Here is a 140,828-nt window from a genome sequence, read left to right as displayed (position 1 = left end):
AGGGGTACAACTGACCCAGAATCACTATTGACAGCTCCTGAAAAGCCGTGGTAGACCCAGAACAAACATGAGGATGACATTAATTCGGTTACAGGCAATAATCAGATTGCTGTTGTCCATCTAAATATAGTTTATGGTCGGGATACTCCACCTACCTTAATGTGATTATCATTTACTGAAAATACTAACTTGATTAGTTTAAAGTTGCTATTTACTCTTTCCTCCATCTGATTATGTTGGGAGTATTGTGGTCCATGTAAATGTAGTCAGTTGGAGCATCAGCTGAGGTAAGAACGGTTCCTTAGAGTCAGACCACAGCAGCTGTGTGTCGTTAGCCCATTAAGCTGTGGTTGGTCAGAACTGGTCCCTGGCAACAATTAAAAACTCTCAGCTGTGCCGACTCCTTTACTTCTGACTTTCATTATGAAGACTGCAGGCTTCTTCCTGAGGTTTGGTACAGTCTTGGTTGGAAGCAACTGTTTCCAGATGGTTCTAGAAGTTTCTGATGTTGTTGTTCTTGTTTTTCAGGGTTTCCCTCTTTGTGTTGTTGATTGTGGAGTCATGTGGGATGCATTTGAAGGGTAGGCTATGATTTGCTGAATACATGCCATGTGTAGTTGTATCACACTCAGCTTAAATCTTCTGTTTTCTGTCCTCAGGATCAAAATCTCACCAACAGAGTCGTGGTGACAGCTTTGCCTCCTACCAGGGAGCACCCACAGGTCATTCAGCACCAGTACTCTACAGTGCCCCTAGACTGGTATCTGCACCAGTACTTGTCCAAAACCCTAACCCCCCTCAGTTTGTTGGCTACACAACTCCAGTAGGGAGCAGCCTGGACTCAGCTGCACCTCCTGTGGGATACTATGTCGGTACTGGTTCTGCTGGGCCCCTTCAGGCAGGAGCTGTCGGTACTGGGTCTGCTGTGCCCCTTCAGGCAGGAGCTGTCGGTACTGGGTCTGCTGTGCCCCTTCAGGCAGGAGCTGTCGGTATTGGGTCACTTGTGCCCCTTCAGGCAGGAACTGTCGGTACTGGGTCACTTGTGCCCTTTCAGGCAGGAGCTGTCGGTACTGGGTCACTTGTGCCCTTTCAGGCAGGAGCTGTCGGTACTGGGTCACTTGTGCCCTTTCAGGCAGGAGCTGTCGGTACTGGGTCACTTGTGCCCTTTCAGGCAGGAGCTGTCGGTACTGGGTCACTTGTGCCCTTTCAAGCTGGAGCTGTTGGTTCAGGGCTGGCTGGAGCTGGTCAGTCTTGTCTACCAAATAAGTCTGCATGGTGCTAGTCTTGTGGTTGGGTACTGTATCATCACTTATTTCTCCACAGAAACCGAGTGGGCTGTTCCTCCCCAAAGCTTGACTGAAGCAGCAGATGATTCCCAGACCATGGATGCCAGTGACTTTCTCCCACCACCCCCTCTACCACCACCTCAACCTAGCTTCCAGGCAGGAGAAGCTGCCAGTGTTATGAGGGAAGCTGAACTTGGCAACTTCCAGCAGCAGACGGAAGAATTTGGCTATCCAGCTGACCAACTGGGCCAAGGACAGCAGGGATTCACAAGTGTGGTGGTTCCCCAGTTTGGTGTGGGTGGTTTCTATGCTTCCCCCTATCCAGACTTTGACTACAAACTCCTGTATGGCCTGTACCCTCCTGGCACCCAGACTACCTTCAGCCAGCACCATGAGAAGGGCAAAGACTACTCACAGGCCGTCCACTACTTAACAGAGCATGCTTCTGACGACCATGGTTCTGTGCAGCAGAAAAAGGTCTTCCAAGCTGCCGCCTAGACTTCTGCAGGAAATGCTTAGGTGTCTCAAGGCTTGCAGAAATGTGTCCTCTGCATAAAAGATTCTGATCAGCTTTGGCCAATAAAGATTTTAACTTGTACGTGGCTTTGGGGAATTCTTATTTATAATAAAGGTGACAAAATGCTGTTAACTGAGGTAAACCAAAATTAACAATGCAAAATGGAATTGTAGTTACACTTCCCCACATCAATGCGTGTCCTGAAATCTGGCATTACAAGCCATATCCTGAGGTTGGTAGCATTGCTGTGCAGTCTAAGCATGGATGCTGCTTAGACCTTCCTTTGCAGAAGGTTGGTGGTTGGCAGGGCCTCCACATGGCTGTGGTTCCTGGGAAAAGTGGTGTAGACCAATATGGGACTGTTTAGAATATGATGACATTTTAGAAGGTGATTTGTGGGACATGACTAAGAAGCAAGAATCCCCCCCCCCCCCCCCCCAGTTGCAAAGCTCACCTTTTGAAACTTGTGCAGCTTTAGTCAAATGGGGAGCGGCTGATGGCTGTAAGCCAAGAGTTTCACCAATACAGCAAACATTGCCACAGTACATGGTATACTACCACACTGGAGCATCACAAGTGTGAGCAGGCAAAGGCTCAAATGTTCAATTCAATTTTATTTATATAGCGTTTAATACAACAGAGTTGTCTCTAGACGCTTTCCAGAGACCCATACCCAGAACATGACCCCCGAGCAGTTATTACATAAACAATGGCAGGTAAAAACTCCCCTAGTGGGAGAAAAACCTTAAGCCAAACAGTGGCAAGGAAAAACTCCCCTTTAGGAGGGAAGAAACCTTGAGCAGGAACAGGCTCATAAGGGGGGACCCTCCTGCCGAGGGCCAGACTGGTGGGTCAGGGACGGCAACAGCACAGCAGGCAGGTGGAAGCAGCAACGGGATGACCAGGGGTGGGGACCGCAGGCCAGCACGCAGCTCCCGAAGCTCCGGCCCAATCAGCAAGTCCCAGGTTGGGGTGCAGGGTCAGGGAAAGACTTGTGCTCCGTAATGCAAGCTACAAGCCACCCACGACCACCTGCAGGTTCCGGTGTCCGGCAAAGGATGCTGCAACATGGACAAAAGAGAGAAAAGGGAGGAGAAGGGGGGGCCAGCACAAGAAACTACAGGAGCGACTCTGACACACTAAAGTTTACACTACCTAGAGATTTACCAACACCAGCTAGAGGTTTACTAAACACTAACTATAGGCTTTACTAAACAGAAATGTTTTAAGTTTAGTTTTAAAGGTGGAGGTGGTGTCAGCCTCCTTAACCCAGATTGGAAGTTGGTTCCATAGTAGTGGTGCCTGATAGCAGAACGCCCGCCCTCCAAATCTACATTTAGATACTCTAGGAACTACGAGTAAACCTGCACTCTGAGAACTGAGAGCTCTGACAGGAACATAAGGCACTATCAGGTCTTGCAAATAATGCGGAGCTAAGCCGTTTTGTGCTTTATACGCAAGTAATAAAATTTTTAATTGGATTCTGAATTTTACGGGTAACCAATGGAGCGACGCTAACACTGGAGAGACGTGGTTTCTCCTGCTAATTCCTGTCAGTACTCGTGCTGCTGCATTTTGGATCAGCTGGAGCCTATTCAGCAAATTACTTGGACATCCTGCTAACAACACATTACAGTAATCTAGTCTAGAAGATACAAACGCATGAACTAGTTTTTCTGCATCACTCTGCGAGAGGATTTTCCTAATCTTTGCAATATTACGGAGATGGAAAAAGGCTATTTTACAAACCTGATTGACATATGGTTTAAACGACAAATCCTGATCGAAAATGACACCAAGGTTTCTCACAGTTGCACTGGAAGCCATCGCAACACCATTTAATCCCTTCCTAAAATGCTCTGGACCAAGAATGATAACCTCTGTTTTATCTGAATTTAGAAGCAGGAAATTTCTGGACATCCAGTCCTTGATGTCCCTAAGACATGCCTGAAGTTTAACTAACGGTTCTATTTCATCTGGCTTCATAGACAAGTAGAGCTGCGTATCATCAGCATAACAATGAAAGTGTATGCCGTGATTCTGGATTATACTTCCCAACGGCTGCATGTATAAACTGAACAAGATTGGCCCTAGCACTGAACCCTGCGGAACACCATAACAGACCCTTGACTGTTCTGAAGAAACCTCATGTACATGAACAAACTGGAACCTGTCAGATAGGTATGATTTAAACCAACATAGAGCTGTCCCTTTAATCCCAACAACATGCTCTAACCTGTGCAGTAAAATGCCATGATCTATAGTGTCAAAAGCAGCACTGAGGTCCAGTAGAACCAGTATGGACACTAATCCCTTATCTGAGGCCATAAGGAGGTCATTCGTGACTCGAACCAGTGCTGTCTCTGTGCTATGATGCATTCTGAACCCTGACTGAAAGACTTCAAACAGATCATTTCTATACAAATAGTCACATAACTGGCTTGAAACTGCCTTTTCCAGAATTTTAGACACAAATGGAAGGTTGGAAATTGGTCTATAATTAGCTAAGGTGTCTGGGTCAAGAGAAGGTTTTTTAAGTAAAGGTTTAATTACTGCGACTTTGAAAACCTGTGGTACATATCCTAAACTTAGGGATAGGTTAATTTGGTCCAGTATTGTCGTACCAATAAGAGAAAAAATATGTTTGAATAGTCGAGTCGGGATGGGGTCTTACATACATGTGGTTGACTTAGCTCTATTGACGAGTGAGGTCAGCTCAGGGAGGTCTATAGGATCAAAACAGTCTAGAGATAAGTCAGAGCGTAGGGAAGTCGCTAAAGCTGAAGAAACACCTACAACCGGCTGGTTGATTTCTTCTCTAATTCTCGCGATTTTATTGTTGAAGAAGCTCATAAAGTCCTCACTACTGAGAGCTGCAGGAATGCACGGCTCAACAGAGTTGTGACTCTTTGTCAGCCTGGCTACAGTGCTGAACAGAAAACGTGGGTTACTTTTGTTATCCTCTATCAACGTTGAATAATAAGTTGTTCTGGCTTTGCAAATGGCTTTTTTATATACTATTAGAATATCTTTCCATTCACGATAAGAGTCTACAGACCTACAAGAGTACCTCTTCCTTTCCATTTTACGCACGTTTTGTTTCAACATGCGGATATCTGAATTATACCAGGGAGTTAAGCTCCTGTGGCTAGAAACCCTCCTTTTCAAAGGAGCAACTTCATCTAAAGCTGAATGCAACAAATCAGCAGTGTTACTAGCAAGGAAATCAACATCTGCAGAGGTAGAACCCAGGTCACTGGCCTCGACTACATCACTATTTCGCACTGTCGTAAGATAAGCAATGGCCTCCCTAAATTTAACAATAACTTCATCAGACAAACATCTGCTAAAATAATACCTCCTATTTTGCACTTCAACTTCAACAAAATTAAATTCAAACGTTATTAAGTAATGGTCGGATAAAAGGGAGTTTACAGGTGACACCAACAGACCATCAGTTTCAACACCGTAGGTGAGAACGAGATCGAGAGTATGATTAAAACAGTGCGTCGGTTTATCCACTTTTTGTGAGATACCCATTGATTCTAGAAGAGAATCAAAGGCTAATTTAAGATTATCGCTTTCAACATCCATATGAATGTTAAAATCACCCACTATGATGAATTTATCTGTGCTGATCAATAATCCAGAAAGGAAATCTGAAAATTCAGACAAAAACTCTAGATAAGCACCAGCAGGGGGCCGATACACTACCACTAACACAACTGGCTTCTCTGATTTCCAGCTCGGAAATTTCAGACCAAGCATGAGGCTTTCAAATGTATTATAGTTGCACTTAGGTTCAATTTTTGTTTGGAGACCGGAGTTATAAATTGCTGCGACTCCTCCGCCTCGGCCCGTGCTTCTAGGAATGTGATGATTAAAGTAGCCGGGCGGAGTTGATTCATTCAAACTAACATACTCTTCCTCCTGTAACCATGTTTCTGTTAAGCAGAAAATATCACTCCTGCTCTCTGTAATTATATCATTTACTAACAGAGACTTAGAGCTTAATGATCGTATATTTAGTAGTCCGCATCTAATTTTTCGGTCTGTAATTGGTACCAAATGTACATTGGTTTTAATTTTTACAAGGTTATCTTGGTTAACGCCTCTATAACGCTGCACCTGGTGAACTTTTGGAGGGTGGGGAACTGCAACCACTTCTATTTTGTTAGGCACCTGGCCAGAGTCGCCAATATCATGTAATCCTACAGTTTTAGAGTCGCTAATTACATAATGCAATCCTACAGTTTTGTTGGCAGGCGTTGGTCCTCGAGAAGCAGCAGAGAAGTGTGTTAAACTACAGCTCTGCATCCTGGCCTGGACCCTGCATTGTCAGGGGGAGTGTCTAATAACATTGGCCAGATTTCTAGACATAAGAGCTGCACCATCCCGGGTGGGATGAATGCCGTCCCTTCTAATCAGACCGGGCTTTCCCCAGAATGTCTCCCAGTTGTCAATAAAGTCCACGTCGTTTCCTGAACACCACTGAGACAACCAGCGGCGGAGCGAGAGCATGCGACTAAACATGTAATCGCTGGTCAGATTGGGGAGGGGACCAGAAAAACCTACGGAGTCAGACATGGTTTTGGCGTAGTTACCCACCGAGACAATATTCATTTTAGTTACTTCCGACTGGCGAAGACGGGAGTCGTTAGCTCCGACATTGATGATAACTTTACCATATTTACGATTACCCTTTGCCAGTAGCTTCAAATTTGCTTCTATGTCGCCCGCTCTACCCCCCGGGATGCACCTAACTAAGGTCTCTGGAGTCGGCCTCACATGTCTCACAATAGAGTCTCCAATCACCAGGGTCGGTTTCTCAACAGATGTGTCGCTGAGTGGGGAAAAACGGTTAGACACATGAAGCGGGTGGTGGTGTTCTGTGAGCCCTTTAAGACTACACTTCCTCCGAACCGTCACCCAGCGGTCCTGACTGGCCTGACTGGCTGGCTGCTCGGGAGCTGCAGGGGAGCGGCTACGCTCAGCTGCTACGGCCCGGTCCGCCGCTAGCTTAGCCTGGTTAGCTGAGGAGGCTCTCGGACTATGGTTTAGTTGGCCGAACCGGACCTCTAACTGACTGAGCCTTGCCTCCAGCCCTGCAAATAAGCTACACTTTAAGCACTTACCGTCTTCACTAAAGGAGGCAGAGGAATAACTAAACATTTCACACACTGAACAACGAAGAGGTTAAGCGGTGGGAGCCGGAGAGGCCATGCTAGGATGCTAACGGAGGCTAACGGACAGAAAATGTATCGGTGATTGGTGACAGTGAAAGTTACGGAAGAGAAAATGAGCGAGTGTTGAAATAAAGACAGAAATGTACCAGATATAGTGCTATTTTACCAGAAAACAGTCTAAGTTTTAGATAAAAAGTCGGGAGAGATCTGAGCCTGCACACCGTGCAGCAGCAACAGACCGCAATACCAGGAAGTGACGCGATGCGTGACGCAGTACGTTACCCAATCAGCAAGCCTTCCAGGTCAGGTCAAATTTTCAAATGTTCATGACAGGGGCTTCTCCACAAGGCTATGCTACATAATTTTAAACAATTTTGCTGTTTTTTGGAAAACAGATTTAAAACTCAATTTGCTCGACTGAAAGGCCTTATCGGGGCAGGAATGGAAAAAAGGCACGAAGAAACTTGAGATTTCTGGTCTCCTGGATTGTGGATTATCTCGCCAAGAGACCAGGGGCCTCATGTACAAAACGCGCAGGGCACAAAAAAACGTGCGTACGCCACTTTCTACCCTCACAGTCGGATATACAAAGTATGATTTGAACGTAGAAAGTTGTGGTCTTTCACGCACACACACCAAGGCTGGCGTACGCACTTTTCTGAGGTTTTGTCCGTTGGCGACACTCACTGGTGTTGGACCACCGTTAATGTGCTCATGTGAACTCTGAACTTATGAATGCTTATGAACATTTTGTGAATGTGAATTTGACTTTAAAGCCGGCTCAACCCGAAATCGGCTTTAATGTGCCTCCTAAAATGGCCGCCTTGAAAAACTACAAGGACCAGTGTGCCTTGGGGGGGCTGTGCCTGAGGCAGCGCACGTACAACGCAGGGGTACAACTGACCCAGAATCACTATTGACAGCTCCTGAAAAGCCGTGGTAGACCCAGAACAAACATGAGGATGACATTAATTCGGTTACAGGCAATAATCAGATTGCTGTTGTCCATCTAAATATAGTTTATGGTCGGGATACTCCACCTACCTTAATGTGATTATCATTTACTGAAAATACTAACTTGATTAGTTTAAAGTTGCTATTTACTCTTTCCTCCATCTGATTATGTTGGGAGTATTGTGGTCCATGTAAATGTAGTCAGTTGGAGCATCAGCTGAGGTAAGAACGGTTCCTTAGAGTCAGACCACAGCAGCTGTGTGTCGTTAGCCCATTAAGCTGTGGTTGGTCAGAACTGGTCCCTGGCAACAATTAAAAACTCTCAGCTGTGCTGACTCCTTTACTTCTGACTTTCATTATGAAGACTGCAGGCTTCTTCCTGAGGTTTGGTACAGTCTTGGTTGGAAGCAACTGTTTCCAGATGGTTCTAGAAGTTTCTGATGTTCTTGTTTTTCAGGGTTTCCCTCTTTGTGTTGTTGATTGTAGAGTCATGTGGGATGCATTTGAAGGGTAGGCTATGATTTGCTGAATACATGCCATGTGTAGTTGTATCACACTCAGCTTAAATCTTCTGTTTTCTGTCCTCAGGATCAAAATCTCACCAACAGAGTGGTGGTGGCAGCGGTGCTGGTGGCAGCTTTGCCTCCTACCAGGGAGCACCTACAGGTCATTCAGCACCAGTACTCTACAGTGCCCCTAGACTGGTATCTGCACCAGTACTTGTCCAAAACCCTAACCCCCCTCAGTTTGTTGGCTACACGACTCCAGTAGGGAGCAGCCTGGACTCAGCTGCACCTCCTGTGGGATACTATGTCGGTACTGGTTCTGCTGTGCCCCTTCAGGCAGGAGCTGTCGGTACTGGGTCTGCTGTGCCCCTTCAGGCAGGAGCTGTCGGTATTGGGTCACTTGTGCCCCTTCAGGCAGGAGCTGTCGGTACTGGGTCACTTGTGCCCTTTCAGGCAGGAGCTGTCGGTACTGGGTCACTTGTGCCCTTTCAGGCAGGAGCTGTCGGTACTGGGTCACTTGTGCCCTTTCAGGCAGGAGCTGTCGGTACTGGGTCACTTGTGCCCTTTCAGGCAGGAGCTGTCGGTACTGGGTCACTTGTGCCCTTTCAGGCAGGAGCTGTCGGTACTGGGTCACTTGTGCCCTTTCAGGCAGGAGCTGTCGGTACTGGGTCACTTGTGCCCTTTCAACCTGGTTATGTTGTCTCTGGTTCTTCTGTACCCTTTCAAGCTGGAGCTGTTGGTTCAGGGCTGGCTGGAGCTGGTCAGTCTTGTCTACCAAATAAGTCTGCATGGTGCTAGTCTTGTGGTTGGTACTGTATCATCACTTATTTCTCCACAGAAACCGAGTGGGCTGTTCCTCCCCAAAGCTTGACTGAAGCAGCAGATGATTCCCAGACCATGGATGCCAGTGACTTTCTCCCATCACCCCCTCTACCACCACCTCAACCTAGCTTCCAGGCAGGAGAAGCTGCCAGTGTTATGAGGGAAGCTGAACTTGGCAACTTCCAGCGGCAGACGGAAGAATTTGGCTATCCAGCTGACCAACTGGGCCAAGGACAGCAGGGCTTCACAAGTGTGGTGGTTCCCCAGTTTGGTGTGGGTGGTTTCTCTGCTTCCCCCTATCCAGACTTTGACTACAAACTCCTGTATGGCCTGTACCCTCCTGGCACCCAGACTACCTTCAGCCAGCACCATGAGAAGGGCAAAGACTACTCACAGGCCGTCCACTACTTGACAGAGCATGCTTCTGACGACCATGGTTCTGTGCAGCAGAAAAAGGTCTTCCAAGCTGCCGCCTAGACTTCTGCAGGAAATGCTTAGGTGTCTCAAGGCTGGCAGAAATATGTTATCTGCATAAAAGATTCTGATCAGCTTTGGCCAATAAAGATTTTAACTTGTACGTGGCTTTGGGGAATTCTTATTTATAATAAAGGTGACAAAAGGCTGTTAACTGAGGTAAACCAAAATTAACAATGCAAAATGGAATTGTAGTTACACTTCCCCACATCAATGCGTGTCCTGAAATCTGGCATTACAAGCCATATCCTGAGGTTGGTAGCATTGCTATGCAGTCTAAGCATGGATGCTGCTTAGACCAGGGGTTCTTAACCTTTCTGACCTTGGGGCCCAATTTTTTCAGTACAGAGTGGCCCGGGGCCCATTAAATATAAACACTGTATAGCAGGGGTATTCAACTTTAAGAGGTCCATTTAGAGAAAATTTACTCAAGCGAAGGTCCAGAACATCATAATATATATATGTGTGTGTGTGTGTATATATATTCAAGTAGCCTCATAGTTGTATCAACATCTGCATCTGACTGTTATATTAAAAAAAGTACATATTTGCCAATTAACATGTTTAACTTGAATTAAACATATTTTTTTCTCTTAAAAATAAAGTAGATTTTATTTTATTTTTCAAATGCTATCTTATTTTATTTCTCTACCAGCAGTTTGAATCTCCCCTTTTCTTGTCTCAACACATTTTTATACTAAATTAATATAAACACATCTTAACAATTTAAGGTTCAGGTTCTCATATGCATGTGGAGGTGCTCATTGATGAGCCTGAAACGATATTTAGTTTTAATTATGTTCACTGTGGAGAAAGCTGCTTCACAGCTGTATCTGGACCCAAACATGGGTGTTTTAAGATGCTCAGCTTATTTTTCTGTGACTTCAGTTCAGACTTGAGTGGATATGTTTGATGAAAAACTTTGTGTTTTGTTTCAGTGGCGTTTCACTTTCGCACTTTGAACGCCACGGTCTCTGAACGTATGAGACACACTGGTTTTGTCCCAGTGGGAAGACTGAACAGGATGAATCTGTCCATTCCGGGTTGCATATTTAAAAATACAGCGAGGACAAAACTTAGTTTGATTTTACTTTAAGTTATTTACATTAATAAGTTGTCAGGACTCAGTGTGTCGGGTTCATCCGAGCCTGATCAGCTGCGACGGGCACAGCCCGCACCGCAGCTCTCTGGTCGCGCTGCAGCAGTTACTTTCTGATGCTTTTTCGAAAGCCCGAACAGTCCAGTCCAGCAGACACGACAGCCCACGCATCTACATCTACCATCCTTCAGCAGTAACGACGGAGCCCACCGCCCGAGCGGCAGCCTCAGCCGACCTCCTCGGCCGCGGGGACGCGCCGGGATAAATGAGCACGCCGCGCTCGCTCGCTCTGGGCGCAGACCCAATTAATCGATCCCTAATCCTGGCGGATCTAAACCTACTCTGTGCAAAATGAAGGATTTTCTCTGTAAAGACACACCATTTCTCTTACTATTACACGTACAGCTAGCTGAGTGTCTTCTTCTCCTCATTTGGTTGGGAGTTGCTATGCAGTCCCGCGGCCCTCGCGGCCCACAAGTACAAAACTGAATTTCTTTTGGCGGCCCACTAGATGGCGCTCGCGGCCCAAGTGTGGGCCGCGGCCCTATGGTTAAGAATCACTGGCTTAGACCTTCCTTTGCAGAAGGTTGGTGGTTGGCAGGGCCTCCACATGGCTGTGGTTCCTGGGAAAAGTGGTGTAGACCAATATGGGACTGTTTAGAATATGACCACATTGAAGATAACATTTTAGAAGGTGATTTGTGGGACATGACTAAGAAGCAAGAATCCCCCCCCCCCCCCCCCCCCCCCCAGTTGCAAAGCTCACCTTTTGAAACTTGTGCAGCCTTAGTCAAATGGGGAGCGGCTGATGGCTGTAAGCCAAGAGTTTCACCAATACAGCAAACATTGCCACAGTACATGGTATACTACCACACTGGAGCATCACAAGTGTGAGCAGGCAATGGCTCAAATGTTCATGACAGGGGCTTCTCCATAAGGCTATGCTACATCATTTTAAACAATTTTGCGGTTTTTTGGAAAACCGATTTAAAACTCAATTTGCTCGACTGAAAGGCCTTATCGGGGCAGGAATGGGAAAAAAAGGCACGAAGGAACTTGAGATTTCTGGTCTCCTGGATTGTGGATTATCTCGCCAAGAGACCAGGGGCCTCATGTACAAAACGTGCGGCGCACAAAACGTGCGTACGCCACTTTCTACCCTCACGGTCGGATATACAAAGTATGATTTGAACGTAGAAAGTTGTGGTCTTTCACACACACACACACCAAGGCTGGCGTACGCACTTTTCTGAGGTTTTGTCCGTTGGCGACACTCACTGTTGTTGGACCACCGTTAATGTGCTCATGTGAACTCTGAACTTATGAATGCTTATGAACATTTTGTGAGTGTGAATTTGACTTTAAAGCTGGCTCAACCCGAAATCGGCTTTAATGTGCCTCCTAAAATGGCCGCCTTGAAAAACTACAAGGACCAGTGTGAAACGCAACACTCATTTATTCTGCAGAACAGCTCTGTTGGTGTGAAACCTCCAAGCAGGAGCTGTTGATTCTCCAACCAAATCTTAATTTATATGGATAATCTTCCAAGAAATATATCAAACATGGTCAACCTAATTATTTTACTAGGTAAATATCACATACATAAATGCAAATGGAATAACAGCAAACCCTCCATTGTACATCTGAAAAATGAATGTAAACTGTACTTAGTGTCTCTTAAACTGATGTGTGAAAAAAACGATATTGCCAAAAACTTATATGAAACGATGTCTTTGTTTCTTCATTTTTACCCCCCTAAATGTTGAATATCTGTAGATAATTGTTTCGTTTCATTTGCCTTTTGTTGTAAACCCTACAGAATTTGCTCGCAGGCGGTGGGTTGCCTCCCTCCTACTTCTCCCCTCTGTGGGGTTGCTGGTGGCCTGGGATCCGGGTTCTTCCGTGTCGGCCTCTGGTCTCGCGGGTGGCGGGGTTGCTCCCCCCCCTCCCCCACTATAGATACACTTCAGGTGGAGCTTTGTTTGGTTTATTACACACACACACACACACACACACACACACACACACACACACACATATAGCCACTCAGTCACATACATATACACAAACATACACAGCCACACAAACATATACACACACACACACACACACGCACACACACACACACACACACACACACACACACACACACACAGCCACAAAGACATGTACACACACACGTACGAACACACATATACACACACACACACACACACACACATACACACACACACACACACACATACACACACACACACACACACACACACACACACACACACACACACACACACACACATGATCATATACATACACGCATACACACACATAGACATACACACTGGCTTGTTCAACTGCATGCTTGCTCTGTAGTTTTTGGGGTTAGGTAGCGTAGCGGTAGCTTAGCTCAGACTGCGATCAGATCTCAAGATTTAGGTCGATTGCTGTTCATGTTTTGGTCGGCTCCGTGCCGGTTTCGTGTTTTGTTTGTGGTTTTTTTGTTGCAGATTTCCAGTGCTTGACGTGTGTCTCCGTGTGTTCCTGCTTCCTGGATTGGCAGTGGATGTCGTCACCCCCCCACCACACCCCCCCCCCCAAAAAAAAAAACACTGGGTTTGTATGTGTATATTTATGTATGTGTACGCATATGTATGCGTATATATATGTATATATATTAAATATAGTAATAATGCACATATATATACCTTTGGTTTCTACCGTCACGGTATCAATCATTAATATGTGTGCAGACAAGGTAAAAAGAAAAAAAAAAAAAAAGAAAAAAAGTTTGAAAAGAAAAAAAACCTCCTGTTGTTGCTGCCATATATGGTCAATTGGAGGCGGTTCTGAATGCAAATGACGCTAACCGTGCACGAGCACGGCAGTTAAGATCAGGTGGGATTTATCATTGTTGATGTGCGTACGTGTGATAAATTCGGATTTTACTTTGTACTTACACGCATTCTAAATTCTACGATAGGATTTAGAACTTTTTCTACAAACGGTTGATAAATGAGGCCCCAGGATTTTTGCATGTAACTTATGCTTCCAAATCTCCTGCATTGGGTCCTCTGCATCATTTTTATTAATTTGATCCCATTGCATTAAATATTATAATAGAAAAAAGTTGCTTTTTTTAAATCTTTTTTTCCCACATGACTGCATGTGACAACTTGCCTGTATGGTTTTACAGATCAGGGACATGACATGTGGGTCTTTTTTCCTCAAACCTCTCATGCTTGAATTGTTTTTCACATATTGTCTCGTTTCAAGAAAGCTTCCATGGATGCAAAAAAAAAAAAATATTATAGAAAACAAATACTTGGGTAGATTAACTAATTCAAATATTGTGGGTTAAAACATTTCAACTGAACGTATACCTAACAAATCAAACAAACAGATAGACTACAGCATTCAGCAAATTGAAGAACAATATCAAGGAGCTCAAAGATCTGGCCCATTTTGGACTCTCTTCCAGCTTGGAAGACTCTTGCAGTTGCAAGAGAATTTGCGCTTCTGCTTTATGCAAACAGGAAAAAGGACAATGGAAAGATGTGCACAAATATGAATGAATTCATCATTGCAACAACAACAGATGCTTCCTCTGCAAATCTGCCACCAACAGAGGATGCATTTGAACAACATGTTAAAAGATGCATGTACTGTATGTGGAGCCAGCTGCGGGAAAGACACCCAACATGTCACACCTCCAGCCCCAAATCTCCTTTGATTGTCTCCCACCTGGGGTGTCAACCCAGATCACAGATAAGACCCCCCAATGTTAAAACATCTGTTTCTCCCCATTGTCTTCTCTCAAAAAAGGGTATGTGTATTTGTATTTAACCCCTACATCTAAAGTAGTCTAGCCGTAACAGAGGCTGACTCCGTGACTAGATGAAAGCAGCTGTCCTGCTGAATACGAGGTTACTTTGCATATATATATAAAGAGAAATCCACCAGTGTTAGAAACTCTTCGAACTCTTAACAATTTCATGAAATCCTAACAATACACAATTCCTTTTATTACATCACTGAATATATACAATTAGATGGAACAGCACTTTTGATCATAACCATGCCTAATACACCGCTGCTTCCACCTGTCTGTGTAGATGTCTGCTATAGAGCTGCTGATAACCAGCTCAGTGTCTGCTGTCTACATCTGTTTATAGAATCATCCCTGTACTGCACCAGTTAGCCGTTGTATCTGTGTCTCTCCTCTCTCTGTTCTTCATTCTCTCTGTCTGTTTTCTCTTTTCCTGCTCTGTCCAGCTGGTCTTCAGCAGGAGGGTCCCCCCTTATGATCCAGGTCCTGGTCCAGGTTTTTTCCCTCCTAAAGCCTGAATTATGATTCCGCGTTAAACCAACACAGAGCCTACGCCGTTGCCGTGACGCCGTCGTGAATTCTTCGGACTTCTCCGTCACTCCATTTCGCCGCGGTGCAATACCCCCCCAGAGCGCTAGTTGATACTTTGTTTAGCTTCCGGCTTTCCGGTCACAGTGAATCAAAGAGATAAGGACAACCAATGTATTGTGCAAAAAAACAAAACAACAAAAAAAAAAAAAAATCACACACACGAAGAAAAGAGCACTGGAAGTTCACTACTGCTTCACGAATCGGAACCGGAAATGCGTTGCTACCAAGCAAACCAATCACAGCCCTCTCGGTCTGCCTGGGGTCAATTTTTGGGAGGTGAACGTCAGGCTACAGTGAAGCCTACGCCGTAGGGTGCGCGTCGCTGCGTACCCTTCGGCATAGGCTCTGCGTCGATTTAACGTGGAACCATAATTCAGGCTTAAAGGGGAGTTTTCCGAACCACTGTTTGGCTTAAGGTTTTTCTCCCACTAGGGGAGTTTTTATCTGCCATTGTTTATGTTATGTTTATGCCAGTAGCGGAACATATCAGAGCCGGGCCGGGGGCGGTGTATGACCGGGCCCTTTACAGCCTGGAGCCTCTCGTCTCTTGATTCATCCCCTGGCCCGGGGGTGAATCGCTGCTAACAACGTCAGGTTCATCTCCCACAGCAGGAGGATTAGGGCAAATAAAATATGCGTCTATCTTGGGCAATTTGGCTTTTTCTTGCTCCCTTCTTTCTTTTTCTTTGCGTTTTATCGCTCCACTTTTGTGTTTCTAACTCCCGCTCATGTTTAGGCTGTACGGTCACTTTGCTCTGTTGACAAGTGATCGATGATGACGTACGACGTTGATAGACGGCTGTTTTAATGTCGAACCATTTTACCCAAAATATGTTTGGAGATTCACTTGCAATTTTTGTTTTAATGTTAACTGAGTGTGAAAATCTCACATATTATACAATGTTTATACCTAATATGAACCAAGTGGTGCCACATATGGGGGCTGGGGCCCCATTGGGCCCCGGGCCGGGGGAGTACCACCCCCCCCAGACACCCGTGAAGCCCCGCCCCTGGTTTATGTAATAATTGCTTGAGGGTCATGTTCTGGGTCTCTGGAAAGCGCCCAGCGACAACTTATGTTGTAATAGACGCTATATAAATAAAATTGAATTGGATTGAATTGAATTGAATTGAATTGAATTGAATTGAATTGAATTGAATTGAATTGAATTGAATTGAATTGAATTGAATTGAATTGAATTGAATTGAATTGAATTGAATTGAATTGATACAATTTACCCAGAGCATACCAAGCACATTCGTGGAAACATCAAAACATAAAGATAACATTTTGAGATAACATTGGTTCCAACGCACGACATCCAGACACAAGTCAGTACCAGACACTACAGTTATATGGTGTCTGTGAATATTATGCGCAAATGCTGAACAAACACTTTGTGTCTGACTGCAGTCTTAGCTATTCAGTATGTACAGAAGTTGTTCGGCCATCAAAACCTAACGTGACTCTCATACAGGTAGCAGAGATAAAAAGTTAAGTTATACCATGGCCATTATATTCCCTCTCTGGGCATCCTGAAAGCTGATGCAGCACTTCTTTCCCAGGGCTCTGCTGATAGAAACGGGAGTCAGCTGTTTTAGTGCTGGCCTGTTGAAGGTTTCGCTTAATCAGATTCCAAACATCTTCGTTTCAACTCCAATATTGTTGTTGTTTCTGTGAAGAGATCAGATGCAACGATGGACTGGCAGACTGGATCAGAATGAATATAAGGTAATGTTGGAGTAACACCATGAGCCTGTTACATCTGACTTATGTGTCTAAATTATGTTTTCATTTATAATACATTCCACTGCTCGTCATGTATGCAATGTTATAACATTAGATATTTAAATTTGCTATGCATTTAATCTCTGTGCAGTTTCTCTCACTTCATCTGGCTTTCTGCAGCGCTGTAGCCGGATTACTCTTCCACAGCGAGGTGTGCATAATTGCAATAGAAGCTCTAATTTTATAAAGGAAAGGACTAAGATCTCTTCTGTTTACCTGATAATGCACTCGGCTGAATCACGTTAATGGAGCTCCAGTGATGATGTGTTTTTATGGTACCTGTTTACGGTTGACAGGACCAACTATGCCCATAATTTGAAACCAGAAACTGTCATCTCAGGGTTTGTCAATTCTGAGTTTGTATTTGAACTTGTTTATTGAGGGTTCTTTCTAAAACAGCCCTCAGGGCAATGAAACCTGCTGACCTCAGACCAGAGGGAGATATATTTTTTCCGCGTCTGCTGAAAATCTTTGACTAAGATTAAACGTTCCCTTTTTGATAAAGCTTATAGTTAAAAGGAACCCTGGTTATTAAGACTTGTAGTCCCTAATTAGCCACAATTGTTCTCTTATACTAAAATATGTTGTTAGAAACACATAAAATAATCTAAAAAAAAAAAATCTACAATGTTTATCACATATTTTGACCTGCGGGAGGCGCCATGTTTTACCTGCGCAATGCATTCTGGGGGCGATGACGTAGTCCGGTGGCTCTGGGAAGATAAGCCGCGTTAGTTTAACTGGGACAGGTATCCAAAACATAGATGAGCAGCACTCTCCCGGCCGTGGAGGCTGACGAGGGAGCCCATAAGACGTCTCGGTTCAGGCAAACTGGATCAAAGTTCTGTGATGCACGGGAGATCTGCAAAAATTATCAATGTCGTGCGCATCTTACCAGTACATTAGGCTACGGCGTCAATGGTGCATTGCAGTGTAAACAACAATGGCGACCTACGAGTTAAATTATATTTTCAAATTTTAGAAAAACGAAGACATCAATAAGGTCTTAATAGCCAGGGTTCCTTTTAAGAATGGCTCAAGTGACCCTGAAATATCCCTTCAGTCATTCCTCTATAGGCCTCTATAGGTTCTCTTTAATGAGAATGGTAGCCTTGTGGTTACAGAGGTGGGCTTGGGTCTGGAGGACCCAGGTTCTAAGCCCAGGAAAACCTAGATGAACCACCTTGGGCCCTTGAGCAAGGCACTTAACCTTAATTGCTCTCTGGGTGAAGTGGTGTGTTTATTCTCTCAGATGTACAGTAAGGCACTTTTGATAAAAGAGTCTGCTAAATGACAGAGGTCGTAACTTATTGTTGCTCTTAATAACCTTTTGGTTGGGGCGGCAGTAGCTCAGGTGGTTGAGCGGGTCGTCCAATGATCGGAAGGTTGGCGGTTCGAATCCCGCTCTGTCCCAGTTTGCTGTCGTAGTGTCCTTGGGCAAGACACCTTACTCACCTTGCCCCGTGTGAATGTGTTTGAATGTGTATGAATGTTGGTGGTGGTCGGAGGGGCCGTTTGCCGCGATATTGGCAGCCACGCTATGTCAGTCTGCCCCAGGGCAGCTGTGGCTACAAAACGTAGCTACCACCACCAGTGAGGATGTGTATGAATGAATAATGATCTCTGTAAAGCACTCTGGGTGCCTTGAAGGGCGCTATATAAATCCAAGTCATTATTATTATTTTGTCCCTTCTCCATGGCAGGTGATTGTGGACCAGCCTCCCGGAGAAACTCAGAGCTGCAGAGAATGTTGATGTTTTTAAAAAGAGGCTCAAGACCCATCTCTTTAATCAGGCTTTTAACTGACTCATTTAACTCTTTATTATTTTCTATGATCTTGGATCTCACTACTCTGTTTTATATTAATCCTTAGTTTCGTTTATCCTGTTTTATTATCTCATTATTTTATCTCGTTTTATCTCTCGTTTTATGTCATTATGGTCTATTTTATACATTCTATTGTTTTATTCTCACAGTTTCTTTTTTTTAACTTGTGTTGTGGCAAAAATTGTTGTTCGTTCTATAAAGTGTTCAAAAAAGAATGTCTTGACACGTCAGCTGTCTTTCTCGAGTTTTAATAAAAGGCATTCATGAATGGAGATCACACAGTGCAACTGATCACAAGAGCAGTCAGTGAGTGAGTGAGCCGAGGATGTTTAGAGACACGCTATTTTATAGTTCAGCGAGGCTGGGAACAAAAGACAAAATACAGTATATGTATCACCCTGACAACCATGACTGGTAAATTCCACAGGCACTGTGTGAAAGGAGATCCTTCGGGTCCTTGACCTCGGGCCTGCTCTGTGTGGATATTTCTTCCTGCCCCTGATAAGGCCACATAAATTGTCAGCACAGGAATGTTCACTTGAGAACAGGATTGTGCATTAAAGCTCTTAAAGCATACTATCTTAACCAAAATTCCCCATTAAAATTCCACCCTTTTTAGCATTTTTATGCTAAACCATAATAAAATAGGACATTTTGTACTGACCTACCCCATGACCCCGGTGCCCTGCCCCGCACCAGCCAAACGCTAGCACACCCAGTCTCCAAGTTACAGACCCCAGGCAGAGGATCGTCGGTCACGGGCACAGAAGAGCCAAAACCCCTCCCCTCACTTGACAAGAGGAGGGTAAAAGACTCATCCGTCTAGCTACACTTAACCTAAAATAAAAGGGAAAAACCCCAATGATCCTCAATGATGAGGAAAAAAGTCCCATAATGAAATATAAACCAATCTACTTTAAACAATATGCGGTAACAAACCAAATCACATTTAGCACAATAGTCCATGAAGGAAAGAGAAAAAAAAAATCAAAAGCACTGTGTGACTAAGCAGTAATGATAAAATGTGAGAAAAAAAGTTAAATCGTAAAAAAAAACATAATGATTACATCAGTAGAAGTAATAAAACTCTCCATAGGTCCTGGCACAACTGTCCATGAATTAACCCTTCGTAACACGGGGCTGATGATTGAACGTCAGTGTTCATTAAGCCTTTTTATAAAAAAATTAAACAAAAAGTCAGGTACAATCAACCTCAATAGAATAAAATAATCCAAGATCACTTGGTTGGTTTTGTTCAGATCCTCTTTTGTGATTACTACATTCCTGCCTCATTTTGGCAGATATTGTTTAGAATAAAGGTCCAAGTTTGACAGCTTTCTTCCAGGTGCATTACTGCATTTACAGTGCCTCCTCAGAAACACATGATTCTGACGAGGATTGCACATGATTGCAGACATTTCCTCTGGTTTTTAAAATGCAGCAGCATTGCTATTCTTTTTTCTTCTTCTTTCTTTTTTTTTTTTAAATCCAATGAAATTCTGAAGCTAATAATTCATCAATATCATTTTAAATGACAACTGGAAAAAGCAAATCAAGCAGCAACTTATTTTAGTGAAAATTTTCTGCTCAAAGGCTTGAAGACAAACACGTATTTCAGGTAGAGGAGGAGAAACGCCTTTAGTGTGAGAGATTCACTGTTCCCAAATTTCCCAGAATTCCCAAAGCTCTCCAAATTTCCTCTCCCGATGAGTGACATAAACATAATTGTCAGGGACTAAGCTTTGCAACTGGTTGTTAAAGGTAATGATACCTGCATTTAAAGTGTAGAAATAAAGGAGAAGGTTGATCTTTCTGCTCGTTACAAACAATAACTCAAACATATAGAGTTCTCAATGGACCGCTTAGGACTAGTTTTCAATTCAATTTAATTCAATTCAATTTCATTTATATAGTGTCTAATACAACAAAGTTGTCTCTAGGCGCTTTCCAGAGACCCAGAACATAAACAATGGCAGGTAAAAACTCCCTTAGTGGAAGAAAAGCCTTAAGCCAAACAGTGGCAAGGAAAAACTCCCCTTTAGGAGTTTTTTTTTTAAGAGTTTTTAATCGATGAACTCAAAATGTTCTTGTATCCTTCACTAATACATCATCTCTGATGTTTAAATGTCACAGATAAATCTTTTGTAAAGATGTAGATATGCAGAAGGACCAACAGGAGAGTCGAATCTCCAAAATACAGAGTGTACGCGTCTGGTTGTGTTCAGAGCTCATTTTATTTCATTGTTTAGTTGTTTCTGTCCAACAGATTAAACTGCAGCAACCTTGTATACTTCAGATTCTCATTTATATCTGATAAGATTTGAAATAAAGTAAATGTGGGAATGAGTCACAGACTTAACAATGCCAGTTATCATCTCTTGTGATTCATGTCAACCTTAACGCTGAATGATAGGGATGACCATGTCTCAGCATTTCTAGTTAACATTGGAATCTAGTCATTTGGCATCCCCATTTAACCGTATTTTGACACTTTAGGTGTTGCACTGTGAAAACCTGATTAAACAAAGCGTATCAGCTCCTTGAATCTAACAAGTTCTCCGGCTGTATGGAGAGCCGCACTCGTGACATGACGTGACTCTTATCTTTGTTAACAAACATAACCCACTGCTGGTGCATTTCTGTTTTTGTAGGACTTTTTAGGTTGTGTTCCAAAAAATTAAAAGGAAAAATCTCCCTGGTAATTAAATATCATCTGACTGGCACAATGACTTCACGTTGCTTTCAATAAAGATCTCTTGCAGTGATTATGAACCACAGTAAACCACCTAAAGGCCCATTTTCCTGTAGCAAGACAACAAACAACGTGTTTACAGAGACCTAATAGTCTTAAAAGATATTTCTCATTTCCCAAATTATTACTACTAAAAGCATGTTAATGTCAGAGCTTGGTTTCTACATTTAGTTCTAATATGTAGTTTACTATGCATCAGAAAGGTCATTATTATAAAATGTCATCATATTTAATGACATTACAAACCTTTAACCTGGGAGACTGGGAGAAATAAGGACACATCAATTACTTTCATTACTCCCAACAGTGACGACAGTCCCATGTCCCATATCCTATTGTGGACAGAGTCAATAATTGTTAGAGAGAAGCGTTATAAGAATCACAAGATCATCTGCTTACATAAAGGGATGATTAAAAAAATATGAAGAACATAATTTAGTATCTCCATAAACAGCGGGGTCTCATCTCTCTATTGCCTCATCTTCCACTGACTGACGTCATTTATGTACCCCATTAGTTTAGCTATTAATCTGTAAGTGATTAACAGATATGCTGTATAAAGTGGCCAGAGTCATCTAGGGATTTTCTTCTTCTTCTACCTTTGGCTTTTCCTTTTTAGGGCTCACCATGTCACCATTTTTCAGAGATTCAAAGCTGAATTTCTAGTTTTCTTGTGATCTCCAGTCAGCCCAGGAGCCAATAATAGACATGTTGTCAGCTGTGGGGTAGTTATTCATCTCAATTGTACCATTTTGAACTAAAGAGCTACGAATTACATGAACGGAAAAAGAAATGTCACTTTCTTACCAAAAAGCAAAATGACTAGCACGTAATTAAAAGAGACTTTGTATCGTATCACTGATTCTGAAGGGAACCTCATTCTGGCCGACAGAATATAGAAGTATTTTAAATTCATTCTAAGTTTGAATAAACTATGCATTTGTCTGGCTCACAATGTTAGGAAAGGTTTTAATACAAGAAAACACAACTAAAGTGCGTTTGTTCTTCATACAACACAAACAATTTCCGATTGGTACAATTTGCTTTACCGTTGACTCTGAAAGGAGTCGATGATAATAAAGTTTCGGTTGGTGCAGTTTTTGCTAAGAGCAACCATATCCTGAAAGTTAACAAAACAAAGGAAATCATTGTTGAGCTTGGAAAGAACCATTCCTGACACCAGACCAGCACAACAAATTACAAGAATCTTCATGGATGAGATGAATACGTCTCCCCTTTTGTCAGTATCTGACATTTCCCCCAGTTTGTGTTTTCTGTTCTGCCCCACCTGTCTTCCATCTGCCCCGATTGTTCACACCTGTGTCTCGTTACCCCCTTGTGTATATGTGGTCTTGTCTTTCCCTTGCTCCTTGTCGTTCCGTACTGTTTGCTCCCTCCGTGTTTCTATGGGCTTAGTTTTTGATCCTAGTTCTGAGTTTTTTGATCCTGCTAAGCAGCGCTTTGGTTTTTGGTTTCTTTGAAATAAACCCTGTTTTTTGGAACTCCTGCCTCTAGCTCTCCTGCATCTGGGTCCTAAACAACCCCAGCCGTGACACCTTTTGCATCCCTATGACTTTTAAAAGAAGCACAACAGAGAGCATGGTGACAGATTCCATCTCTGCGTGGCAGCTGGACGCCGCAGACTGCACGACCCTGCAGGGGTCGTGAATGCTGCCTGATTGTTAACACATTCAAGGTCTCACCCTCATCAGGGACTGTTTCTTCGAACTGCGGAAGAGGAAGCACGCCTCTGAAACAGCTCCATCCTCTGAGCTATTAGACTCTTAAACTCAATGAAAAACCACACTGCGCTGTGCTATTCTAACCACCGTCATTTTATGTAAAAATGTACCTTTTTGCTTATTTATTTTTGGCTTTTTTGGAGTGAGGGACGGCCTTCTGAGGACCTTCTATGACTCTGTGGTGGCGTCGGCCATCTTTTATGGGGTGGTCTGCTGGAGCAGCAGCATCACTGCAGCAGAGAGGAAGAGACTGGACAAGGTGTTGAGGAAAGCCGGCTCTGTCCTGGGCTTCAGTCTCCATCCTGTGGAGGTGGTGGGGGAGAGGAGGATGGTGGCTAAGCTGTCCTCCATCATGGACAATGTCTCCCACCCCCTTCATGAGACTGTCAGAGCCCTAGAGAGATCCCTCAGTGACCGGCTTCATCACCCGCGATGCGTCACTGAGAGGCATCGCAGGTCCTTCCTCCCCGCTGCCATCAGACTGTACAACCAGGACTGCTCTCAGTAACCAACGGACAATAAATAACATGTGCAATAACCATATGTGCAATATCTATGCAATATCTGTCTACCTCATACCTCATAAAAAAGCCCTCAGGGCAATGAAACTTGCTGACCTCAGACCTACCTCACACTCATTCTACCTGCTTTTTTTTTTGCAGTTTTTTCTTTTCCTTCGTACTACTTTCTATTTCCATCGCAATGTACATATACTGTCTATATCTTGTAAATATATATATTTTATATTTTTTATTATATATTAAAATTCTTCACATTTGTTATTTTTATTTCAAACAAAAAGATTGTACACCTTTTTAGCTTTAGTTTGTGTATACATTTATGCAAGTACATTATTTTCATGTCTACAAGCTTAATCTGCTGCAGATGGTGACTTTGTGTTCGTCTTTGTTGAATATTTATTTGTTCTTTCTCATTTTGTGTTTTAAATACAAGCAAACAGCCAAAGTATTTTTGTGCCCCACTCATGATCAGGGGCCTCAACTATAAAGCTTGCTTGCGCACAAAAAGGGCTTGAAAGATGCGGAAGCCGCCTTCTACGCAAAGGCTGGGATCTAAAAAGAAAAAACGAACCGAAAAATCTGCTTATCTTTACGGCAACCCTCACCCTCCCGAAATTACTTAAGACACTGGGAACTGGCGACGCAGGCTGTGAGATGGTGAAATGAAGCCAGATTCACGTCATACTCTTAATAATGTCATCACATATCACAACATATATCAGACTTATAATAAAATAGCATAAGAGCAAAAAATGTCTTCCCTAAAGGGACACAGATTTTTTTATATATATAATGAGTTTTACGCGCGCGTGAAACCTTTAGGTGCGGGTGTAGGCCTAAATTATGGTTCCACGTTAAAACGAAGTAGAGCCTACGGCGTAGGGTACGCGGCGACGCGCACCTACGGCGTAGGCTCTGCGTTGGTGACGCGGAACCATAAACCTTCCCTGAGCAGCTCTGAGGGGAGACGGGAGAGGAGGAGGGGGAGCGGGGGGGGGGGAGCGGGGCTGCCGTTCTGTTCTCGCATCGTCTTCGCACAGGGTGTCGATAATTTGCAATAAATGGCTGATCCTGCCATTAGTTTTTAAACTTGATTTTGAAAAGACAGGGGGCATGTCCCCACTGTTGCGCCGGGGCACTCACGGCGTTCCGCGCAGCAACGGCGTGCTGCCACTCACTCGCTGTATTTTATACTATTTATTTTTCTACTTTTACTGTGACCACAAAATAATGTAGTTTTCCTGTCCTCCACCTCATCCACAACATCTAGATCTCAGATCTCAGTGAAATTCAGTGGCACGGTGGTTGGATACTTCTCATTCATCCTGAAGCCAAACAGGCTGCAGGAAGCCACTGCGCATGCTCAGCAGGCTCATTCATATGCAAAAACATACCATTTTTGGTATGAAGTGGGCGTGTAGAGAGCGGGATATGAGGCGGATTCACCTGCGCAACCTTCCAGCTGGACTGAGATTTATAAAGTGAACATTGCAGCAGGTGTGCGTGCACATGGTTTTATTGATCCAGATTTTTTTTGCGCCCGGCATTTTCGGCTTTTGGGTTTACGTGCACTTTTAGTATGACTCCTACGCAGTTCATTTTAAATGAGGCCTGTCTGTTATGATTTAGCTCAAACTGACTCAGACATGTTTGCCAACTTAACTTTTTTTTTTGTTTTTTTTACATGGATCATAATGAGTAAGCCAAAACTAGGATAATCAGTGATAAACCGTATATAGAGTCTTTTTTTACCAAAAGGACTTGATTTGGTTAAATTCAGTTATTTGTAGTTCTTTCAAACGGAAGTGCTTGACAGAATAAAACAAAACATAAACAACAACGGATGACGAATAAAATTAAAAAAGTAAACGCAAGTAGTGTTTACTGTTTACTGTTATACATAAATGTTTTAATCAAAAAACATTGATTTGTATCCCAGCATAACTTTGACTGAAGCTCATGGTCACATCTGACCCAAACAACATCCCAATTCATCCCAATTCATCTCGCTTGTATCCCTCATGGACCTCATTTATTTGGCCCACAAATCAAAGCATATTGATGATCAAAGTCACAGTAAAGATCAAAGAACTAAATTAAATATATGTATCAAAAAAGGTGTTTTCAAAGTTCAATTTGTCGACACCATCATCGACAGGGTCAGAGGTGGCTCTACAAAGTTTAGTTGAGAAAGGTTTGTCAGATTTTTCTTGACTTCTACCACTTCTTTAAACACATAATTCTTATAATTGCAACCAGGATTGATTTGTTTGCAGCCTCCCATCTCAATAGGGAATCTTTCACATCAGTATGATGGTTATATTCATACAAGGCAGCCTCAGCATCTCCAGAAGATACTGTGCACTGCAAAAACTCAAAATCTTAACAAGAATATTTGTCTTATTTCTAGTTAAAATGTCTCATTTTTAGTCAAAAAATCTCATTACACTTAAAACAAGACTCATCACTGGAAAAAACAACAATTTTCACCTGTTTAAAGTAGATTTTCACTTAAAATAAGTAAAAAATCTGCCAGTGGAACAAGATTTTTTTGCTTGTAATAAGAAGATAAATCTTGTCCCCCTGGCAGATTTTTCTACTTATTTCAAGTGAAAATTTACTAGAAACAGGTGAAAATTGTCAAATAACAAGTTATTTTTCTGGTGATGACTCTTATTTTAAGTGTAATGAGATTTTTTGACTAAAAATGAGACATTTTAACTAGAAATAAGACAAATATTCCTGGTAAGATTTTGAGCTTTTGCAGTGTGTCCTCAGCATCTCCAGAAGATACTGAGGACACAAGTCGGCTGAGGGGGAACTCTGGTCTAGAATTCCACAAGATGACCCCAAACTAACAAGTACGCAAGAGTCATTTTTCTTTCTTTCTCTTTTTTCTTTTCTTGTAGGGCTTCCAGTGTACTGGAAGTACCCGTAAGTTTGCCTTTTGAATCTTGTGATAACATGTTTCCATTTGGACCTTTTTGCTTTTGCGTTTGTGTTTTTCTTTGACTTCAAAGGCTTTAAATGTGTCATGAAATACCGTTATATCTCAAGGCTTCTGGGTGAGACTGAAATGTAATAGAGTAAAAGCCACAGTTGCACTTCTGTGTCAACTTGCAAAGAACATAGTGTGAACGTTACATCAGTCATTTCTCATTTTTTGGCTGAGGTGAACAGCCCTGCCTCCCCAGAATTTATATTATAGCGTTTTTCTTTAACCTTTCAAACATTTAAATATTAGATCAGCACAATCTTACTCATCTTCTTTAATTGACAAATCAAATGACAACTTAACAGCCCTCCATGGACATGGTTAATTTATTTATTCTTTATTTATTCTTTCCTTAAATATATTGCAACTATGTGCCAAAAATAACCAACTGCTCACCTGAACTGGCGCTGCAGTAATTAGGGCCCGAGCACCTTCAGTGCGAAGGCCCTATTGTATCTGTAGGAATTTTTTTTCTTTCTTTCTTCTGACGAAAGGAGGGCCTTTTTGCCCCCCTAAACGTGCCCAAAAAGTCACCAAATTTTGCATGCAAGTCAGGCCTGGTGAAAAATTTGATATTTAATGGTTTACATTAATGGGCGTGGCAAAATGGCTCAACAGCGCCCCCCGGAAAACTTTGTGCCTCAAGCCCCACAATACGGTTTGACGTACATGCATGAAAATCGGTACACACCTGCATCATGTTGCAACTTAAAGAAAAGTCTCTTGGCACCATGGCCGAAACCGAACAGGAAGTCATGCCATTTTTAATTTATTGTGAAATTTTGGCGCAATTTATGCCATTCCTTCGGCAATTAATACGGCCCGAACCGTAACGTGCACCCGGGTGTGTTATACCTCAAAATGTGCGTCTTCATCTTGCGACTACGCCCATTACTTTTCTCTTTCAAAAGTGTTACCGTGGCGACGCTAGACGCGAAAAAGCGCGCGTCCCCTTCATCTGATTGGTCCATATTTGATAGTTCTCCAAAAGTCACCAAATTTTACATGTAAGCCAGGCCTGGCGATAAATTTGATATTTCATGGTTTGCATTAATGGGCGTGTCCTAACGGCTCAACAGCGCCCCCTAGAATACTTTTCTCTGCCATAACTTTTGAATGGTTTGACATAAAGAGTCGTGGGTGGTGTCATGGGACTGGGTATAGAGTCCGTGACCATAACTGGTGAAAATTAGCCCCGCCCCTTCTTCTGATTGGTTGTCCCTATTTCCTGCTATAACTTTTGAATGGTTTGACATAGGAAGTCGTGGGTGGTATCGTTTCTGATATGCTTATGGGGGGCGGTGGCCATGAGTGCGAGGGCCCGTTCATCGCTGCTTGCAGCTTTAATTATAATTTTTAGCTTTATAACCAGACAAAGTCCGTCCTCATGTTACAAAACTGTTTTCCCTCAAGGATGAAAACTCAGATTGGTTTTGGTTTTCATTTAGCAGGTCTCTCACTTTTTCTCTTCTCCATCCCATCTCTCCCGGGATCCTGCTTTCATTTCTCATGAATCAAACCAGCAAACCACCTTTTATCCCTTAAGCAGCATAAATAACCGTAAGATTTGTTTGTACTCTCAGAGTCTGGCGGACACTGATCGACTGTGATATCGGACTAAACAACGGGATGTAAACTGGAAAAAGAAAAAAAAACAGGTGATGCTGCTTTTAATGATAAATTTCCCCTTTGTGCCACAGACTGCAAATGCCTCTATGATTTGGTATCCTCATTAAATTTGAAGAAGTTTGGACATCATTGGTGCCTATCAGTGGAGGTTCTATGAATCCTTTCTTTCCAATCATTTGAATTGTTTAAAATGGTCTATAAACGTCCCGACTGTGTCGGACTTCCATGTTTGAAACTCCCACAGCTTGACATCAGGCTCTTCAGATGCAAATACATCTTCTTTTTTTTTTTTTTTCAAGGACAATCGTAGATTAAAAGAAGAATGCAGTCTGAGTGCAAATGGTACAAAACATAAAGAAACAATTTTATGTCACATGTAGTGTGATATCCCTTATTATTTATCTTTTTTGTACAAATTGTGCACATGAAAAAGATCAGAAACTGTGTAAGTGCAAAAGTGCGTCACAGCGCTGTAATTTAACATGGTTAACTTTCACAGTTTTCCTGGAACATGTAAATACAGTATGAATGCAGAGACGCACACTTTCACAGTTTTGTCCATCATGCTTACTTAAAGGAGCATGAGGCTCCTTTTAAGAAATGAGACTCTCTAGCGCCACCCTTCACCACGACGGCCGTTGGGGGTACTGCAGCCAACAGTGAAGCCGGCACGGGAGAACGGGGAGAACGTGCATGCAGCGTCATGTGACGTCACATCCACAGGACAGCGCGGGAAATTCGGGCCCAGAATTGCAGCAAATTTTGCAGCACACAGCCTGTTCAAGGCAACGGAGAGATACATTAGAGGAAACATTCTTTTTGGTTTGGAACGCTTCATCTGACATTATTACTAGAAAACTTAAAACATATACACATTTTTTTTCATAAATCCTGCCTCATGCTCCTTTAAAGGTTTGTAAGTCCTGTTTTTATAATTCACGAGTGACTCAAGAGATATTTACCTCAGCAAACAAAACATGAGAAAACACGTTTCGTGTCTCAACAGGATCATGCAGTCTTGTCAATTTATTATGGATGTAAATCATTAAAAAAGCTTCATATTTTCCAAATAACATAGTTTTTCTTCACATCACGACTTTTCACACTAAACTGATTGTTTCCTAACTCATTTCCCTTTCATTTTTCTTAGTTTTTATGACTAATTTTCTCTCAACTTGTTTACAATTTCCACAGCGACATGGCCACCACACCCCACAATGCAATGGGCATTCCCAAGCTCTATATTAAATCATGTTTTATGTGATTAAAATGGCTTTAAATCATCTTTATTTTCCCCCAGATTCAAATAATTTATTGTGGGATTTAGTTGTGTGATTTTTTTTTTTATGATGTACTACAAGTGTTTCGCTTCATCCAGCCTCATAGCTTGTACTAGATATTTCTGTAACCGGTCACATTTATGTAAACACAATATTGATAAAGTATTGGTGTAAATGGTTAGTACAGCTCCTCTGAGACTCGTGCTCATCGCTGCTGCCTGACTAACTCCATTGTGTCCTGATTTGTTGATGACTTCAACATTTGGTGAAGCCACTCTGCACCTTTATAGGATCCTCTGCTTCAGCTGCAATACTTTATTATTTTCTCCTGCTTGTATATAACCTTTTTCTAATCAACCATTTTTTTTTTCAAAAAAACGAATCTATACAAACCCCAGACAGACAGACTTAAATTACTTCTGCAGAGAGAGACCTTTTATATTTATCAAATGAAAGCCACTATCCATCCAGGTTTAAATGAGGATATTGATTTCAGTCCTTTTTTGTAACTTTTCTTCTCCTAATCTCCAGTGTTTGGGTGTTTGACAATTGGTGGAGCCATCTCATTATCTGTTATTTCTCTTGTTTCCATTTGTCCTCCCACCTGCCCAGGTGATTTCAATCATCCCATTTAAGGAGAATCAATGTATTGAGTGTTACACCCTGAGGAAGGCTGTGGCCGAAATGCGTGGGCTGTAACCCACTTTTTAAATCTTTTCTATATGAAATAGCCAATTTAAATAAAGGCTTTTTATATTTGCAGAAGAGTGCCTTGGATTTTTCTTCTTTTTTGATATCCTTTTTCCCACCAAAGAGCACCTTCGTCACACGACTTAGATGAACCTTCTGAGCACTCTGGACTTTCTTTTTTGTTTCTATACAAACCCCGTTCCCAAAAGAGTAGCTAATGTCAAAGAACATAGCAATTATTTAGGTAACTGGTATTGAATTGCTTTGAAATACAACATTTCAAAGGGGAAAAGGGTCAGTTATGTAACAATAGTTACTATAATTAAAACTTTAAATGACATTTTCATTAAAGCTTTAAAATAGAAAATAGGTTGTGAACCTACAGAGACTCTAATGGCGCTTTTCCACTAGTATCTGCTCAGCGCGACTCGGCTCGTCTCGCCTCTACCCGTTTTGTCCCCGTTTGTTTTTCCACACCCAGGTGAGAAGTGGGCAGGTTGGGGTGAAGCGGCTGTGACGTACTCGATTGCACAACCTCTTTGTTCATGTCGGCGCAGATGAGAAATGAGCTGGAGCCGCGAGCGGCTGAGAAGAAAAACAGCCCGTCTACATCCTTTTTTTAATTCTCTCGTCAGCCACCAGGTTTATGAACATCTGCACCTCAGAGTTGGATCAACAAACAGACGTTTGCGCTTTATAATAAAATCGCCGCGAGCTGCCAGTCGTTCTCGCGCTGACTCCCGCTTCCTGATTCAAACGTCTGACGGCCCCGCCCCCCGACCAATCAGTGGTGTGGAGGGTGATGACGGCCCCGCCCCCCGACCAATCGGTGGAGGGTGGTGACGTCAGAAATAGTCCCGGCTCAGCCCGGTTAGAACCTCGGCAGAATGGTTACAGAAAAAGTATCTGCTTGGCGCGCCTTTACCCGCCTTGGCCCGCAGTGGAAAAGCGCAAGACGGGGCCGTGGTGGGTAGAAGCGAGCTGAGGTGGTACTAGTGGAAAAGGGCCATAAATATGTTAAGTGTCAGAATCAAGTCAGGTTTAGCTCAAGGTGGATATAAACCTTCACTTGATATCATCTGTGCTCAACCGTATCAGGTTTTTTCAGCATTTACGGTAGAAATCCCTTTGTGGTCTGGACTCACTGAGTGCTAAAATGTAAACTGCAAAGCCCTGGCCAGTGTCCATGTGTTATGTTTCTTGGCTGTGACTTCAGTTTTTGCTTGAACACATTGTTACTCTCTGGAATGAAACCAGACGTATGATTCTGTGGTGCCAGCCGTTCTGTCTCTGTGTTATGTTTTTAGCATTTTGCTCGAGGCCCTCAATTAATATCTCCTTTTAAACAGTGAACAGACAAAGCCCAGCATTTCAGTACATGTCAAGCCCTTTTATTGGAGTCAGGTGAGACATTTGACAACACTGTCCTAACTGTTGGGAGACATTAGCGTCTGACTCTTGCTATTCTTCTTCTTTTTCTTCTTCTCCTTTCGGCTTTTGCCTTCAGGGCTCGCCACAGTCAATCAGTTGCCTCCATTACCCCAACTACTTTCATGTCCTCTTTCACTACATCTATAAACCTCCTCTTTGGTTCCTGTGGGCCTCCTGCCTGGCAGTTCAAAACTCAGCATCCTTCTACCAATATATTCACTATTGGTGATTTTCCACTAGTACCTACTCAGCCCGACTCGACTCGCCTCGGTTTTGCGCTTCTCCACTAGGGGTCAAGGCGGGTAGAGGCGTGCCGAGTACATACTTTTTCTGTATCTACTCTGCCGAGGTTCTAAGCGGCTGAGTCGGCTGTATCTGACATCATCACACTACAGGCCACCGATTGGTCGGGGGGTTGGAGTCAGACGTCTGAGTCAGGAGGAGGAAATCAGAGAAAGAGACTCTGACGGATTCTTGTTCATTTTATTCGACAGGCAACGGCAGCAAAATTCTGTTTGGTGATCCAACTCTGAGGTGCAGATGTTCATAAACCTGGTGCTGAGGAGAGAATTAAAAAGGGATCTAGACGGCGATAAAGAACGACCAGATCTACCAGGAGCTCTGTCTCTTCATAGCTGCTCACGGCTCCAGCTGACTTTTCAGCAGCGCCGAGACAAACTAACAAAAAAAAACTCTCTCTTATTTTTTAACTTAATATCAAACACAAGCCACAGACCCAGCAGCACATCTATCATCTCCTCCAGGTTCTACATCTTCAGTGTTGTTGTCTTCTTCCTTTAGATACACAATCAAATACAGTACGTCACAGCAGCTTCACTCCAACCTCCTACTTCTGCTCTGGGATGAAAATAAACGAAGGCGAGGCGAGTTGAGTCGGGCTGAGTAGGTACTTGTGTAAAAGTGCCATATCTCTCCTCTGGACATGTCCCAACCATCTCAGTCTGGCCTCTCTGACTTTCTCTCCAAAGCCTCTAACATGTGCTGTCCCTCTGATATCCTCGTTCCTGATCCTATCCAGTCTGGTCCCTCCCTTAGAGAACCTCAGCATCTTCATCTCTGCTGCCTCCAGCTCTGCTTCCTGTATTTTCCTCAGTGACACTGTCTCTAGACCAAACGACATCGCTGCTCTCACCACAGTTCTGTACACCTTTCCTTTCATTTTAGCTGAAACTTTTTAATCACACATCACATCTGACACTTTTCTCCACCCGTTCCATCCTGCCTGCACATGTTTCTTCACCTCTTTTCCACACTCTCCATTGCTCTGAACTGTTGACCCTAAGCACCTAAAATCCTCCACCTTCTCTATCTCTTCTTCCTGCAACATCACTCTTCCACTTGGGTTCTTCTCAACACACATAAACTCTGTCTTGCTGCGGCTAACCTTCATTCCTCTCCTTTCCAGGGCAAACCTCTACCGCTCTAGCTTCTCCTCCACCTGTTCCCCGCTCTCACTACAGATCACAATGTCATCTGCAAACATCATAGTCCATAGTGATTCCTGTCTAACCTCGTCTGTCAGCCTGTCCATCACCATAGCAAACAAGAAGGGGCTCAGGGCTGATCCCTGATGTAGTCCCACCTCCACCTTGAACTCCTCTGTCACACCTACAACACACTTCACCACCGTCTTACAGTCCTCATCAGTGGCGACTTGTCAATAGGGGGCGCTAGGGCGCCGCCCCCATTAAAATTACAGGAAAAAATATAGACACAGTACACATAAATTACGTAATAAAAAGTAATTATCACATCTGTGCACTCATAAAATGTGTCTGACTTAATTTTTCAAGCCTTCCCATTCAGAGTTGTTTTTTGTGCAGACTGAAATACATAGGTTTCAATGGCGAGGGGCGCCGGCCAAATGAGTGTGTATTGTATGTTCGTAAACTTTTCTTCCATGTGACTTCATGCTGGTCTCTAATTGGTTACTCAAAGACTCTCCTCCGTGGCCAATCAAGCGTGTTTTCTGTCATTCTTCATCCAATCTGATTGATTCATGAGCTGTCAATCAAAGTCACACCCCTGACAGTGTAGACGCGCGACTGTATCTGTCACTCAAACGGACTCACAACAACAAGACAGGGGACAATGGCAGCAGAAAAACTAAATTGGGTTGTGTGAGGTTAATCAACTCTTTTGAATTAAGAATGTCATTATGAAAATAAAAAACTATCAGAATAGGAACAGAAGTTACAGACAGGCCATTCCCTGATGGTATTTAGGTATTTATGGCTTTGTTAACAGCTGAGCAGTGTCTTTAGACACATCTGTGCAAAGCCTTACAGAGTTTCTTGTTTGTCCAGAAGGTGCTCATTTATTGACCCTTCATGTGATTTCAAGACGTTAAGCTGACTTAAAGGTTAGCTAGGTTTAGTTGGACCATCTGATAACACGAGACCCCCATGAAGTTTGGCCTGGTGACGTCTGGTTTGTAAATAACCCAGTATCTTTAAAAACCATCTGTTCAAACCTCCAACAAGAGGTCCTGTTTTAGTTGACCTCTTGACTCTTTGTGTTTTAAGGATGTCTGTTTGTTTCTTCATACTAAGAAAAGTCATGTGTGTGACCATCTGTTTTTGTCAATCGTCCATCTATACAGTCACTGTTCCAAATATGGTCATTCCTGTCATCCTTTGCTTAATAAAAGCGCCAGCTCTGCAGACAGCCAGTTGAGAGAAGTTCTGACGAGCTAAGAGAAGGGCCGTGTTGCCTAAAGCTTCTCAGGATTCCTCTCCAACCTTCTGCAGAAGGCCATTGAAAATCATTCCATAAGTCTCCGGTGTCTTTTTCTAAGTTAATTAATGTATGTTAATGACTTTTTAACCTAACATTTTGGTGCCGAAGGACCCGGAGTCTCTCGAGCTGCGACGATTGGGGTGGCGTAAGATTCAACAGGCGATCTAAATCTGTCGACAGCGTTCCGACTTCAGGGACGGGGCCAGGTTGATCTTGCGCTGTTCCAGAGTCCAGACGACGAGATTTCCCAGCCAGGGAAGGGCACTAGGAGACTAGGTGAGAGACCTCTTTTGAGTGAAATTTCTGTGTATACTAACAAGAGGTTAGCGAAAACGGTGTTTGGCGGCGGGTCGGGGACCTGATTTTTACAGAAGGCATAGGGGCCTCTAAAAATACTGCCTAAAGAGCAGTGCGTAAGACCAACATCTAACTCGGTCGGGGACCGGCTTTTGAAGTCAGGGGACTTTAAAAGTACAGAATTACGAGGAGAGGTTTCTTGGAAATGATTTTTAATGGTTGTGTTTTATGTTTGTCTAATGTTTGTCTAATGTTTGTCTAATGTTTGTCTGATGTTTAAAAAGGAAACTGTGTGTTCAATGTGGAGTTTCCAAAATTGAGGGGAAAAATTTAAATTGTTCACTAAAGATCAGGCTAAAACCAAACTGTTGAAAAAGGAAATTTGTGTCCTGAGAGAAACTTAGGAAAGAAAAATAACTGGCGAAAAATAGCAGAGGCGTGGTTAAGCTGAAACTTATGCTTAAAGAATCTCAAAAGATGCTTAATTGATGGGGAGACGTCCTCAAACTTAAAAAAATGGAGACAGAATCTTGCGAAAAATAAATACACGAAACTTAAAAAGAAGTAAATGAACTAATTTAAGACTAAAAGAAAAAACAAGAAGTAAAAATGGGTGAGAGAAGTGGTATTGATGAGAGACTGGGAGGGCAGAGGGCTGCTGCGGGCTGCAGCAGGGTGTGACTCTGTGTCTGTGTGTCTGTGTCTGTGTCAGCTGCAGAGTTTGCAGGGCCAGATACATGAAGTTGGAGAAGTGGGGGCTGCTGCAGGCTGCAGCATGATCCAAGTCTGTGTGTCTGTGTGTGACTATCTGTGTGTGTGTAAGGCTACAGCGCCATGTGTGTGTGTGAAAGCATGCTCCAGTTAACGAGCGGCTGCAAGATCTGTGTCTGAAGGAGAGAACTTTTTGCTGGAAAAAGGGGGGGTTTAGCTCTCCTTTTCGAAAAAACATAGAAAAGGAGAAATATAGTTTGTTCTATCATTCTAAGCCCTGAATGAGGGCATAGAATCATAGAAGGTTTAAATTGGGTTAATTCATCATTTAATTTGCAGATTACTTTTGTAATACTGTATTTGACTTGGATTGTATGGAAATGGGATTCCTGCAATTTGCGAGCATGAGATAAAATGGTTGGGTTGTTTGTGACATGAATGTAAAACAAATCAATCATTTGTCCTTACTCTGTCTGTTGTGAAATCACTACTGATGATTGACAGCTTCAGAGGATGGGTTTTGTACAATGAAATTAGCGCCGCTGTATTTTTAGAATACAGTGGAAGGGGGTGTGTTCATTAGCCTACTGTCATTTGTATGTCAGTGATATTTTACACAAAAAGGGTTGTATGCAGGAGAAACAAACCCGTTGTACAATCTTTTTAGAAAAGAAGAACTCTGAGTGCATACTAGCCTATTCACACTGAAAATGTGTACATTTGTGATCAGTGTTGCTATCATTTAGGTTGTGAGTTAATTTGAAATGCGCCAATTGATTTTGGTTAGTTTGAGGAGAAGTAATTTACACATTTGCAGTGATAAACAAACCCACATGCAGATGATGTGAAGTGTGTGTTTAATGTTAGTGGGTTTTTGTCTATGTGTAGTTTACGCATGGGAATTTATCCCACAATTTTCTTAAGACTTCTATGAGTTTTCATAGAAGGGCATGCATTTGCGTTGCAGCATGCAAACAGAAGATTAGGAATCTCCTGAAGACTATATGATTTATCTGGAGATAATTTTCTGATAATTTTCTGACAATTTTCTGACAATTTTCTGACAATTTTCTGGCATTTCTTTTTGATTTGGGGAAAATAGAGCTCAACAACAGTTGAGAAGGCATTATTTGATAGAATGATTCCTTTCAGTCCGACGTTTTGTGACTGTGAATTATTGTTTATACATACAATATATATATATATATAAGTTCACTGAAGACTACTGTTTACGTTGCAGGAGAGTTGCTGCACTGACAGTTTTTGTGTGGTGTTACTTTAATAAGATCATAACCCACTTGGGTTGAAATAAGAACGTTTTTCAATGAGAAATTCTGTAGTCTAATCTACGGTGGGAGACAGAGTTTAAAAGGTTTTGCCCCATCTAATCTGGTGATGGGAGGGGGGATCTCTGAGGGACATAGATATCCGACCCTAGAGAATCATTAAGTCAGACTTGCCGACCTGCCAGGATGCAGAGGTCAAGAAGTGGGAGGGCCACTTATCTGGGGAGCCTGACTCTGGCAGCCTGACTCTTCCAGGGAAAAGTCAACAAGGAGGGGGTCTAATGACAACAAAACCCCCACCCCTGTCGGCATGCAAAAAAAAAATGCTGTGAAGCAGACCAGTGCTTCCAAGGAAGTTGTTCCCCCTGGTGGCTAAGTTGAGCCATAGGGAGTTTCTATGGCTCAACAGGAGGGAGTGGGAGTATGTAAGGGTACATATGATACATCATGAGGATTAAATACTAAATACCCTTTAAAAATTTTTTAGTAGGAGTTTTCCGACATGTTGCAGATACAACATGAGAGGACCTATCCATTTGAAGTTGTTCATATGGATTTCGTTCTTGGAGTGAACTAATAGCCTGTTAAGTTAAGGCTCAAGAAAGCCATGGCCTGAATGACGGCCATTAGTTGAACTGTACATGAGAATCGTCTTCTTGTACGCTGCTGTTTCTTCCTCTCTCCCTCTCCTAAAGCAGGAACTGCTGAAACTGGGTAACCGGATCCTGAGTCGAGTGGTGAAACGTCATCACTCCGTCAGGACGGGCCCTTTTTGCTGTCCAGATCAGGACACCGGCAGCAGTAAAGGCTGCTGAACGATCTACTGCGTTCACCAGTTGCAGTGAAAGCTAGCAGAGAAATTCCAGGCTCGAGTAGTGCGGGAAGTCGAGCGGTACCACAACCTTTGCTCGCCGAAGTAATCATCTGATGCCTACTCGCCAGCCCAGCCTGAAGAATATGACTAGCCAAACTGTCTTGCGACAACAAACTAGGAGAGGAGTCCGAGGAATGGAAGAAACTTTTTCACTACTGAGTCATGCTGACATAATGACTGAGATTACGATTCCGATTCCGACTATTACTGTCTTTGTACTGTTCTGTGTTTTCATTACCTGTATGTTTACAATGACACTGGAGTGTTTTATTTTGGGTGCTGTGAAGTTTCAAAATGACAAGAGTAGGGAAATGTGAGGTTAATCAACTCTTTTGAATTAAGAATGTCATTATGAAAATAAAAAACTATCAGAATAGGAACAGAAGTTACAGACAGGCCATTCCCTGATGGTATTTAGGTATTTATGGCTTTGTTAACAGCTGAGCAGTGTCTTTAGACACATCTGTGCAAAGCCTTACAGAGTTTCTTGTTTGTCCAGAAGGTGCTCATTTATTGACCCTTCATGTGATTTCAAGACGTTAAGCTGACTTAAAGGTTAGCTAGGTTTAGTTGGACCATCTGATAACACGAGACCCCCATGAAGTTTGGCCTGGTGACGTCTGGTTTGTAAATAACCCAGTATCTTTAAAAACCATCTGTTCAAACCTCCAACAAGAGGTCCTGTTTTAGTTGACCTCTTGACTCTTTGTGTTTTAAGGATGTCTGTTTGTTTCTTCATACTAAGAAAAGTCATGTGTGTGACCATCTGTTTTTGTCAATCGTCCATCTATACAGTCACTGTTCCAAATATGGTCATTCCTGTCATCCTTTGCTTAATAAAAGCGCCAGCTCTGCAGACAGCCAGTTGAGAGAAGTTCTGACGAGCTAAGAGAAGGGCCGTGTTGCCTAAAGCTTCTCAGGATTCCTCTCCAACCTTCTGCAGAAGGCCATTGAAAATCATTCCATAAGTCTCCGGTGTCTTTTTCTAAGTTAATTAATGTATGTTAATGACTTTTTAACCTAACAGTTGTTTCATTACAAAATAATAATTTCACGAGAGGATGTTGTGGTGCTGTGGAGTTGACTTATTCCAGCTGTTCCAGCTGTTGTGGAGAACAATCTTGCAGAGGTCTTTTCAGAAACTGTCACTCTTTTAAAGATCCTCATCAACACACCCATGACCACAGCTGAAGCTGAGAGGCTTCTCAACCTTGAAAAGAGAGAAAACCTTTCTCAGAAACACCAGGACCAGGAGAGGCTGAATGCACTGGCCATGCTCTCCCTGGAAAAGAGACTTGTTTGTGAAATGACAGATTTCAATCAGAAAGTCATTGAAAAATGTTCTGGCATGAAGGAGAGGAGAGCAGAATTTATGTAGAGTTTATAGTTGTGTTGTAATCCCCACTCGCCAGTGCGCCCCCCCAAAATATTTTATCACCAGCCGCCACTGGTCCTCATACATGTACTGCACCGCTCTCACATACTTCTCTGCCACTCCAGACTTCCTCATACAATACCACAGCACACTGTCATAAGCTTTCTCCAGATCTACAAAGATACAATGCAGCTCCCTCCCTCCCTTCTCTATACTTCTCTATCAAAATCCTCAGACCAAATACTGCATCTGTAGTACTCCTTTTGGGCATGAAACCATACTGCTGCTCACACATGCTCACTTCTGCCCTTCGTCTAGCTTCAACTACTCTTTCCCATAACTTCATTGTACGACTCATCAGCTTTATTCCTCTGTAGTTGCCACAACTCTGCACATCTCCCTTGTTCTTGAAAATGGGCACTAGCACACTTCTCCATTCTAGGGATGCACCGATCAGGATTTTGAGGGCCGATCACCGATCTCCAAAAGCAGTATCTGCTGATCCCGATATTGCCGATCACCGATCACAGCGTGAAATCCATAAATTCGTTAATAGTGTTGTCTCATGTACTGACATTGTATTATTAGGTATAGAAATAAGGGGATGAGAAAGTATCATGAATTGACTGTTTTATTTCAGGCTGAGGCAATATGCAATATTTCACACTCTAGAGACTCTTAGAGATGATTTGCACTTGCTTACAAAGAGTAGGTGTAGTTTATTAACTTAAGCTTTCCTGTGGTGATAATTACCTGTATGTGTACAACACAACATGTGCACCAACACAGACAACAACAGATATTTCGCTCTCTTCGAGTTGATAAAAGTTGTTAACTATAAACCTTAGTTTTCCTGTGGAGAAAGGAATAAAATCTTAAAATAAAAAAGTGAATTATGGATTATTAAGCTTTGTGAAAGCTTTAGCGATAGCATCTTGCTGCGGGTGATGAAACTCTTGTGAGTGAAGCAAAACTCTTCACACTAGAACTGCTAATGTGTCATGAAGCGACTGACACAACTGTCGTCCTGCGTAAGGTTGTGGACTGTATATTTTCTGGTATAAGGCATTCATCAGTGAAATATTTACGACTCGGCAGCGTGTACCGCAGATCCAAGCTGCTAACAACACGACTAAACCTGATGTTTTCTACAACAAAAAGCGGCTGATGATCATTTTTCATTCATTTCATTTCATTTATTTCATTTATTCCAATCATGGAAATATGCAAACAGAAAAAACAAACAAGTAAAATAACAACAACACAATCATCAACTAAAGCATATTCCATAACCAGAAAGGAGCAGGAAGAAGAAAATCTTATTCTACCTGCCCCTCCCTCAAAAATAAATTGAACAATAATAACAGATTGTCTGCACAATTACAATTACTCAGTTAACATTACAAAGAAAGGAAAACAAAAAATCAAAGATAGATTGTCTGTCTCCATACGCATATATTATAAATCTTAACTATTTCATCGATACATTGCTATTTTTTTCTCTTTAAATTTATTTTTAAAACTGAAATATGTTTATACAGCCCTTTAAATCATCATGTAATGAATTCCTTAACTTAATTCCAACAACAGAAACACTCATCTGCTTTAAAGTTTTTCGGGCAAATAGATGTTTAAAATTACATTTTCTTCGACTATCTGCATTATTTGAACTGAAAGTAAACATGTATTGTAAATTTTCTGTCAATGCTTTGCATTTAGCTGTGTACATGATCAAGGCTTATGAATCCATTACCTTACGATGTAGTTCTTTATGTTTCGTGCTGTTGCTGCTGTCGTTTAAAGGTCTCTGTTACGTTCAGCTGAGTTAACGGCGTTGCTCCTTTTCTTTCTCTGCTAGTGGCAGCCAACTTTGAAAACTCAATATACTCCTTCGTGTGAGAAACTTTCAAATGTCTCATCAGCTTTGTTGTGTTGAAATTCTTTTATAACATTCCTCCTTGGGGTATTTCCTTTGCACACACTTTGCCGGTGTGAAAGTCGTAGATTTGATTTGCATATTTGATTTGGCAAAAGTTTGACGTCTGACGCCCTTCCTGACACAACCCTCTGTATTAATCCGGGCTTGGGACCGGCACAACGATGCACTAGCTTGTACCCGCTTGTCTGACTGTTACTATACAATCATGTTTATTTATAAAGCACATTTAAAAACCTCCTCAAAATCCCAAAGTAATATTAAATAAACAATTATATATAAATTAACCAAAATAATATAGTAAATCTACAGGACTGTCTCAGAAAATTTGAATATTGTGATAAAGTTCTTTATTTTCTGTAATGCAATTAAAAAAAAAAAATGTCATACATTCTGGATTAATTACAAATCAACTGAAATATTGCAAGCCTTTTCTTATTTTAATATGGCTGATTATGGTTTACAGTTTAAGATTAAGATTCCCAGAATATTCTAATTTTTTGAGATAGGATATTTGAGTTTTCTTAAGCTATAAGCCATGATCAGCAATATTAAAATAATAAAAGGCTTGCAATATTTCAGTTGATTTGTAATGAGTCCAGAATGTATGACATTCTTGTTTTTGTAATTGCATTACAGAAAATCACAATATTCTAATTTTCTGAGACAGTCCTGTATGTGTGTATTTGATGTCAAACGGTGAAATGTTCCTTGTTGTAAACTTCTCAAGTATAAAAGTATAAATGGAACCTAATATTACTGTAAATTGTAGATGTGAAACCTCTGAGTGAGTTAATTAAATTATTACTGGTGAATTGTCATTTCCTGACTGTTCATTTGAGCGCTCAGACTGGACTAGCAGGGGAAGCTGTCGGCACGGCAACCGCAGCAGGAGCTGTTTTCACCGGCCGCCACTGAGCTCATGCAGCTGGAACAATGACTGAAGATCAGATAAACTAAGGACAAGTTTGCACTTTGGTGCCACAGGGACTCGTTGAATGTGCAGACTGAGGTTTCTTGTTTCTAATTTAGCTTTTATCTTCAGTTAATGTTTGCTGAAGTTTAGCCATTGTTGAGTTTCTAAGCCGTGCAACAGACATTTTTTTTTCTTTTTTACCTTAGCGGCAGACAGTCAATGGCTTTTATGACGTTGTTAAAGGTTTACTCTTGTTCAGTCTCTTGCTCTGCACACACACACACACACATACAACAAAAAGGTTTGTTTATAAATCAATGTAGAAAAATGCTCCTAATTGGTTGTTGGCACGAACTACCTCATGAAGGAAAAAAAAAAAAAAAAAACTTTGCATGTGACAAAACTGTGTAGACTTTCAATAATGTTAGACAAATTTGATCTTGGTGAAACGCCAAGACAGGAGTAAAAGACTGCCAGGTTTGCTCTGGTTTTACACCTACGAACTGGGATCACGCAGGAGGATGCCCTGAAGCAAGACTTGTCATTTTTTTGTCTTTATTTTTTACTTCTGAGGAAATGAGCCTGCAAACTTGAAATTGGTTATAAAATCAACAAGTGCAAGGATGGCAAAGCTGCCTCTGCCATTGGCACATGGCCCACGTGGCCATCTGGCTCTGTGCACCAGCTTTGTCTTAAAACCTTCTTCAGACATGGTGCCAAAAAGCAAAACATGGTCTGTGCAAGAGACAACAGGGATGGGGATCTAAAGATACTTTGGCAGTTTTGGCTGATAGCATAAATCAGAGAGCTAACACTTCCCACAAGTAAATACATTCTTTCAAATTAAATTGAAACTGATGTTTTAACATGAAAGAAAATCTTGATGTCAAAGGTTGGTTTAAGAAATCACTTTATTAGGGGTAATAAAAACATCTTTGTTTAAACTTTCACGCTGATTTATGATATTTATTTACAATATATAACTCTTCCTCTTCTAGTTTAGCAGCTGACATTTTCCACCTCCTCTTGCAGAAGATAGAAAAGCATGTGAAATTATGTGAAAGTGTTGTGTTAGTGATTGAAAGGTATAATTTGTGACTATCATGAGTGCGAAGATATTGGTTTGACAACATTTCACTTTAACAAGTCAGCTTTGTACATTTAACATGAAATATTACCAAGAAATGATTTACCAGACAGCTTTTACCTTCGAAACTCCCTGCCTGCAGCCAGATTATAGTTGTGTTAATTAACACATGAAATTGTGACTGACACTTGGCTCAAGCTAATTTCACACAAACTCTGAAAAGACATGTCTGCATGTTTGAACAGTTTTGATGCAGAATCTGAATGAGGTTGTTAGGATTTCATGAAAATCGTCAAGAGGTCGAAGAGTCTAACACTGGGGGTTTTCTCTATATATGTAAAGTAATCTCCTATTTAGCAGTTCAGCTATAGGGCAGCTGCCTTCATGTAGTCACGGATTCAGCCTCGGTAGACGGCTCGACTGCTTGCTTTAGATGCAGATGTCAGGTAGTTCAAATACATACCATTTGTTAAGAAAAGACAATGGAGAGAAACAGATGTTTAGCATTGGGTGGTCTTATCTGCGTCCTGGGGTGGCACCCCAGGTGAGAGAAATAACAAAGGAGATAGAAGTGACACGTTTGGGGGTCTTTTTCCGTTCCCTCCACCAATGAAATTCACTTGCAGAGAACACCCCCCTTTTAGAGTATAAAGTCAACTGAACTCATGAAAACGTGGTGCATTTCTCTCCGACTCACGCGGTCGGACAGAGGTGTACCCCGGCCGGAGACAAATGTACCTCCGGCCGGAAAAAACCTTGTGCTTGACATGATTAAAAGTGTATTAACCTGTGACTCTTTCCACTAGTCTTTCTTGGTTCTCCAGACAAAAGAACACATATCTTTCAAGGTGCAGAAAGAAGTATGAAGCAGCAACTCTCTTGCCATGCACATCTGATTTGCTGTAGATTCTTCCCAGAGTTACGTATTGTATTCAGACATTTTCTCATTCCCCAAACTTAAAAATATACATCTAACAGGGTAACTCTGGGTATACGTAGTCCAAACTGATTCACACACCTGCCTTCCTCTACGCAGACCTCTGACATGGTATGGTATCTCTGAATGCACAACACCGGATCCTGCAGCGTGGGAGTGAGAGGGGCAGGGTAACGGCCCAGTCAGGCGGGGTAGAGATTTGTCCCTCAAGACTCCTCTCCCTGGCCCTGCCCCTTCTCAACCTTTCCCCGACCCTGCACCTAACCTGGGGCTTGCTGATTCGGCCGGAGCTTTGGGAGCTGCGTGCTGGCCTGCGGTCCCCACCCCTGGTCATCCCGTTGCTGCTTCCACCTGCCTGCTGTGCTGCTGACGTCCCCGACCCCCAGTCTGGCCTTTGGCAGGAGGGTCCCCCCTTATGAGCCTGGTCCTGCTCAAGGTTTCTTCCCTCCTAAAGGGGAGTTTTTCTTGCCACTGTTTGGCTTAAGGTTTTTCTCCCACTAGGGGAGTTTTTACCTGCCATTGTTTATGTAATAATTGCTCGCTGGTCATGTTCTGGGTCTCTGGAAAGCGTCTAGAGACAACTTTGTTGTATTAGACGCTATATAAATAAAATTGAATTGAATTGAATTGAATATGTTATCCTGCTGGAAGTAGCATCAGAAGATGGTCCACTGAGGTCATAAAGGGATGGACATGGTCAGCAGCAACATTCAGGTAGCTGTGGCGTTGAAATGATGCTCAGTTGGTACTAATGGGTCCAAAGTGTACCAGGAAAATATCCCCCTCACCATAACATCAGCACCACCAGCCTGAACCGTTGATACGAGGTAGGATGGATCCATGCTTTCATGTTGTTGACGCCAGATTCTGACCCTACCATCTGAATGTGGCAGCAGAAATGGAGACTCATCAGACCAGGCAACGTTTTCCTTCTTCTGTTGTCCAGTTCTGGTGAGTCTGTGTGAATTGTAGCCTCAGTTTCCTTTTGTAAGCTGACAGGAGTGACCCGGTGTGGTCTTCTGCTGCTGAGGCCCATCCGCCTCAAGGTTCCAGTGTTGTGGTTCAGAGATGCTCTTCTGCACCTCGGTTGTAACCAGTGGTTACTTGAGTTACTGCTGCCTTTCTATCAGCTCCAACCAGTCTAGCCGTTCTCCTCTGACCTCCAGCATCAACAACGCTTTTGCGTCCAGAAACCTGCTGCTCACTGGATATTTTCTCTTTTTCAGACCGTTCTCTGTAAACCCTAGAGATGGTTGTGGGTGAAAATCCCAGTAGATCAGCAGTTTCTGAAATACTCAGAGCAGCCCGTCTGGCACCAACAACCATGCCACGTTCAAAATCAATTCAATCACCTTTCCTCCCCATTTTAATGCTGGTTTGAACTGAAGCAGATCGTCTTCACCATGTCTACATGCCTACATGCATTGAGTTGCTGCCATGTGATTGGCTGATTAGAAATTTGCGTTAACGAGCAGTTGGAAGGGTGCAATGTGGCCGGTGAGTGTAGTTCTGTCAGTGGAAATTCACTGTTGAATGAGGGGCGAAATGTTTAAATAAATTAAATTGCATGTGGGCAGAAACTATTCAGTAAAACTGACACAACAAGGGTTAATTAAAATTGTAAATGTAAACTATATGTTTATTATCAGAGGTGTATAATCCAGGTCCATAAAGTAAAAATCCAGTCCAGCAGTTGTTCCAACCATCCTTAAACCAGCTCCTCTGCAGGTAGATGGTATGTTGTTAGTGAAAACACCAGTTCTAAATGTACAGGCTGATCCAGAAACATGGCAGCGTTTTTACTTTATGGCACCTGGATTAAACACCTCCAATGTGCTTTAATGTTTGTTTTTTTTACTAAATCAAAAATATTTTTGAATCAATCTTAAATTAAGACCAATTTTGAAAAGGGTTCCTTCTCAAAGCACCATTAGTCAAATAATTTTCTTTACATTAAGCTGATATTTGCTCATTAAAACATATCCCTGTGGATCAGCCTGTACATTTAGAACAGGGGTTTTCACTAACAACCATCTACCTGCAGAGGAGCTGGTTTAGTGATGGTTGGAACAACTGCTGGACAGGATTTTTACTTTATGGACCTGTAAAATATATAAAGTGAGCTGGATTATACACCTCTGTTTATATATTTTATTTATAAATGTTCCCTTCCACATCTGGGAGGTCGGCGCCCGATCGCCCCCTATGGGCCAGCCGCTATAACTGCATGAAATACTATAGTTTCCCTCCATGCTGTGATTTATGTGCTGGTATGTACAGAAAGATTTGAGAACTTAAGGGTAAGTTCTAAACTATCGAATTAAAAAGGGAGAAGCTTTAAATTACATAAATAAAGTGGGAACAGTGAAAGACAGGGAGCCAAGAAGCAAGGCAGTGAGGAGGGATGGAGGGATGGAGGGATGGAGGGATGGAGGGATGGAGGGATGGAGGGATGGAGGTTGGCTTACAGGAGACTGGTGTGTTTGAGAGAGGGAGTGAATGAGCGACTGTCAGAGACAGGGAGAGAGAGAGAGGGAGATAGAGGGAACAATACAAAGACATTAGATCTAAGTTCTTTCCTAAAATTAAACAACAAGTCCAGGATTTTGATTCCCTCTCAGATCAGGACAAAATCCAACATTTAATTGGAGAAAAAAAGGAAAGTGTCATAGATGGAGAGAAACACAACCAGACAACACAGTCTCCTTATCCTTATACAGTCTCCCTGCCTATTAATGTACAATAGTTCTGTATATATAGTTTAGTTTAGTTTTAGTTTAGTTTAGTTTATTTCGGTCATGACATCACAAAAAAAGAATACAAATGAAAACAAGGAAACAAATAAACTGTTCAAAGAAAACATTATAAAAAGTTTCCAATATACAAATAACATCTAGACCGAAAAAGGTGTAGGCTGAAGCAAAGCTTATTCATTGCCTACCCTCAAAAAGATTATTTAAAGTAATTAAATAAAAGCAAGAAGTAAGAGATAAGACTGCCAGTAAAACAAATTGCCTCCTGGGGATAACAAAGATTTCCTCAAGAAATATAAAAAAAGAAAAAAGAAAAGGTGCAGTCTACATGTTTCCTTCATCCTTAAATAATCAAATCAAATCAATTAAATGAATACCCAAATCAACATAGTAAGCCTCACCACTCATTCATTTGATATATAGAAATCATCCTTCTTTTCAATGTTTTTTTAAATAAGGTTAAGGTTCTACATGATCTCAAATCCCTCTCCAACTTATTCCATCCATCCACCGCTGCCATAGCATCTCAGTTTGGTGTTGGTTCGGATTTTTGATTTCCTGTACATGCTCTCCCCTCTGAGGTTGTAATGGCTTTGTCTTAAATTAAAAAAACATATTTTGAATACAGTCTGGCAGCATATATATATATATATATATATATATATATATATATATATATATATATATATATATATATATATATATATATATATATATATATTGTATAAAGGTGTTAGTTATTCAATGTTAAATATTTATTGTAATTGTCTTCATATTTCATGTATTAATTGTATTTTGGTTTGTTGTATGTATATGTATGATTTCGGCAACAATGGTTACCATTCATGCCAATAAAGCCAATTTGAATTGAGAGAGAGAGAGAGAGAGAGAGAGAGAGAGAGAGAGAGAGAGAGAGAGAGAGAGAGAGAGAGAGAGAGAGAGAGAGAGAGAGAGAGAGAGAGAGAGAGAGAGAGAGAGAGAGAGAGAGAGAGAGAGAGAGGTCTGGTCTCCACTGATCTCCTCTCAGGAATCCAGTTGGTTTTCAGGATGTCGCTGTTTTTACGCACAGACCTCGACTGCCTTTGCGCGCAGTGGTTCTGGTGAACGCACCTATTTAGTTTCTATTATTGTTATTATTATTATTATTGTTCATATTATTAATTATTAGGCTTTGCTCGTTTGTCGGTGACTCATGTGGAGTTTCCTGTGATATTACTGGGACAGAGCTGGATGTGCTGACTGGACCGGCAGGTGGTTTCCTCTCCGCGGGACCTGGGGGTCTGGCTGGGGGTCTGGGCTGGGGGTCTGACTCTGGGCTGGGGGTCTGGGCTGGGGGTCTGACTCTGGGCTGGGGGTCTGGGCTGGGGGGCCGGGACCGGACCTGCCGGGGGGGGCATGAGGGCAGAAAAACTTCTCAGAGTCGGCATGGACGTCCCTGTCATCCTCCTGCTCATCCAACTCACCCGCACTCCAACTACAGGTAAAGAGAAACGTCTCCTCGTCGGACTGAGTGTATTTTCCGCGGATCTCCCGCCGCGACAGTTGTGCCATTTGGATATGTGAATGCAAATTAATACACAGACAAAACGAGCCACTACAAAATATGAGATTATTTTATGAAACAAAATAAATGAGTAAACTACTTTCAGGTGAAGAACTTCTTCCGATTCCGTCCAAATATCCTCGATGATCTGAGCTGCAGGGACATTTGTCATGCGTGACAGTAATCAGATTACAGTAAAGGCTGATTTATGGTTCCGCGTTAAATCGACGCAGAGCCTACGGCGTAGGTACGTTTTGTGTGACTCATCCTCAGATGTTTTTTTTTTAATATACACTAGATAAGACTAAATCAGTCGCTATTATACTTTAGCTGCTGTTGTTCACGTATATGCAGTCAATTCTCACTCTCCTTTATTGAGTAGTCTTTTAGAAATCACTGTGAATCTCTGAAATGAATGACATGCTTGGGAGTTGGTTCAGTTGGAACTGATTTGGCATCACAATTACTGTGAACTCAGCTTTAATTTCTGAAGCACAGCTGGCAGGGCCGTAAATCCTGGGGGGAGGCAGGGGGGACATGAACAAGAACATATATACAGGTAGGGTAAGGACTCATACAAGTATAAGCAGTACCGGAGTTGAGGGGGGATGAGGGGGGATGGCATCCCCCCCTGAAATAAAAACGGTCCAAATCATCCCCCCTGTAAAACTGCCATCCCTCCTTTCCATCCCTTATGTCATTTCATTAATGAATGTGGTTTTACTGGTATTTCAACATTTAGAGTCATCACCAGAAAAATAACACCAGAAAAATAACTTATTTGACAATTTTCACCTTTTTCAAGTAAATTTTCACTTGAAATAAGTAGAAAAATCTGCCAGTGGGACAAGATTTATCTTCTCATTACAAGCAAAACATTCTTGTTCCACTGGCAGATTTTTCTAATTATTTTAAGTGAAAATCTACTTGAAACAGTTGGAAATTGTTGGTTTTTCAGTGATGTGTCTTGTTTTAAGTGTTAATGAGATTTTTTTTTACTAAAATGAGACATTTTAACTAGAAATAACACAAATATTTCTTGTTAAGATTTAGAGTTTTTGCAGTGATCCATGTTACTTATCCTGTGAAGGACAGAGTCATATTGATAAGTTCAGAAAAGTGTTTTTTATTGTTGTGTTTTGATGTATTTGATGTAAGCCCAGTGGATATTTAACAGCTTACAGAAGGCTGCATTAACTGCTGCTATGTCATTCCTGCAGTATTTCTGCAGGTGTTTTGGTCACTGCTATTATTTGTAATATATTATATTATTTGTAATCAGCACAAATTATCTGTCCCTATGTGATAAAATCCACCATCCCCCCTGATTTTGAGAGAGAGAGATAGATCACCTGATAATTCATTTACTGCCTGTTGGCGAGATAGACAGATGAAAATGTCAAATTGCGGGTAAAAGATGCTGTATAAAAGGCAGGCTACAACTTTTATTCCTTGTCCCCCCCTGGAATTATTCTCTAAAATTTGACTGTTTATTGTCCCTCCCAACTATGAAATGGGATTTTCGCCCCTGACACCTGGACACGTAGAACGGTGGCAATATTGAAACCAAAGAATTACAGGAAAACAGGATTTTAACAAACTAACCAAAGAGATGAGAGCACCGTTAAGGCTGACCATATTGGGGCCCTTAGCCAAATGTTATTTGGAGGCCCCCACGCCAGAACGCCCCCCCACCCTTACACACCTCGCCATCCCAATGTATCATAGGTACAAAATGACCATATAAGAACATGTCATTTAACTTGACAACCTTTATTAATAATAACAAATGTACTGTACGTATAGATACAGTAGTTTGACTGTATGAGTCCAATAAAATAAAATAAAAAATCATCCTGAAATAAATAAATGAATAATAAATAAAAACCTTAAACCTCAAATAAGTAGAAGAAATCAAAAATTCAACTGTGAAATAAAATACATAAATATTGAACACACTCTCGCTGTTAAATGGAATAATTTTAACGACAAAGACGAAGGGGACACAATAAGTCATTATTATTATTATTATTATTATTATTATTATTATTTATTATTATTATTATTATTATTATTATTATTATTAATAATAACAACGTAAGCTAATGATCCTGATAAAGACACACAAGCAGCTGTCAGATCACAGTGAACAGTGAGACTTACAGGTAGGAAATAAACACATAAACACAGCCTCATTTAAACCCTCTCCCTTTGCCTTCTAACGCCCCTAGGGGGCAGGCAGGCGACCAACCCTCTCAATAATAAATAAAGAAATCCAACCTGAAATAAATATTAAATTAAAAAAGTAAACCTGAAATAAAATCAATATAAAAAAATAAACTGTAATCTGAAATAGAAGACAGAGACCATGCAGGGACAGAGATTCCTGTGTGATGAGCAGCAGCCCAGGTGTTTTGTGCCTCAAAGCTTTATTTCAACAACATACCCCACCTTCAGATGAAGCACGAGTTTTCCTCTTGTTTTGCCTTTTTTTCTCTCTTGTTCGCTTTCGATTCGTCTTTTGGACATCAGAATCAGAATCAGAAATAAGTTTATTGCCAAGTGGTTTAACACACACAAGGAATTTGTTGTGGTGATTGGTGCGATACAAAGGAACAAATAATATTATTAAAAGAGAAAATGTACAACATGTTGGTTTTAAAGTGCCGGATTAATGAGTCTGGTGCAAAGGTGACCTAGGATGTGCGTTAATGTGATGCATAAGGTCAGGATTGGAATATTTACATTAATGTAAGCGTAGAGTGGGATGGGTAGGCAGTCCGTGGTGGACGGGAAGAGAGGGGTGAGGGGGGTCTGGGGGAGAGGGGGGGACCGGGGCCCTTGTTGATGAGGACATGTTGAAATCTCACCTCCCTGTAGCTCTGCAAGAGAGCTCCCTCTGATGTTGAGTGCAAACTCCCTCCAAGCACGGCAAACACAAGTGGTTTCTTGAACTGATTTAATGAAGGCAATCTTCATTACTCCTCCATTTCACCTCCATTACACCTCCATTACCCATTTGTTACACAAGAGGGAATTAAGAGTCCTTTGAACGTGGTGAGGTTGTGGGGGAGCTTATCCTTGGAACTTAGGTGATAAGCTAACTTTGTTATCAGCAGTAATCAAATATCATGACCCGCGAGGGTAACATGACAGTCATCCATCATCCTTGGTCGGTTTGGAGAAGAAACCGGAAGTTAACAGCCGGAAGAGGTAAGTCCCAAAACAACGCGAGATTTGAAACCACAGCACAATCACGAAAATAGACCCAGATAAACTAATCACGTTTTCTTCAAATTACAAATGAATACAGAGAACAATGAAATGATAATGTTAATGAATATATGCACCTTTACATGAATCTTATGAAGGCATTTACATTGAGTGTTGTCCATCATTGCCTGGTCAGATCAGAGGGTCTGTTTTCTCTCCTCCTCCTCACGGTAGCGCATCATGCGCATCCATTGCGCATACTATATGCGCTACCGTGCAAATTTAGTTTAGTTTAGTTTAGTTTATTTTGTTTTGGTCATTTACATTTTAAGATGTTTGCATATACACACTGTATATGTACAGTATACACACACAGGTATAAATATACATATGTACACATTTCCTTTTTTTTTTTTTTTTTTGACCAAAAAGGTATAAGCTGAAGCCTCATGGCTTATTTTGCCTATCCTTTTCAACAAAGGCAGACTTCAGAAACAAAAGATACTAACAAGAAGAAAACGAAACGAACGAATAAAACAAAGAAAATAACAAAGAAGAGAAGAAAATAAATGTAGTCACTCACGATTTGAGGATAGCTGCAGGAGGAAAGTTGCATAATTTAGACAGTTTAATATGAAGAGAATTTATATTTGTGTTCTATATTTATCCATTATTTTAGATTTATAATTTTTTTTAAATTTATAAATTGAGCTACTTTTTTTTAGTTCCTCATCCAGGCGGTTCCATTGTTTCACACCTTCGACACTGATACACCTTGACATTTTTTTTGTTCTTGGCCATTTCTGCTCAAAAATGCCATAGCCCCTTAGGTTGTGCCTGCTTTCCCTCACCTGGAACAACTCCAGGATACAGTGTGGGAGCATCTGGTTGTGTGCCTTGTACATTGTTATTGCTGTCTTGAATTTGATTAAATCGTATAATTTTATGGTGTTTGACCGGATGAAAAGTGGATTTGTTGGTGCGTAGTATTTAGCATGGTTGACAATTCTGATTGCTTTTTTTTGGAGTAGAAATATTGGGTTTATGTTTGTTTGATAGTTGTTCCCCCATATTTCCACACAGTAACTGATGTGTGGAAGTACGAGGGAACAATACAGTAGATACAGTGAGCTCTGGTCCAAATTTGCTTTCATTTTGTACAGTATAGCTATTGTTTTGGATAATTTTGATCTTAAGTTATTAATGTGAGGTTTCCAGTTTAGTTTGCTGTCAATTATGATGCCCAGAAATGTGTTTTCATGCACTTGGTCGATTTCAACACCGTCAAACTTGATTTTGATCTGTTTGTCTTGTGGTTTCCAAAGATGATGTATTTTATTTTGTTTAGATTTAATGACAGTTTATTGATGTCAAACCATTTTTTCAGAGTTTTAAGCTCTTTTTCAAGTTTTTTTTTTTTTTTCAAATGCGTCCCCTCGCGCAAACTGTGGCCCCCGTTGGAAGATGAGGGGAGGGGCGGCCCTGCAAGTGGCTGCATCTCATAACTTTGACATATCTTCAGAACTGATTTTTTTTTCTTTTTTGATTCACTGTCAAGGATATTCCCGAGTTTCCCCAATGAATGGGATTCAGCTGCAGAGCACGCAGTACGTGTGTCACAAATACATGTTGTTCAACTAAAGAGGCAGAAGAGAACGCTGTTTCGTCTGCATCATTCTCCACCAACGCCCGACTGTAGTCAGATCCGCGTCATCACCGCCTCTCAACAGCAGAGCATATGTGACATGATTCCTACCGTGCTCACATGTTGTTGTTTTTGCTCTTTCACATCCATAGAGTTAAGAGGAATGTGGCTTATAAAGACAACTTCCAGTGAGGAGAGGCAGAGGAGAAAGAGTTAGGATAGCATAACGATGACTGGAAATGGTTTGATAGTTTTGGAAGACAAGTGAATGGCTTTAGGTGATTTCTTTTAATCCATCACTATTTATTTTATGCAGAAATCATACATGTAACATATTTAATCCTTGTAATTAAAATTGCTGAAGAAAAATCAGGACATATCCTAGGAGGATAGGTCAGTCTGTTTTAATTTTCATCTATTATTCAATTTCAATTCAATTTTATTTGTATAGCGTCTAATACAACAGAAGTTGTCTCTAGGATCTTTCCAGAGACCCAGAACATAAACCCCCGAGCAATTATTACATAAACAATGGATGGTAAAAACTCCCCTAGTGGGAGAAAAACCTTAAGCCAAACAGTGGCAAGAAAAACTCCCCTTTAGGAGGGAAGAAACCTTGAGCAGGACCTGGATCATAAGGGGGGACCCTCCTGCCGAGGGCCAGACTGGGGGGTTGGGGACGTCAACAGCACAGCAGGCAGGTGAAAGCAGCAACGGGATGACCGGGGGTGGGGGGGTGGGGACCGCAGGCCAGCATGCAGCTCCACAAAGCTCCGGCCCAATCAGCAAGTCCCAGGTTGGGGTGCAGGGTTGGGGAAAGGTTGAGAAGGGGCAGTGCCAGGGAGAGGAGTCTTGACGGAAAAACCTCTCCCCCGCCTGCCCGGGCCGTTACCCTGCCCCTCTCACTCCCACACTGCAGGTTCCGGTGTTGTGCATTCAGAGATGCTCTTTGCCACCGGCAGAGGATGCTGCACCATGTACAAAAGAGAAAAAAGAGAAGAAAAGGGGGGGGCAGCACAAGAAACTACAGGAGCTACTCTAACACACTAGAGTTTACACTACCTAGAGATTTACCAACACCAGCTAGAGGTTTACTAAACACTAACTATAGGCTTTACTAAACAGCAAGGTTTTAAGTTTGGTTTTAAAGGTGGAGGTGGTGTCAGCCTCCTTAACCGAGATTGGAAGTTGGTTCCATAGTAGTGGTGCCTGATAGCAGAACGCCCGCCCTCCAAATCTACATTTGGATACTCTAGGAACTACGAGTAAACCTGCACTCTGAGAGCGGAGAGCTCTGCCAGGAACATAAGGCACTATCAGGTCATGCAAATAATGCAGACCTAAGCCGTTTTGGGCTTTATACGCAAGTAATACAATTTTAAATTGGATTCTTAATTTTACGGGTAACCAATGGAGCGACGCTAACACTGGAGAGACGTGGTCTCTCCTGCTGATTCCTGTCAGTACTCATGCTGCTGCATTTTGGATCAGCTGGAGCCTATTCAGCAAATTACTTGGACATCCTGCTAATAACACATTACAGTAATCTAGCCTAGAAGATAAACGCATGAATTAGTTTTTCTGCATCACTCTGCGGGAGGATTTTCCTAATCTTTGCAATATTACGGAGATGGAAAAATGCTATTTTACAAACCTGATTAAGGTTTAAACGACAAATCCTGATCGAAAACAACACCAAGGTTTCTCACAGTTGCACTGGAAGCCATCGCAACACCATCTAATCCCTTCCTAAGATGCTCTGGACCAAGAATGATAACCTCTGTTTTATCTGAATTTAGAAGCAAGAAATTTCTGGACATCCAGTCCTTGATGTCCCTAAGACATGCCTGAAGTTTAACTAACGGTTCTGTTTCATCCGGCTTCATAGACAAGTAGAGCTGCGTATTTGTTTGGAAGACAAACAAAAACAAAGCTGCGAATATTCACCTCATTGGCAGCTGATTTGATATTTGTGCTGAGCACCTATAAGGCAGAGAGGCTGGGAAGCTGCAGGAGGTCAGTTTGCTTCATTCCTTGGTCCTCTCCTTCGGAAAGAGGTACTTCATTTCTTGAAGAAGGGGGAAGCTGTGCGCGACCATCTCTGTAACTGAAGTATTTTCCAACCTTCAAATGACAGTCTGGAAGAGGAGGGCAACAGAATGTGATTCACCTAAGGAAAGTGGGAATTAACTCTCTCTCTCGAGTGCACTGATGAGCAGTGTGCCCGGGGAGAGGGGTTGGATTGCTTTGCACAAAGAAGACAAAGTTGGAGCTCTCAGTCTTTCTTTTTTCACTTTTTCCTTGTTTTATTCTGATGTTTAAATTCAAATCAGCAAAATTAAGACAATAAATTAAGCTGGATTCTATTGAGCTTTAAACTGGTTGGGGGGATGCCGTGTGCATCTATTTGTGCAAACTTTACACCATTGTAGGTTTTTTTAAATAAAAAAAACAAAAAAACAAAACAAAAAACCCACCTTAATATTTGTTAATAATTTTTATTCTTTATTTCATTCATTAAAAGAAAAGAAAAACAAACCAGTTTAATATAATTACAACAAATCTCTTACCTTGAATGAAAGGGAACAGAAAGAAGACTAAGCTTATTTTATCTGTCCGTTTTTCCTAAGAAATCAAATTTCAATTAATGTAATAATCGAAGTAGAAAACTTTTATCACACCGGATATGCAGAAAGGTGCGTCGGAGAAGGAAAGCTGCAGCCAATTTAAAAAGAAAACTCCCATACACCTTCTTCTCACCAGACTAATGTTTTATTGGGCCAGCATTAAATTCATGTAATAATAAAAGAAAACAAAAACAAATTACAAATTGCGCAATTAAAAAAACAAACATCTTTTGTTTGGACATCTCAATTGATTTATCATCTTTGCAGGCAGTGGTTTTCTTTTATCTAGCCAGTTCTGGTTGCGGTCACGTACCGTTTTGCTTGTATTTCCCTCCTCTGATTGTTGTTAAGATAAGCTTCTGCTGGCAGAGCTCCCCTTCATTAATACAGATTTCTAGAGGTGCTTCCCTGTTCTGCATTAGATAACCTTTGGAGCACATCACTGAGCGTGCACGTGAGGTGAGGACCTTCTGCTTTAAGGACATTCAGGGTGGAACATCACTGCAGCAGTTAGGAGGAATGCCAGCAGTTCTCTTGTTTCCAGTCCTCAGTGGTGTATCAGGTGCTGGAGTGTCCTCTCTTAAACGCACTGTATATTCCAGATGTATGAAAGAGAACTGTTTTGGGTTTGAATGAAGATGAACTCTGGTCCGACTCCCTACTTCTCTCAAAATAAACTGAATAAAAGTGTCAGTCTGCTATTCTTTGTTTTGAAAATCCTTTTGTGGAGGAGTTTTTCATGTTTCTACCGCAGCAAACATCTGAGATTTCCCAAAGTCATACTTGAGTTTTTTTGGTTGGTTTTATCCATTTTAATGTGGCAAGATAAAAGAAACCATATACGTGATTGACAAGGAGCTGTGGAAGAAAAGACATAAAAGACAAGTGAGAGATGAAATGAGGACATTGTTTGTCTTAGATGTGGCAGCTCGTCACAGATCTGCTCCGGCCTCTGAACAGTCGCCTTTAGAAATGTCACGGGGGCCTGTGTTCACTGCAATCACCATATAGTACATTCTGAAATAAACATCACTGTCGTGTCAGCGTCAGAGTATTTTTACAGCGGCCAAGTAGGTTATGTATCTGGTTTCTGTACTGTGTCTTAGCTGGATTACATTAAAAGCCATGGACAGATTTACACGATGAAGTGGGACACGGTTCAGCTTTGATGTCGATCCAGGAATTTTTATTCAGCCTTGTTGAAGGCTTATTTTGGTCTTAATTATACACTGATCGCTATCCTTTTGCTATGGTCTGATCTTTGATGCAGATATTGTTTTTCAGACTTATTAAAGTCAGTCGGGAGTCATCGCTAAAATCAGGCACATCTTTTTTTTTCTATACTCATAAATGTTTAAATCAAGCTTTTGTGCTCTGCTCTTAAACCTTTTACTCCTCCAATCCCACATTAACCCGGTTGTTGTTATGTCCCCTCCTCTGGCTACCTGTTAAAAAGAGAAAAAAAAGAAAACGGCACGAGGGACATGAACTTCACAGCGCTTAAACAGACTCAGATTGACAGTGTTTTTCCATTCTGTCCTCTCGTGGACCAGCAGGCAGTTGGTATCGCCAAAATAGCTCCCAATAAAACCTGGTGGGAAGGTAATGCCCCGGATCAGTTATGAGGAGAATAAACGTTCAAGGTCTAAACTTAACTAAAAAAGCCCCATCAGCTTTGGCAGGTGGAGATGTTGTGTTTCTGGGTGTAGTGGTACGGTGGACGAGCTGCTGCAGAGTTTGAGAGGAAGACTCTTTGTTCTCTCACATGGTGTCTAGTCAGTTAAATGATTGTTTTGTATGTCCATGTAATGATTGTTCGTGTTCATAGCTCCATTCTCAGCAGCATCAGTATTTAGTTTTTGATGTATATGTGCTGTTACTCCTACAAAGGTCAGCACAAAGAACCCATCCTCATCCAAAGCCTTAAATACATTTACATCCTACAAAACAAGGAGCAGGATTCAGGTTCCTCCTCATATATATATATATATATATATATATTAGGGGTGTCACGGTACACACAAGTCACGGTTCGGTACGTACCTCGGTACAGGGGTCACGGTTCGGTACGGGTTCGGTACGGGTTCGGTACAACGGGAAAAAAAATACAAAAAGTCCCAAATGTATAAGACGAGTTTTTTCTTCCTTTATTTTGATCATAGCATTTGAAAGTTAAAGTTTGTTCAATTGGCTACAAAACTAAAAAGCATCTCTTATTAAAATGTAAAATAAATAGAATAAAACATTTAACTTGTGCATTAGTGTTTTTAATTTTTTATGTTTTTTATGAGAGCGCGGGATGGGACATTGTAACGAGGCTCGAGCACTTTTAATAAATACTTGAACCCGGGCTCCTCTACTGCTGCATATGGGCAGAGCCGTCTGGGGGCGGAGCATTCTCCATGGGCCTTATGATAGTCATTTTAACGTTCGACAACATCATCCTACCCATCAAACTACATTCATTCTCACTTTTATTGAGCCAAGCCTATAGGCCTATGCTGCAGAAAGCAGAGTAAAGTCACACACACACACACACACACACCGGCCTGACAGCTGTCAATCACACGGCGCTGAAAACTCAGGTAGTCACAGACCGACTCAGTTCATCTTTGATTCAGCTTAAATACAAAAAAAACATAACTGGTCTAAAATTACACCATCTATTTAGATAGATAGACACAGCGGTCTGTAACATCATTTCTGAGCTCTATAACAGAGAATAGACTCGGCGGTCTCGTTCACAACAACACAAGCACATTACAGGCAGCTGGTCAAGACACATTCTGATAAATAAAGTATTTATGAAGGTTACACTGACTCACCAACGGTAGTTGACTCTTCCATAACCCAAAACAATCCAGGTAACGTGGAAAACAGGGTAACATTCAAAACTTTGTACAAATGTAGTCCTCTTTTAAACTTTAGCGCTAATCTCCTTCACCGCAAATTTGCTGTGACTGTTAAGGCTGATTTATGGTACCGCGTTACACCAACGCAGCGCCTACGGCGAAGGTTGCGCGTCGCCGCATAACCTCGCTGTAGACTGCGCCGTACCCTACGGGGTATGCGTCGATTTAACGCAGAACCATAAATCAGGCTTTACACCCAATCCGCGTCGGCTCACCTGATGCGTTCAGGACAGTTGTAAATTAAGAATTAAAACATTTTATCGTTATTATAGCCTACAATTTATGATGATATATGAATTGCACATATATTTATTGATATGCACAGACTAGCACACATTTAGGTCTGTAATGGAACGTGACTTTTGATATTTATAAGGGAAAAAAAACGATGATTGATTTTTTTTTAATTTTTTTTTTTTTTTAACTCAGTCAGACGTATTCGCCGTATGACTGCGTGTACTGAACCGTGACCCCCGTACCGTGACGGGACGGGACGAATACAAATACCGTTACACCCCTAATATATATATATATATATATATATATATTTGCAGTGTAAAGCTAACCAGTATACCTCACTGCAAAAACTCAAAATCTTAACAAGAATATTTGTCTTGTTAGGGCCCGAGCACCTTCAGTGCCAAGGCCCTATTGTATCTGTAGGAATTTTTCTTTCTTTCTTTCTTTCTTTTTTCTTTCTTTTTTCTTCTGACGAAAGGAGGGCCTTTTTGCCCCCCTAAACGTGCCCAAAAAGTCACCAAATTTTGCATGCAAGTCAGGCCTGGCGAAAAATTTGATATTTAATGGTTTACATTAATGGGCGTGGCAAAATGGCTCAACAGCGCCCCCTGGAAAACTTTGTGCCTCAAGCCCCACAATACGGTTTGACGTACATGCACAAAAATCGCTACACACCTGTATCAGTACACATCTTAAAGAAAAGTCTCTTGGCGACATGGCCGAAACCGAACAGGAAGTCAGCCATTTTGAATTAATCGTGTCACTTTGGCGCAATTTATGCCATTCCTTCGGCAGTTAATACGGCCCGAACCGTAACGTGCCCCCAAGTGTGTTATACATCAAAACGTGCGTCTCCATCCTGCGACTATGCGCATTACTTTTCTCTTTCAAAAGCGTTACCCTGGCGACGCTAGACGCCAAAAAGCGCGCCCACCCGTCATCTGGTTGGTTCAGACAGAAAAAACTTTGCGCCTCAAGCCCCATAATACGGTTTGACGTACATGAACGAAAATCGGTACACACCTGTATCATGTCTTTACTTAAAGAAAAGTCTCTTGGCGCCATGGCCGAAACCGAACAGGAAGTCGGTCATTTTGAACATTCTGAATTAATCGCGTAATTTTGGAGCAATATGAGCCATTCCTTCGAGAATTAATACGGCCCGAACCGTAACATGCACCCAGGTGTGTTATACATCAAAATGTGCGTCTCCATCCTGCGACTACGCGCATTACTTTTCTCTTTCAAAAGTGTTACCGTGGCGACGCTAGACGCCAACAAGCGCACCCCCCCTTCATCTGATTGGTCCATATTTGATAGTTCCCCAAAAGTCACCAAATTTTGCATGCAAGGCAGGCCTGGCGATAAATTTGATATTTCATGGTTTGTATTAATGGGCGTGGAAAAATGGCTCAACAGCGCCCCCCGGAAAACTTTGTGCCTCAAGCCCCACAATACGGTTTGACGTACATGCACGAAAATCGGTACACACCTGTATCATGTCGCAACTTAAAGAAAAGTCTCTTGGCGCCATGGCCAAAACCGAACAGGAAGTCGGCCATTTTGAATTAATTGTGTAATTTTGGTGCAATTTATGCCATTCTTTCGGCAATTAATACGGCCCGAACCGTAACGTGCACCCAGGTGTGTTATACATCAAAATGTGCGTCTTCATCTTGCGACTACGCGCATTACTTTTCTCTTTCAAAAGTGTTACCGTGGCGACGCTAGACGCCAAAAAGCGTGCCCCCCTTCATCTGATTGGTCCATATTTGATAGTTCTCCAAAAGTCACCAAATTTTGCACGCAAGCCAGGCCTGGCGATAAATTTGATATTTCATGGTTTGCATTAATGGGCGTGGCCTAACGGCTCAACAGCGCCCCCTAGAATAATTTTCTCTGCCATAACTTTTGAAAGGTTTGACATAAAGAGTCGTGGGTGGTGTCATGGGACTCGGTATTGAGTCCTTGACCATAATTGGTGAAAATTAGCCCCGCCCCTTCTTCGGATTGGTTGTCCCGATTTTCTGCTATAACTTTTGAATGGTTTGACATAGAGAGTCGTGGGTGGTATCATCAGATTCTGTATGGAGTCCTTGACCTTCATTGGCCTGAATTAGCCCCGCCCCTTCTTCTGATTGGTTGTCCCGATTTTCTGCTATAACTTTTGAATGGTTTGACATAGAGAGTCGTGGGTGGTGTCATCAGATTCTGTATGGAGTCCTTGACCTTCATTGGCCTGAATTAGCCCCGCCCCTTCTTCTGATTGGTTGTCCCTTTTTTCTGCTATATCTTTTGAATGGTTTGACATAGGAAGTCGTGGGTGGTGTCATTTCTGATATGCTTATGGGGGTGGTGGCCGTGAGTGCGAGGGCCCGTTCATCGCTGCTTGCAGCTTTAATTTCTAGTTAAAATGTCTCATTTTTAGTAAAAAAAAAAATCTCATTACACTTAAAACAAAACTCATCACTGGAAAAAACAACAATTTTCACCTGTTTCAAGTAGATTTTCACTTGAAATAAATAGAAAAATCTGCCAGTGGAACAAGATTTTTTTTTGCTTGTAATGAGAAGATAAATCTTGTTCACTGGCAGATTTTTCTACTTATTTCAACTGAAAATTTACTTGAAACAGGTGAAAAGTTATTTTTTTGGTAATGACTCTTGTTTTAAGTGTAATGCGAATTTTTTGACTAAATATTAGACATTTTAACTAGAAATAAGACAAATATTCCTGGTAAGATTTTGAGTTTTTGCAGTGCTCCCATAATGCAACGTTCCATGACAGCAGAGCAGAGCGTGACCAGCGTCTGATTGCAATGTAGCACAGTTACGGTGGCATACTACATACTCACGACGACCACTGGATCAGTTTACAGTACATACTGTATTGTAGTACCTTCTATGTGAAGAATGTAGTACTGTGGTATCAGTCTTTAAACATCGACAGCATGGTGCAATTTTTGTTTCTGGTTTTTGCAGACTCGGAAAAAAAATATTAAGAATTTTCTTTACATCATGTAGCTTACTTGTTTCTTCTGGCTTCTGAAAACAGTTCTTATTCTTTTCTTTGTTTGTGGAAGAGTATGTGTTAGCTGCCAGCGAGGTCATTTCTTCCAGCAACTGTTGTTGGTTAGATGTTGCACTGAGATGAAATGTTTGCGTTACTTTGTCCCACTCTTCATGCAAATGTTGTATTTCTTTATTTCAAAATTCTCTGCACGTTCTTAGGGGACAGGTGCGGACTGAAGACAGCCCAGCACCATCACCCTCTTCCTTCTCAGTCATGTCTTTGAAAGCAGAATGTGGTTTCTCTCCTCTATTTCTATATATTTTTTATATTCATGAATGTGATATTGCCCTGCTTTGTTGTGACACAAGTCAGAAGAGCAACGTTTAGAGGGCCAGGCATAACCAGGTCCATACGTCCACTGATCGGAATGTTTAGCTCTTTTCATGTTTCATTTGTTGCTTTTGAAGTGGCCAGAAGATGCTCGGTAATGCTGCTAATCATTCTGTGTAATTATTTATTCATCCTATTGTTGGAGAGATTCTTATCTTTCATTTCATGCAGGAACTTGTTCCAGCAGTGAAGCTGTTTTCTATGTTTGGCGATTGTGAAATATTTTGCTGTTCAGTAAGCGAGGCATAATTGTTACAGGAGTTTGCATGATGTATTGAGTTACAGTAGGGCTGGCCCACGTACTGTTTTATGAGCTTCAGCTCCAGGAACTTGAAGTAGTTGTTTCCTGTCTGATTTGATCAACTGCTCAAATGGTCCTGGAGGAGTTTCAGCTTATTCTCCTGAGCAACAGAGCTGCAGTTAATAAGGGGTTCAGTCCTAACGCGAATCTAGTGGAATCCACGGCTTTAGTCTGCTCTGAAACTGGAGGTGGAAGAGGATGCCTTTCTAAACATGGCAGATGTGAGTTTGGAGGGTTTTCGTGAACTCTGTAGAGAGTTGGTGAGCGATATCTTCGACCTTGCAGAGTAAGCAGGACCTGCTGGCCCCGAGCATGTAGCGTGTAAAGCAGAGGAACTGATAGAAGTTGTTGGAGTTATTTCTGCACTTTCCCACCAAGATGTCGACCATGCCTTGACTTGATGTGCAGGGGAACCAATGAGGTGTTTGGAATCCGCCCACTGAGTTTGACGAGTGAAACTGACAGTTTGACATTTCATGATTCACACGCAACACGAAATCATTAATTAAATGTGTTATTAATGAATTAAATACTGAAATAATTAATTAAATACTGAAATAATTTAATATATTGTTTTACTTAAAATGAATTGTATTTTAATTAATTAATTATATATTTCATTACAATTTAAATTAATTAATGACATATTTCATAACAATTTTAATTAATTAATGAAACATTTAATTAATTAATTAATTAATTAATTAATTATGTATTTATTTATTTAATTTTGGCACTAAAAATCCTCCATAAACAGGTGGATGGAAAATAAAAATAAAAGTTTCAAATAAAATGCCAATTGTCCTCTTTTTCTTGTCTTTTTTCCTGTCTCTCAGCATTGGTGGCCAGCAGAGTGGAAGAAGAGGCGGGATGTCCCCTGGGCCAGTTCCCGTGTGGAAACATGAGTGAATGTCTCCCTCAGGTGCTGCACTGCAACGGACACAAAGACTGTCCCAACGGAGCAGACGAGTGGCGTTGTGGTAAGCAGCTGCACATTAACAACAGCAAATGTTCATTGGATCATAAAGTGAGAGGCAGAAAAATTAGGAAAAACAGAGGAAGCCAAAGCATCTATTTTTGTATAGATCATGTAAATCAGTAAAAGAGAGAAGAAACACAAGCACACATCGACAATATTATGGCCTCTGTCAATCTCTTCTGCAAAAACTGTTCTGCAGATGAGTCTGCTTAGCTGGCTCGAACCAATGGCCGAGATACCAGGCAAGGAGAGATCCACATTTTTGTTATTTTATTCTATTTGGGTCAGACAATGCATGCTGTGCTTAATACTGAGAAATCCATCAACTTTCTGTCAATAAGCACTCCACAGCATGGGAACAACTCGGTCTCACACAACAATTTGTGCAAACCTTCCTTGTCGCCCTCACTGAGAAGGTCTACAGTACGTAAGTGTGCTGCACAGAAAAGCCTGGAAGAGAGTTGGACCTTGAATTCAAGAGGCGTGACACATGTATTTTATTTTGTTTTTGTTTTATTTTGGTCCTTGTTGTTGTATCTTAAGTATGCTGGAGGCTTTTTGGCAATTTATGCAATCTGTCTTTGCTTTGTGGGGCTGTTGGTTGCGTGTCCTGCAGCAGTTCGTCTCAGAGAACTCTGCCAGACTCGTTGCAAGTTTGGACTCCACAAGAAGCGCGTTTCTCCATTATTCTGATCATAACTCTCATCGACAGATTATAAGATGCAGCCAGAGGACATATGCTTTCCAGTTTAATCTTACATTTTGTTACAAAACAGTTATGGCTTGTTTAAGACAGCGTTTACATTCTGCTGTAACTCCCTACCTGTTGGTCTACCGGTCAAAGGGGAAAAGGGGATTGTGAGGAGAGGTGTGTCAGAACAGAACTGTTTTGAATAAAAAAGCAATTAACTTCTGCTCTCAGCGGTAGGTTGGGGCGATGTCTGAAGTGACGCACATGATGTACTGTTCTGTGATGGAATAAAAAGAGGTGAATCTGTAAAAGTAAAGTTCTAGCGCTCACCTATTTTCATGAACTTTTGGCGCTTTTCAACTACTACCTACTCAGTCCGACTCTCCTCACCTCGGTTTGGTTCTTTTCCACCAGAGGTCTAACGTGCAGAGTAGATACTTTTCTGTAACTATTCTGCCGAGGTTCTAAGCGGCTGAGTCGGCTGTATCTGACATCATCACACTACAGGCCACCGATTGGTCAGGGGGTTGGAGTCAGACGTCTGAGTCAGGAGGAGGAAATCAGAGAAAGAGCGACTTGCAGCTTCTTGTTCATTTTATTCAACAGGCAACGGCAGCAAAAGTCTGTTTGGTGATCCAACTCTGAGGTGCAGATGTTCATAAACCTGGTGCTGAGGAGAGAATTAAAAAGGGATCTAGACGGAGATAAGGAACGACCAGATCCACCAGGAGCTCTGTCTCTTCATAGCTGCTCACGGCTCCAGCTGACTTTTCAGCAGCGCCGAGACTAACAAAAAAAAAAAAGCGTCGCCGCTTGAAGCTTCTATCACTCTCATTTTTTAACTTGATATCGAACACAAGTCACAGACCCAGCAGCACATCTATCATCTCCTCCAGGTTCTACATCTTTAGTGTTGTTGTCTTCTTCGTTTAGATACACAATCAAATACGTCACAGCAGCTTCACTCCAACCTCCTACTTCTGATCTGGGTATTGAAAAGAAACGAGGGCAAGGCGAGTGGAGTCGAGACGAGGCTGAGTAGGTACTAGTAGGGCTGAACGATTTATCGTTTTCTGACCGAAATTGCGATTTCAGACAACGCGATCATGTGATCGCCAAAGCTGCGGTTTTTCGTAGTGCTCCTGACTGACCCAGGATCTGTTGTGTCAATAAGCGCAGCCTACGCCGTAGGCTCTGCGTTGGTGTTAGCGGAACCATAAATCAGTTTTCAGAAGCGGCATGCTGCACGTGGACAGGTCACACTAACCAATCAGTATAAATCCAATCCTGCTCCACCTGCTCCTTGATTTCTGAAATGGCTTCAGCTGGACCAGAAGCGGAGTTATATTATATATATAAAGTGTATCACGATATTGGGTTATTAATATGAATCTATTGTGTTGACTAGAAACGCGCATCCGACCGCGACCGCACCTCGACCAGCGGACCAAAATCTTACTCCGCTCAGAAGAAACTAGTCCCGTTTTGTGATCCCGTTTTGAGCTCTGAACTTTTACTTATGTAAGGCTGGTGTAGAGTTAAGCCTTACCTTATTAAATTAAACCTTTTTGGGGTGGTGAGTAGGATAAACACGCGGGCAACTTCTGCTGAGCTCCAGTGTACTTTAATGTCCCTCAACAGTGTAGGATTTTAGAACATCAACACAGCACCTAGTGCCGTACTGTGGCGTATCACTCCGCCCAATCTAAAACAGACTAATCACTACAGATAAACTGACTAGTGTCATTATAGTCCCTGATTTACATCAGATTAAAAAGAATATATTTATAAAATAATGAACCCTGAATTACCAAAATAACCTTCTTAACAAAAATAAATCTCCTCTTACACTTATAAGGTGAGCATGAATCAATCTGTTTTATGATGTAAGATTGTATGTATTTATTTACTTTTATTTATTTATTTAATTTTAGTTGTTAAATTAGAAAGAAAAAAGTCAAATCATACATGAGAGAAACTATTCAGTTTGTGGGTAAATATTTTTACTTTATGAAACTGAAGATGCATAATGCAAACCTGACATTTACTTTTAGTTCAGTTTGTGGAAAATGGTTGGCCTGGCTTTCTCTTTAAAACTTAAACAGTTATAAAGCATTACAAACTGTAACAATAGGGCAAACACACAGCATTGTTTTGTATTTTGTGTCTTTCAAATAAGAGACAATTTTTTCCAGTCATATGTTCCTCATTCAAGGTTGTTAAAAAAATACTGCTATAATATCGTATCGTATTGTTATCGTGACCTCAATATCGTGTATCGTACTGTATCGTGAGATTAGTGTATCGTTACACCCCTACTGTACATGGTAAATATTGCACTGAAGTTTGATTTGAAGAAAATCGTTAATGAAATCGAAATCGCAATATCTGCCAGAAAGATCGCAATTAGATTTTTTACTAAAATCGTTCAGCCCTAGGTACTAGTGTAAAAGCGCCATGTGAATGAGATCAGTGAGGTGGTCCCAAACAGGCCGTTAAAATTAGGTTTCTCTGATCTGTGTTTGAGTAGCTCAGTCTGCCTGGAGGAGCTCAGACACCCCTTTTCCATTGCTGGGTACCCCGTGTATAGACAGGGTCACATGTCCAGCGGCCCCCTCAATGACCCCCCGTCCAGTCTGATATACTGTACACAGAACGGCGTGGGATGATGGGACCCGCGTGTGGTTTATTGATAACGAGGACGTCTGCGACATCCTCCTCCTCAGAGCCGAGGACGTCATAAAATCGGTGTATTTGGGGAACCACCGGATAACTCCCCCGGACTCCTCTCCCCTCCCTGCAGTTCAGTGGCCCAGTTTGCCTTCCACCCGAGTTCTTAGGACCCGTTAACACGGAGCAAAAACTGTGCTGTTTTCATGCGTTTTGGCCGTTCGTTTACACGAAAACGAACATCAAAGTCACCAAAAACCATCATTTCTGAAAACTCCGGCCAAAGTGGAGATTTGCAAAAACTCCGTCTTCACGTTTGCTTGTAAACGGAGAGAAACGGACATTTAGGCTTCAGAACGTCACATTATGCCACAGAAACGTCACCAGCGTCATGTGTCCGACCTGTGTTTACAATGTGTTTGGCCACCGTCAATATTTTCTCGTATTTTACCTGTTTTATATTCTAAAGTCACACTTAAAAGTAACTCCACTTCTCTGTCACTCCAAACCAAAGACTCTCGTTCATCTTGGAAGTAACTGGATGTTACTCGTGTCATTTGTTGATGTTTTTTTCCAGGATTCTGATTGGCTAGCATGACTTTATCTTCTCGTTACACTGCCCCCTGTAGGTTTGGCTGCTCATAGCACCTTAACAGCGTATTTATGCGGGTTTGTGTAAGTGATGGTATTTTTCAAAACGTAGAGGGAGAAATATCAATTTTTGTAAATACCAGCTATGTGTAAACGTGGCCTTAGTCCAGGGAAAGTAACGGGGTTGAATCTGAAAGCCCCTCCGTTTGAGCCAGTGCTCCTCTGCATCAGAAGGAGCTTTAGGGGTTTGAGGATACTCGGCAGTGTGCTCGGAGAGATTACCTTCCTCATGGCTTGTTAATACTTGGACTCGGCCACACGGTGCTCCATAGGTTTACAGGCGTCTTCACACCCTCGTGGATTTCTGCATTTGGACTGCGTCTCATAAAAGACCTTGGATGCAGCTATGGATTTGTAACTACCTCTATAAGCTCTTTTAAATTAATTAACAACAAAAATTTTATTAGTTATTTGAAAAGGGTTCTAATTTTTATAAAGCTAATACTAATACTGGCTTGATGTGTCAAACGCAAACAAAAGCACACCTTTTCAAAAGCTGTTCAAAGATGAAAAGAGCGCTCTTTTGTGGATTATAGTGAACTTGTCACTTCAACATCAAAGCAAGTCCTTAGTGAACTCCCTGTTGGGAGACTTCATTAGCGAACACCTGGCCCTCTGAGACCCCGTCCACACGTAGCCGGGTATTTTTAAAAACGAATATTTCCCTCCTCCGTTTATAAAAAAATTTGCATCCACACGTAACCGAAGATCTGCGTTTTCGACCACTTCATAAGCATTCTAACCTGTAGATCATCTGCACCTCCGCGGCTCTGCGGGCTCCGCGGGCTCCGCGGGCTCTGCGGAGCCGCGGGCCCTACACCTATGGGTGCGCGTCGCCGCGTACCCTAGGTGTAGGGTACTGCGGAGCCTCTGTGTCGGTGTAACGCAGTAAGTGGTGGTCAAGAGCAGAGACCATTTATTTAATAAATAGCTTGGAGAACAGATGCTGGATCATCTGTAGTAAACAAAAGGCGCACGTCAGAGCAGATTTGTTGTTGTTTTGGAGCATAATGTGACGTTCGAAAACGCAAATCTCCGGTTATGTGTGTCCACACGCATCTACATAAACGGAGTTTTCAAAAATCTTCACTTTGCCCGGAGTTTTTTTAAACCTTCGTTTATTTGCGTTTTCGTGTGGATGACAGGTCAAAACGGAGGAAAATATCTCCGGTTTAGCAGATATCCGCAGATATCCGGCTATGTGTGGACGGGGTCTGACACGTATACGACCATGACAAAGAATAAGAATAAGAAGCTTTATTATCATTGTACAGTACACAACAAAATTTCGCTCGGCAGCATCTTCCAGGGACAGCAGCTACATCCACAGTCAGAATCCCAGACAGAACAAATAAAGTGCAATGAAATGATTTCCATAAGGACTGGTGTTATGCGTCCTGATAGCAGTCTCTTCACAGCCGTGGGGAAGAAGCTGTTCTTCAGTCGGTCGGTGCGGCTCTCAGAACTCTAGAACTCTAGAACTGTCCTGGATGAGCGGGTCGTCTCGGAGACGGTTGGGAAGGATCTCCTCCAGGCGTGGGAGTGGCAGTACTGATGACCCGCTGCAGTTGTTTCTTCTCAGATGCAGTGCAGCTGGCATACTGTACCACACCGTGCATCCGTAGGTCAGGACACTCTCTTAGTGCAGCGGTAGAAGTTCTTGAGTAGGCCTGTGTTGGAAAAATAAATTTTCCGATTCTAGATCGATTCTCATATTAATTCCTAAAAATCGTTTCGTATGTCTAAAGATCGTTTACATTACCGTATTTTCGCGACCATTAGGCGCATATAGACGCATATAACGTCTTTTTTTTTTTTTTTCAAAATGTGCCACGCGCCCAATGACGCAGTGCGCTGAATGTGTGTTGTGGGGGGCTCTCACCGCGCCTCCGCGGGCGGGGAGGTCCTCCTGCCCGGCGGCGGGCGGGGAGCTCGGCCTGCCCGGTGGGCGGGGAGCTCGGCCTGCCCGGTGGGCGGGGAGCTCAGCCTGCCCGGTGGGCGGGGAGCTCGGCCTGCCCGGCGGCGGGGAGGTCGCCCTGCCCGCAGGCGGGCTCCGTCGTTTACTGTTGATAGATTGTAGATGCGTGGGCTAACGTGTCTGCTGGGCTGGACTGTTGGGCTGGACTGTTGTTCGAGCTTTCGCAAAAGCCGGCATCATTTCCAAGGGGCCGCACGGCACGGAAAGTGACTCTGACAGCGAAGAAAGTGGAACAGTTGTCAGGACTCAGCCCGTCGGGCTTCATCCGCAGCCCGATCGCGCTGATCGGGCCAGAGTGGCCAGAGAGCTGTGCGCCCGGCTCGTGCCCGTCGCAGCGCTGAGCAGTTCTCCTGGTCTCAGACCGTCGGGCTGAGTCCTGACAACTGTTGCATATTTGATTTAGCGCAGCTGTTTAATTCAGAAACGGAGGAGGAGGACTTCGAAGGGTTTGATTAATGACGCTTGTTTTAATTTTTGATTATTCATTGGTGATTTAAAAAATGTTAGTACTTTGTAATAAAGACTTAAATTAAGCACCAACTCAGTTTTGCTCCCGCTCTTTAAATACGCACACTTGTATGCTTGTGTGTGTGTTGTTGTAAGGCGGCGCGCCATATGTGTGTGTAGATGGCGCCTTTTCATTCGGTGCGCCGTTTGTGTGTGTTAAATACAGAAATGGCACACATAACTGAGGCTGCGTCTTTCCACACGGCGCGCCGTATTGTCGTGAAAATACGGTACAACTTACGGTTTTGTTTATGCCCAAAAAAGGAATGTCTTATTGGACACAAGAATAACTGGTGACATGTTTTTTTTAAATATGTTTAAAGGTATGAAAACATTAAAGTTTTCATTTATAATTGCATAAATTGTCTATATTTCATTACTTTATATACTGTTTTGGGGTTACATTTGCATAAAATGCTGAAAACCGAATTCTCAAAAATTTTTTGAATTAAATTTAAACGGAATGTGGGAAAAAATAAAACCGATTTCATCCGTCTCTGTTTGCTTCCCTGGATCTGTTTGGTAATTCTGACCCACGATGTTTCTGAAAGCAGTTCCATCAGCATTCTGGGAGCTGATTGGTCCTTACAGCATCATTAGCTGCAATACTTGCTGTTGAATCTCAATATAATACTAGTATTAATATGTTGCAGAACCACAGTCATATAATTCATGCAACAGCTCAAAAAACAGTTTTAATAACACTAACCCAAATCAATATCGGAATCGAATCAAATCTTGATAATCGATTCTGAATCTTAAGAATTTGTTCCTCCTCTGCGTTCTCAGGAGGAAGAGACGGTGCTGGGCCTTTTTTTTTTTTTTTTTGAACATTCTTTTTATTATACATTTTTTTAAATTATACATTTCCAATGCAGTATATATACAAATAATTTTTAAATATGTAGCAGATCCAGAATACATACAAAGTAATGATTCCCAAGGTCCTCAGTGAATCCAATATTTCAGGCAGTTCCCAGCTACTCCAACACTTTCCCAAATTTTGCTCCAAAAAGGCTCCTCTGACCACTAATTCCAAACCTCAGTCTTTCCAGAGAAATATAGTCGGCTATCAACGACTTCCTTCCACAAATGTGTTGAGGGAGGTCCCACTTAATAACCTTTCGGCCCAATATAATAAAAAACTGTGGAGTGTTTTTATGTCGTCTTAGTCATTCAGGGAAACATCCCAGTAGACATAGTAGTGGGTTTGGCTGTAATTGTTGTTGGATTATTACACTAACCTCATCACATACAGTTCGCCAGAAACTTTGAATCTTCTCACATTCCCAATCTTGTTCCTAATCTAGTTTTACATTTTTGACAGTTTGGAGAGGCCCTGCTGTATATTTACTATATATATATGGAGATATATAGATATTCTGTAGAATATTATACTGCATTTCTCTGAGTCTGTTGCATATTGATATTTTTGAGGGTAAGAGTACAATTTCCCCCCATGTATCACTGTCTATTGTTGTTTTCAACTGAGTCTCCCATGATTTCTGTAAGAATGACAGTCTGCCTGTAGTGAAGTGTTCTGCTGGTCCTTTTTAATAATGTGGGTGGTGTTAACAGCCCAGATACTCAGGCCTGAGTGCGATGTGGTCCTTGTTCTCCTGAAGTCGACAATGATTTCCTTCGTCTTCTTGGTGTTGGGAAAAAAGGGAGTCACAAGGTTTTGAATGGCCTGTATTTGCTGCATGTACACTGTGTTTAACTTGATGGCAGCTTTCTTTCTGATTCTAGACCATCTACCACACTGGTCACACACATATATCAATGAGCACTCAACCTAGGATTCTTAATTACAAACTTCTAGATCCTCTCTTGCATTTTGATTAATTCAAAATGAGAACCACCTTGTGGATGCACGACAGAGTTTTATACCGTTGTCATAAAAGTAACAGCTCTTTTTTGCCAAACCGGACATAAAGAGATGTTCTTTTTCAGAGCAAGCAAATAAACTAGTTCATCCTCCTGTAGGTCTTCAGATCCATGTGTTTCTCTCCTCGTAGCCTCTCTGGATCCTTGAGCTAATGGAAAAACTCGCCCACACTGCACTCTTTACAACTAATTGAGTTATAGAGTTGGAAACTGGTCACAAGGACACTGGGTCTGGGAAACCACGCGGATCATGAGCAAAAAATGAAAAGGCACATTATTCAAAAAGACTACCTGTCCTTGCCAATGGCCAGTTTTCGGGTCCTGCCCTTTTTTTTCTGCATCTGTACGTAATATAGCCCTGCAACTGTAAAAGCCAAAATAAATAACCCGCAGCTCTGTGGATGAGAAACATTTCAACAGTATACTATCCTTGTTCCCATCAACAAACCACTTTATTTTGAACTGTAAATAACGTGATAACTGTGAGTATGTCAACAACGATGCAAATGTCCTCTTGCAACTCCGGGCAACTGTGCGATATTACCAATCCAGAACACCACTGTGCTTTCTGTCATCAGGACATGAAATGATTCATGTTATGAATCAACAACTATGTTTTCAGTTAGAGATTTGTAACTTTAAATCTGAATGCATTGCTTTAAGACCATCGTTGTGCCCTACAGGGTGCATTTCTCAAATCTGCACCTTTTCTCTGTGTAGTCCAGAGAGTTCTGCATTTACCTTGAGCTTTGATGATGTTGTGCTGAGACAGACTGGCACACTCGATGCATATCAGAAACCCATCTGCCCACAGGAAGCAGCAAGGATCTGATACCACAAGCGAGAGTCGTCCTTCCCCCCCAGGACAACTGTCTGACTGTGTCGAAACGTGAATTGGCACATTTAGGGCAGGATTAAGGTGAAGCAAGTTTATTTCTAGAGCACAATTTAACAACAAGGTGATTCAAAGTGCTTTACAAAGACATTAAAACATAAAAAATAAAAAGCATGATTTCAAATTTAAAGAAGAAAGAAAAAAAGGAAAGAAAGAAAAAAAGAATGAAAGAGAGAAGAATAATACATACAATAAATAAGAAATCAGTAGTTAAAATATGTTTTTTTCTTGATAAATGCAGGACAGATGCTGGTGACACGAAACGCTGCACACAAACCAGGAACTGCCAACAAAGAAATGAAAACCTTTAAAAACTTTTCCTATTTGCCTCGTGTTGTGCTCTGTACTCTGGAACTCCACTGACAGTGTGCTGATCCACGGATGAGTCTGGCTCCTGTCGCATTCGGCATGAAAGGCCCGTCAGTCTGGGCCTGACAATGGTTGCGCCTTCTTGCTACTAATCAAAAGTCTTTAGCATGCATTATTCCTCTTTAGGTGGTGTGCCCTCAGCACAGCTCTTTGAAATAGATATCAGCCTGCTATATGCACAAGATTGGTAACCAAATGATAGTTTTTGTCAAGTGACCCTGACTTTTGTGAGGATTTAAACTGCAGCTTCCCCCACTTGAAAAAGCAACTTGCTTCAGGAGATTCGAACTGGAATTCACTCAGTGACCAGGAATCAATTCTTTCTTTTCTTTCTTCTTTTCTTTCTTTTCCTTCCAAAGCAGGTGAAAAACCTTAAACACAAACTCAAACAGAAGTTAAAGGAAATGTAACCCAAGGACCCATAATTAATCAACTATACTAGAAATTAATCTTGAAAATAAGTAGAAAAAAATCCCCCCCGTATTTAAACCCCCAAACAAGCTAACCACATTTTAAAGCTCTACTCAATGAACTTTACCCTCAGCTTTTAATTCCTGTAAATACACAAATCAAAATTACTTAACTTATTAACTTCAAATTCTTTAAAAAATGCCCCACATTTTTAACTATGACATTTTAACTTGCACTTCAATCACATGATTCTCGAAATTCGATTTCACAAATGCACGCTCACCGAAACAAGCTTTAATCCTGCAGTCCCCACATCCAGTCTCAGCCATTCATTTCAGACACACTATTCCAATCCCAATCCCAATCTCTGCCCTAAACCCTCAAGCCCTGAACCCTCACAGACTTAAGTGACGTCAGCTGTAACGTGATCAAGTGTGAGAGAGTGTGAGGGCTCCAAATGGTAGAAATAAGAATGGGACAGCACTTAGCAGAAACCGGAAACACGTCAGATCAAAATGTTACATACCGGTATTATAAATTGTAAATGCTTGTCTGCTTTTTAGAAGTAAGATGCTCGGCACTTGTTTGAGTTGCAGATGTTTGGAGTTTTTGTGTAGCACTGTAGATGGTGTGTACAGCACTATCTATTACAATTTTATTTATATAGCATCTACTACAACAGAAGTTCTCTTTAGGATCTTTCCAGAGACCAGAACATGACCCCCGAGCAATTATTACATAAACAATGGCAGGTAAGGGGCTGGTAGTGCAGCCGTCTCACAGCAAGAAGGTCCTGGGTTCAATTCCCGCCGGGGACGCTGTGGGCACTGAGTGCGTGTTAAGTTTGCATGTTAAGTTCCCCCATGACTTCAGTGCCCACACCCTGGGTGGGGTTGGTGAAAGGGCCTTTCTGTGTGGAGTTTGCATTTTCTCCCCGTGTTCCCTTGGTAGCTAATGTGAGCTACCCTCACAAAAACATGCACAAAGTCCTGGGCTATACTGCCCCCTCTGGCCAACCGGGCGCCAGATGGGGTGGGGAGGATCCGGCCGGAATAACGTGATCCTTCCACGCGCTACGTCCGGCCGGAGAATCCCCACCCTGTCTGGTGAAAAGAAGCTACCTGCTCACTCCTCAGGTTAAGGAGGAAACCTGAGCTCAGTGTAGGGTCCTGGGGTTGGTAGAGGATGGTGATGTCCAGGACTGACTTAGGTAGGAGCACTGGGTGATAAAAAAGGGGGAAAAAAACTGGGATAAAAAATATATATGAAAAAAAAACAATGGCAGGTAAAAACTCCCCTAGTGGGAGAAAAACCTTAAGCCAAACAGTGGCAAAAAACTCCCCTTTAGGAGGGAAGAAACCTGGACCAGGACCTGGATTATAAGGGGGAAGAAACCTGGACCAGGACCTGGATTATAAGGGGGTAGAAACCTAGACCAGGACCTGGATCATAAGGGGGGGCAGCTGGGCAGTTACATTCAAATGTCATCAAATAGTGGTCGGATAGGAGGGAGTTTACAGGCAACACCAACAGATTATCGGGTTGTACACCATAGGTGAGGACGAGATTGAGGGTATGATTAAAACAGTGCATTGGTTTGTTTACTTTTTGTGAGGTGCACATCAATTCTTGATGAGAATTAAAAGCTAATTTAAGATTATCGCTGTCATCCATACAAATGTTAAAGTCATCCACTATAATGAATTTATCTGTACTGATCAATAAACCAGAGAGGAAATCTGAAAACTGAGACAGAAACTCTAGATAAGCACCAGCAGGGGGCCGGTACACTACCACTAATAAAACTGGCTTCTCTGATTTCCAGCTCGGGAGTTTTACACGAAGCGTGAGGCTTTGGAACATATTATCTGCAGAAGTTGGTCCCATCACAGTGGAAGAGCGCAAACACTCACCGAGTATCATTCCTGCTGGGCACCAGTTGCTAGGAAACCAAAAAAAAGCTTTCCATGAAGTGGTCAGCAGACATTGTCAGTCAGTGAAAAGCACTGGCTTCAAGTTGCACTTAATAGGAGGTGGTACTTCTTAAATAATTATTTATGTCATCTTTAAAGTAATATGAGAAAGTTCTGGAAAGTGGGATATCACCAGGATGAGCTTCTCCATTTTCTGTGTGGTCTGTCAAGTCCTGTAGAGCTGCACATCAAAGTTCTGATCATTTACTTGCAGCTCAGGGCAACGTAGATACAAATGAAAGGGCCAGATAGCCGTGTGCAGCATTAACTGAAATCCACTCGGTGCACAATATCGTCTGTTCCTTTTGAGTTCTTCTGTTTTCCTTAAGATAACGATGAAAGGTGACAAAGCAGAAAGAGTGGAGGTTACCTAGATGGAGAAGATGGCAGGATAGTCATAATAATTTGCTTCTGCTACCAAACAATTACCCCAACGTCCATAGGCGGCCTTACCTATGTTTCAACCGTTTCAGTTGAAACGGGCCCCGGCCACCAGGGGGCCCCCAACTGACTGACAAAAAAATAAATGCGCAAGGAAGACACTATAATAAATCACTACCCGCCATTAAACTAACCAGCTAACATCCAAGAAAAGTGAAACGAACATACCAGAGTGGTGCTGAAAAGCGAAAATGATCAGATATAAAAAAGAAAGCTGTGAGTAGTGTTACCGGCCAGCCTGGTCCCCTTTAAGGCGGTGTCTGTGTTCGGGTGTGTGTGTGTGAGACGTAGTGGGTGCAGCGGAGGAGAGAGAGGGAGATGCAGGTGTGCGCGTGTGGAAGACCGGAACACGTTTTTAGTTACTTTTTCAGTGTGTCCTCCGTTAGTTTCAGTCGTCGGCCCTCGCGTGTTTTGTTTGCTCTTTACAAGTTTGTAATAAATGTGCGAGGTTGCACGGACAGTATTTTTCCTCCGTCCTTTTTTCCTTCACTTTCCCCGGACTCCAGACAACCGCCGGTTACCAGCAACGAGCCAGAACCCGTATTTAAATACCAGCTCTCCCAACTACGGTTCGGAGATAGGACTGGACTGTCGCAGCACCCTGGGGTGTCGTCTGACTGCTTCAGGGGTGTCGTCAAAAAATTACCTATTCTGACATTTCATATATAGCCTAAATACGCGACCATACGGACGCCGTTTGGAAAGGCACCCTCGGTTTTGTGTCATTTCTGTATTTAAAACACGGCGCACCGACCGTAAAGGCGCCGTCTACACACACACACACACACACACACACACACACACACGCGCGCGCGCAGCCTCTACGTCGATTTAACGCAGAACCATAAATCAGGCTTCACTTTGAACGGCCGGCGTGAAGCCGGCTGGAAAAGTCTCTTAAAGTTTAGGCAGTCTTTCTTTTAAAAGTCACCATAGTTTCTGTCCATCAGCGTGGCAACTAAGCACAACAGTGAACGATGACTTCTCCTCTGGTGCAGTTATCGTGTTGAAGTTATTGATACAAAATAAACGGGACTTATGCATTTACAGTCAGAGCGATGCAGTGCGGTTTTTAATTATATTTTACTCTGGGGTGTCGTGAGATTTTATTCACTTTTGAAAGGTGTCATGACTGAAAAAAAGGTTGAGAAATGCTGTTTTAGACAGATTATTAATAGGAAAGCAGTGAGAATGCACTTTTTTCCTTAAAATGCTCTCCTACACGGCTGATTTTGTGCCCGCCCTTAAGCCTTGTGCCCCCTCTGAATATTTGCTCTGGCGCCGACCCTGGGACTGGAAATTAAGAAAGGTAACAGTAGTCTTTCGAAAGTGACCTCTTTCTTTGGTCCAGCATCTGCACCGACTACAGCAGCGGCTGCCGCCCACTCTAATAACACCAACGCAGTAAACGCATCCATGCGCCACGTATGGATGCGTTTACTGCGTTCTTTCAGCTTATAATGCGTCACGGACGCAGGACACATAGCTGGCAAATATAGTAATAAATAGGGCCCCATATTAAATATTGAAACGGGCCCCCTGATGCCAAAGGCCGCCACTGCCAACGTCTCCTCAATACCTTCACTACTTGATCCAGAGCTACTTTCCCTCTCCACAGCTCCGCTCAGCCAGTGAAAGACGACTGGTTCTTACACCACAACGTGGTGTGAAATAAGTAACTAAACTCTTCTCCTCCATTGTTCCCCGATGGTGGGATGTCCTACCAAACTCTGTTCGATTGGCAGGTTCTGTACCCACTTTTAAGAGCAAGCTAAAGACTCAGCTCTTTAAGGAGCACTTTGGCATCTATTAGATGCATGCACTTATGACAAGATGGTGTCTTATATATATATATATATATATATATATATATATATATATATATATATATATATATATATATATATATATATATATATATATATATATATATATATATATATATATATATATATATTCTAGCACTGGCATGGCAGCACTTGTGTCCAACTGGACTCTCAGCAGTCTGACCAGCTCTGATCCAGCTGGACCTCCTATGTGATTTTGTGGTTGTGTTGTTCTCCCAGATGTAAGTTGCTTTGGATAAAAGCGTCTACTAAATCACAGTAGTAGTAGTAGTAGTAGTAGTAGTAGTAGTAGTATTAGGATGACAACACTGGCCTTGATTTTCAGACCTTCAGATACAAAAACAGACACACACAAAACACAGAGAGAAATAGAGCAGACAGTTAACAATTAACAGAAGGGACAAGAAAACGGCAGACACATCAGAGAAGAGCAGCAGCATAACCGGATGAGGTCTTACATCACGTTTTTGATATTACAACAGGTAAGATTGCCTAGTTTTGGGAAGTCTGAACATTTTAGAGTGAATTCCTTTGGAACAAAACATTTCATAAAATTTGTGAGTGTCATAAGAACCGGAAGTGGCTGTCATTTTATCTCATTAACAACCGTGATTCACCTACTGCCTCAGTGTAACTCAACGTAAGCTGCAGCATTCGTGACAGATACCACCGGCTCTGCTCTGTCTCCCTGATGACAAATCTGGCTCTCATTAAATCAGCAATGGCATAAGAGAATGTTCTTCCAATAGTCAACAGGAAACTTTCTCCAAGTCAAAATCATGTGTGTGTGCAGCCTAAATTGTAGCTAATAATAGGTTCCTATTCTACTGGCCTTAAAAGGAAATGATGGATCGGTACTAAAACCGACGATATAGAAGTACTTAACTTGATTCATAAGGATGAGTCAGCTACTAAGTGCACTCATTTTAAAACCAAAGGAAGCCAGACTCAAACTACAGGACAGGGGATTTTAAGTATCGGGGACTTGACAACAACGGTCATCCACTATGTCAAAACATAATGACATGAGTTATAATTTTGCTATTCTTCTGCTAAATTGAATCCGTCTGTGCTGGTGATGACACTTTACATCTCCCGCAGGAGGATTGTCACCTTCAAAGTGTTTTTCATTGAATTAAATATATGAAAAGTACAATACATCAACCTTTGCTGCTTGTTTGACTTTGCAGGTGACAACGTCGGCCTGGCAGACTTAATTGGTGAAACGCTTCAGAACAGGCCTGTGATCCAAACATTGGAGAATGAGTGCCGTAAGTGTGTGTTTATGGTTTATGTTTACCACGCTTCTTTTTCCTTTTTAGCATTAAGTCTGGTTTTTTCTGGCTATTTTCCCTAACGCTAAAGTGAGTGTATGTGTGCAGTCTTGCAGAAGTATGCAGAGAGCTGTGCCTGCTCAGTAACAGATGTTGACTGTGTGGAGGTGAATCTTCAGGATGTTCCTGAGCTCTCCCCAAACGTTACCTGGCTGTAAGTTTCCTCCGACCGTCACCGCCGTGTCGTCACGTGCACTTGTGGTACTCATGCTGTTTAACGTCTTTCAATAAAACTCTTTTCAAATGGTTCTAAATCAAATCTCCATCCAGGGGAGGGGGTGGGGTACATTTTAATAATAATACATTTTATTAAAAGGCGCCTTTCTTGGCACTCAAGGTCGCCGTACACAACACATTAAAGAAATAAAAACAGCAGAACACATTTAAAAACATCAGAAAACATTTAAAAACCGCAGCAGCAAAAAAAAAAAGAAACAACAGAAAGAGGCGACTGATGTTACATAGATGGAAGTAGGCAGACCGGGTAATTTTATTGATGTGGGATTGAAAAGATAGTGTGCTGTCCAGGATGACACCCAGGCTCTTAGCTTGGGGGGAGGGTGAAACAGTGGAGTTGTCAATAGTGAGAGAAAAGCTGTCGGTTTTGGATTAAGTGGATTTGGTGCCAATGAGGAGAACCTCAGTTTTATTACTGTTTAATTTAAGGAAGTTTTGGGTGAACCAGGTTTTTATTTCACAAATGCAGTCAGTAAGGGAGGTGGGCGGGAGAGAGGTAGAGGGTTTGGTGGTGAGGTAGAGCTGGGTGTCATCAGCATAGCAGTGGAAATTGATGTTGAATTTACGGAAGATATTGCCGAGGGGAAGGAGGTAGATGATGAAGAGTAGGGGCCCCAGGACAGAGCCCTGGGGCACACCAGAAGTAACGGAGGAGGGGATGGATTTCAGGGACTTGAGTTGAATGAACTGAGTGCGGCCAGAGAGGTACGATGTGAACCAGTCCAGTGGAGTGTGGGTGATGCCGATGGAAGATAACCTGTTGAGGAGAGTGGTGTGACAGATGGTATTGAATGCCGCACTCAGGTCAAGGAGGATGAAGATGGTGAGGAGTCATACAATGTTGCTTATTTTACTGTGCAGAATATTAAACATTTTGGAGGATCAGACGTTGAGGAAGTACTGTTGATGGCAGTAGGTTTATCATTTCCCCTTGAGATGTCATTTGAAGTCCGAGTTTTTCTCTCTGTCTCTGAAGTGATCGAATTAAACCAGAATCCCAGTATTGTAGATACAGGTCGGGTCAAACCTACAGGATTTCTGGCCTGCCCTGTTTTCAAATCAATGTCATGGTAATTAAACCGAGTCTCCTGACTGACTGGCGTGTGACAAGTCGCTTTGTATTTCCCTTTTTTTGCAAAAGAAAAGTGAAACTCAATTCAAATCAAAAGTCTTTATTTCAAACATGATAGGAGTATACAAGAGATGCATTTTTTTGTTTTTTTTGTAGTAAAAGTAGTCTTGAAATGTTCGAAAAGGAGTAAGAAGAAGTAATAAACGTATTTGCAATAAAGGTGTGGCTGTATGGAGAACTGTGTTTTTCTTGAGTTAAATTATTGGATCTAATGGAGTTAACTGGTCTGGACTGTGTCTGGGTCATCGCAACACCTCAGCACTTGTGTCTTTTCCATTGTTCATTTACAACTGTGCATTATTATCATTCCCTTAATTTCAGTGACCTTCAGCTGTCAGATAACCTCATATCTATATTCTGAAAGAATACTTTCACAGTGCTTTTTATTTTTGTTTTTTTATCAAAACACTTTCTAAAGGGTCCACTTCCTTTTTCCCCTCTGTGGGGAAAGCAGAGAGGCTTGATTATCAAAGCGCTGCGTGTAATCCTTAAGAGCCCCTTAGGCACATTAACACGGATTACCATGATTACACCATTTTACCATAGCATCATTTATTTCTTCCCTTTTTAAGGAAAATAGAAGAAATAAGGACTTAGAGTTATTTTTGGATGTATATCATCAGAAGTATGTATTTCGCTGATGAAAACTTTACTTTCATAACACTTTATCATCTCTTTTGGATCCATCAGATTATTTTAGCCCAAATGAGTCAGAAAAAAATATAAAAATCTTTTTTTCCTATTTATTTTCAAGATGTTTATCATACTATCACAGGTGATAAAAGATTTGTATTTGTTTTTAAATACATTATATCAATTCAGTTTGTATGTATTATCTAGAACATGTTTATAAAATAATTTGATTAGTATAGCTGTAAATCACATTTGTTCTTGCTTTATAATCTGTTTCTGCAAATATCGCAGACTTCTTCCATGGATCTATTGTTCGAAGAGCTGCAGTGCAACAGAAATCTGGTCAAGCCAACCTGAATTAAACCCAAATGATCAGTTAAATGAAAATCATGAGCCACAGTCCATGTCGCTGTCCACCTTTAATTGTGAAAATCCTGAGACGTCCCACATCTGTCTCTTCTCTCTCAGTGACGGCACTGATGCAGTTCTGGTCTTCTGTGTTCCTTTGACATTGGCGGTATTGGCCTTTGATTATAATGTTGAGGCACGGTTAGATGTCCTATGAGAAACAATAACTGCTTATCCAAATTCCTGGTAAAAAAAAAAAAACGGTGCTTTGCTTTATTTGAGATGGCACTATACCTGTATTGGATCTAGGTTTTGCTTTTCCTTTTGGATTTATTTTTACTCCTACTATTACTTTTTTACACTTGCTTGTGCTGTTTGATTTTGCATTTCTTTTTGCATGGGTCAAGTGAGCTAGGGTTTGAGGAACAATGTCAGGCATTAACTTGATGACGAAGAAGAAGATGATGTTGAAGAGGAAGACTAAGCAGAAGAAGAACTTATCATGGAATTCATGCTGTTTTACACAGTCTGCTTTATTACTGTACTTTGTGGAAATTATAGGACTCCTCTCAGTGTATGGCTCGATGTGATTTGATGTGGAAAGCACTAAGTATTCGTGGCCTACCTGGCATTTAAATGCATATCCACCTGCATCTGGACTGTCTGCTTGTAACTGATTATTAGTGAAATGCTCTGCATACAAATAAACATTCAGCTTACTTAGCACTCAGCTACCGCAGATGATCAACAAAATAGAGCACTCTTTTTATGTCTGGGAAATCATGAAAACACTCAGTGACTTGAATTATAATATTTCTCTGACATTAAAAACAGACCTTTGTCATCATTTCGAGCAACAGGCTAGGCTATTGTTAAATGTTTTACACAGGTTTCAGGTGTGGAACAGTTTCAAACAGGAGAAATAAACGGCTATAAAACAAGAGATATCTGCTGCTGCTGCAGAGGTTAAAGCTTGTAAAGTGTGACATTCTGACATTAGTCAGAAACTTAAGTGGCTCTAATAGACCAGTAAGATACATGTACAGGACTGTCTCAGAAAATTAGAATATTGTGATAAAGTTCTTTATTTTCTGTAATGCAATTAAAAAAACAAAAATGTCATACAATCTGGATTAATTACATATCAACTGAAATATTGCAAGCCTTTTATTATTTTAATATTACTGATTATGGTTTACAGTTTCAGATTAAGATTCCCAGAATATTCAAATTTTTTTAGATAGGATATTTGAGTTTTCTTAAGCTGTAAGCCATGATCAGCAATATTAAAATAATAAAAGGCTTGCAATATTTCAGTTGATTTGTAATGAATCCAGAATGTATGACATTTTTGCATTACAGAAAATAAAGGGCTTTATCACAATATTCTAATTTTCTGAGACAGTCATGTAGCTTGTAATGTGCAACAACATATTCCCTCCTTGCTTCTGCTGTTCTATTTACCACATTAAAACCACCAGTTTTGAGATGCAGAAATATTCACAGCTCACTGAAATATCTGGGAGGGCCTGTCAAAAGGCAGTTAGCACTGAAAGGTCAGATAAAGTTTTACACTGCCATCACAGTTGGTTGTCAGTTGTGACAATCCAAGATTTATTCTGCAACAGTTAAGTATTAGGTCGAAGGCAGTCACTTTCACCTCACAGGTAAAAGGTTGTGCTTATGTGTCTGGGCATGGTTTCTGATTTGACCAAGAAGTGTGCGTGCGTGCGTGCGTGCGTGCGTGCGTGCGTGCGTGCGTGCGTGCGTGCGTGCGTGCGTGCGTGCGTGCGTGCGTGCGTGCGTGCGTGCGTGCGTGCGTGCGTGCGTGCGTGCGTGCGTGCGTGCGTGCGTGCGTGCGTGCGTGATAGTTTGACTTGTGTGGCTTGACTTTGGAGGGACCAGAAACCTGTCTATAAGGTTTCCTGCCTGCTGACAGCTCAGATAGTGAACATAAACAGCAGAGAGTACAGAAAACGACTGGAGTGCCCGTCTAAAGTACATTTACGGTAGTATTTTTCTAACCGTGCCATTTTTTGGGTTGTTTTACAGATCGCTGAAGAGCAATAAGATTCGGATATTGTCTGATTTTGTTTTTTCAGACTATTCTGCACTGGAGAAGCTGTGAGTATGTTCATGCTTCTGTTCACATGAGCAAGATTTATGTTTGGTTTCATCTGTTGCTTAATTCTGAGTGTGTAAACAGTTACTTTTACTCATGACAAATGAAGCACACTAGTATCCAGAGCCTCTAAAATTCATCAGTACACACAGACAACATGGCCAAAGCCAAAGAAAGAAGCAAAACTTCAAGAAAACACAAAAAAGGAACCCAAAAATCCAACAGAACCCAAGCCCGTTCAGTTTATCACTTTTTACCTCTACTGTTTCATATCTTCTGAAGCAGGTAGCACAAAGCTGTACACCAGTTTCAAAAGAGGCATACCCCACAGAAATACAGGTGATGGTGGAGAAAGGGTGCTCACTCCACCCCTTTAAACCAGCTTATTCAACTTTTGAAAAATGGCATGTCTCCTTGAAAAATATTTTTGCTGAATTACCAGAAATTAGTTTTAAAAGATTACGTTTTGCAGAGGCAGGCAATGAAACATCTGTCACAACCGCGAGGCAAAGATCACACTCACACAAAATATCACTAAAATATTCACATTCAAAATGCTTAGTTAATCCCCAATGGGGGATACATTGTATACTCTTCTTACTCCTGTTAGATCTCCATGTTGTCTGATGTGTTTTTCAAAAACCTGTTTAAACAAAATGAGTTTAATCTGCAAGTTTAATGCTCTGCCACATCTGTATTTTGCAGATTAGGGTTTTCTGATGTTTGTTTTTAAATTACCATAATGCTATCACGAAAAATACTATAGTGCCATTCTGTCTAACCACTCACAGGGATGAGACTGCATTAGTCAATGATAGCAACAATGGGCCAAATCCACAAAAGGATTGCGCGGCTTTTGCGGCCGCTAAACCGGTGCAAATGAGACAAAAAGAGAGCGTCTAATTCACAAAGCACCCGCAAAGGGCGAATTGCTCCACAAACTGCGCTGCCAAGCAAATAGTGGCAGTCTGCGCCGGTGCCATTTGCATGCATGCAAATTATACATTCGGCGCAAAATTGCCCCCTTTCTATGCAAATAAGCCTCATTGCAAAAAGCGCCTAATTCACAAAGGCCAGGGCTATTTGCCACACGCAAAAATAGTGGAGCAAATACCGTGTTTCAGAAGCGTGTATTAAACTGCGCGCAAACTCCTCACTCCCCGTCTGTCTCTGTTTCTCTCTCTCTCTCAATGTCATTCAAGCCTGTGTGATACTGAATGATATTAAGGGTGAAATCTACAGTCAGACATGACTGTACACAGTCAGATCAAGTGGGGTTGTGGACTTATCTCGGATTTAAAAATAAAAATAACAGGACGGAGCTCAGGATTCATCCATACATAAGGGGCTGCTTTATTACAAACAATTCCACCATATAAACATATAAATCTAGAATGTGTGTGTTTAACAGCTGACCTGTAGGTGTGTGTAGCAAAACACAGAACATGAATTACCGTCAGATCCTTATCTGGGACCTCATCTATAAAGCTTGCTTGCGCACAAAAAGGGCCTGAAAGATGCGGCGACGCGCACTGTACGGTACGCGTCGCCGCGTAACCTTAGCCGTATGCTCTGCGTCGATTTAACGCGGAACCATAAATCAGCCTTGAACAGCACTGAGGGAGGAGGGGGAGCGGGGCTCCCGTCCCCTCTTCGCACAGTGTCTTGATGATTTACAGGCTGAGCCTACCGTTAGTTCTTAAACTGTAAAAAAAAAAACGGCGGGGGAGACAAAAGCATGAGTTTGAAAAGTGGGGGGGCATGTCCCCCCTGTTCCCAGTGGAAATTGCGCCCTTGCGCCTCACGGCGTTTTATTTTCACTCGCTTTATTTTTTATTTCTGCAGTTTTCATTATGGACCAATCTGTGTGCTGAAATATGGAGAACACTGGAAACAGCTCCGCTCACTTACTCAGACAAGTGCAAATTGCACTCAGCCGCAAAACTTTATGGGCGTGTTTGCGCTGGTATATCATTAGAGCAAAATCTTTTGTGAATAGGACCTTAAAGCGGGGCAAATTGCGGGCGCAGATGCGGCGCAATTCACAGCGCTATTTGCGGGCGCAATCTATTCTTTGTGGATTTGGCCCAATGTGTTTTGCAACATCACACAAGCAAAGAGTTAACGATGATGATAAGAACTGACTCTTTGAGAAGAAAAGCTGAAAAATAATTACTGGATCAGAAAAGTGTCATACAGATGGTGCTAAATTAACATGGCTGTTTCACTCACGGGATACAAGATTCACGCAATTATAATAATAATTCTGGCTCCCTGCTGCTGTGGGCTGAGCGGTGTCTTCCTGCTCACAGATGCCCCTGGTGGGTGTTTGGCTACACTGCAGCCTCTGGTGACCCCCCCCTCCTCCCCCCTCAAACAAGAGACGTGATTCTCACATGAGATCTCGTGAGAATCATGCGTGAGTGGCATCGCATGGAACTGGAACCATCTTATATGAAATATGGAAGTTTTTGATACCTTGGACATAACAGGAGAGGTTAGTCAGTTTGGAGGAGACACAGGTGCAAACAATCAGGATCATGGAATCAAGGGACTCCAAATTGGAACTAAACACACAAAGACACAAACTTTAAAAATACATGAGGAAACAAATCAAACAAAAGCCAAAACCTAAGGAACCAAGGAAAAAGCCCCAAAAAAGAAACCTAAAACTTCACAGAAATGCTGGACCACGTCGACTTTAACCAAAAATCAGTCTTTATACTAAACTGCCTTGCACATTAGTAGAATGACGTTTTGCAGATCCAGTAGATCCAGCTGTATGTCGCCATAGCAACCACAGTAACCTACATCTGTTCCAGTGGTGATGCTTGGTCTCAGTTTGCTGGCAAAGCAGTTTCTTACTGAGCAGGTATGGCAGTGAAGAGAGAATACATCAGAAAGTTATTTCTGCAACAGGTATATTACGTTATTATTTAGTCATAGCATTAAGTTCAGTTTGAAAAAAAATCATGAAATTGATTTTCACTGTGTTAGAACCTAATGTTCATTTTTAATGGCATGTTTAAATTGATCTTTTTTCTAACAAATTGCAGGGCTTGAACTGTCATATTAAAAACATACAAACAAAAAAATATTATCCTTAAGTCTTTATTAAACCTTCATAAAATGATGTCTGTCAGCAACCCCCTCATGCCTCAGTTGTTACTTTTGGCTGTGACAGCTTTTTATATTAAAATGACACTTAGATGTGAGTGTGCACTTAAATATGAAAAATACATAAGTGAAATGCTTTTTGTCTATATACATTTTTCCACACATGACGTTTTCTAGACTTCATCAGGAACCTATTAACTGCACCATATAAAGGCTAGTGATTAATCAGGATTCGTTTGGTTGTAGCAAATACTTGATCTTTTCTACAAATACTTTTAGTTCTATGTTGTTGTTTTTTTAAACTTAAACTTAAACTTTATTTATTTATATAGCACTTAGGTAGAGTGCAACACAAAGTGCTTTACATTAATAAGTAGAAACAAACAATCTCCCTTGACCCCCCCACTCCCCGTACCCTCATTCATACGACATACACACACATACACACACACACAGCATACTATACAGATGCAGACATACACCCCACCCCCACCCTGGTGATAAAAATGGAGTATGGCTGAGCACTGATAGACCAGGTGAGGAAACACCGTCCTATGGGAGCCATCCACACCGAGAGCTGTCCAAGCCCACGACTACAGGGGACGCCGCCGCAGAGACCCCCCCGCCACCCAGACAGAGAGGGGCCCACACCACGGCTATAAAGCCCTGGAGCAGGACCCCCAAATATCCAGGCCAGGACAGCAGGACCCCCAACTATCCAGGCCAGGACAGCCCCCCGCAGGCAGGGGCTCCCGGTGTGAAGGCCCCCATGAGGAGCTGAAACACTGGAGCTGAAAACTAAGAGACAATGAATAAGATATGAACACAACTAAAAGGAGTGTAAAACATACTAAAAACAGTATGAATGAATGTTAATATAAAAGAAGAACTTATGGGCACTAAGGCAGTAGAAGCAACATTAAAAATTAAATAAGTAAATAAGTAAGAAAATAAATAAATAATTAATGAAAGCTTTAAGAGGAAATTAAGAGCAATAAAATGACATAAAGGAAAAAATAAGTAAATAGTGCTAAACAAGTAAAAGGAGACTCAGTTAAAAGCTCATTTAAAACTGACTTTTAAATTAAAAACCAACTTAAACAACAGATGCAACAGAAGCAAATAATATTTCTATTCTCTGTTCATAGGTTTCTGCAGAACAACAGTCTCCAGTACATATCTAAACATGCCTTCAGTGGCTTGTACAGTCTGAAGAAGTTGTAAGTACCCTGCTCAGTTCAGTCATGACACTCATCTTTGGGCAGTTGTCAATAGTTTGGTGTTCTAGTGAAGTGTCAAACGCATTGATAAAAGTGTGTAATATTTCTAAAGTGTCTAATTTTGTATGACCAAATGTCAGACTAATAATTTAACTGTTTCTGTGATTTAGAATGATTCTGACATCTCCTCCGTTCTGTTAGGTTTCTCAGTGAGAATTTGATATCTTCATTTATTCCTGGTGTTTTTAAGGATCTAAATCAATTAGAATGGCTGTGAGTAACACACACACACACACACACACACACACACACACACACACACACACACACACACACACACACACACACACACACACACACACACACACACACACACACGCACTAGAAGGGTTATACTCTGTATAAATGTAGAAGGGAGGACACATTGAAACGTTTATATTCAAAAGCACAGTTAATGCAGTTGTTACAGTATAAGTCCTTGGGAGAACAGTCATAATAAGTTTTTGAAATCTAAATTTCAGAATACAAATGTTTCTGTATCTGAACATAATCATCGTCATCGTCACAACGTCATCTTGCACATCTGGGATTTCCCGTCTTGGTTTGCAGTGTAGAGACACTCATATAAACTGTTTCCTGGATAGTTTTTAAACAGGAGGAAAACTAGAAATGCCCTATTATTAGTGCTCAGTCTTGGTGCAAAAATAAAACTAGCAAGCAGAAATCTTCAAAATGCAAACGTGTCTTTGTCCATTTTGTTATTTGGTACCCGAGAATAACGGTTAAGATTTGATATTCTGAAGAAATGCAAATACAAAAGCTGTCATATTATTATATATACATACATTATCTATAAACACAGTTAAATAATTGTATTTTTTGTGCCAGGATGCTGGATCATAATCCACTTCGCAGCTTGTCGCAGGACACCTTCATTGGGCTTCAATCCCTCGTCTACCTGTGAGTTACCTTTTCTTCTGGTCTCATATCCTGTCACCTCCTTTGCTTCTCTGTTCATATTAAAATATAAAATCACTGAAAAATCTTGGTGTCGACTGAGAAACTTGTCAATCAACCACTGTTTGATAGTTGATCAGCTTATGAAACTGTAATGTTTGAAATCTACCCCTTACTGGTGTGTATTATTGTGTGTGTGCTATGGTTTCAAGGTGTGAAACATGCTGGATCAGGATCAATTATTGTACCTTGATTAAGTTTGCCTTCAAATATTTTTTAAATGTGCAAAATGTGCTCTTGACAAAAACAGCCGTGTTGCCAGACTTGTGAGTTCATGCTCAGCCAGTTCTCAGTGTCTCAGTGATTATCGATACGACCATGAACGTATGTCCTGGCAGTTTAGTTAGCTTCACTTTTTTAGTAATTAAGTGCGGCGAAGATCCCCAAGTTAGTGGGTTCAACTTAAGCTACATGTATTGTCATACATGAAAAAGCGTCATTCCAGTTATTTCTAACTAATGCGTTCATGTCTGTACCTGTGAAACGTTCTCAGTTCTAGTTCAATTTCTGCAATTAATCACATATGGTTCAAATCAAATCTCTGGATGTGTTCTTGCACCGCGCGTCACGATTGACTTTAATCTAAATAAGAGTACACTTATTAAGCTGAGTGAATGAGTTGCTGTAAAAGTGTCAAACTTCCTTATGCCATCTTAAGAAACATTGTTTAATTAATGGGATGTGTCTGAGGTCTCTATGCCTGGTGTCCCTCCTCGTGGCCGTGTGCAGCTAAAATGAAAGCCAATGAGCTTTCAGATGTTTTCTAAACTACAGTTTCTCTGCTAGCTCATGTTTTAGCAGTGCACGTTCCTCGCCAGCAGTCGTCAGTAAGCCGGACTCAGCATAACTCCAGTTCCAGTTTCCTCCAAAGTTTTAGTACCAAACACGACTTCTTTAAACAGGATTCCAGTGTGGGTGTTTTCCTTCTAATTTAGCAAAAACATTAAGTACAGCATCTTATATTTTGTTCCATTTATTTTTATTTTACAGTATGCACAATTACAGTATGCTGTGCAAACTGTTGTAAAATTCTAGCACCCACAGCGTCCCCAGTAGGAATTGAACCCAGGACCTTCTAGCTGTGAGATGGCTGCACTACCAGCTGCGACCCTTCTGTCGTTCATGCTTTCTGATGTATCCTGACCTCCAAGCACACGGATGTGCACACAGATGCAACTAACATTCATTAATATGACCAAGGCAGAATATGAGAGTTATAAACAAACTTGTAGTTTACAAAGCCAGCTTGTTTCCTGTTATAACACAGCTCAAAAGCTGTGTATCATATTACTGATACAGTTAAAAGATTTAAAAAGCGCTTATTTAGCTCAGTGCATCTCCAAAAGGTTGGGTAAAGTTTACTTCTATGTAGCATCCATTTTCCTTTAACCAACAGTTGTGTTTTAGGACACAAACATTATGGGGCTAGAACAGTCTCTTGATTCACAAATGCACACGCCGATCCACAAATGCACAGGACAAAATTCACAAATGCACAGACCGACAGGCCGATTAATTTTGTCCTGTGCATTTGTGGATCAGCGTGTGCATTTGTGAATTATGAGACTGTTCTAGCTCCATAAAACATTGTCCAGTGCTGGTCTGATATAGGATTCAAGTTGCCAGTCCTGGATCTTCATATTTACCATGTTATAATCTATAAAATATAACATGATGTCAAAAGATCGTGATTGAGAAATGTGGTTTTGTTAGTCTGGAGGACAGAGCGTCTATGGTTTCCAGAAAGAACTGCACATTTTGATTCATCCCATTCAGATGGTAACGCATCATTATTCATTGTACGTCATCTGACCTTCTCCAACAACTCTCCGGCCTCGCCACTGGTATATATATTCATTACTTTCATCAACAAGGCCATTTAAGTGACCTTTTAAAAAGAATAAAAAATCTCTTATATCTCATCAACAAGCTTTATATGGACTAAAATCACAGGACATTACGACTGTCCCTCAAGCTCAGACTGAGCTCGGTAAAAAGGCTTTTACATCCTCTCTATCTTCCATCTGGAATAACTTACAGCATCATTTTTATCCTTTCAAGGCGCTAACACTCGGGCCCAAATCATCCAAGCCAGGGCGAAGGCCCTCAGCTCCTCAGAGGGTTTGCCTAACCCTTAGCCTAGCAGGGTTACACTACAGGTTGCAATCCCATTTTTTAACAGCTAAAAGCAGTCAGATCAGTACTTAAATCTATACAAATGTGCATGTTTCCATTCATAACAGGGTTCTACTTATCCGTGCACTTTCGATTTTGAATTGTTATGTTGTGCCTTTATCTTAATGTGAAACTGAAGCTTATGCTGCTAAATGTGGCCAATTGTCTCTTGAAAAAGAGATTGTGATCTTTGGTGCAGCCTACGTTGGAAGTGTTCCTGGCCCAGTGCAGAGAATCCCATAATAAACCATGAATCATATCGGTTTTTATTGCATTCCCACCTGAGGGCCCAGAGATCACTGCTTTTGATCTACAGCCTTGTACTCGCTCATAGAGATTTCCCAAGATTCTGAGCTTCTTTTTATGGTGTTGATGATGAGGCCTCAGCTTGTGTTGTTACATTGAGTAACTTCATGCTGAAGTTGTTTCACAGTTTATTGGGACAGATTTTTGAAGACTAGTGAACTGCTACCCATCTTTTCTTTTGAGAGACTGTCTCTCTAAGAGGTTTTTTTGAATGAGTTACAAGACTTTTCCATTTTGATGCAAGCACTAAATGCAGAATCAGCGAGTTGCAGATGGGGCTGCAGATGGTTTTACAGCGGAACACAGGCCAAAGTGTAGTCCCATCTAACTTCAATCCCAGACGTCCACAAACCCTGTTGCAGGGAGCAGACGTTCAGATGGTGTTGAAGTACCAGGAATGCATAAGTACAACTTTTCTAGCCTGCTCTGCTCTGTACCTGGCAGTAACAGTCCTGGGGAAGCTGCTCTGTACCTGGGAGTAACAGTCCTGGGAAGCTGCTCTGTACCTGGGAGTAACAGTCCTGGGAAGCTGCTCTGTACCTGGGAGTAACAGTCCTGGGAAGCTGCTCTGTACCTGGGAGTAAGCTGGTGGTTTCTCAGGCGGCCGCTTCGACATGTTTGTTTTGTTCATGAGGGCAGGGGGGGCGGGAGGGGGCAGTGTCCCCTGCCTTTAGTGACCCCACTTAGAGCATTTTTTCGAAAGAAAAGTTAATTTAGTCCAAGAAAAAAAAAAAATGTTATGCCAATTTTTAAGCCTTTCAGGAGTTTTCAAAACCAGCGCTTTGTTAACGCTACCGCTGCTCTTCGACGCCATGTTCATTGTTTTTGTTTTATAGGTCGAGCACATCCAATAGCTCAACAGGTGCTGGTCTCAAAGCATAGATCCAGGAAAAAACAAGAGAGGAGACCGCACACTTTTGCCCCCCAGTGCAGATTTATTTAGCACATCACAGGTGACGTTTCGAGCGCTTTTTGCTCTTCTTCAGACTACATGTGGATACAAAAGACACCCCATTTTAAGCCTCCCCAGGGGGTCACATGGTATAGAAAAGAAAAAAGAAATCAATTCAAAACACCTGGTGTAAAATAAAATATAAAATACAAAGTACATATATCCAGATATCCAAACATCAGGCCAGCTGGCCGTCATACATACAGTATCTAGTGATAAAAAGAAAAGAAAAAAACAAAGGCGCCTCTTAGTTTTAGGATGGCTACATTTTAAAGTTCATACAAGGTTGTATTTTTTATAAAAAACACATTTCTGTAAAGGAAACAAAGTGAAGCATGAACAAAAGTGTTAAGGAGGGGGAAGAATGATAGTCTTTGTTTTAGATCCAGATTTTAGATCCAATTTTACTACTTTGCCCAGTTACTGGGGCAACAGTATGAGGAGAGAACGTCAGACTTGTCTTTTCCAGATCCACTAACTCGTCCGGGGAGACACTGAGGTTTTCTCAGATCAGCCAAGGGATATAAACTCTCCCGGAAATCCTGGATCTGCCCCCCGTTTAAAAAAAATAAAATGCTAATTTATAAAATATTCGCTAAGTAATGGAAAGGAGTTCTGCCCCATTTCACTTAACTCCTGTGTGAGTTCTGTGAGGATTGACACATGTAGCATATTTTATGACAAGAAAATGAATGTTTCCTGTGTTAATATAATCACAAGAGTTGACACTCATTACATTTAAACTTGGTTTTGCAGTAAAATGTCCTCTTGTCTCCTCAGATCCATGGTGCACACGTCCCTCCAGCAGCTCCCTCACCCCAGCTTCTGTCAGCATCTGCCTGCCTTGGACTGGCTGTGAGTCTGCTCTGACAGTGTACTTGTGTGTATGCAGGTGTGTAGTACATGGGTGTGAGATTAAGTAGAAATCTTTTCCAGTTGTCTGGATGTGTGTTTGTATGTGTATGTAACAGCTAAGCAGGGATCTAGATGGGGTGACGGCAGTACTCGAGTTGTAAAAAAAAATCAGGGGGGATGGTGGATTTTATCATATGGGGACAGATAATTTGCTTATTACAAATAATATAATATATTACAAATAATATCAGTGACCAAAACACCTGCAGAAATACTGCAGGAATGACATAGCAGCAGTTAAATGCAGCCTTCTGTAAGCTTTAAATATCCACTGGGCTTACATCAAATACATCAAAACACAACAATAAAAAACACTTTTCTGAACTTATCAATATGACTCTGTCCTTCACAGGAAAAGTAAAATTGATCACTGCAAAAACTCAACATCTTAACAAGAATATTTGTCTTATTTCTAGTTAAAATGTCTCATTTTAGTAAAAAAATCTCATTACACTTAAGACGAGACTCATCACTGGAAAAAACAACAATTCTCACCTGTTTCAAGTAGATTTTCACTTGAAATAAGTAGAAAAATCTGCCAGTGGAAGAAGATTTTTTTGCTTGTAATGAGAAGATAAATCTTGTCCCACTGGCAGATCTTTCTACTTATTTATATTATATAAGTGAAAATCTACTTGAAACAGGTGAAAATTGTCAAATAAAGTTATTTTTCTGGTGTTATTTTGCTGGTGATGACTCTAAATGTTGAAATAGCAGTAAAACCATATTCATTAAGGGATGGAAAGGGGGGGTGTCAGTTTTACAGGGGGGGATGATTTGGACCGGTTTTATTTCAGGGGGGGATGCCGTCCCCCCTCATCCCCCCTCATCCCGAGTACTGGGTGACGGACAGGGTTGTATAGATGATATTCTGATGAATGGTCTGCCTGAGAGACGTCTTCAGCTGATGTCACCGTAGCCGGTCGGCCTGACCGGCTCTTTTTGGATTGAGAGGAGTGGAGAGCGCCTGTAAGATGAGTCCGGCACTCATCACCACCTCATGCTTCACTCCACCTATTCAAATTCTGTCTTGCTTTCCATTTCAACAAAAAATCCAAACAAATGCCATGTTGTATTCCTCCTATTATTTTCTTTTGGAACAAATTTTTCTAAAAGTAAGTTATTTTGGATTAAATCAAATTGACTCCAAGTTGTGTGCAAGGTTCAGTTTTTGTGCACTGCTCAAAAAAGAATACTTTAAGTCTGAAACTTTTCTTAATGTGCAAAACCTTTTCTATGTCAGAGTGAACTATAGTTTTATCTGAACTCTTATGGTGGATTCACACTGAAAGCGTCAAAAATTGCTGCGCTGGAGGGAACACAGTGTATATAGCCTACACATATCTATATATAGTGTGCATATCTTCAGTTTCCTATTTCACCATGGATAGCACTTTGGGAAGCCTTCTTTATATTTTAGCGTTATTTCCGCGTAGATAAGAGTGAGTTTGATGCTCCTTAACCAGGTTGGTCCTGGATCAACAGCAACCGTCATGAAGCTGCAGTCTGTCTGCCGTGAACACTGACACGGATTTGGTCATATTGTTTAAACTGTGTTTTGTGATTGAGTTGTGTGTTCTGTGATCCCTCAAAGACCATCTGTAGTTGTGTAATCTTGTTAAATCTGTCATTTGACTTGAATTCCTGGCACTAACTCTGTAGATGTGAGTGTATTATATTTTAGGTCTTTTATAAGTTTTTACACAGTCATGTATTGTTTGGTCAGTACAAGTATACATGTCATGTCCTTCGTTTCTTTTTTTCTGTTTTCAGTGATCTTGAGGGGAACCAAATTCAAACTCTGAACTACTCCATCTTAAAGACGTGCAGCAAGCTTGAAGTTCTGTGAGTATACCATTTCAAAAATGAATGCATGAAGTACTGTTGTAGGAGTTTTCAGGAATTGCAGAGTCGTCATTTCTGGCAAGTAGCTTTTGATTAAATAATATTGGTTTTGTTTAGCAGTTATGAAGCACATACGTACATTTATATAACTAATCTACCTTCTCAGGGATCAACCATTACAGTGAATTATAGGGCTTGCTATTGAAAGTCAGTGCCTTAGCATGTGCCTTTTGAATCCCGGGATAATACGTTCAAATCCCACCTGACATTGAAGTGTACGCCTGCTTTGAATCACAATTACAATGTGACGTTGGTTGGGAAGAGCCAAAGCCCCTGGGGTTCGCCCTAACGTGGCAATGATGCCAGCCAGGTTACATGTCCCACTGGACCCCTTTACACTTTTTCTATTTGACCCACGTCACATTAGGAGGCAAATGTTTGCATAGAAAATAACCAGATCTCTGAACAATTATTAATAGCATCTCATGACTAAATGTGCTCACTGTTCTGTAACAATTATTACTGGTGGAAATATTGTCTCCGGAAACAAAATCGTTCTTCATCAGGTGAATTTCTTGGTCTATTTTCAGCCTTTTTGCACACACTTCCTGTTTGTACAGCAGGTGGTAAACAATCTATGACTAGCGACATGTAGGTTCTGAGTGCAAGTAGATAAAGTTTGACCAGATAAAACCATGTTCTGCTGCCGCTCCTGCAGCTACTCTTTTGGAGCATAAAAACAACCTCACTTTGATAGTCTTTGTTTCTGTCTTTCAAGATAAAAGTAGAGGATAATAGGCTTATCTTATACTTTTTCCACAAGATCAACAGGCAGAGTTTGGTCTGGGTGCTAGTCCATGCATTCGTATCCATGAATCCTGTTCAAAACCAAGCAAACTCAACTTCAGAAAACCTTTTTCTCAACTTTATTTCGAGCTCACCATTAGGGCTGTAATCTCCCAGTCGCCTGGTCGATGCCAACTGGCTCAACCAAAATTGTGATTGGTCGATTCTTTAATTTAATTTAATTTAATTTAATTTAAATTAATTTAATTTAATTTAATTTAATTTAATTTAATTTAATTTAATTAAATCGGTAGGATACTGTACCAAGTTGTAAAGGGGGTCAGAGCACATCTCTTTCACAGGTAACCGTCTATCTTTGGACACCACCTTGTTTTTGCTCTTTTGTATTTGCCCAACCCACTGACTAGATAGATTGTAAAGTAGAAGGACAAGGTTCAGTGAATTGTTGAACTGAATCTATCATGTCAGTGTGGTAGAATTTCATAAAAGTAGACAATGGAAAAAAAGTTGGGTGTAAACTTTGTAGGCAACAGTTTGGATATGACAGCTCCACATCAAACATGGCTGATCACCTGGAAACGGTAATGACAATATGAACATATCAGAATTGAGATATTTAAATGTTTTAGTCTAATAATTGTCTCGTAGACAGAATAAATCAGAAAGGCGCACCCACTCACAACAACGGTGGCATCCCCCAGATACACCCAGACCACGGTGGGCGTTAAGCCTCTCATTCCACCTGTTTGCTGTTAATGTAACTAACGTCGTCGCCTTGTCTCTCTCTTTTTCCCTCTCTCTCTGTGCGCGCTACCCTGTTTCTAGCTGTGGTGGGGGGGTGTTGTTTTATTAAATACATATTCTGAGCCGCACCAAAATATGGGTTAGCCCCACTGTAGTTGAACCAGAAAGAAAATACTCGCTGCCACTGTGTGCAGAGCAGAATGGTGGTGTCAGTCAATTATTACAACATGACAAAACTATTGTTTTAATTAAATAATATTCCTCCTATTCATTGTGACAGGCTCAAAACATTAGATCAAAAACAACTTAATATATACAGTAGCAAATCGCCAACACCCACCCCCCCCCAAAAAAACAAAAAAACTAAACACAAATGTGGCAACTGCATACCTCCAAGAAAGAAAACTTGGAATTCTGTTCTGAAAACATGCTACGTGTTACAGTCAGAAAGTACAGATAAATCGTCTGATAAAGGGATTCAGGACATGCTAACACTGCAACAAATTTGAAGTGATGGCCGAGGACCAAGTAAAATAAAATAGGCCCCTTCACCACATGGGACCTGCCGGAGGAGAGGAGGCTAGTGACTAGTAGTAGTCAGCCGCAGAGCGGGAGAGACTGAGATGCTTTGTTAGAAAGGAGCACAAACTGCTTTTAGAGGAGGATGAGAGACTATGCAAAAGTAAGAATTCATCCCAGTTTTAAATGCGTTCCTCAGAGGGAGAAGAGAACCTGATTCACGATAAATGCACTGCCTCAAAAAGATTTTTGCCCCCCTAAACGTGCCCCAAAAGTCACCAAATTTTGCACGCAAGCCAGGCCTGGCAAAAAATGTGATATTTAATTTACATTAATGGGCGTGGCCTAATGGCTCAACAGCGCCCCCTAGAAAACTTTGTGGTTTGACGTACATGCACGAAAATCGGTACACACCTGTATCATGTCGCAACTTAAAGAAAAGTCTCTTGGAGCCATGGCCGAAACCGAACAGAAAGTCGGCCATTTTGAATTAATTGTGTAATTTTTGGTGCAATTTATGCCATTTTTTCGTCCGTTAATGCGGCCTGAACTGTAACGTGCACCCAGGTGTGTTATACATCAAAATGTGCGTCTTGATCCTGCGACGATGTGCATTACTTTTCTCAGTCAAAAGCGTTACCGTGGCGACTATAGACGCCAAAAAGCGCGCCCTCCCCTTCATCTGATTGGTCTATACAGATAAAACTTTGTGCCTCAAGCCCCACAATACGGTTTGACGTACATGCACGAAAATCGGTACACACCTGTATCATGTCGCAACTTAAAGAAAAGTCTCTTGGCGCCATGGCCGAAACCGAACAGGAAGTCGGCCATTTTGAATTAATCGTGTATTTTTGGCGCAATTTATGCCATTCTTTCGGCCGTTAATGTGGCCTGAACCGTAACGTTCACCCAGGTGTGTTATACATCAAAATGTGCGTATAGATCCTGCGATGATGCACATTACTTTTCTCAGTCAAAAGCATTACCGTGGCGACGCTAGACGCCAAAAAGCGCGCCCCCCTCTTCATCTGATTGGTCCATATTTGATAGTTCCTACATTCTGCCATAACGTTTGAATGGTTTGACATAAAGACTTGTGGGTGGTGTCATCGGACTCGGTTTTGAGTCCTTCCCATGATTCCGATGATTGCCATGGGGAAAAAAATGTAAATAAAAAAAAAAAAAAAGAAATAAAAAAATGGCAACAACAGCGATATCAAACTATATATATCTATACATACATACATACATACATACATATAAGGCACAAGTTCGAAAATAGAGATACTCATTGACCAAAGATATGACCATGGTTGTATTTTTCCAAAGTTAATATCCTGCTTTTTTTCCAGTCTAAGTGAAGATCCAGTGTATCATTTAACTCAAAATTCATTTCTTAAACTGATTGTGTGAAGGAATGAATTGATTTCCAGAAACGTATTAAAATATCACATCTCAAAACATATGCACAAATGTTCCATCGGTTCTTTTACATCTTGGACATTTTGAGAGAAATATCCTTTGAAATTTTGCGCATTTTAATTGGAGTTAAATACAATTGTGAATAAATTAGCTTCTTTAATTTTATTACTAGTAAATGGAAAATGTATTTTTTCACATATATTTAACCAAGTATTTTCTTCAAAGACCATCCGCAACTCCTTCTTCGTAGATATTTGATAGTCCCTATTTTCTGCCATAACTTTTGAATGGTTTGACATAGAGAGTCGTGGGTGGTGTCATCGGACTCGGTTTTGACTCCTTCACCATAATTGGTGCAAATTAGCCCCGCCCCTTCTTCTGATTGGTCAATATTTGATAGTCCCTATTTTCTGCTATTACTTTTGAATGGTTTGACATAGAGAGTCGTGGGTGGTGTCATCGGACTCGGTTTTGACTCCTTCACCATAATTGGTGCAAATTAGCCCCGCCCCTTCATCTGATTGGTCGATATCTGATAGTTCCTACTTTCTGCCATAACTTTTGAATGGTTTGATATAGAGAGTTGTGGGTGGTGTCATCTGCTAAATGTCCAGGCCTGAAGAATCTACATGCAAGTCATACAAGCGCTTCCACTGCAGCCTGAACGTGCACAAGGGTGCGAGGGCCCGTTCATCGCTGCTTGCAGCTTTAATTGTCAGTTGTAACCTCAGATTAGATTAGATTAGATTTCATTCAGCCGCAGCAAATATCCGGCGTACATAGCTGGCACTGATTGGCACCATGCTGCACGGTTTCTGACAGCAGATCTATCCTGTTCAGATTGCTGATGGACAACAGGATCAGAAGAGTTCCTGAAAACACCTTCCAGTCTCTGTGGAAACTGGCCGAATTGTAAGTGCCTGCAAGTTTGTTGGTGTCCTTTCTTCTTCTTGTCTTCTTATACGTAATCATTTCATTTCATGTTTGATTATATTTACTGTTTCTTAGCAAGGAATAAAAAACATATCTAACATATCTCTACTAATCATCTCCCTTGAACCTTCTTGTAATAAAAAAAACCTTGTTCACTTAAAGAAGAAAAATCCAATGACTTACAGTGTTGAAACTTTTTTTTTTTTACTGTTTCTGTGTCTCCACATCCACATATTTGTGCAGCGCAGAGGATGAGGGAGGGTGGCCAAACCGTGACAAGGTTATCCATCATAACAGGAATTATGATGCTTAAGAGGCTGAAAATAAATACACATGACAGACCACAGCCTTAAAATTAAGAGCCTAGCGGACATTGGTAGTAAATGACTGCTCCGATATTTACAAAGCTGTTAAGTTTGCGGTCACATATATATAAGTATATTAAATGTAGAAATGAGATTTTAATCCTTGTGTAGCAAACAGAACATGAAACAGAAAGTAGATCAGTTGATCAGTGGGTGGGCAATTAGACACATCACACGCCGTGTAACAGAGCAACACTGTTCTGAGGTGCCAAAAAGAAATGGGAGGGAGGCTAAATCAAGAGCAAACTGACTGATGGATTACTCCATTTTTTTTAAAGAAAAGGCTTACAAAGACTGTCTCTGTGGAGCAGCATCTCGCTCCATTCCCCTCGGCCGTCTTTCTCATCCACTGGTGTCCAGGAAACCTTATCCAGATGGAGATGTAAAAGCAGGTCCACAGAGGGAACCACCATCTGCTACACTAATTTAACACAGTGCTGGCTTCACCATCTCATCTGCACACTTGATCAGATATCACTGTATATACTTCTTCTGTCTAAAATGAGCACCATATGGTTGCTTATTGTGTTGTTACAGAAGTATCAGTGAAACATCAGGGACGACTATTTCCATTAAGTAAAAAAGCAAGAAGAGGACTGAGAGAGCCTGTACTAAAGCAATATTCACAGTGATTCATACAGATTATTGCAAAGACCAACTAACATCATCACAACTTAAAAACTCTATTCTGCCCCTGTAGACAGGGGCAAGTAGGAAAAACGTGCAACATATAAAGTCTGCAAAGAGGAGCACTGTCTGCTGTTTTTTTACAACTATTGAAGACTTTTACATCAGCGAACGCAGGAAAGAGCAGACAACATTATGGACCCCTGCCACCCCTGGGGCTGGATTGTGTTTTTGTGTTTTTAATTCCCAGAATTCCCAGAAGCTGCCACTAGATGCTATTTTTGTTTCATGATAGTTTGGTAACAACATCACAAAGACTCACATTGCATCACATTACCACTTCTTAATACTTGAATGTTTATTCTCATTTATGACTCGCTGCATGGATGATCTTACTGGTTGTAACAATTTTACTAGTGGTTTATTGACCTGGTTCCTCTTTTGTTGCTTGTTGTTATGTGGGTGTTTTGTTTTTTTTTAATTGTTTTTAATTTAATATTTGATTGATGTTTTGGAATGACAGTAAACATTTGTGTGTCTTGAGTCTTGAATTTTATGTGCGTATTTTTTTACGAAATAACCTTCTAGTTGCACTTTGAGAGAATAGTCTTTCCTTAAATGAATACTTAAATGACCAAAACCTGAGAATCCATATAAAAATTGATGAAGCATTCCAACAGCACGCGCCCCCTGCAGGGACAACGACGCCTTGCAGATTGCTCCAGCCTCATACCCCGCTCAAGACATTGTCATGCAAGTTCCAGCTCCTGAGGACCCCTGCCGGGACGAGGACTTGCAGGCAGCGCCAGTCTCATTCAATGCTCAAGACATTGTCACGCAAGTTCCGGCGTCTTGCATCCCTGCCGAGACAGGCACCCTGGAAGTGGATTTGACTTCCAGCCCCTGCAGAGACGAAGACCATATATGGACTTCCTGACTACTCAGGGGTAGTCCCAAAACTGAAAGATCACACCTCTGACTGTCTCTCACTGGGCTTGTTTATTCCTGTCTTTGTTGATTGAACTTTTGTATAAAAACCCTGTGGCCAAATCAATCTGGGTCAGCATTTTAACCAGACCCTGGTCTGTGTAAACGTGCTCACCGCCGGCTGAATAAAACTCATATACCACAAAGCGGACTTCTGAAATGGTTTGGTAAATTCCTCAACAAAATGCAGTAATTTGCTTTGGGTTGAAATGTTGTTTAAGAACAAAGTGGCCTGGCCAGTCATATCCATTCACTCTGTGAAAATGGTCTGTTGAGGTGGGTTTGGTATCCCACCCATAAGTGTGATTTCCACCGGTACGGAACGCTCCAAACAAATGGTAACGGGCTGGGGGCGTGCTGTATGTTATGACTTCAAAAGGAACATTGAAATGCCGCTATTCAAAACCATCAAGATCGCTGCAAAAATGCTAATAATATCTGGGTTTAACTAATTTTGATTGCAAAGTAGACATCAGTCTTTCCTGGCGTTCTTACTCCACTGCAAACCATTTGGGATGTCTATTTTTTTAACAAATCTTCCTGATGCTCAGCCTCCATCGTATGCTTAGTTTCTGTGATTGGTTGCATGCATATCCACTGGTGTCCAGAGGGAGCGTCTTCTGCATCCGTAGGTGGCCAGACTATTAAATTAAAACTAGAATACAAAATATTGTCATTATTAATTGCACACAATAATCATATTGAAAATCGTGGAAATCAATCTGAATATATAGAATTTTTTAATTTGTTTTTGTGTAACTTCTGTTCTCTTTTTCTCGTCAAATTCTGTTTAGGAATCTTTCCAACAACAGGATCAGGGAGTTGCCGAAGAACACGTTTAAGAATCTCTCAAAGTCGCTGCTAAAACTGTGAGTTACTGACTCGTAGTTTGACCCGCACAAGGTGTGCTTCTTTTTTTGCATGTTGTAATATGAGGTTTTTTTCTTTTTTTTACTTTGATCCAAATATTGTAATGCAAGAGGGGTGTGCAGGCTCATTGAAGTCTTTGAACCCAAAACTAAGTAGTGATGGCTTTGATCAGTTTTGTTCCCGTGAGTCTTCACGCACCAGGCCTGAGGGTCAGATGCATGAATGATCAGTACGGTCAAAAATGATGCGTATGGTCGACACAAAGTGTTTTTTGTTAAGGAAGTGTGCAGTGGGAATGTATACATTTCACACATTCTTCAACCAAAGTGTGCACACAGATTTAAAACTATTGAATACTGTTTTGGTCTTTTTTGGGGTCTGATTTTACTACTACTGTCATTTAGCAGACGCTTTTATCCAAAGCCACTTACATTTGAGAGAACAACACAAGCACAAAACCACATAGGAGGTCCAGCTGGATCAGTGCTGGTCAGACTGATGAGAGTCCTGCTAAACACAGGTGTTGTCATGCCAGTGCTAGATTTATTTTTTTTATTTTTTTGTTCCCTTCCCGCCCAACACAAAAGTTCCTTTATTCAGCAAAACCAGGTCTTAAAATTCACTCTTAAAAGTAGATACAGACCTTGTAGATCGGACAGTTTAGTAGGTCATTTCACCATCAGGGAACAATGGAGGAGAAGAGTCTGATACTGATTTCAAATCACGTTGTGGTGGAAGAACCAGCTCTGGATGAAGGAGTGAAGGTAGAGGGAGAGTAGCTCTGGATGAAGGAGTGAAGGTAGAGGGAGTGCAGCTCTGGATGAAGGAGTGAAGGTAGAGTAGCTCTGAATGAAGGAGTGAAGGTAGAGGGAGTGTAGCTCTGGATGAAGGAGTGAAGGTAGAGGGAGAGTAGCTCTGGATGAAGGAGTGAAGGTAGAAGGAGTGTACCTCTGGATGAAGGAGTGAAGGTAGAGGGAGTGTAGCTCTGGATGAAGGAGTGAAGGTAGAAGGAGTGTACCTCTGGATGAAGGAGTGAAGGTAGAGTAGCTCTGGATGAAGGAGTGAAGGTAGAGGGAGTGTACCTCTGGATGAAGGAGTGAAGGTAGAGGGAGAGTAGCTCTGGATGAAGGAGTGAAGGTAGAGGGAGTAGCTCTGGATGAAGGAGTGAAGGTAGAGGGAGAGTAGCTCTGGATGAAGGAGTGAAGGTAGAGGGAGTGTAGCTCTGGATGAAGGAGTGAAGGTAGAGGGAGAGTAGCTCTGGATGAAGGAGTGAAGGTAGAGGGAGAGTAGCTATGGATGAAGGAGTGAAGGTAGAGGGAGAGTAGCTCTGGATGAAGGAGTGAAGGTAGAGGGAGAGTAGCTCCGGATGAAGGAGTGAAGGTAGAGGGAGTAGCTCTGGATGAAGGAGTGAAGGTAGAGGGAGTGTAGCTCTGGATGAAGGAGTGAAGGTAGAGGGAGTGTAGCTCTGGATGAAGGAGTGAAGGTAGAGGGAGTGTAGCTCTGGATGAAGGAGTGAAGGTAGAGGGAGTGTAGCTCTGGATGAAGGAGTGAAGGTAGAGGGAGTAGCTCTGGATGAAGGAGTGAAGGTAGAGGGAGTGTAGCTCTGGATGAAGGAGTGAAGGTAGAGGGAGTGTAGCTCTGGATGAAGGAGTGAAGGTAGAGGGAGAGTAGCTCTGGATGAAGGAGTGAAGGTAGAGGGAGAGTAGCTCTGGATGAAGGAGTGAAGGTAGAGGGAGAGTAGCTCTGGATGAAGGAGTGAAGGTAGAGGGGGAGTAGCTCTGGATGAAGGAGTGAAGGTAGAGGGAGTGTAGCTCTGGATGAAGGAGTGAAGGTAGAGGGAGAGTAGCTCTGGATGAAGGAGTGAAGGTAGAGGGAGTGTAGCTCTGGATGAAGGAGTGAAGGTAGAGGGAGTGTAGCTCTGGATGAAGGAGTGAAGGTAGAGGGAGAGTAGCTCTGGATGAAGCAGTGAAGGTAGAGGGAGTGTAGCTCTGGATGAAGGAGTGAAGGTAGAGGGAGAGTAGCTCTGGATGAAGGAGTGAAGGTAGAGGGAGTGTAGCTCTGGATGAAGGAGTGAAGGTAGAGGGAGAGTAGCTCTGGATGAAGGAGTGAAGGTAGAGGGAGAGTAGCTCTGGATGAAGCAGTGAAGGTAGAGGGAGAGTAGCTCTGGATGAAGGAGTGAAGGTAGAGGGAGAGTTGCTCTGGATGAAGGAGTGAAGGTAGAGGGAGAGTAGCTCTGGATGAAGCAGTGAAGGTAGAGGGAGAGTAGCTCTGGATGAAGGAGTGAAGGTAGAGGGAGAGTAGCTCTGGATGAAGCAGTGAAGGTAGAGGGAGAGTAGCTCTGGATGAAGGAGTGAAGGTAGAGGGAGAGTATCTCTCGATGGTAGCAGTGTCGCCAGGTGGGAAGGAAAGGAAGAGCTGGGTGTCATCAGCATAGCAGTGGTAGGAGAAGCCATGAGAGCTGATGATTTCACCTAGTGAAGTGGTGTATAGTGAGAAGAGAAGAGGGCCAAGCAGCAATTCCTGTGGCACCCCTGTTGCCAGCTCATGGGATCTGGACACTCGTCTTTGCCATGATACTCTGAAGGATCTTCCTGAGCTCAGACATGAACCACACAAGGACAGATCCTGAGGTGCCAACTGTTGACAGTGAGGAGAGGAGGATGGGGTGGTGGACCGTGTTGAAGGCAGTAGACAGGTCCAGCAGTATGAGGACTGAGGACAGACCAGCCAATCTGGCAGCCAGTAGTGACTCAGTAACTGACAGAAGAGTGGCCCTGTCTGAAGCCAGACTGATGTAGATCATACTGGCAGTTGTCGTGAAGGAACTGTGAGACCTGACTGAAGACAGCTCATTCTAGAAGTTTAGACATGAACGGGAGCAGTGACACCGGCCGGTAGTTTTCAACCTGGGCAGGGTTGAGTGTGGGGTTTTTCAGCAGCGGGGTGACCCGAGCTTGTTTGAAGGCCGATGGAAAGATGCCAGAAGTTAGACAGGAGTTGATCATGTGGGTTATTGCCGGTTTGACTGTCGGTAAAATGTTCTCCAGGATGTCGGTAGGGACAGGATCAAGAGGACAGGTCATAATTTTGAGCCGACTATAATGGCACTTTTCCACTAGTACCTACTCAGCTCGCCTCTACTCGCCACGTCCCCGTCTTGCGCTTCTCAACTACGGGCCGAGGTGGGTGGAGGCGTGCAGAGTAGGTACTTTTTCTGTACCTATTCTGCCGAGGTTCTAAGCGGGCTGATCAGCGCGAGAACGACTCGCTGCAATTTTATTTAACAGGCAACGGCAGCGCAAACGTCTGTTTCATGACACAACTCTGAGGTGCAGATGTTCATAAACTTGGTGCTGAGGAGAGAATTAAAGGGAAAGTTCGGTTTTTTACAACCTGGACCTTATTTCTGGCATTTTTTATGGTCGTATTCTCACCCAGAGGTGTTTGGTGTCATTTGGAGTCCTTCGGAAGATATTAGGGTTTTTTTTGCGAGCCGCTTCTCCATATAATGGTAGCGGATGGGGCACAGCGGGACACAGACGATGCAGCGTCTAAATAACACATGATTGCTGCGAAACTCTTCATTTCTTTTATGAATCACTAGATCTGCTTCCAGGACCTGTTGTCTGGGGCTGTGTGTGTAACAAATAAATCAGTTTGTAAACAAGACCTCTGACCTGCATGACGTCATCTCTGTGCGCGCATCGCAGACACAGCTCTGTGTACAGCTGGAGTTCACTACTGTTAGTTTACTGTTAGTTATTTGAAACATGTCTGAATATTTGTCAAATTCTGAGGTTGTGGACGACGACTTTGAATATGATGGACGTCCTTACCGTTTTGAGCCAGAGTATACGGCTGAAGAGCTCACTGAACGGAGGACAGAGTGCGCGCACAGAGATGGTTGTAAAAAAATGAACTTTCCCTTTAAAAAGGGATCTAGACGGGCGATAAGGAACGACCAGATCTACCAGGAGCTTTGTCTCTTCATAGCTGCCCACGGCTCCAGCTGACTTCTCATCAACGCCGACACAGACAAACTTGAAGCTTCTCTCACTCTCATTTTTTAACTTGATATTGAACACAAGCCACAGACCCAGCAGCACATCTATCATCTCCTCCAGGTTCTACATCTTTAGTGTTGTTGTCTTCTTCGTGTAGATCACACAATCAAATACGTCACAGCAGCTTCCTCCAACCCGCCTACTTACTTCCTCGTTTGTGTTGCGCAATCGAGTACGTCACAGCAGCGTCCAGCTTCACCCCAACCCGCCCACTTCTCATCACTTCTCACCTGGGTGTTTAAAAACAAACGAGTCGAGGCGCGCTGAGTAGGTACTAGTGGAAAAGTGCCATAAGTTTAGAGACTTCGTCCTCGTTTAGAGACCGGAAGGAACAGAGAGAGGCACCAGTGGCCGGTGTGAGTGGGCTGAGGTGGACAGGCTCAGAGAATCGGTTATTGATAATAGCAAACTTTCAGTAAGGAAGCAAACTTTTCTGCAACCAACCCAGTGGGTGGTTGAGCAGGTGGTGGAGAGAGAAAAGAGTTAAACGCCATGAACAGATGTCAGTTTTGGGAGCATTTCTTTGTCCTGGTAAGGATACCTTGGCAGCCTTCAAGCTGGATATGAAAAATTAACATTTTTGTTGGTGTGCTCTTTGGATTTGAGCCACTTTCTTTCAGCTGCCCTAAGTCCAGCTCTGTGGTCTCTCAGAACCTCTGTGAGCCATGGACGGGGAGGTTTCTGTCCAGCTGGTTTGGACACCAGAGGACAGAGTTTATCCAGAGAGGAGGTGAGTGAGGAGCAGAGTGTTTCTGGAGCCTCATTAACAGATAGTGTGGAAAAGACATTTTTGGACATTAGAATGCCTTTACCCCTGCATGGTTATCCGTCTCATTTGTCTCTGTGTGTTCCTTTGATGCACTGGTGGCTTATCCAGAGTGTACCTTGGTTCTGGTCTAATGACAGCTAGATGTCAGGATAGTAGCTTTAAGGAAGGTCGGGAGGCAGGAGTAATAACAAAGTACTTGATTTCAAAAGTAAGTTGCAGCGCAAGGCAAGATAGCCAAAAGCCTAAACCTGGATACCAAAAAATAAACCTGCAGGCAACAGAAGGAGATTAGCAGAGATTAGGTTATAGCAGGGCAGCAGGAAACCCAAGAATGTAACGTCAACATCACCATAAATTGAGCTTCAGCTCTGACACAGCATAGAAGTGTTGTTGACGTGTGAACAAGTGAATGTGGTTTGGACTGTAACCATTAAAAACTGAAAAAAGTCCATTTACCAACACATCACGTCATATGGTGTCTGTTCCTGATCATCTGCACTCATGGATGTAAGCTATCTTTGTATTATTTTTAGATAAATCATTGGTACCCATCATATTTTCAGCTGAGACACTTGCTTGTGATTGGTTTTTTTTTCATTCAGTTATTGATTTTCTGTTTGTAATTAGAGAACAGAGACACCATAAAAAAAAAAATATTTTCATTTTTTTTCTAACTTCACTCTTGAGGTTTTCAGTTGATTAAATTTTTTTTAATCTTGTTTTTAATTTTTTCCTGCAAATTTATATGCAAATGAAAAAGCTGCAGCATGTCCACATTTGTTCTTATTAAAAATGGGACAAATAATATGAGCCGTGCATATGCATACAATTTCACAATCATTTAGATTAGACAATAGAAGCATATGGCAGTGTGGGTTCTTTTTTTGTTTGTTTTTTACCAGATTTATAATAAATCTGGTAAAAAAAAAAAAAAAAAAGCTTTGTGGCGCACAGATTAAACTGCATCCAGATTTTAATTACTTTGGCTGGTTTGTTCATTGTTTAGACTTCACGGGGCAAAATCTGCCAGTGTAAAAGTCGATGAAAAGACCCCACAAACTAACTTAGACATGTAATTTCAAGCAGTGCATGGTGAGCAACTTTTACTTCCATAGGTTGATGGCACCCTGGTAGACGTGACCTGCTCTTCTTGAACCAGTAGATCCATCGTTAGTTACTTGAGTTTAAGGTTTTCCTGCCATCTATCTTGTATTTGTGCAGCCTTTTCAGGTTTGCACATGGCTAAAAGGTGTTCCATGAACTGAAATCGGGGCTTGTCTTTGGACATCTCCCTGCCTACACCAAACTTTCCTTGGACTGTATTGTCCTCTCATGCCCCTTCCAGGGTTGGTTCTGGGCCAGTGCTGAGTTTGGAACTGGGCTTTCTGTTTCCACTGACAAAGAACTGGCTCCGGGTCAGATAAAACAGTTCCAAACCAAGGTAGCTCCAACTCTTTGCTGGGCTAAAGGAAAGAACCGCTTACGTAAGCGGAGGGGGCGGAGTTATATATATATATATATATATATATATATATACTGTATATATATGTAGGTATGTATGGGTGTATGCGTATGTATGGGTATACATATGTGTGGTGTGATTATGTGTGTAAGTAGATATATATAGAAATATTCAACTATGTGTATGTATGTATGCATGTATAATTATGTGTGTGAGTATAATTACAGTATATAATAATAATAATAATACTGTTATTTAGCAGTGTGAGTACAGTGTGTGAATATTTATAAATACAGGTTAAATGATCAGTGAATGGGGGTAGGACTAAATAAGTTTACATTTCTTCCTACTCCTTTTTTGGCACATGTAAATCAAGATAGCAAGATGAAATTCTTTGTTTTGTTGTTTTGTTTTCTTAAACTTCTCATGAAGTGTTGTTTCTTTTTTTTTTTACATGTACAAAAATAAAATAAATCAAATCAAATCAATAGCAAGACTGGGAGACGGCGCCATTTTCAAATAAGCGACGGATTAATCTGGATGCAGTAAAGCAGCAGTGGTCTGAGGAGACAACCTGTCTTTTAGAGATACGGTCCACGGAGGGAGCTACGTGGACCAAGTCCTATAATATGTCCTAAAATATGTTTTTGCTTCAACTTTCGCGCAAACGCACGTAACTGCCGTTTGCAGCGACGTAACTGACGTTTGCAGCGGCGTAACTGACGTTTGCAGTGATGTGGCCCTTAGCACCTGAGCTATGGAAAAGCAAACCGGTTTTCAGCTGGTTCGCAAGTTGAACGAGCACCAGCCCCCAGCACTGGCCCAGAACCAGCCCTGGAACCGGTTTGGTGGAAAAGGGGTAAAAATGCATTATTTTCTCCTGTTGCACAATGCCTATGAACCCAGTTCATAGCTCAGAAGTATTGAAGGAAAATTGCAGAGTTTAAACAACTCTAGGTCTATAATTAGATGGCAAGCAGTGTTAACTTTTCTTAGGGACCAAAACACTGTGAATCGAGTCATTGCTGTGTGTGAATGGAAAACACGTCTGCAGCAAAATCGCTAATAATCAGAGCCTAGAGGACACTCTTCTTACATCAGAATGCATTTTATTTTAAGCTTCAGACAAATCGAGGTAATGTAACGTTGTATGTGTAGAAAAAAGTGTACAAAGACTGTATGAGATCTCCATCAGTTTGCTGCTACGTTACTCAGACGTCTGTTCACATCAACTGACATGAATAATCGTTTTGCTGCAACATAATCTTTCCTCACTCAAAATGAGTTAAGTTAATGAAAACTCACACTCCCATGTCGGTTTTTTTACTTTCAGGGTCATTTTACTTTAAATTAGCCACACAGTCTGAAAGTAGATTTAGAAATTTCAGTAGCACTCACAAGAGAAATTGTTTTTTAATGTCCCTGAAGTCCTCTTCAAAACAAAAGCGTGCTCTTGCCAGAAAATAAAGAGTTTTTGAGCCAAACCTTGACTTTCCTTGACTGACTGAAAGCTATGAAGTTAAATCAAACACTGAGGCAGACTGAGGCGGGGTGATCGATGATTATACTGTATATGCACTACATCGTAGTTTAGGTATGATTAAAGTCCATGTTTATTCATAAAGCCCACTTAACACAACAATCTGCTGTACAAATTGCATAGATAAAAAAATGTCACAATGTAAATTAGTTGTAAGTACAAGCAGGAAGTGACAGCATACTGGAAATGTATACTACTAAGTACTACTACTTACTACTACTGAAAAAAAAACCCCATCAAGCATGAGTAAGGTTTGCATCACTTTAACTGTATTCTGAGCAAGTGCTGTTGCGTTACATTTTAAAAACAGGAAAGGAAAGTGAAGACAATGCATTTTTATATACACGTCATCTCCGATCACCATCATGCCTCTCCTCACATCTGTGGTGGGAGTAATGGGATGCGAGGAGAGGAGTCGAGCCTAGTGGGAAATTAGATACAACACAGAAGCTGCAAATGAAAAACAAGAAAGAGAGAAACTGCCAGCTTATGCTTATAAGCAAATACAAAAATGGGTTAAGGGTAGAACTTGGGGGGAAGAACAAACGAAAAAAAAGCAAATAAATTACTTTTTCAAGTGTTTTGGTGAGAAAAATGAAAGTAGCATTTGCTAGATCGGAGCATTTACAGCAACAGAAAACGTGAACAATCTGCCACCATGCCGTGTCCCAGCAGCAGATTGATGGCGCTTTTCCACCAGCACCTACTCGGCTCTACTCAGCTCATCTCTGCTCGACTCAACTCGGCCTGGTTTCTTTTCCATAACAATTCACCTGGAGCAGAAGTAGGAGGTTGGAGAGAAGCTGCTGTGACGTATTTGATTGTGTGATCTAAACAAAGAAGACTAAACAACACTAAAGATGTAGAACCTGGAGGAGATGATAGATGTGCTGCTGGGTCTGTGGCTTGTGTTTGATATCAAGTTAAAAAATGAGAGTGAGAAGCTTCAAGTGGCTTTTTTAATTTTTTTAGTTTGTCTCTGTGCTGCTGAAAAGTCAGCTGGAGCCGTGAGCAGCTATGAAGAGACAGATCTCCTGGTGGATCTGGTCGTTCCTTATCTCCGTCTAGATCCCTTTTTAATTCTCTCCTCAGCACCAGGTTTATGAACATCTGCACCTCAGAGTTGGATCATGAAACAGACTTTTGTTGTTATGGTTTGATACTAATTGGCCCTGATCGTCTGCACCTGTGTCTCGTTAACCCTTGTGTATATCTGGCATGGATCTATCATATTACTGGATGGAAGACTGAAAATGGCTGCCCGTTCATTTCAATGTAAGTTGCTCGCCTGGCGCATAAGCCAAAAAAAGTTCCTGACTTCCGGGTTTACTTCCGTGTTATGCGGCCCATAGAGCATGCGCAGTTGAGTCACCTCCCATGATGCTCTGGGGTCTCCCATCATGCCCCGGGGCAATGACGCGAATATTAATATAATATGTATTAATATAATATATTAATTAATGTATATTATTACATTTATAGTATTACATATATTATTAATGTAATAATATAATATAATTACATAATATATATTAATATAAAACAGCCGTGGAGTGCACGGACACGGCTGTGACGTCACGCCCAGAAAGAGACTTTTCTTTGACTTTTCTGGCCGTTATAAAACATTTTTGACGGATATAAAGTCCATGACTTAAAAATATAGAATACAAAGATTAGTAATTGCCGGTGATTACAGCTGGAGGTTCCTGTGAACAGTTTTAGAGGCTTCTCTTTTACTATTGCAGTCTATGGGAAAAAAGCTTTCTGGGCCCCATGGGATTTTTGGTTGCAGTACCGCGGCTGGCCACTGGGAAAAATCGGCGTGCCTGCTGAGTGCGAGACTGGGGGGCTGATATCTGGTCTTGTTTTCCCCCTGCTTCCTGCTGGTCCGTACTGTTTCCTCCCTCCGTGTTTCCACGTCAGGTTTTTGGTAGTTTTTTGATTCTGGTTTAAGCTGTAGTTTTGTGGTATCCTGCTCAGCAGCGCTTTTGTTTGTCTTTGTCAAAATAAACACTGTTTTGGAACTCCTGTTCCTGCTCTCCTACATCTGGGTCCGACCAACCAACCATTCACAACATTTTGTGCTGCCAATAAAATGAACAAGAATCCGTCAGAGTCTCTTTCTCTGATTTCCTCCTCCTGACTCAGACGTCTGACTCCAACCCCCCGACCAATCAGTGGCCTGTAGTGTGATGATGTCAGATACAGCCGACTCAGCAGCTTAGAACCTCGGCAGAATAGATACAGAAAAGTATCTACTCAGCATGTTAGACCCCTAGTGGGAAAGAACTAAACCAAGCGGAGGCGAGTCGAGTCGGACTGAGTAGGTGCTAGTGGAGAAGCGCCATAACAAGATGCAGCCCAGAATATTGTCGTAGTGCGGCAACGGTGCTGTCAACTGGGTCACCTTATGGATGAAAGATTTTTTTGTTCAGTTCAAAAGACTCTGTTACGGAGCTTTGTCGGTTGTAACCTCCGATTAGAATAGATTAGATTAGATTTCATTCGGCCACATCAAAGACGGGCCGAGCCGAACCGGGCTGAGTAAGTACTAGTGGAAAAGCGCCATTAGAGTATGACATTCGTGGGTACAGTTAATTCATTCACACTTAGTGGATCAGGGTGGTTAGTGAAAGTGCTTTTTTTCCTTTATTTATAGCCAAACAAAGATCCTGCCGCATTATGAGCATAATGAACATGAATCCCTCAAATATGTCCAAGTTTGTGGTTATGTTAAGCTCCAGCTTTTCATTAATTACAAATAATTGGAAGTCATTCTCATTTGTTCCTGTTGAATAAAGGTGGAAGGGCTTGCACTCATCCTTTCATTATCTGTATTCTATTACAGAAATATATCCCACAATCCTCATCTACACATACACCTGAGCCACTTCAGCCACCTGACACAGCTGCAGTCTCTGTAAGTACACACACTTACACCTCAGTATTTAAACACTGGCATACAGTAATGTGCTCGTTAGTCCTAAGAGTACTGTCCTCGAGAGAATGAGAATGCATGCACGCACAAACCCCAACAGTGTCTGTTTCAGGCCCCGTTTACACGTAGAAAAAAACGTGGTGTTTTCATGCGTTTTGACCGTTCGTTTACGCGAAAACGAAGCTAAAAGTCACCAAAAACCATCATTTCTGAAAACCCCGGCCAAAGTGGAGATTTGCAAAAACTCCGTCTTCACGTTTGCTTGTAAACAGAGAGAAACGGACATTTAGGCTTCAGAACGTCACATTATGCGACAGAAACGTCACCAGCGTCATGAGTGCGACCTGTGTTTACAATTTGTTTGGCCACCGTCAATATTTTCTTGTATTTTACCTGTTTTATATTCTAAAGTCACACTTAAAAGTAACTCCACTTCTCTGTCACTCCAAACGAAAGACTCGTTAATCTTGGAAGTAACTGGAAGTTACCGTATTTTCCGCACTATAAGGCGCATCGTATTATAAGGCGCACTAAATATATGGTAAAATACCGTACTATAGTGGCTGGGATTGAGTTACGTATCTACCTGATGGAGCTGCGCTAATGCAAAAATGCAAAAAAAAAAAAAAAAAAAACAAGAAGAAAAGTACCGTATGTCAAACTTTATTAACAAAATAAAAACCAGCTTTGCTCCGTCTCGTCAAAGTCGCCATTATTCGAGTCGGCGTCGATGCTGTTGTCTTGAACGTCTGTGACGATTCCTGATGTTTTTAGCGCCGTTACTTCGGCGACACCAACTACATTACCCACAATCCCCCTGACTACAGTAACAGAAATGACCGTAATGATCATATATAAGGCGCACTGCATTATAAGGTGCACTGACGGTTTTTGAGAAAATTAAAGCCTTTTAGGTACGCCTTATAGTGCGGAAAATACGGTACTCGTGTCATTTGTTGACGTTTTTTTCCAGGATTCTGATTGGCTAGCATGACTTTATCTTCTCTTTACACTGCCCCCTGCAGGTTTGGCTGCTCATAGCACCTTAACAGCGTATTTATGCGGGTTCGTGTAAATGATGGTATTTTTCAGGACGTAGAGGGGGAAATACCCGTTTTTGTAAATACCCAGCTATGTGTAAATGTGGCCTCAGTCTGTGCAACGGTGCTGTTTTTTCTTCCACACAGGGCACTAGAGGGTATTGAGATCCCAGATATTCAGACCAATATGTTTATTCCCATGAAGAACCTCTCACACATGTACGTACACTTGTGCCGGTATTCGGCCATGAAACATCATGACTGACTAAGCAACATGTCATTTAGAGCCTCTTTGTGTCAAGGTTTGTCTGACTCTTCTTTTTTTTTCTTCTTCTCCTTCTGCAACCATCCCTTATTTTCACAGCTACTTTAAGAAGTTCCAGTACTGCTCCTATGCACCTCATGTCAGGTCCTGCAAGCCCAACACAGACGGCATTTCGTCATTTGAGGACCTTCTGGCGAACATGGTGCTGCGGGTCTCCGTCTGGGTCATGGCTTTTATCACTTGCTTTGGTAATATCCTTGTGATCGGCATGAGATCACTGATTCGTGCAGAGAACAACCTGCATGCTGCCTGCATCAAAGTCCTCTGCTGTGAGTAAATACATTGTGCTACACACCACTGACAATAAGAAGAAACTACTTTTGCAGGCACAGTAAAAGCTTTTCGCTGTAATTACATTTTGTTTGTAATTATATTACAGTAAAGTCTGTGAAGAACGAGGCACGGCTGCACAATTTAGTGCTTTGAAGTGCTTTGAAGGCTGCAGTAATCAAGTCTGGAAAAAATTGGTAATTGGTGTAGTTCTTGAAGGCACACAGTGTTGAAACTCTAGGCTGCAGTCCTTCAAGTGCATATTCAAAATAATTTGTCAGGAAGGAAGTACAGGGTGAGCTACTCATTGTGTTCAGCTACTGAATCACCTTTCCTGCAGATCTCAAGTATGATACCCCACAAACTGCATCCTGCTTTAAAGCACAGACTGAAACTCTGCAAGTCTAAGAAATAGCTGTGAAACTAATAGACTGAGCGGTCAGTGTTTTTTCATTCAAAACATAAAAAAAAGAAAATAAGTAGTAATTATCCCACAAGCAGATAATAGCTCACAGGGTGTTTCAGTTTTATGCTCTGTGTTCTTCATTCAGATTCATTTTTTTAGTCCAAGTTAATCACCTTAATGAGGAACAATATAGCAATTTGCAATCAACAACTCCTGTAATTGTTCTATTTTGTTCTGAAAATCCTACGCCTATTTTCCAACCGTGAAACAACTGTGTGTTGACAATCATTTGTTATTATTATTTCCTACTATTATCCATGTTCATTGCAACTAGGGTTCCAGCCTTATTTCCTTTTGCATTTTCTTTTTTCTTTCTTTTATTTAACGTCGGTCTTTCCAGTTTTTTGCCTTGCCTATGGCATCAATCATTTTCTCAGTATATATGATCCCGGCTTCGCTCCAGAGCACTGCCTGTCTTTGGAATAATAATAATACATTTTATTTGGTGGCGCCTTTCAAGTCACTCAAGGTCACCTTACAAAGAATAAAAGCATAAAATAACAATATCAAGCATTATTAAAACCAAACAACATCAACCAATATTATAGCCACAGAGACAGTTTGCAGTCAGAGGGAGTAGGCAGTTTGAAAAGGTGAGCTGTGAGTTTGGATTTGAAAGTTACTATGGAGTATGAAAGTCTTATATGTGGGGGGAGGGAGTTCCATACACTGCAAAAACTCAAAATCTTACCAGGAATATTTGTCTTATTTCTAGTTAAAATGTCTCATTTTTAGTCAAAAAATTTCATTACACTTAAAACAAGAGTCATTATCAGATAAATAACTTGTTATTTGACAATTTTCACCTTTTTCAAGTAAATCTTCACTTGAAATACCGGTAAGTAGAAAGATCTGCCAGTGGGACAAGATTTATCTTCTCATTACAAGCAAAAAAATCTTGTTCCACTGGCAGATTTTTCTACTTATTTTAAGTGAAAATCTACTTGAAACAGGTGAAAATTGTTGTTTTTTTCCAGTGATGAGTCTTGTTTTAAAGGAGCATGAGGCTCCTTTTAAGAAATGAGACTCTCTAGCGCCACCCTTCACCACGACGGCCGTTGGGGGTACTGCAGCCAACAGTGAAGCCGGTGTGAGTACCAGATTGTATCGGGCTGAAATATTTTCCCCGGAAGTGTGCATTTTTTCCCCGCGATGGTATTTTTTTGCCATGTTAAGCTAGGAAGGTAGTTTTTCACCATGTCTTCACATTCAAAACGTCTTTTTTGGCAATTGCGGATTAATCAGTGAGCGCTTAGTTGACGTTACATTTTTTTAATTATATTTATATAATGTATTATGACTATTTTGCTTAGACATTTACAGATTCAACAATGAGAACATATAGAGACATACACTTCTGTAAAGTCAGAAGCAGCAGATCATAGTGGAGGTAAAAGGGAGAAGAAACATATAACTGCTGTTCACGACACGACCTTCTTTCAATGACTTCTCTCTCTCTCTCGGCTGCTGTAGTCACTCTGTTCCTGGTCTTTTCACGCAAACGGTCAAATGCCAATCACAAGACGCAACGTCATCACGTACGGGAGACCTCCGATAAAAAAAAAGCAGGTGGGAAAAAAAAGCACCGACACCGGCACGGGAGAACGGGGAGAACGCACATGCAGCTTCATGTGACGTCACATCCACAGGACAGCGCGGGAAATTCGGGCTCGAATTGCAGCACATTTTGCAGCACACAGCCTGTTCAAGGCAACGGAGAGATACACTAGAGGGATCATTCTTTTTGGTTTGCAACGCTTCATCTGACATTATTACTAGAAAACTTAAAACGTATACGGATTTTTTTCATAAATCCTGCCTCAATCCTGCCTCATGCTCCTTTAAGTGTAATGAGATTTTCTTTTACTAAAAATGAGACATTTTAACTAGAAATAAGACAAATATTCTTGTTAACATTTTGAGTTTTTGCAGTCCAGTCTGGGTGCCGAGCAGCTGAAGGCTCGGGCACCCATGGGTGCCCCATGGTGCTGAGGCGTGATGTGGGGATGGTGATTAGTCCAGCAGAGTTTGAGCGGAGGGTTTGGGGGGTCTGTATTCTTGGAGGAGGTCAGAGAGGTAAGTGGGGGAAAGATGGGGGAGAGCTTTGTAAGTGAGGAGGAGGTTTTTGTAGATGATGCTGTGTTGTACCGGGAGCCAGTGGAGTTGGATGAGAACAGGGGTGATGTGGTCAGACGACTTGGTGCGGGTGATAATCCGAGCGGCCGAGTTCTGAATGATTTACAGTAAGCATGTGTTGAAAAAATGTATGTAAATGTCGTAATGATGGAGTTCACCGACGCCGACTGCCGTGAGAATTTCCGTATGTCGCTTCCTGGACTCAAAAGACCAAGATTCCTCGCGAAAAGAACATGTGCAGAAAACTAATTCCTGTTCCTTTTGATGGGGATATCCCGTTAGGCGTTTACATGACCAAATATTCAGGTTTTAAAAGGAGTAACCCAGGGGTCATTTGCAGGTTTTTAAAAACCGGAATATGAGCAAATTCCGGTTATTCAAAGGGGTTATTGGTGTTTACATGGCCGTGCAAAACCGGGTTATTGCTAATATTCCGGTTAGAAATAGGTTATTGATGCATGTAAACGTAGTCACTGTAGTAAGCTGAATTATTTTAAATACACTGGAAATTTTCTTTTAAAAATCTTGATCCTTGCAGAGCTTTCTGCTTTTGTCCAGATGAAAGGGAGCCTGTTGATGCAAATGGAAATTAAAAGGAAAGTAAATCACATCCAACCCTCAAGGGGCTGCGCTTTTCTCAACAGCGTTTGATTAGTTTATTTAACCCCCTTCATGCCTGAGATATGAAATATAACAGACATATATTTGAAGTGCTTATTATGTATTGAAATCAAAAACACTTCCATTTTTCCATCCATCCATCCATCCATTGTCCACCGCATTATCCGAACTTGATGCCCCTCCTTGAACCGCCACCTTACCGTGGTGGAGGGGTTTGAGCACCCGAATGATCCTAGGAGCTATGTTGTCCGGGGCTTAATGCCCCTGGTAGGGTCTCCCAAGGCAAACAGGTCCTAGGCGACGGGTCAGACAAAGAGCGGTTCAAAGCCCCTTATGAAGAAGACAAGAGCAAGGAAGTTTACGTCGCCCGGACTGGCGTTACCGGGGCCCCACCCTGGAGCCAGGCCTGGGGTCGGGGCTCGCAGGCGAGCGTCTGGTGGCCGGGTCTTGGCCCACGGGACCCGGCCGGGCACAGCCCGAAAGAGCGACGTGGGCCCGCCCTCCCGTAGGCCCACCACCCGCGGGAGGGTTCATAAGGGGACACAGGTGCCGTGTGATTTGGGTGGCAGCCGTGGGCGGGGGCCCCGGCGACCCAATCCCCGGACGACAACTCTGGCTTTAGGGACATGGAATGTCACCTCGCTGGGGGGGAAGGAGCCTGAGCTTGTGCGGGAGGCTGAGAGGTATCGACTAGAGATAGTCGGGCTCACCTCCACGCACAGCCTGGGCTCTGGAACCCAGCTCCTTGAGAGAGGTTGGACTCTCTTCCACTCTGGAGTTGCCCATGGTGAGAGGCGGCGAGCTGGTGTGGGCTTGCTCATAGCTCCCCAGCTCAGCCGCCATGTGTTGGAGTTCTCCCCACTTAACGAGAGGGTCGCTTCCCTGCGCCTTCGGGTCGGGGATAGGTCTCTCACTGTCGTTTCGGCCTACGGGCCGAACGGCAGTGCAGAGTACCCGGCCTTCCTGGAGGCCCTGGGAGGGGTGCTGGAAAGTGCCCCAACTGGGGACTCCATCGTTCTGTTGGGGGACTTCAACGCTCACGTGGGCAATGACAGTGTTACCTGGAGAGGTGTGATTGGGAGGAACGGCCTCCCCGATCTGAACCCAAGCGGTGTTCTGTTATTGGACTTCTGTGCTAGCCACAGTCTGTCCATAACGAACACCATGTTCGAGCATAAGGGTGTCCATCAGTGCACGTGGCACCAGGACACCCTAGGCCGGAGGTCAATGATCGACTTTGTTGTCGTTTCATCTGACCTCCGGCCGTATGTCTTGGACACTCGGGTGAAGAGAGGGGCTGAGCTGTCAACTGATCACCACCTGGTGGTGAGTTGGATCCGCTGGCAGGGGAGGAAGCTGGTCAGACCTGGAAGACCCAAGCGTATCGTGAGGGTCTGCTGGGAACGTCTGGCAGATTCCCCTGTCAGGGGGGTCTTCAACTCCCACCTCCGGGAGAGCTTTGACCGGATTCCGAGGGAGGCCGGAGACATTGAGTCCGAATGGACCATGTTCTCCGCTTCCATTGTTGACGCGGCCGTCCGGAGCTGCGGCCGTAAGGTCTCCGGCGCCTGTCGCGGCGGCAATCCCCGAACCCGGTGGTGGACACCGGAAGTAAGGGATGCCGTCAAGCTGAAGAAGGAGTCCTACCGAGCCTGGCTAGCTCGACGGACTCCCGAGGCAGCTGACGGGTACCGGCAGGCCAAGCGGGCTGCGGCCCGGGCGGTCGCGGAAGCAAAAACTCGGGTCTGGGAAAAGTTCGGGGAGGCCATGGAGGAGGACTACCGGTCGGCCTCGAGGAAATTCTGGCAAACCATCCGGCGCCTCAGGAGGGGGAAGCAGTGCTCCGCCAACACTGTTTACAGTGGAGGAGGGGAGCTGTTGACCTCGACTGGGGACATCGTCGGGCGGTGGAAGGAATACTTCGAGGATCTCCTCAATCCCGCTGACACGCCTTCCGTCGAGGAAGCAGAGGCTGAGGATTCAGAGGTTGATTCATTCATTACCCAAGCTGAAGTCACTGAGGTAGTTCGGAAGCTCCTCGGTGGCAAGGCACCGGGGGTGGATGAGATCCGCCCTGAGTACCTCAAGTCTCTGGATGTTGCGGGGCTGTCGTGGCTGACACGCCTCTGCAGCATCGCGTGGCAGTCGGGGACAGTGCCTCTGGACTGGCAGACCGGGGTGGTGGTCCCTCTCTTCAAAAAGGGGGACCGGAGGGTGTGTTCCAACTACCGGGGAATCACACTCCTCAGCCTCCCGGGGAAAGTCTATTCCAGGGTGCTGGAGAGGAGAATTCGGCCGATAGTCGAACCTCGGATTCAAGAGGAACAATGCGGTTTTCGCCCTGGCCGTGGAACGCTGGACCAGCTCTACACCCTCCGCAGGGTGCTCGAGGGCGCATGGGAGTTTGCCCAACCAGTCCACATGTGTTTTGTGGACTTGGAGAAGGCTTTCGACCGTGTCCCACGTGGCATCCTGTGGGGGGTGCTCCGAGAGTATGGGGTCGGAGGCCCTCTGCTGAGGGCTGTACGGTCCCTGTATGACCGGAGCAGGAGTCTGGTTCGCATTGCCGGCAGTAAGTCAGACCTGTTCCCGGTGCGTGTTGGACTCCGGCAGGGCTGCCCTTTGTCACCGGTTCTGTTCATTATTTTTATGGACAGAATTTCTAGGCGCAGCCAGGGGCCGGAGGGGGTACGGTTCGGGAGCCTCAGGATTTCATCTCTGCTTTTTGCAGATGATGTGGTCTTGTTGGCTCCCTCGAGCCAGGACCTTCAGCATGCACTGGGGCGGTTTGCAGCCGAGTGTGAAGCGGCTGGGATGAGAATCAGCACCTCTAAGTCTGAGGCCATGGTTCTCGACCGGAAAAAGGTGGCTTGCACCCTCCAGGTCGGGGGAGAGTTCCTGCCTCAGGTGGAGGAGTTTAAGTATCTTGGGGTCTTGTTCACGAGTGAGGGGAGAACGGAGCGCGAGATCGACAGGCGGATCGGTGCGGCGGCCGCAGTAATGCGGTCATTGTATCGGTCCGTAGTGGTGAAGAGGGAGCTGAGCCGAAAGGCAAAGCTCTCGATTTACCGGTCGATCTACGTTCCCACCCTCACCTATGGTCATGAACTCTGGGTCATGACCGAAAGAACGGGGTCCCGGATACAAGCGGCCGAAATGAGTTTCCTCCGCAGGGTGGCGGGGCGCTCCCTTAGAGATAGGGTGAGGAGCTCTGTCACCCGGGAGGAGCTCGGAGTAGAGCCGCTGCTCCTCCACATCGAGAGGAGCCAGCTGAGGTGGCTCGGGCACCTGTATAGGATGCCCCCTGGACGCCTCCCTAGGGAGGTGTTCCGGGCATGTCCCACCGGGAGGAGGCCCCGAGGAAGACCCAGGACACGCTGGAGTGACTACGTCACTCGGCTGGCCTGGGAACGCCTTGGGGTCCCCCCGGAGGAGCTGGAGGAAGTGTCCGGGGAGAGGGAAGTCTGGGGATCCCTGCTCCGACTGCTGCCCCCGCGACCCGGACTTCCATTTTTGTCCCTAACAATTTCTAAATAATTGTGTAATGTTTTATATCACTAAAATTAAATCTTGGTTCTTGGAGGCGACTCCTTTTATTTTCATTTATCTATGTTGTGGAATATCCGGACTGAAACTGAAATTGAAACTCCAAGTTACCAAGAATAAGGCTTGAAAGATGAGCCAGATTTCCGTAGATGTAATGAAGCAGTTGCATGCAAGTGGGTCAGAACATACTGTACATCGGGCGTCTCGATGCAGAATCACGAAGAACAAAGGGAATCATGATGATTTCCAAGTATAAATGATGATTCATGCTTATGATTCTGATAAACGGCTCATTGTAACGTCAGAGCTGATCTTTTAGGGACAAAGTATCAGTCTGCACACTCTGTACCCGGGCCAGGGCTAAATGATTCTCTGCCACAATGGGAGCCAACTCTGTTCCCACAAACAAACACACATAAGGTCTTCTTCTTTTTCTTTGTCGGCTGCAGAATTTCAAAAAATCTCTCAGATGTAAGTTGCTTTGGATAAAAGCGTCTGCTAAATGATAGTAGTAGTGGATCGCCCATAAACACGAACAAATAAGTGATTTTTCTATACCCTGGTGCAAAATGTATTATCAATTAACATAGTTCATAGTCCAAGAGTTCGGTTTGCAACATCATAAGTGAAACATAAAACAAAACACTCAGTAATTGCTTCAATTCACCATAAAAAGAAACCTTAGTTTAATTTCATTGTACGGGATATTACGTATAGCTTCAAAAGGTATCAGCTGTATTATCCAAATGTGTTATTATGATCACTATTTCTAGCAAATGACTAGCTAATAGCAGTTCAAAACACAAGGAGTTAAAACTTCAGAGCATTTTAAAATTGCAGATACTGTAGGTGTTCATTGAGGCTTTTCTGAAGTGATCCATGAATCCCTTTCTGAAAGCTTGTAACCCTCTGCTGTGTTTCGGTTTCCTGCCTTGAGTCAGCTTTGATTCTTTTAGTTCTACCCTGTCACTCAGTCTTTCTGTTCCAGTTTCTTTTCTTTCTTTTTCTGAAGTTTCTGAACACCAAACTTTACTGTCTGCTCTGCTCACCTAAACTGTATTCAACTGTACTTTTCCTAACAATGCTGCAGCATGAGTTGATGTATTTTAATTCATAGTTTACATTTTTACTTGTTTTATTCTTGTTACAGACTATAATGTAGGGCAGGAAAATGAAAAGTAAAAATAAATCTTCAACTGTGTCCTCCTTGCTCACAGTGCTCTTCATGATAGCTGTGTTCCCTTTTGTGCATTTTAATGAGAAATATTCAGTTTGAAATGAAAATGTGCAGCTGAAAATGTGCAGTAATGGACCATACGAGGAACATTTCTTCTTTTTTTATATATCTTTTTATCCCCGATTTTATTCCCCATTTCTTCACTCAGTGCTCCTAACTAATGGCGCTTTTACACTAGTAAACTACTCAGCCCGACTCCTCGCCCTCGTTTCTTTTCAACACCCAGATCAGGAGTAGGAGGTTGGAGTGAAGCTGCTGTGACGTATTTGATTGTGTGATCTAAACGAAGAAGACAACAACACTAAAGATGTAGAACCTGGAGGAGATGAAAGATGTGCTGCTGGATCTGTGACTTGTGTTCGATATCAAGTTAAAAAATGAGAGAGTTTGTCTCGGCGCTGCTGAAAAGTCAGCTGGAGCCGTGAGCAGCTATGAAGTGACAGAGCTCCTGGTGGATCTGGTCGTTCCTTATCGCCCGTCTACATCCCTTTTTAATTCTCTCCTCAGCACCAGGTTTATGAACATCTGACCCTCAGAGTTCGATCATGACTTTTGTGCTGCCGTTGCCTGTTGAATAAAATGAACAAGAATCCGTCAGAGTCTCTTTCACTGATTTCCTCCTCCTGACTCAGACGTCTGACTCCAACCCCCCGACCAATCGGTGGCCTGTAGTGTGATGATGTCAGATACAGCCGACTCAGCAGCTTAGAACCTCAGCAGAATAGATACAGAAAAGTATCTACTCGGCACGTTAGACCCCTAGTGGAAAAGAACCAACCGAGTCGAGTCGGGCTGAGTAGGTACTAGTGGAAAAGTGCCATAAGTCAGTCCTGGCGTTGCTCCCTCTACCAACCCCTCTACCCTGCACTGAGCTCAGGTCTCCTCCTTAACCTGAGGAGTGAGCAGGTTCTTTTCACCAGACTGGATGGGGCTTCTCCTATGGAGCCAAATCAAGGCCAAGAGTAAAATAATAAATAAAATAAAATTTGAACCTGAAAATTCAAGTTTTGATCATGAACTTATTTTTTTACAGTTAAATTTTTTTTGAAATCGATCTGAAACTGAAAAAAAAGATGTGAAACTGAAAAAAAAGATGTGAAACTGAAAAAAAAGATCTGAAACTGAAAAAAAAAAGATCTGATACTGAAAAAAATTAAATTGAAACTGTAAAAAAATAAGTTCATGGTCAAAACTTGAATTTTCAGGTTCAAATTTTATTTTCATATTAGCAAAACTTTTGGCCTTGATTTGGCTCCATATTCTCCAGCCAGACGTAGCGCATGGAAGGGTCATGTTATTCCAGCCAGATCCCCTGCCCCCATGTAGTGCCCCGGCTGGCCACAGGGGGCAGTGTAGAGCCCAGGACTGCTGCATGTTTTTGTGAGGGGAGCTCACATTAACTACCCAAGGGAGCACAGGCACAAGGAACATTTCTGTTTTAACTGACTCATTTCAGTCTTATCTTCCAGGTGCAGACTGCCTCATGGGTGTGTACCTGTTTTTTGTTGGCGTCTTCGATGTGAAATTCCGTGGACAGTACAATCGTAATGCTTTGCTGTGGATGGAGAGTGTGGAGTGTCGCACCATTGGATTCCTGGCCATGCTCTCCTCAGAGGTGACACACACACACACCCCACATACAACTACTATCTGATCCTATCCTAGCTATTTTTTTGTCTGCATATATATTAATTATTATTATTATTCTAAAAACCTATGGCATATATATATATATATATATATATATATATATATATATATATATATATATATATATATATATATGCATTTTTAATATGTAATATATATCATATATATTTTAATATATCATACATATTTATTTTATTAATATATATATATATATATACAGTGGGGAGAACAAGTATTTGATACACTGCCGATTTTGCAGGTTTTCCCACTTGAAAAGGATGTAGAAGTCTGTAATTTTTATCATAGGTACTCTTCAACTGTGAGTGACAGAATCTAAAAAAAAAATCCAGAAAATCACATTGTATGATTTTTAAGTAATTCATTTGCATTTTATTGCATGACATAAGTATTTGATACATCAGAAAAACAGAACTTAATATTTGGTACAGAAACCTTTATTTGCAATTACAGAGATCAGACGTTTCCTGTAGTTCTTGACCAGGTTTGCACACACTGCAGCAGGGATTTTGGCCCACTCCTCCATACAGATCTTCTCCAGATCCTTCAGGTTTCGGGGTCCCAGCTCTCTTCAGGTCATTGACCAGGTCCTGCCGTGTAGTTCTGGGCTGATCCCTCACCTTCCTCATGACCATTGATGCCCCACGAGGTGAGATTTTGCATGGAGCCCCAGACCGAGGGAGATTGACCGTCATCTTGAACTTCTTCCATTTTCTAATAATTGTGCCAAATTTGTTGCCTTCTCACCAAGCTGCTTGCCTATTGTCCTGTAGCCCATCCCAGCCTTGTGCAGGTCTACAATTGTATCCCTGATGTCCTTACTCAGCTCTCTGGTCTTGGCCATTGTGGAGAGGTTGGAGTTTGTTTGATTGAGTGTGTGGACAGGTGTGTTTTATACAGGTAACGAGTTCAAACAGGTGCAGTTAATACAGGTAATGAGTGGAGAACAGGAGGGCTTCTTAAAGAAGAACTAACAGGTCTGTGAGAGCCGGAAGTTTTACTGGTTGACAGGTGATCAAATACTTATGTCATGCAATATGCATGATGCAAATTAATTACTTAAAAATCATACAATGTGATTTTCTGGATTTTTGTTTTAGATTCCATCACTCACAGTTGAATAGTACCTATGATAAAAATTACAGACTTCTACATGCTTTTCAAGTGGGAAAACCTGCAAAATCGGCAGTGTATCAAATACTTGTTCTCCCCACTGTATATATATTTTTTTTTTATATTTTTTTTTTTACAACTACTATCTTACCTTTTTCTATTTGTGTGATTTGCTCACACATTCAAATGTGTGAACGACATGTTTAATGATCATTTAGAAGGCTGGTCTACCACACCAGCAATGGCAGCAAAGAAAGAAGCTGCTTCTACAATACAGGCCTTCAAGTGTTGAAAGCCTGTGAATCAGTTTATTCATTGGGTTAAATAATAATGAGTATTGTCCTCCAGGTGTCTGTTCTCCTCTTGACCTACCTGACCTTAGAGAAGTTCCTGGTCATCGTCTTTCCCTTCAGCAATCTGCGCCCAAGCAAACTTCAGACAGGGGTGAGTTTTCTTGTCCAAATGCTTGAATGTCGAACGTAATTATTGCTTTTATTCGTAACTGTCCATCTGCTCTACTTCATAACTGGTCATGAGTTGGGATAAAGGAAAATCCAGAAAAATATTTCTTTCTTTTTTTTTTTGCTACTTAAGGCCACTGTGGCACATTTTTGCCTGTTGCACATTTGTTGCACATACCGTTCTTTTTACAGAGTCTATTCTATTTAATTTTGTACTATTCTATTTTATTTATACTTATTCGACTTTTTTACTCTTTTTACTTAATTGTCTTTTGAAGGAAAACACCACTCCGTACTGCCTTTAATTTTGTTGTGCCCTGTATAATAACAATAAAAGTCTGACGTGTGAAGTCTTTTTTTTTAGTAGCGGCCCTGGCTGGAATGACTGCTGCCCATTTTAATACAAATTCAGATTTTCCCAATGCTTAAAACATATTAAAACAGATTAAATTTGATTTCTCCATTCTCTATAGAGAAGAGCAGGAGACTGGAAATGTTTAATGTTTTAATGTTATAAACAATTCTGGGACATTGTCAAACTAAAAACTCTACAAATCATATTCAAAGCGAGAACTGATTCACTTCCAGGCAATTTACAGAAAATGTTTTGTGACAGGGAGGGTTATAATTTAAGAAGAAAATTTAATTTAAAAAAACAATGTTTTCATTCTAAAAGGAAAAGCATGTGTATCTCAGTTGTTGGAGTGGATTTATGGAATGGGTTGGGTGATGGGTTGAAGCAATGTACAAATATAAATCAATTTAAAAAACGGTACAAAAATGAAATTCTGGGAAGTTATTTGATTGAGGAGGAGTTATGTTAAGGAAAGATTGTGTTTGTTAGCTGGTTAGGTGCAAAGGCTCAACCAATGGGAAAATCTGTAGCCTACCGGTAATAGGTAAATTAGCAGCTATTTATTATTAATATTTATGTTTAATTTATGATAGGTAACAAAGGGGTAGGGTTAAATAAGTTTTACTTCTACCTGCTCCTTTTCGGACACTGTTTTTTTTCCCCCTGTTTGTATCACGTTTTTGTTGTTGTTGCTTTTTTTCTGTATGTTTTGAATTTTTTTCCTTATGTGTTCGAAATAAACAATTCAATCAATCAATCAATCAAAAAAAGGGGGGCATTCTACTAGTGACAAGTTCATCTGTTCAGTACAAAAACCTGCTACAAGTAAACATGGCCAGAAAGAACTATCAAAGCTATTTACCTTGACAACAATGTCACATATCACCCAAAAGAAATCAATAAAGCTCTTTTTGAGTTTTATAATGAATTGTACACATCTCAAAGTGCCTTCTCTCAAGAGCAATTAGACCAATACTTAGAGAACAGGAAATTGCCAAAACTATTAGAATTAGATCAACAACACCTTAACGCTTCATTTACAAAAGAAGAAGTCCTCGCTACAATAAAACTAATGCCCACAAATAAAAGCCCTGGACCAGATGGATTCTCTGCCGACTTTTATAAAGAATTTTGGAACGATCTCCACCCTATTTTTATGGCAATGATGAATAACTTCTGTTATAACAAAACACTCCCACAATCAATGAATTTAGCACATATTACAGTATTGCATAAAGCTGGGAAAGATCCTTTATATTGTTCCTCATACAGACCTATTAGTCTTTTAGATCATGACTATAAGATCATTACCAAATTAATAGCTAAAAGACTTGAAGATATTTTGCCCAAACTAATTAATCCAGACCAATCAGGTTTCATAAAAGGGAGATACTCTGCTGACAACATAAGGAGACTTTTAAATGTAATAAACCACTTGGACACTAGTAGGAGCCCTTCTCTGCTTTTAGCATTAGATGCGGAGAAGGCCTTCGATAGAGTGGAATGGAGTTTCCTATTCTCCATACTTAGTAAACTTAATATGGGACAGAATTTTGTGGCCTGGATTAAAGCAATTTATAAAAGTCCTGAAGCAGCTGTTATTACCAATGGGTCCACATCTGATTTTTTTGCTTTAACAAGAGGTACAAGACAGGGGTGCCCATTGTCAAGCTCGCTTTTTGCAATTGTGGTAGAAATATTAGCGTCATCTGTAAGAGACAACTGTAATATTCAAGGTCTCAAAATGAATAACAAAGAACACAAAATATCTTTATATGCAGACAATATAATTTTATACATTAAAGAACCAGAACAATCCTTAGTACATTTATACAGTGAAATAGAGGAATTTGGAAAATACTCAGGATACAAGATAAATTTTAATAAATCCAATGCTTGTCTTCTGCACATGACGCCAACAGATACAATGAGCAACCTTTATCCTTTTAAATGGTCCCCAGAAGGATTCAAATATCTAGGAATAAAGATCACACCACGATTAGAGAACTTGTATAAAGAAAATTATGACTCTTTAATAGAAAAGATAAAAGGCGATCTGTGTAAATGGGCCACTCTTCCATTATCTCTTCTGGGAAGAATAAATGTAATAAGAATGAACATCCTTCCAAGACTCAACTTTTTATTTCAAATGTTACCATGTTATCTATCACCAGAATTTTTTAATACCGTGAATAGGCCTATCTCAAAATTTATTTGGAGTAACAAAAAACCCAGGATAAAGTTAACGACCCTAATGAAACCTGAACCCATGGGAGGTCTAGGCCTTCCCAACCTCCAACATTACTTTTGGTCAGCTCAACTACGAAATATAATATCTTGGTTGTTGGGTAGACAAGATTCACAGTGGGTAGAAATGGAAGCTAAATTTGTCGAACCGTTATCATTGAACTCTCTTATATTTATCAAACAATTTAGTAAAATTAGAAATATAAATACTTGCTTCACGATTGGACACACGTTACGAACCTGGAAGGACTGCTCAAAAAAAATGGGTATTGCAAACTGGACATCCATATACTCGCCTATTTACTGTAACCCAGATTTAAATAAACATTTAGCCGCAGTTAACATACAAAACTGGGCACAATTGGGGATAAATCAATTTAAAGACCTGCTACAAACAAACGGGAAGCTAAAATCATTCATGGAGCTAAAAACAGAATACAGTATCCTAAATACAGATTTTTTTAAATATTTACAAATGAGAAACATTATACAATCACTGAGAAAAGAAAATAAACTAAGATCAGAGCTGTATGAAATAGAGGAATTACTAATAACATCAACCACTATTAAGGGAAAAATAAGCGAAATATATGACATACTATCAAAAGAATGTAATTCTTCTTTTTTACCGTTATTGGGGATCTGGGAAACTGACTTAGCAATTAAATTTGATGAAAACATTTGGCTTAATATCTGTGACAGAATACATTTTCCATTCACAAGTAACAAAATTAAAGAAACCAACTTTAAATTCATTCATAAATTTTATTTAACACCAGTAAAAATGAATAAAATTTCAAATGACAATTCACCAAACTGTCCCAGATGTAAAACCAATAAAAGTACCATTGCGCATATGTTCTGGTATTGTGAAAAACTAAATGGCTTTTGGAACTCTATCCACTCATTCACAAAAACTGCATTGATGACACAATTTGATTTATCCCCAGGTGCCTATTTATTAAATGAACTGCCAGAAATACAAATGGACTCAAAAAAATACAGACTGCTAATTACGATAACATACTACGCAAAAAAATGTATTCTTTTATTTTGGAAAGGAGAACAGCTGCCCACTTTTGAAATGTTCAAAGAACAAATTATACAATTCCTCCCATTGGAGAGGTTAACTCTTAAAGGACATGGACGAGAGCAAATGTTCCGTGAACTGTGGTCTCCACTCCTAAAACAAGTAGGGGGAGAAAACATGGACTGACATGACTCACTAATTGAGTTGACCATTTGTCAAAAGTGTAGCTGCTACTTCATGTATTCACTGTATTTATTAACCATTGTCTGCGTTTATTTTTTGTCTTTTTTTTTTTTTTTTTTTTTCCTTTGGGTTTTTAATTTTTTATATTTTTTTTTTAATATATTTTTTTTTTTTTTTTCTCATGTTTTGTTTTGCCAACGCTTGTCGGGGCTCCTACTATAAAACAACAAAAAAGACATTTAAAGAGAAAGGGGAAAAAGCAAGGGGGGGTTAGTCTTACTGTTTTTTTTTTTTTTTTTTTTTTTTTTTTCCTTTGGGTTTTTAATTTTTTTTTTTTTTTTTTTTTTTTTTTTTTTTTTCTCATGTTTTGTTTTGCCAACGCTTGTCGGGGCTTCTACTATAAAACAACAAAAAAGACATTTAAAGAGAAAGGGGAAAAAGGAGGGGGGGTTAGTCGTACTGTTTTTTTTTTTTTTTTTTTTTTTACTTTTTTTTACTTTATTTTTATTTTATTTATATTTATTTATTTTTTTCTTTTCTTCTCTTTTCTTTCCTTTGGGTTTTTAATTTAATTTAATTTTATTTATTTATTTATTTATTTATTTTTTTTCTTTTTCTCTTTTCTCATGTTTTGTTTTGCCAACGCTTGTCGGGGCTCCTACTATAAAACAACAAAAAAGACATTTAAAGAGAAAGGGGGAAAAAAGAAGGGGGGGTTAGTCTTACTGTTTTTTTTTTTTTTTCTTTTTTCCCAAATCTTAATATGTTCATTAGGGAAGGAGAGTAATTTTCTTGGGAAGCATGGCCCTGGATTTTCCCCCCAGGATCTGATGTGCTATAAAATGGGCCGCTAACCCACGAATGTCTATGAAGTCTGACAAAATCTCTGATATTTCCCAGCAAGGCCTTTGATCATCTGTAGGCTCACAGTCAGACTGCTAGCATCAAAAATAAAATGAGTAGCATCATTATTATTTTTTTTTTTTTTTTTTCCTTTTTTTTTTTTCTTCTTTTTTTTCTCTTCTTTTCTTTCTTTATATTGTATTTGGTTGTTTTTTCTTGTCTCTGGGTCTCTTGTAAGTGCTGGGTTGGGGATGGGAATGTGGGAGGGATATAAAAAGATGGGAAAAATGAATGGATGGAAGTATTCCCAGTTATTTTGCTTTACTACTGTTGTATAATGTGAATCTATTTCCAATAAAAAAAAAATCATTAAAAAAAAAAAAAAAAACAATGTTTTCATTCTAAAAGGAAAAGCATGTGTATCTCAGTTGTTGGAGTGGATTTATGGAATGGGTTGGGTGATGGGTTGAAGCAATGTACAAATATAAATCAATTTAAAAAACGGTACAAAAATGAAATTCTGGGAAGTTATTTGATTGAGGAGGAGTTATGTTAAGGAAAGATTGTGTTTGTTAGCTGGTTAGGTGCAAAGGCTCAACCAATGGGAAAATCTGTAGCCTACCGGTAATAGGTAAATTAGCAGCTATTTATTATTAATATTTATGTTTAATTTATGATAGGTAACAAAGGGGTAGGGTTAAATAAGTTTTACTTCTACCTGCTCCTTTTCGGACACTGTTTTTTTTCCCCCTGTTTGTATCACGTTTTTGTTGTTGTTGCTTTTTTTCTGTATGTTTTGAATTTTTTTCCTTATGTGTTCGAAATAAACAATTCAATCAATCAATCAATCAAAAAAGGGGGGCATTCTACTAGTGACAAGTTCATCTGTTCAGTACAAAAACCTGCTACAAGTAAACATGGCCAGTTTGCAAATACTCCGATTCCGCGTAAAAGAATCAGGGCATGAAGAAGAGCTGGATTGATTTTGAGTAGATGAGAATGGAAATATCGCAGCACCGATGCAGTCCAGCGCTCAGACTCATGCTTTAGAAGATTAAAAGGTCTAGAACGGTACTGGGACCCCTGATGTGCTCAACTACAGTAAAAAACAACCCATAATTAGAAAAACGTACAACTATGTTAAAAAAAAATAAATGAAAACATGAAAGAAAACTCTGTACTGTCCAATAATCTTTTCACAGTAGGCTTTGGAGAATGGTGTATCTGAACTCTTAATAAGATATGTGTTGTTCTGTTGAAAGGTGATCCTGTCTGCTATCTGGCTGATGGGATTCATCATTGCTGCGGTGCCGCTGATGAATGAGGACGTGTTTGGGAACTACTACGGCCGTAATGGGGTCTGCTTTCCCCTGCACTCTGACAGGCAAGAAAAACCTACTGCCAAAGGATATTCCACAGGCATTTTTCTGGGTAAATTAAAGAAAAGTTTGCTTCTTTTTATCCCTCAAAACAAAAACAAAAATACTGTAAATTAAACTTTGGACCTTTCCTATAATGAAATATGTATTTCACAAATTTTTTTTTTTAATGTTTGATGTGAATCAAGAGCAGAAAAGGCATTGCAACCACATAGACTGGTCAAATATGTGAAACAGCAGCTTTGATTCCATTCTCTGGTTTAGTTTTAACATAGATTTGGATGTTTTTATTGTCAGTCAGGGCTGTTTTCTGTACAATGAATCCTTTGCTCACAGCTTTACAGAAATTAGAGAACAGTTTGCTACTTTCCTTTCTCAGCCACAGATCTCGCTCACGCAGGACCGTCAATCCCTCTGGGCCTTCTTGCTGCCATTTACTTGGCATATATTACAAATTATATTGACTGAGAAGGTTTTCATATTGTCTGTCCTTCATCTTTCATCTCTTTACATTTCCTGCAAACACCGAGCCATTTTCTTAAAAGTGTGGCATTAAAACCCGGTAAGTATATACAGACTAAATAATGGAGGAAAAGCCCTAATCAATAGATAATTAATAATACAGTCTTACCTCACAGCTGCAGACATGTTCGTTATTAACCGTCTTGTACATAATTTATTACACAAAATGATTGACTCTTTCAGATTTTTTTTTTTCAGTTGAAAAGAAAAACAGGTATTGACATTTAGCTAATGTGATCTTTGGAGTGCAGTTTAAATCTGTGATCAAAGAGTACAAATTAATTTTACTTAAGTACTATTATCGTATTTTACACTTTGTACAAAAGTATATGCCACATTGTCCTACTGGACCAAAGTATAAATGATAATACAGTGATAATGATAAGGATGAGAGCAGCCAGTGAGTGAGACCCCCAAATGTACAAACCCCCAGCCTGCAGATAAAAATAAAAACAAGTCTGATCTGAAATGTTGCAAAATAAGAACACACTCAATACATGTACATTTGTTTTGCCGATGTTTGTCTTTTCTTATTTGTAACCAAATGAAGCAGTCTTCTTCCTTCTGTAACTTGTAGTGTGAAGGTGTGAGTTCAGTCTGGGCCGGAGTAAAACCGTCAGACTGTATATGAAATAATCAAAAGTGGCTCCTTTTCAACCAGTGGCAGCGTTAGAAAGATCCTCACTGATGGTGAGGAATTGGTATTATTATTCAAGTCATGCAATATTCAATTTTATTTGTATAGCGTCTATTACAGCAGAAGTTGTCTCCAGGTGCTTTCCAGAGACACATAACATAACCCCGAGCAATTATTACATAAACAATATGCAGCTACAACATTGAAACCATTGGCATGGGGGAAAACACACACACACACACACACACACACACACACACACACACACACACACACACACACACACAAAGATTAGTCATTTTTTTTTGAAAGTTTTGCTGAGAAACTCCTTTATGTGGATGTACCGTACCTTCCCCAGCGTTGCTGGCCTCCCGCAGCAGGACAGTACATTCTGCAAAAACTGCTCAGAAACGGCACAAGGGCAAATAAGAGCCCAAGATGCCGAGAGAACCTCACAGGTCCCGAGACTCCAGTCTGATCAACGACAAACACCAAGCTCAAACCCCTTTTTCTTTTTTCTTCTTTTTTTTTATTTATTTTTGAGCATTCTAGCACAGCACATGGATACAGACACAAAAGGATTACAATGCTAATTTTTATATTTTAACACCCCTGCCCTCCCATCCCCTGAACAGGTTGGCCACCTAACCAACAGAATTGGAAAATTGAATGAAAAAAAAACAAAAACAAATAAAGCAACATAGACCAATGATGAATAAAGCAAGTTAACATGCACATATGCATATAATCATACACAAATACATACACATATACATACATATGTATACATATATACATATACATATACATACAGGGCCGCCGCAAGGGGTGTGGGAACCGTGCGACCGCACGGGGCCTCGCGCTATGGGCCGTTTTCTTTTTTTTTTTTTTCCTTCTTTCCCTTATAAATATCAACAGTCACGTTCCATTACACACCTAAATGTGTACTAGTCTGTGCATATCAATAAATATATGTGCAATGATGCGCGTGTCTGTTGTTCAATACAACTGATCAGACCAAGCGCAGACACAAGCTGCTCTGATCCAGACGGGTGGAGTTGGAACAAACTGTCACACAATGTCGAGAGAACGAGACAGATCCAGGACATTTCCATCAGGGGATGAAAAAAGAAAAAAACTAAAGAAAATGGAAGAGTTTAATGGCTCTCTGAAAGGCTCGTTTGATAAATTTGTTACAAAAATCACCGATCCGACCGGGTCTTAAGCAGCCGCGGGGCCCCACCCTGAGGCAGTTGAGGCACATATTTAATTTTTTTCGTTTTTCATTTATTTATCCTCTATAATTAATAATAAATAATTGAATCACACACTATATAATGTCAGTTGTGTTAGGCCCCTATGTCACTAATATATAAGTCGCTCTCAGTAACAGGCTGATTTGATTCATGTAAAATTATTTGTGTGTGAACAATGTTGTAATAAACAGGCATTACTATAAAAAAATATCTTGACTTGTCATGTCTTGTCAATGCAATGCTTCATAATGAAACGTGTGTTTGTATCCAGTATTTTGCTAATTGGAGAGTTAAAATTGCGCATATAGACACCCGATCCGACCCGAAAACCCAAAAATGGCCTCGCGGCTCTGTATACAGACATATACATACACATACATACACGTGTACACATACACACAATACACAACACAAAAGGAAAATATGGCCTATCAACATTGAAGCTGTGCACTAAACAAAACACAATTCACACAAACCCCATTTTCTATTTCTAATTGTTTTAAAGCGTTTGCAGGTGCCTTTTTCCTGAAGTGACACTTATCTGAATACATGTATATTAATAACTTGTACACGTCTTCAGGTCTCAACCTGGTGGCGTTCCTTGTGATCGTCTTCTCCTACTCCAGCATGTTCTACTCCATCTATAAAACTGGCATCAATGCCACGGACTTGAGAAGCAGACTGCACAAAGATGTGGCCGTGGCCAACCGGTTCTTCTTCATCGTGTTCTCTGATGCCCTCTGCTGGATTCCTATATTCCTAGTGAAAGTTCTCTCACTGTTGGAGGTGGAGATACCTGGTAGGAAATGAAAATTGCAACCTCTTAAATCGTGAGGTCATTTGTTTAACAGCTTATTTTTGTAAAAAAAAAAAAAAAAAAGCATTTCAAAAATCATCCTGTCTCTAAAGTGTCCACTTTTTGGCTTCTGTTTGCTCTTTCAGGCACAATCTCCAGTTGGGTTGTTATCTTCATCCTTCCAATCAACAGTGCCTTGAACCCGATCCTGTACACCTTGACCACCAGCTTCTTCAGAGAGCAGGTGGAACTGCTCCTATGCCGCTGGCAGAGAAGACACATTTTGAAGAAAGACCAAAAAAGCCTCACTTCCTCCACGATCTTTATGGAGGCGTCCCGGGGGCCGTGCTATCGGCCCCCACCTTACCTCCAACGGGGGTCGCTGGTCAGGGCAGACCCCCGATACGCCTAACAGAGCACTTCCCAAACTGATATTCTATCAATTATGGGCCATGGGGACATTTCATGGAACCTTTTTATGTGCCCAGAAAACAAAAGGACTGTTTAAACAAGATTTAAACAGATTTCCATGAGGGAAAAATATCTAATACTGACTGTGCTGTTTCATCATGCCCTGAGGTTTTTTTCTGCATTCATATAAAGACAGCACCTTGGGCTTAAGCATCTTGCTGAAAGGCACCTCTGTATGTGAACATGAGGGACCAGGGGCCTCATTTATAAAGCTTGCGTGTGCACAAAACAGGGCTTGAAAGATGGGCACGCCACCTTCTACGCAAAGGTTGGAATTTAAAAAAAACTTCACGGGAAAATGTGCGTATCTTTACGCAAACTTTGATCCTAGCGCACGAACATTTTGAAGATATGGGGAGCTGGCGACGCAGGCGATGAGGTGGTGAAATGAAGCCAGATTCATGTCATACGTTTAATGTCATCACATATCAGACTTATAATATAATAGCGCTGATCGTGTCCCTCTGTGTTTGAAGCTCAGCATCAGTCAGGACTCTAGTGCTGTTGCAGCCGCAGTGCCAGGACACGCCGGGAACCTCCTCCTCACCCACCGCGACAACTGTAGAGTGACTGAGGACAGAACAAATGAGTGCAGGGCCACTATGGAGACCCTAAAGGGACTCCGATTTTTTGTATATATATAATGAGTTTTACGGGCGCGTGAAACCTTTACGCGCGCGCGTAAGCCTAAATTATGGTTCTGCGTTAAATCCACGTGCACCTACGCCGTAGGCTCTGCGTTGGTTTAACGCGGAACCATAAATCAGCCTTAAAGGTTTCACACGCGCACGTAAAACTCATGGTAAATGGCTTACACTTTTATAGCGCTTTCCAGCTGTAAAAGGCTTGCAATATTTCAGTTGATTTGTAATGAATCCAGAATGTATGACATTTTTGTTTTTGTAATTGCATTACAGAAAATCACAATATTCTAATTTTCTGAGACAGTCATGTATATAAAAAAAATCCGTGTCCCTTTAGGGGCTCCGTACCTCTTGGCCTCCACCTTCAAATCACACAACTTTTTTCTGCACCATCTGTCCGTGGCACTCACGGCGTTTAGCGTAGCAACGGCGTGCTGCCACTCACTCGCTTTATTTTATACTATTTATATACTATTTATACTTTTACTGTGACCACCAAATAATGTGGTTTTCCTGTCCTCCACCTCATCCACAACATCTCCATCTCAGTCTCCGTGAAATTTAGTGGCACGGTTGCTCGACACGTGTCATTCATCCTGACGCACAGCAGAAACAGCGCATGCTCAGCAGGCTCATTCATATGCAAATACAGTCATTAAGTAGTTTGCATTGACCATTCATGGTAAAAAGTGGGCGTGTAGAGGGCGGGATATGAGGTGAATTCACGTGCGCAACCTTCCAGCTGGACTGTGATTTATAAAGAGAACATTGCGTGCAAGTGTGCGTGCACACGGTTTTATAAATCAGGATTTTTTTTGTGCGCACGCCATTTTTGGCTTTTGCACGTGCACTTTTAGTATGAATCCTACGCACTCTTTTATAAATGAGGCCCCAGGGCTCTATCCAGCCACCTCACACTTAATGGATGACTTGTTTACGTTGTACAACCCTGAGGCGGATGACATGGGAGCCCGTGTGTCTTCAGTAAAGCTCCAAAGGTTCTGATTGTATCGCTGCAGAATCCCTGCACTGCTGTCCTGTTGATCTCAGCTGGTACTCCAGTCATTTCTGGGTGAGTTCATGGAGCGAGAGGTGACGAGCACACACACATCCCTTTTATCTCGCAGGCTGTTTTCTGTGGAGAGACTGGGCAGCAAGGCTCATGAACACCCATAAAAAGCTGGGCTGAAAAGTCGGTTCAAGGATAGATGGTTTATAAAAGAAAAAAATCAAAAGGACAAAACATGCACTATTAAAAATGTAGCACTGAAACCTTGTTTATGTAATTATAATGCTGGTTTAATGTAAATAAAACTGAACATCTGCTTTTATATTCTGTTTTCATTCTGCACAACCCCATACATAGAATACCAAAATTCAGCTTGAGTTTCATCTACACATGAAATTTAAAGTCCATATCAATTTAACACCCATGCCGCAGTTTAAATCAATGATATGCTACACCTTTAAATAAAAATTCTTCATTTATGACTCTGTCTTTGATCCGTATTTCTGTTTGTGGTTTTGTAGTCTTTTGCGTGTCCTGTAATTTATTTTTCTCCTGCCGTTGTTGGGTTTACGTGTGCCATTTATTTCCTTTATTCCTTTATTAGATTTCCTCTGTGCATGCAAACATGCAAAGTTATACTTCAAATGACACAAATTGAATTTCGTGCCTCATCTCACACAGTTCTGTGATTGTATGCTGATGTCTGCTTTTGTCATATTTGTTCATGTGTCACCAGTGCAATCTGAATTTTAAATACTTGTTTCATGTCATATTTTAACTATGCCACCAGCCTGTACAGTATTCTGACTTGCTTGAAGTCGAGCCATTGTGCTGACACCTCTCCATGCTGCTGACTCATACTTTATTTGTACAGACTTCTTCGTCATGTGAACAACGTTGACTGGATTAAAATGTGTGTTTAAAAATGACATGTTTCCCTTAATGTACTCACTCCCACTGGAGGACCTGACTGCCGGACTGTCTGACCTTTGAGTTGGGTTTTGGAATTCTTTATGAAAAAAAAAATTATTGTTTTGGATTTACTCAGTGATTATTAAATGAATAACCAGTAAAAAATGAACAAGTACAAAAAACAAATACAGAAAGTGCTGTATATATGTGCATATTTTTGTTTTTAATGTGAATAATTTAATACGAGAGAGTGAAGTTGTGCTCTGTATGGACTGTATGTGTGTATGTGTGAGTGTGTTAGGTCGGGAGCTTTGTAGCCCTACATTTTGTCTAAAAATGAAATGACAGAACTAAAGATAAAAACATCAAAACATTAGATTAGATTGTTCTTTATTTCTCTCTCAATGGGGAAATTTGCATTGTGCAGCAGCAGTACACTTAACACACACACATACAGGGAAAGGGTAAAAAATATAAAATTACAAAATATAAACTGTATATATATTGGAATGAAAAATAAAAAGTAGTGCAGTACGGGAAAGAAAAAAAAACAGCAAAAATGTAACTAAACTGTAATTAACAAAAAATATATATCTTTTAATAAATAAGAAAAGTGGAAGTTTTCCCTTTAAGGAATAACAGTATGAACAGTGCCTATGAAACATTTTTAAAAAACCTATTCACTAGAAAACGGGGGCGCACTGCACCGGCGCAGAGTTCACCCGGACCCTATTTGTTTTTCCACTAGGGTGCAGTATGATTTCAGTTCCTTTCTTTTACCCCAACCCTTGCCCCAGCTGCTGTTGGTTAGAAGTGGTGATTAGTTTGAGTTGAGTGGTGGTGGGAGACACACACAGTTTTTACACGGCAGCCAGAGAGACAATAGAAACCCTTTTTGTTCTGTCAATTTACCTTTCTGTTCAAATAAACGGGAACCTCACCCAAAGATATTACTTTTGCAACCTTTCCTTTTTATTCACTCTGGAGTCGAGTCAAGAACAAACCATCCTAAAACCACCATCAGGTGACAGGTTTTGTTTTGTGAGTACGGTAGTCACCGCATTATCTTTGTAATATCTGCCATTTATTCAGCATTTTTTTGACTGTACAGCATTTTGGTCAACCTTAGGTTGTTTTAAACTACTGTATATAAATAAAGATGGACTCAGGTTTAATTCAAACAGGGAACTAAAACAGAAAAAAAAGAGACATACGCCTTGAATCCACATGGACGGTTTGGGTGACGTGGGCACGCAGACTGAATGAATGAATGAATGAATGAATGAATGAATGAATGAATGAATGAATGGTTTATTTCGGACAGAATACATTGAGACATGTACATGTTCATTTCACAAATAAAATAAAAAGTAAATAGAAATGTCCGAAAAAGAGTAGGCTGAAGCCAAGGGCTTATTATAGCCTATCCTGTGCAGTGTATATCATTCAAACAATATGGCATCCGGTGGATGATAATACACAAATAAGAAAGAAAAAAAATATATAAAAAGAAAACAAAGAGAACATGGTAAACATTCACTTCTGAGATGAATCTAACGCTGCGTGATGTGAAGATGGGTGGGTATAAACAAGGGGAGGCTGGTTTTTCTTTTAATCTGATTAATCTTGGTATATATATATATATATATATATATATATATATATATATATATATATATATATATATATATATATATATATGTGTGTGTCAATGACGAATAAGGACTTTCAACAGGTCAATATTAAAATAAAAAAAAGAATATCTATTGCAGTAGTTCAAACATTAAGAATGTTGTGTACACATAAATTCATATACAAATTTTAAATAAATTGATTTCAGAGTTTTTTGTCAAGATGAATTGGCCTTTAAAAAAGTAATGTGGTGCAACCATGTTTCATATTAAAATAAATGAATTTCCTTAACATCTTGACAACTTTTTTTTACAAGTTTTCAGTATTATACAAATTTTTTTTTTTTTTTTAATGGTCGCACCACATGATATTTCATAAAATTGACGTCATCAGTCAAACTCTTTTAGTATATTATGATGGAAATATAAATACAAATGTGTTGCAATCTTACACACTACAAGACACTTCAAAAATCATGCCAGATAGGGCAGAAGATTGATTTAAAAACATTTAGTGATTTCAAAAAAAGTTTTCAAAACACGAGTCATGGACGGTCGCACCACATGACATTTTGATGCTTAAAACAACAACAAAA

At 41.5% G+C, this 140,828-nt stretch overlaps 1 protein-coding gene across 1 annotated transcript; it reads left to right on the top strand.

Moving 5' to 3' along the window:
* Nucleotides 1–48,242: 48,242 nt before the first annotated feature.
* Nucleotides 48,243–136,685, top strand: LOC133460193 (relaxin receptor 2-like). The gene is made up of 20 exons (XM_061740765.1): nt 48,243–48,329; nt 63,569–63,712; nt 79,222–79,302; nt 79,414–79,519; nt 83,768–83,839; nt 88,103–88,174; nt 88,376–88,447; nt 89,063–89,134; nt 93,405–93,479; nt 95,313–95,384; nt 99,720–99,791; nt 102,586–102,660; nt 113,345–113,416; nt 114,622–114,693; nt 114,839–115,068; nt 124,545–124,690; nt 126,205–126,300; nt 132,238–132,406; nt 135,350–135,568; nt 135,712–136,685. The coding sequence occupies exons 1-20, from the start codon at nt 48,245–48,247 to the stop codon at nt 135,975–135,977; spliced, it is 2,268 nt and encodes a 755-aa protein (XP_061596749.1). The 5' UTR covers nt 48,243–48,244; the 3' UTR covers nt 135,978–136,685.
* The last annotated feature ends 4,143 nt before the right edge of the window (nt 136,686–140,828 follow it).

This window comes from Cololabis saira, chromosome 14 (assembly GCF_033807715.1).
Source record: "Cololabis saira isolate AMF1-May2022 chromosome 14, fColSai1.1, whole genome shotgun sequence".
Classification (NCBI taxonomy): Eukaryota; Metazoa; Chordata; class Actinopteri; order Beloniformes; family Belonidae; genus Cololabis; species Cololabis saira.
Note: the sequence above shows the minus strand (reverse complement) of the source record. Positions and strands in the feature narration are given on the sequence as shown.

Excerpts from the sequence above, each read along its gene's own strand:
- LOC133460193 (XM_061740765.1), top strand. The coding sequence starts at position 48,245 with ATGAGGGCAGAAAAACTTCTCAGAGTCGGCATGGACGTCCCTGTCATC. Across the intron at positions 79,520-83,767 it reads TCCCCAAACGTTACCTGGCT|ATCGCTGAAGAGCAATAAGA; the intron begins GTAAGTTTCCTC and ends GTTGTTTTACAG. Across the intron at positions 102,661-113,344 it reads TCAAAGTCGCTGCTAAAACT|AAATATATCCCACAATCCTC; the intron begins GTGAGTTACTGA and ends ATTCTATTACAG.